General features: G+C 41.4%; 2 protein-coding genes across 4 annotated transcripts; one reads left to right on the top strand and one right to left on the bottom strand.

Moving 5' to 3' along the window:
• Window positions 1–28,497: 28,497 nt before the first annotated feature.
• lyrm7 (LYR motif containing 7) lies at window positions 28,498–108,543 on the bottom strand. Of its 3 annotated transcripts, none has more exons than XM_069928174.1 (9): window positions 106,026–108,543; window positions 102,938–103,010; window positions 94,224–94,312; window positions 92,055–92,136; window positions 84,840–84,910; window positions 80,082–80,241; window positions 74,434–74,555; window positions 31,404–31,476; window positions 28,498–30,537 (listed from the first exon to the last, which is right to left on the bottom strand). In XM_069928174.1, the coding sequence occupies exons 1-5, from the start codon at window positions 106,041–106,043 to the stop codon at window positions 84,840–84,842; spliced, it is 333 nt and encodes a 110-aa protein (XP_069784275.1). In that variant the 5' UTR covers window positions 106,044–108,543; the 3' UTR covers window positions 28,498–30,537; window positions 31,404–31,476; window positions 74,434–74,555; window positions 80,082–80,241. The 3 variants fall into 3 exon arrangements, with proteins under 3 accessions (XP_069784275.1, XP_069784281.1, XP_069784271.1); XM_069928180.1 differs by having other exon boundaries at window positions 94,224–94,294; window positions 106,026–108,537; XM_069928170.1 differs by lacking the exon at window positions 106,026–108,543 and adding an exon at window positions 105,917–106,005 and having other exon boundaries at window positions 94,224–94,294.
• Window positions 108,544–109,372: 829 nt separating this feature from the next.
• Window positions 109,373–119,848, top strand: hint1 (histidine triad nucleotide binding protein 1). The gene is made up of 3 exons (XM_069928163.1): window positions 109,373–109,512; window positions 117,862–117,966; window positions 119,544–119,848. Exons 1-3 carry the CDS (start codon window positions 109,426–109,428, stop codon window positions 119,706–119,708), a joined length of 357 nt encoding a protein of 118 aa, XP_069784264.1. The 5' UTR covers window positions 109,373–109,425; the 3' UTR covers window positions 119,709–119,848.
• Window positions 119,849–144,179: the final 24,331 nt, after the last annotated feature.

Here is a 144,179-nt window from a genome sequence, read left to right as displayed (position 1 = left end):
TAACTTGCATTCATTAGAATTCACGAATTTTATATTATTTGAGAGAACCATTTGTCCTGTAGAAAGGAATTGATAACATGTGTTAGTTTGTAAGACCCTCATAGGTCACATATAGAAAAAGCAAATGAATGGTGAAAACAATTTTGGTCCCTGTTGAGAACATGGAATAAACTGCCATCAGTTGGAGCAGATATTTTTAAGTAGTGTGAAGGAAGAAGTTTATTTATAGAAATTGATTTGATCAATTCAGTTAAATTATGAACAAACTGTACTTTAATGAAATTACCTACAATTTTCTACATCATTATCTGGCAAAAATCTATTAATTTCAGACTTGAAAATGTCAATATTCCCAGAATTCACATCTATAATGTTCTGTGGTTCCAAGATCAGCATGCAATGGCTTACTGAGAATGCTGAGTAATATGTCTGTTTTGTTTAATGTTCTTCTCAACTATACATGTGCACCATGCACACGTGATCATATTCACCACATGGTGATATTATATTTATTTACATTCAATGCATTGTTGCTAACTTTAAAAGGAAAGAATATGTGAAACAAGATCAAAATTTTGACATTTACAAATTTAAGTTTGAATACTATTTGAACTTGTAGCTATCCTGATGTTGCTTGCACTGACCTTGGAGACAACAAATGTTGTTGATATAGCACTCATCTTTGGACACATAGTTGGTATCATGTATTAACTTAATTCAGTTTTATTCTATGCCAACGCTCCTTCATCAATAGGAGGGATCACTTTAGGAGTATATTTCAGCCCATGTTATGTTAACCTTCCTCACCTACCATTAAATCTTGGAAAAGTATATCACAGTCTCTCCAGTATCATGTTCACTCATCTCTAAGATACCTGGAGGTCTCAATGCAGGAACCTTACCATACAACTGAACCCCCTTCTCTTTCTAGCATGCGTCACGATGTTTACTTTGTGGCTTTCTTCCACCTTCCTTCCAAAATTTTGTATATCGGATGCATACACTGTATATCATATGACCATCAGTATTTCTGCAGGACTGCAGCATACCATGGAGTGTGATGTTGATCTGGTATTCGGGGGAAATCAGTGAAATAAAATTTCAAATTTCAAAATGACTTCTTTGATGTGTCTGACACCATATGTATTCATTTATTTGCTTCTCTCTTTGCAGCTGAACACTAATTTGTGAAATAATGTTTAATTCTGCTTCATTTTATATCATCAACCATCTGAGTTAAAACTAATGAATTTGTGTTATAATTGAATTATTTTATACAATACCCATATATTACAAAAATGAGTCATTAATTCAGAAATATAGAAAAGGCCTATATTGGAGAGTCTGGGTGCAGACTGGGAGATCACTGCACTGAGGACCTTCATTCTGTCTGCATCTGTGATGGGGATCTCCCAGTACACAACCACTTCAATTCTGTGCCCCACTCCCACGCTCACATATATGTCCATGGGGTTAAGTACTATCCTGCCAAGACCACCTGTAAATTGGAGGAATAACACTTGATTTTCTGTGTGCGCACTCTCCAAAAAGATGGCATTAACATTGGCTTCTCTGGTTTCTGCTAGCCTACTCTCCATTCTCTCTCCCTTCCCTTTCCTTTCTTTCCTCTAGCTCTCCACCCCCTTTCCTCTCCATTCACAAAGCCATCCCTCCTCCCCATGCTTTCTAGTGTGCCCTCCTTCCTTTATCCACCTCTTACCTCCTGCCTTTGGAACTGTGCTCCTCCCCCAGCCCCTCCCTCTTACCATTTTGTTCAGGCACCTGCCCACATTTTGTCCATACCTTGATGAAGGGCTCAAGCCCAAAATGTTGGTTATGTATATTTACCTTTGCTACATATAGTCCACTGTTTGGCCAGCTGAGTTTTTCCAGCATTGCCTTTTTACTTCAACCACAATGTTTGCAGACTTTTATGCTTTACTTACGGCTGACATCTGAAGTTTTGGTGGACCATGCACTGGTTGGCTAGCTCTTCTTGACCCATGTTTATGCCAAGCCAGAACATACGGTTGCCAAAAACTCACATGAAATCATTTCTTCTGATCTATTTATGATTGTATGAGACAACCATTCCAGAATAGTATTGATTCATATGCGCTGTCAGGAATCATAATCAGTTGCTTTCCCTTTTGACCACGATGAGAAATTATGTGTCACATCTGGCCTGGGCTCTTCAGAGTTTCACCAGACTACAGCCTCTTTACGAACTTCTTGATGTTCAGATTTTTGTGCAAAATCAAGCAGTCAGCAGTTGCATCAGCTTATGTCTATATATTGGTTGTTAATTGTAATTTTAAATTTGCTCCAGTTTCCGATATTGCCGTTAATAGCCACTTAAACTTTGCTATTCATGCTGCTCATCAACAACAGTGTTGTACTTCAGCTGCAACAAGCAAAGGCATATTATCTCAAAGTGTGAGGCAACATTTTGGATAGCAGACTATAATACTATCAGCTACGTTGGTTCTTAGTGTAAGGGTGTCACTGACAATAGAAGGCTACTAGGCATGATTGAAGGATTCATGTGTTGAAACAGAGGTGGTGGAAGGAAAGTTTCTGATGTTCAGAACAACATATATAAACGATAGAATTTCTGGGTCAGAGAACTTTTAAGAACATGACTTCTTTCTCAATCATTTTTGGATATCAGTTCTCGTCAATCAATAAATTTTGATCCCATCATTTATTTACTGGAAATGCATTGATCACTCATTGCTAATGCCACTTCCATGAGTCATTTTATATAAACTCGGTTTCAGAAATTATAAACTGATGTAGGCAAGACAATCTACAAAACTCTACATTCTAGGAGTTCCAGGAGATGTGACTATTCAGAATGGTTGTTCGTCCCAATCTTGACACATCCATAAAATACACATCTCTCAGTGCTAATGGAGCCCAGCCACCTTTCTCCTTTATAGCTACATGACAAATGGAAAAATACAGATAAGTTATAAAATCTTATTACTCAACTGTTTTATTATATGAAGCATTAATCCCACAAAGGCACCTTCCCCTATTGACAGCAATGTCATTACTAAGCCGCAATTTACTGTTGATCTCCATTTGCTTATCAATCATGGAGTAAAAGCTTTTAGGATACCAGCTGTTAACTCTTAAATGAATCCGAAACATAACCTTCTTTAATATGATTGTCATGTCAAATGTGAACACTGCACCTGTCCACTTGCAGGCCTTGGAACTTTCATAATGCCTAATTCTATTAGGCATTCTGTAAGTGTCACAAGTAACTTGCTTCCTTTCGGGTTCTGTGAGTTCAGAGGTGACTGAAATGTCCCATGTGAGATCTGTGGCCCCTGGTAGAAGACGGGGTATGAGATGGCTGGGTGGGTATTTGGGAAGTTCTGTGCTTCCTTCTCTATTTCTGCTCACCTTCATCATGCTCAGTTCATGGACATTAAAGCCACTGAAGGCCTTATCTGTGGTTCCTTCTCCATTTTGAGTGATAATGGATCAGGGTTCCCTGCATCTATGAGCATGGTACATTTTGCTGAGGATGCTTTGAGAACATCCCGGGTACATTTTCCAGTTCTGAAAATATCTGAAGACTCAGTATTGAGTGGTTGTTTCTGGAGCCTGGTGTCACCATTGGGGACAATGTGATTTATTCCTTGGACCTGGTTGAGAACAATCAGAGCCTCAATACCAGAGATGCTGGCCTGGTAGGGGATTGATTTCTGCTGTACACCAACAAGCTCATTATGTCTGGTTCAGTTTGGTATCCTTCCAAAATGCATCTTATTGGAGTGGAGTTAATCTGCTGGATGAACAGGAAATAATTCAGTCTTTATCATCTGACTTTATAACTTAGATAATTCCAATCATGGTTATCCATGGTAACTGACTGAATTCAGTGTACTCCTCCATATCAGTGAGATCCAATGCAGATTGGGGAACTGCTTCATCAAACTTAAGTTAAATTTATGCATCTTAACTTTGACTTTCTGTAGCCAACTATTTTAACTCCACCAACCATTCCAACAGTGAGTGTCTGTCCTTAGCCTCAGCATTTGTTGGGGTGAAGGCAAATATAAACTTGAGGAAACGCATATCATATTGCATTTGGATAGCCTTAAACCTAACAACATGAACATTGATTTTTCTAATCTTAAGTAACTCACATCCTCATTCCAGTTTCCATCTCTTCTTTACCTGCTCTTGTACTTACGAATTTTCTCTCTCCCACTTTTCTTGATCCTTCCCCCCAAACGATCTCTTCTTCTACCTGTCTCTCCATCTCCCACACTTTCAGTCCTGTGCTTTATCACCTCTGAGTCCCTTGCCCAGCTTCTTACCCCCTTTACATAATATTAGCTATTCTATCTTAGTCTTGACAAAGAGTTCAAACTTGAAACACTGACTGACCTGCTGAGTTCTTCCACCAATTCTCTGTTTAGCCAAGATTCCAACATTGGCAGCTTTTTGTATTTCTACCGTACATGGACTTCTTCTTTCTTCTTTGGCTTGGCTTCGTGGACGAAGATTTATGGAGGGGTATGTTCACATCTCCTGCAGGCTCGTTGGTGACTGACAAGTCCAATGCAGGCACGGTTGCAAGGGAAAATTGGTTGGTTGGGGTTGGGTGTTGGGTTTTTCCTCCTTCGTCTTTTGTCAGTGAGGTGGGCTCTGCAGTCTCCTTCAAAGGAGGTTGCTGCCCGCCGAACTGTGAGGCGCTAAGATGCACGGTTGGAAGTGATATCAGCCCACTGGCGGTGGTCAATGTGGCAGGCACCAAGAGATTTCTTTAAGCAGTCCTTGTACCTCTTCTTTGGTGTACCTCTGTCTCGGTGGCCAGTGGAGAGCTCGCCATATAACACAATCTTGGGGAGGCGATGGTCCTCCGTTCTGGAGACGTGACCCACCCAGAGCAGTTGGCTCTTCAGCAGCATGGATTCGATACTTGCGGACTCTGCCAGATGTTGGTGATGAAGTCACTCCAATGAATGTTGAGGATGGAGTGGAGACAGCACTGATGGAAGCCTTCTAGGAGCCGTAGGTGATGCCAGTAGAGGACCCATGATTCAAAAGACAATAGACAATAGGAGCTGGAGTAGGCCATTTGGCCCGTCGGGCCAGCACCACCATTTTAGATCATGGCTGATCATTACCATCAGTACCCCTTTCCAGCCTTATCCCCATAACCCTTAACTCCGTTACCCACAAGAGTCTTATCTAACTCTCTTTTGAACATAGTCAGCGAATCCGCCTCTACCACCCTCTGTGGCAGAGCATTCCACAGATTCACACTTCTCTGGGTAAAAAAATGCTTTCTCATCTCCGTCCTAAAGGGCCTACCCTGTATTCTTAAACTATGCCCTCTAGTCCTCGTCTCCCCCATCATTGGGAACAAGTAATCAGACTTCACCTTGTCTATCCCCCTGATGATTTTGTATACCTCAATCATGTCCCCCCTCATCCTTCTAAACTCCAATGGATACAAGTCCAGTTTTTCTATCCTTGCTGCATATGACAACCCTGCCATCCCTGGAACTAACCTTGTAAATCTGTGCTGCACACCCTCTATAGCTAGTATGTCCTTCCTCAAGTTTGGAGAGCAGAACTGGACGCAATACTCCAGGTGGGGTCTCACCAGGGCCCTGTATAACTGCAGAAGGGCGTCTCTGTTCCTATACTCCAATCCCCTCTTTATGAAAGCCAACATTCCATTTGCCTTCTTCACAGCTTTCTGAACCTGCATGCTAGCCTTCAGTGACCGGTGAACAAGTACACCCAGATCCATTTGCACTTCCCCACTCCCTAGCTTGTCTCCATTTAAATAATACTCAGCTTTCCTATTACTTCCCCCAAAATGAATAACCTCACATTTGTTCACATTGAAATTCATCTTCCATTTAGCCGCCCACTCCTCCAGCCTGTCCAAGTCCCTCTGCATTTTCCTTACATCCTCCTCACACCCCACACCGCCACCCAGTTTAGTGTCATCTGCAAATTTGCTCATGTTATTTATAATCCCCTCATCCAAATCATTAACATAAATTACAAACAACTGAGGACCCAACACCGATCCCTGAGGCACTCCACTCGTCACATCCTGCCATTCTGAAAAAGACCCATTTACTCCAACCCTTTGTTTCCTATCTCTTAACCAATTTCCTATCCATGTCAGCACCTTACCTCCAATACCATGCTCCCTGATCTTGCCCACTAGACTCCCGTGCGGTACCTTATCAAAGGCCTTCTGGAAGTCCAAATACACCACATCCACTGGCTCTCCCGAGTCCACCTCTTTGTCACATCCTCAAAAAATTCCAGAAGGTTAGTCAAGCATGACTTACCCTTAAGGAATCCATGCTGACTAGCCCTTATACTATTATTACTGACTAAGTGTTCTGCTATTTCTCCTTTTATGATGGACTCCAATATCTTCCCCACCACTGATGTCAGGCTAACCGGTCTATAATTTCCCGTTTTCTCCCTCCCTCCTTTCTTAAAAAGTGGCACCACATCAGCCACTCTCCAATCCTCAGGGACCTCCCCGGAATCTATGGAACTTTGGAAAATGTCGACCAGTGCCTCCACAATTTCCATAGCCACCTCTTTAAGCGCTCTAGGATGCAGCCCATCAAGCCCTGGGTATTTATCAGCCCTCAGTCCCAACAATTTACTCATAACCTCCTGCTTCTGGATCCAGATATCCATTAGATCCCCTACCTCCCCAGTAAAGTTCCCCAAGTCTCTTGGTACCGCATGACCACTACCCTCTAACTGACTATAACCTATATCCTCCTTGGTGAAGACAGTTACAAAGTATTTGTTAAATTCCTCTGCCATCTCCTTGTTTCCGGTAATAATTTCACCCTTGCCCATTTTCAAAGGGCCAATTTTAGACCGAACCAATTTCTTCCTGTTCACATACTTAAAAAAGCTTTTGCTATCCTCCGCAATATTATCTGCTAATTTCCTCTCGTACTTCATTTTCCCGTCTCTTATGGCTTTCTTAGTTACCCTCTGATGTTCTTTGAAGGTTTCCCAATCCTCTAATTTCCCACTCCGCTTCGCTATCTTATAATTACTCCCTTTGGACTTGATAATGCACTTGATTTCCTTAGTTAGCCAGGGCTGCCATTTGTATCTCCTAGAGCCTTTCCTCCACTTTGGAATAAATTTGTCCTGAATCCTGTGAAAAATGTCCATTAAAACCTGCCATTTTTCCCCAGTTGTCCTCCCAGCTAGTGTATCTTCCCATTTTATTTTGGATAGCTCCTCCCTCATAGCTGCAAAATTCCCTTTATTTAACTGAAGTACAGATGCTTCTGACTTCCTTTCCATTTCCCTTTCTAATTGCAGCTTAAAAGTAACCATACCATGGTCACTATTCCCTAATGGCTCCCCTACATCAAGGTCACTTGTTAAGTCTGCGTCGCTGCACAGCACCCAGTCCAGAATCGACTTCCCCCTGGTAGGTTCCTCCACTAGCTGTTCCAAGAAAGTATCTCATAGACATTCTATAAACTCGCTCTCTTGTGTTCCTGCCCCCGTCTGATTATCCCAGTCCACCTTCATGTTGAAGTCCCCCATAACTACCGTATTGCTACCACTTTGACATGCCACTCTTAATTCCTGATTTATACTACTACCGATATCTGAGCTACTTTTCGGAGGCCTGTAAATGACCCCCATTATATTCCTCTTGCCCTTGCAATTTCTTAATTCAATCCAAACAGACTCTACCTCACCTGTTTCAATGTCCTTCCTTTCAAACGCCTGAATCTCATTTCTTACCAACAGAGCTACCCCACCTCCTCTTCTTAACTTTCTGTCCTTTCTAAAGGACGTGTACCCTGGAACATTTATTTCCCAATCCTGCCCTTCCCGCAGCCATGTCTCCGTTATTCCGACAATGTCATAACCTCCCATTGCCATTTGCGCCTCAAGCTCATCCATTTTATTCCTTACACTCCTTGCATTCATACACAATACCTTGATGCCATACCTCCTTTCTCCCTCCACCTTGGTTCTTGGTGCATTCGTTCTTATTCTCCTATCACTTTTAGCTCCCTTATTCCTTATTGTTTCACCGTCTATCGGAACCACCCCTATATTCTCTCTCCTATCTACTTCCCTATCAGTCCTGTTCCCTTCCTCCTGCCAAATTAGTTTAAATCAGCTCCGACAGCTTTATTAAACCTAACTGCCAGTATATTGGCCCCCTTCGCATTCAGGTGTAAACCATCCCACCTGTATAGGTCCTGTCTTCCCCAGAAGAGATCCCAATGGTCAATGAACCTGAATCCCTGCACTCTGCACCATTCCCTCAGCCACACGTTTAACCTCTTGATTTTATTATTCTTGCCCCACCCTCGCACAGTACAGGAAGCAGCCCCGAGATTACAATCCTGGAGGTCCTGCTTCTCAACCACCTTCCGAGCTCACGGTAGTCTCTCTTCAGGATCTCCTCCTTCAATCTATCTACGTCATTTGTGCCCACGTGTATCAGGACCTCTGGCCGGTCTCCTTCCCCCCCCAGGATACTCTGAACCCTATCCGAGACGTCACGTACCCTGGCTCCTGGGAGGCAACACACCATATGGGAACACTTGTCAGGTTCGCAGAATCTTCTGTCCGTTCCCCTAACGATGGAGTCCCCAATGACCACCTTGTTTCCCTTCTTCTCCTTCCGTACCACTGTCTCCTTAGGCGCTACCTCTGGCAGGTTATCTTCCCCTACTTCATCCAATACTGTATATTCGTTGCTAAGATCTGTAGCCACTGGGGTGCTCTCCACAGAGCTAGCAACTTTTGCCCCACTCCTGACAGTAGTCCACTTTCCTGACTCCCCCAATCCAGGGGTAAGCACTTCCCTGAGTGTTGAATCAATAAATTCCTCGCTCTCTCTGATTAGCCTCAGATCATCTAGCTGCATCTCCATTTCTTTAATTTTTTTCCTAAATGCTTGTGTCTCATTACATCCCCTGCAGGTATGTCCTGTGGAAATGTTTATGGTCTTGTAACCAACCTCCTCACACTCTCTGATGAGCCTAAGGTCATCTAGTTGGAGCTCCAGTACCTCAACTCGGCCCCTAAGGAACCCCACCTCCTTGCACCTGGCACAGATATGGTCTTTTGGGAGGGTGGAGGTCACCCATGGCTCCCACATCTGGCAACTTGAGCATAGCACCAACCCCATGGTCATGGCTCAGCCTTTTAATGGAAGGGTACTCACAATGCACTTTACCTAGGAAGGTCTTTCTCTACGCCTGCTTTCGCCGAAGCCTGATGAGCCAAAGCCTGGAAGTCCCATTCCTTCGCTGGGTCACTCACGCGCTGCGCCTCTTATTTATCTGCCTTTTACCCAATTAACCCCGACACGCTCACCTGCACGGCCTCCCGACCAATGGCCGCCTCCAACGCCGACTCCTCCCCTCAGGCCCTGGTAAGAGACTTTTTAAAAAAAAAGTTTTCCTACCTGCCCCCGACTCTTTTCTTCTCTGTCTTCTGTCCTCTCCTCTTCCGATTCGGAGCTGAACAGGAGCTTGGATATTTCAAAAGCGCTCCAATGAATGTTGAGGATGGAGCGGAGACAACGCTGGTGGAAGCGTTCTAGGATCCGTAGGTGATGCCGGTAGAGGACCCATGATTCGGAGCCGAACAGGAGTGTGTGTATGACAACGGCTCTGTATACGCTTATCTTTGTGAAGTTTTTCAGTTGGTTGTTTTTCCAGACTCTTTTGTGTAGTCTTCCGAAGGCGCTATTTGCCTTGGCGAGTCTGTTGTCTATCTCGTTGTCGATCCTTGCATCAGATGAAATGGTGCAGCCGAGGTAGGTAAACTGGTTGACCATTTTGAGTTCTGTGTGCCCGATGGATATGTGGGGGTGCTGGTAGTCATGGTGGGGAGCTGGCTGATGGAGGACCTCAGTTTTCTTCAGGCTGACTTCCAGGCCAAACATTTTGGCAGTTTCCGCAAAACAGGACGTCATGCGCTGGAGAGCTGGCTCTGAATGGGCAACTAAAGCGGTATTGTCTGCAAAGAGTAGTTGGCGAGGACGCAGCCTTGCTTCACGCCGTTGTCAATGGAGAAGGGTTCGGAGAGCTCATTGCTGTATCTGACCCGACCTTGTTAGTTTTCATGCAGTTGGATAATCATGTTGAGGAACTTGGGGGGGCATCCGAGGCGCTCTAGTATTTGCCAAAGCCCTTTCCTGCTCACGGTGTCGAAGGCTTTGGTCAGGTCAACAAAGGTGATGTAGAGTCCTTTGTTTTGTTCTCTGCACTTTTCTTGGAGCTGTCTGAGGGCAAAGACCATGTCAGTAGTTCCTCTGTTTGCGCGAACACCACACTGTGATTCTGGGAGGACATTTTTGGCGACAATAGGTATTAATCTATTAAGGAGAATCCTAACAAAGATTTTGCCTGCAATGGAGAGCAGCGTGATTCCCCTGTAGTTTGAGCAGTCTGATTTCTCACCTTTGTTTTTGTACAGGATGATGATGATGGCATCACAAAGGTCCTGAGGCAGCTTTCCTTGGTCCCAGCAGAGCATGAAAAACTCATGCAGTTTGGTATGCAGAGTTTTGCTGCCAGCCTTCCAGACCTCTGGGGGGGATTCCATCCATACCTGCTGCTTTGCCACTTTTCAGTTGTTCAATTGCCTTATATGTCTCTTCCCGGGTAAGGACCTCATCCAGCTCTGCACTCAAGGGCTGTTGAGGGAGCTGGAGCAGGGCGGATTCTTGGACTGAGTGGTTGGCACTGAAAAGAGATTGGAAGTGTTCTGACCATCGATTGAGGATGGAGATGTGCACATGTGGAATTTTAGCTCCAAATTATCCCTGTTTCCTTCATTGAAGTATTGAAAGGATAAGCATCACACTGAACTGGAGGAGAAAAAGCTCCATATAAACTTACTCCAGCCGCACCACACATTCCTGGCAACCTAGATCTTGTACAAACTTTGCAAAATGAGAATAACTTTCCATTTTTTTGGAGCTATGTCCTAGCAAAGACAGATATCAATTATGTAATTCATCATTGCATCCAAACCATCAGCACAGCCATTTCATGGAGAAAAGTGAAATAAAAGGCTAGGATCTTGGATAGGCCACAACACTCGAGGTCCAGTGAACAATGATGCGTGTGTGTGTACGACATTTGTGTCAACAACATTTAACGTATCAGTCAATATGATTATCATTACAAACAGAACTAACACCAAATTTAAAGGCAGAAATTAAGAAAGAAGGACCAAAAATTAAAGCTGCAAAATTAGCATAATCTCTTGGGGGATGAAATGGGTATTAAAACAGATGGAAGCAAACAGATGATTAATTCTAGAATGTTTGATTGACAATCAACAGGAAATAAAGGCTTTAATTCATTCATTAAATACAGAATAAAGAAAAATCAACAATGGTTAGTTGTTGAATTATCTGAAACAATGAACAAAAACAGTGAAGTCGAAATCTGTGCGTGATTTACAATATTAATTTTAAAAATTGCATTAGGTGCCATTTGCTTAGCATTAAATAATAGTTCTACATGGAACATAGCATGAGCTTCAAACTCTAGATGGTGTGCTGCATACAAAAGAATGGAATATTGACAATAGTGAATCACAGGCCTTGCACAGAAATGTATTAATAAAATTGGAAGCTACGAGAGTAAATCCCTGGAAATGTATATTCTCTGAGATGACATTACTGGTTCTCTTGTCTATTTTTTGACATAAGGAAAATGACTTTTAATAAATCATCATAATTCCAATACTTTCATATTCTTATGAAGTAACAATCAGTACATGTCACAAGACTTGCTGGTAATAGCAAATGCATGATGTAATCTTCTATTAAAAGCACAAAGACACAAGGAATTACCACCATGGTTTTATAAATTATGCATTCTCGATCATAAACTGGAATTGTTCAATTGTTAATGGATGCAAGCATTTAAATTCACTTGAATTTGCATGAATAAAGCATCGCAAAAATGTCCCCAAAATATTGCAACTCTATTATTGGAACTGAAAGTTAATTAATTGATTATCAATTTAAAAAAATATTGTTTCTGCTTCAGATTTTAGCATTTCCACTTTCTTGTGTGTCCATAGGAATTACTGGTATGGGATAAGGTAGAGGAAGTTGTGATCTCTGGAGTAGTTACTTAAAGACCCTGGCAATTCATGCTTATTAGAAGAGGAAGTAGAAAGCCATTTGGTCACAAGAACCTTTCATAAGATCACAGCATGTCTTTCATCTCAAGTATACTCTACCATCAGGTTTCCACATCCTTTAACATTCTTTTTGTTGCAAAATCAGTTCTGAATTAAGGAATCAGTATCCACAGTCTCTGAATATGTACGCTCAAATATTCACCAACACCTGAGTGAAGACATTTTTTTTAATCACCAACCTAAACAACAATCCCTCTATTGTGGAGCTATAATTGACCTCACAAATATCTGTTTTAAATGCCATTTCTCATTATTTGTCCATTTTGCAAAATGTGTGCTCTCCTGTAATTTAGTGCCTCACTATCTCCCCCCATCCCCATTGTTTGATATCATCTGTAAATTTTAAATTGTTCTTTTCATTCAAAATCTTTAAATTGTGAACAGCAGTGGTCCCAGTACTGACCTTTATTGAACACAATGATCTTCCTTTTTGCATTATATACAGCTACACTTTACTCACACTGTCAGCTGGTGAGCAATCACTCCAGTTGCTTGTCCTCTCAATTTGAATTCTTTGATGCAATTCATTCATCTAGATGTCTATTTTAAATTACATGACTATTTTCTCCTTTTTTTTGTGGTCGTTGATTCCACCCAAACTACGCTGTGAGTTAATAGTGGAACCGTTCAGAAAGCACCAGGATGAGTATGATGCCATGTTCTTTCTTCAGAGCAGAGTCTAAAACTGAATGTGGTGGAATAACTCTTGCTTAAACAATCTTTTGTACAAGAAGCTGCACAAGAGACTCCAAATGCTGGAAACTGGAGTAAAAAAGGAACTGTTGGAGGAACTAAGGGAAGAAAAGTTCTCTGTTCTTAAAAGTTCTCTGACCCAGAAATTCTATCGTTTATATATGTTATTCTGAATATCAGAAACTTTCCTTCCATCACCTCTGTTTCAACACATGAATCCTTCAGTCATGCCTAGTAGCCTTCTATTGTCAGCGACACCCTTACACTAAGAACCAACGTGGCTGATAGTATTAGTCTGCTATGCAAAATGTTGCCTCACACTTTTGAGATAATATGCCTTTGCTTGTTGCAGCTGAAGTACAACACTGTTGTTGATGAGCAGCGTGAATAGCAAAGTTTAAGTGGCTATTAATGGCAGTATCAGAAACTGGAGCAAATTTAAAATTACAATTAACAACCAATATATAGACATAAGCTGATGCAACTGCTGACTGCTTGATTTTGCACAAAAATCTGAACATCAAGATGTTCGTAAAGAGGCTGTAGTCTGGTGAAACTCTGAAGAGCCCAGGCCAGATGTGACACATAATTTCTCATCGTGGTCAAAAGGGAAAGCAACTGATTATGATTCCTGACACCGCATATGAATCAATACTATTCTGGAATGGTTGTCTCATACAATCATAAATAGATCAGAAGAAATGATTTCATGTGAGTGTTTGGCAACCGTATGTTCTGGCTTGGCATAAACATGGGTCAAGAAGAGCTAGCCAACCAGTGCATGGTCCACCAAAACTTCAGATGTCAGCCGTAAGTAAAGCACAAAAGACTGCAAACATTGTAGTTGAAGTAAAAAGACAATGCTGGAAAAACTCAGCTGGCTAAACAGTGGACTTTAAGTAGCAAAAGTAAATATACATACATCTTTGGAAGAAAATATGTTGTACAAATTTGCTTCTTTATTCTTCAGAATCAGGATGTATTGTCATGAACATGTTACAGAATTTAGTGTCTTGCAGCAGCATTACAGTGCTGTTACAAGCCCAAAGCAGCAGCAACATTACAGTGCTGTTACAAGCCCAAAGCAGCAGCAACATTACAGTGCTGTTACAAGCCCAAAGCAGCAGCAACATTACAGTGCTGTTACAAGCCCAAAGCAGCAGCAACATTACAGTGCTGTTACAAGCCCAAAGCAGCAGCAACATTACAGTGCTGTTACAAGCCCAAAGCAGCAGCAACATTACAGTGCTGTTACAAGCCCAAAGGACACCAAAACCCAGCAGCAATAGACATTTACCAAGACAAAAGTTACTTCAACAAAAATTGTTTTTAATTATCTTTAAACATGAAAACAGAATCAAACTTTAACTTATCTCTATTAACTTAACTAAACCCAACTATCCCCCTTCTAATTCTAAGCGCATGTGTATGTGATGTTTGTGTAAATGTAAGAAATGTTCTTTGGTTAACAGTTCAATCTCACTTCTCATTCTTCCAAGTTCTCTGGTTGCAGGCAATTCTTGTACTGTACACAGAATTTAACATGTATAAAGTTCACCAGGCTTTGGTGCTCTAGAGAGTAAATGTTTACTGCTCAGGAAGGTTCTTGTAGGGTTTTCAGAGAAAGATTTGTCATTCCAGGATTCCAGGATTAGTCACCTCAATGTCTTTCTGATGAAACTTGCCCCATCAGGGTTCTCCAGATGATAACCTCTTTCTTTCAGATCACCACAGAGTTCCTTTCTTTTTCACTTATTCCATGAGAAACATCAGACAGATAGTACTTCCAGCTATCCGCCGCTCTGGAGTTTTCTGTTTCAGTTTCAAGAAGCTTCTTGGCTTGCACTGCTCCAGCTGTCTGTCTGTCTGTCTGTCTGTCTGTATCTCTCTCTCTCTCCTTTTCTCTCTCTCCTTTTCTCTCTCTCCTTTTCTCTCTCTCTCTCTCTCTCTCTCTCTCTCTCCAACTGCCAGAAAGCCCATGTCTCTCTCACTTGCAAAACCCATGACCTTCTCCAGCAAACAGGAAACAAAAACCCAGGAGTGACCTTTCTGTGCACTCTGTTAAAACCCTTGCAAAAAGCTTTTAACAGCCAGAATGTCTCCTGCCTGTTGCTTCAATGACATCATTTCAATTAGCACCTCCTTGTGAAATGTGCACGGCATTCTCCATAGTTTCTGTAAATTCACTGAATATGAATTCTTCAATATTTCAAATAAGATCTGTTTTAAAGTATGTATGTAACCTATTCTAATTCTAATCTCCAAAATATCCCATTACAGTGAAAATATTGCTATAAATCACAATTTAAAAAAATTAAATAAATTAGTGCCAAAGAAGAGAAAAAGAGGTCGTGTCCATGGTTTATTGTCCATTCAGAAATCTGACGGCAGAGGGGATAAAGCTGTTTTTGTACCACTGGCTGTTTGTCTTCAGTTTCCTGGACTTTCTTCCTGATGGTAGCAGCGTGAAGAGGGCATGGCCCAGGTGGTGAGGGTCCTTGAGGATGGATGTTGCTTTCTTATGACCTCTTGTAGATGTCCTTAAAGGAGTGCAAATTGATGCTCATATTGGCACTGGCCAAGTTCACAACTCTCTGTTGTCTTGTTCTGTCCTGTGCATTAGCACTTCCATACCAGACAGTGATGCAACCAGTTAGAATGCTCTCCACACTAGAAATTTACAAGAGTCTTTGGTGACATGCATTCTGCAGGTACAAAGGGGGAAATTGGTAATGTTGAATGTGGAGGCTAGTAGGGTGGTAGGTGTGGCCATTTATTTCAGTACCTTGGGATGCATTCCATCAGGACCATGGGACTTACCTATCTTTAGACCTACAAGTTTGCTCAGTACTACCTCTTTAGTGATAGCTATTGCCTTTGGGTCCTCATCTCCCATCACATCCATAACATTAACATGGTAGACGTGTCCTTCCCCATGAAGACTAACATAAAATAGTCATTCAAAGACTCAGGAATTTCCTAATTACACAACATCAATTCCTCCTTCTCATCCTCCAAGGACCAACTTCCTTCCACGTTGCCCACCTTTTTCCACTTTGTCTAATGATAAAAACTTTTACTGTTCATTTTTATATTTTGTGCTAATCTTTTTTTTCAGAATCTACCTTCTTTTGCTATATTGCTCGCTTCATGGTTCTTAGTTGTTTTTTTAAAATTTTCCCAAATTTTTGGTTTCCCTCTGTTCTTGATGACTTTGTACACACAAGCTTTCCGTTTCATGCCTTCCTTTATTTCCTTAGTTATCCAAGGCTGGCTGTTCACAGCCTTATTGTCCTAGCTTTCAACAGGGATATACTTTTGTTGAGAACCATGAAAAATCTCTTTGAAAGTCTTCTACTGTTCCTCAACCATCCCTCCATATAGCCTGTGTTCCCAGTCTATCCTAGCCAACTCCTCCCTTATCCGCTTGAAGTTTCCCTTGTTTAGGCATAACACATTTGTTTTAGACTGAACTGTTATGCTTGTTCTTTCAGGAAGAACGACTTTATGTAGGTTTAACACTTAACCGACTTTATTTTCCTTGAGTTGCCTCAACTGACTTCCAACCAACTCCAACCCTCGTCAAATGTCACTCTGGTGTCCGCCTAACCACGTGTTTTGCATGCTGGGAAATTTAGTTCTTATTTGCATGCATAATAACACACAAACTATTTTACCCTTCATTTTTATGAGAAACTCAATCATACTATGATCACTCTTTCCAAGAGGATCTCTAACTACAAGATCGATAATTGCATAGGACCAGATCTCAGATCACATGTTCCCTTGTAGGTTCAGTAACTTGCTTTTCAAGAAAAGTATCAGAGATAAATTCTATGAAGTCCTCCTAAAGAGGCTGTAGTCTGGTGAAACTCCTCAACCAACTTGATTCATCCAGTCTATGTGCAAGTTAAAGTCCCCCATGATAATTGCTGTTCCATCCTTGCATGCCTCCAACATTTCTTGGTTTATTGCCTGTGCCACTGTAATGTTATTAAGGGGTGGCCTATAAACACCTCCCACTAGTTAATTTTTCCAATTATTATTCATAATATATCCCCAGATGGATTCAACATTTTACTCCTTAGATCTTACTTCATCTTTCACTATGGTCCTGATCTCATCCTTAACTAAGAGTGCGACCCCACCTCCCTTTTCTCCCTGCTTGTTGTTCTGTATTATCTGATATCCTTGGATATTTAATTCCTAATCCTCTCCAAACTGCAGCCACCTTAATGAAATGGCCACTAAATCATACGCCTTGAACTGATTTGTGCCACAAATTCACTGACCTTGTTTTGAATAAACTAGCAGAAAAAACAGTACTCCTGAGGACGGGGAGAAAATCAGAGTTCAACACAGGAGGACAGAAGGATTAATTAGGAAAGGTAAAAGTGATTATGAGAGAAAGCTGGCGCGGAACATAAAAAAATTACTGTAAAAGCTTTTATAGATATGTGAAAATAAAGAGATTAGTTAAGACAAATGTGGGTCCATTATAGTCAGAAACAGGTGAGTTGATCATGGAGAACAAGGACATGGCAAACCAATTGAATAACTACTTTAGTTCTGTCTTCACTGAGGAAAACATAATCTTCAGGAAATAGCAGGGGACTGAGGATCTAATGTGAGGGAAGGATTAAAGGAAATAAATGTAAGCCGAGAGGTTGTGTTAGGTAAATTGAAGGGATTAAAGGCAGATCAATCCCCAAGGCTGGATAGTCTACATCCCAGAGTGCTTAAGGAAGTAGCCCAAGAAATAGTGGATGCATTAGTGATAATTTTTCAAAACTCTTTAGATTCTGGATTAGTTCCTGAGGTTTGGAGGGTGGCTAATGTAACCCCACTTTTTAAGAAGGGAGAGAGAGAGCAAATAGGAAATTATAGACCAGTTAGCCTGACATCAGTGGTGGTGAAAATGCTAGAGTCAGTTATTAAAGATGTGATTGCAGCACATTTGAAAAGTAGTGATATCATCATCGGACAGGGTCAGCAAGGTTTTATGAAGGGAAAATCATATCTGATGAATCTTATAGAATTTTTTGAGGATGTAACTAGTAGAGTGGATAAGGGAGAACCAGTGGAAGTAGTATATCTGGACTTTCAGAAGGTTTTTGATAAGGTCCCACACAGGAGATTAGTGTACAAGCTTAAGGTGGATAGAAAATTGGTTTACAGACAGGAAGCAAAGAGTAGGAATAAACAAGTTCTTTTCAGAATGGCAGGCAGTGAGTAGTGGGGTAACTCAAGGCTCAGTACTAGGACCTCAGTTATTTACAATATATATCAATGACTTAGTTGAGGGAATAGAAAGCAGCATCTCCAAGTTTGCAGGTGACATGAAGTTGGGTGGCAGGGTTCACTCTGTAGAGGATGCTAAGAGGATGCAGGGTGACTTGGACAATTGAGGCAAGTGGGCTAATGCATGGCAGATGTAATGTGGATAAATGTGAGGTTATACACTTTGGAGGCAAGAACAGGAGGGAAGATTATTACCTTAATGGTGTTTGATTAGGAAAAGGAGAGATGCAATGAGATCTGGGTGTCACTGTGCACCAGTCATTGAAAATAGACATGCAGGTATAGGCGAAGTGAGGAAAGTGAATAGTTCGTTGACATTCACAGCAAGAGGATTTAAGTACAGGAGCAGAGAGGTTCTACTGTAGCTGTACAGGGCTCTGGTGATGCCACACCTGGAGTTCTGTGTACAATTTTGGTCTCCTTATCTGAGGAAAGACATCCTTGCCATAGAGGGAGTGCAAAGAAGGTTCACCAGAATGATGCCATGAATGGCAGGACTTGCATATGAAGAAAGGTTGGATCAACTTGGCTTATACTTGCTGGAATTTAGAAGATTAAGGGGGGATCTTATAGGAACATATAAACTTCTTAAGGGATTAGACAGGCAAGATGCAGGAAGGTTTTTCCAGGTGATAGGGAAAACCAGAACCAGGGGTCACAGTTTAAGGATAAGGGGGAGGGTAGTGAATCTGTGGAATTCTCTGCCACAGGAAGTGGTTGAAGTCAGTTCCTTATCTATATTTAAGAGGGAGTTAAATTTGGCCTTGGTGGCTAAGGGGATCAGGGGGTATGGGGAGAAGGCAGGTATTTAGTACTGAGTAGATGATCAACCATGATCAAAATGAATGGCAGTGTAGGCTTGAAGGGCCAAATGACCTGCTCCTGCACCTATTTTCTATGTTTCTATGAATACTACGGGCATTTGGATAAAGCACCCTTACACTTTTGTGCTTTTAAAATCTGGCAATCTTTCCTCTTTTGCACTTGACTTTTTATACACTCAATTGTTACTTTTCTAATTTTTTACTTTTTTTCTTTTACTTTATCAACATTTTTCTCTTTTTCTTTATTCATCCCTCTTCAATCTGTTGAACCCACCCCCCTACTATTTAGCTTAAAGCCCTGTGCACAGTCCTAATTATGTGATTTTCTAGGATTCAGGTCCCATCACTGTTCAGATGAAGTTAATTCCCTTTCAACATTTCCTTCCTTCCTCAATACTGATGCCAATTTCCCATGATTTGGAACCTACTTCTCCCACACCAATCATTGAACCACACATTTAACTCTCTAATCTTCTGGACCCTTTGCTAATTTGCATATGACTCAGGTAGTAATCCAGATACTACCATCTTTTTGGTTCTGCTTTTTAATTTGGTCCCTAGCTCCTCAAATTCCTTTTGCAGAACCATTTTCCTGGTTCTGCCTACATTGTTGGTATCCACATGGACCACAACAACTAGATCTTTCCCGTCTCACTGCAAATTCCTCTACAGGTCAGACAAAAAGACCCGAACCCAGGCACCAGGTAAGCAATGCAGCCTTCGAGATGCTCTATCCCTGCGACAGACAACTTTGTATATTCCTCTAACTATAATATCCCAATTACCACTGCATTTCTCATCTCTCCCCAATCTTGAATGAGTTCCTAAACCGCAGAGCTACGATTAGGTGGCTCGTCAATCCTACAACCCCCACTCATATCCAAAAATGGAGTAAGAATTTCAGACTTGTGACAAATTCACAGGCTGAGGCTCCAGCACTTTCTCTTGGATTCCACTTCCTGCCTTATTCACCCCTTTAGTCCCTGACCACAGGCAGAATTTGAAGCACCTATTCTAATGCATGTGACTGCTTCCTGATGTGTCACAATATTTGCAGCTCGGACTCCAGGTAATCAATTTTGAGCCCGAATTCCTCAAGCAACCAACACTTGCTATATAGGAACTGCCATGGTGTAACTAATTTCATCTCCTTGTTGAATTCCTTTTGATTGTTTTGGCAACTAACTGCATGAGGATGAGCCTACTAAGATGAGCACACAGGGAAAACGCAAATGATCACTAGGGAAACATGCAAACTCCATTCAGGAAGTCAGGTTTTAATGAGGGACTGTGAGATAGCAGTAGTAATGATGTACCACTGTGCTACAAGTGCTGTCCAAGTTGATATTATCCATAATCAATGTGTTAAGCTCTGAAATTACCAAGACAGGAAAAGGGAGCACGTTTGAGATTGGGAGCCACAGAACAACCTCCCAACAAGTCTTTTGTCTTGTTTTTTTCAGTAACTATGTTCAGTTCTCCCATTTTCCCTCCTGAAAGGACATCATTCCTTCTTCATCACTGTACCTTTGTCAGTCATGAGGCCTTGCTCCTTCTTCCTGAAATGTAGAATTCCTTCTTAGTGAATGGATTCTCAACAACATTTCCTTTATTTCCTGCTCATCTGCTCTCAGAACCCTCTCCCCAAGAAATGCTGGTGAAACTCATCTGGTCACTCAGCATCCACAGAAATTAAAAGTCACTAAGTGTGTTGGGCCTGAGCCTTCTTCAGGAGACCAGGACTTCAGTGCACAGAATCCTCCAAAACAATAATTTTTATGTATCCTTTTGCTAGGTAACTCTTCTTCCAATAAAATATGATTGTTTTCATTTGAATGAGGTGTTATGTTAATTTTTCCTAACTTTCTTCAATATTGTAATGTTAGAAGTTTTGTTCTGTATTCTTTGCAATACTTTCTGCACTCTGCATACCAAAGTTGAGAGGGCCTCCCCCTGTTGTTCACCACCTGAAGGGCTGCTTGTGGCACTGGCATTGTCCAAAAGTTTCCACAAGGTTTTGTCTATGTTGGAGAATTGTATGATTGCCAGTATTCCTATTGTTTTCAATGGAAGTCCAATGGCTGTTTGGGTAGGCAAGGGAAGGAATATATTAAGTATAATAAAGTATGAAACATTAGATATGAGGAAGAAGACAATTACACACTACAGACATTGGAGTGGTGGTAAGGTCAATGGAATGTATAATCAATGAGGCAATTGAGTCACTTGATCATTTGACAGATAGGAATGTTGAAAATGACCCCATACTATTTCTGCTGCAATAAAGCCAAATGCCTACTGGGCTGAAGATGCTGTTTCGCTGATGCTACTCAAATTCTAATCAAAGTTAATCTGAGTCTTCAATATTTGCCATGGTCCTTCAAACGCACACTCGATAACGAGAAGACGATGAAAATAAATAAAAAATAGTAAATGTGGCCGTATATTTCTATTTCTGCACTTCAGGACCAAATTGCTCTCAAATCTGTGCTCTTTCATGCAGTGATCTTTCTTTCATTACCTTTCAAGCTCTCCTTCATATCAGCATTATTACATTAGCACTGAAACTGCAGTTTTTTGATAAAGTTGCTTTGAAAATATTATTTCATATTGAAGACTAGAAATATGCTGTTGAAAATGGGTTTAGCAGAAAAAAAAATTAAGTAGTGAGTCCAGTCTGCCACCAGAGGGTAACCCAATTTTAAATAAAGGAAAAGGATTTCAGGTGCCATACTGAACCCACTTCTAATTAGAGAAATATAGTCTACTCAGAGAGCCAGGGATAGTCAGCATGGCTTTGTGAGGGGAAGATCATGCTTCACAAGCCTAATTGTGTTTTTTGAGGAAGTAACTAAAGAAATTGATGACAGTACTGTGGTAGGTGAATATGGATTTGAATAAGGAAGGCATTTGACAAGATCCCCATGGTAGAGTCATTCAGAAATTAATGAGGCATTGGATCTATAGCTGTGTGGATTCTGCACAAAAGAGAGGGCAGTAGTAGATAGAAGTTTTTCTGCCTGGAGATCAGTGACTCGAGGAGTTCTGCAGAGATCTGTTCTGGAACTCCTGCTCTTTGTGATTTTTATATATGACTTGGATGAAGAAATAGAGGGATGGGTCAGAAAATCTGAAGATGACATAAAGATTGGAGGTGTTGTGAATAGTGTAGCAGGTTGTTGCAGGTTACAACAGGATGTAGACAGGATGTAGAGTTCAGTGGAAAAGTGGCAGATAAAGTCCAATCCAGATAAGGGCTAAGTGACACATTTTGTAGCATCAAACTTGAAAGCAGAAAACATGGTGTGACAGTTAATGTTATATTTTATATTTATGTTATGTTTTATAGAAGATAAATTGTGGCAGGGCTTTTAGTTTAGGTCACATACAGATACAAACACTTCAAAACAGATCTCATTTAAAATGCTGGAGCTCTGCTCAAGCCAGACAATCCAGGCTCCAAGTTCCTTTGCAGAAGCTTTGAAGAATGCCTATAAGGACTTCAAAAGTAGGTGTTAATTGGACATGCTGTAGAGTAATGGATTATTGTTTTGGAAAGCAACAGATGAAAGAACTCAAAAGATCTTGTCCGGAGATGCAGCCTGTCTGGGTGCAGAGTGCTGTTCTAAGAAGGTCATGAGGTTTTCTCTAAGTGTGTGTGAGAGTGTGTGAGAGTGTGTGTGAGAGTGTGTGAGAGTTTGTGTGAGAGTGAGTGAGAGTGAGTGAGAGTGAGTGAGAGAGGGTGAGAGAGGGTGAGAGAGAGTGAGAGAGAGTGAGAGAGAGAGTGAGAGAGTGGGAGAGAGAGTGAGAGTGAGTGAAAGAGAGTGAGTGAAAGAGAGTGAGAGTGAGAGTGAGAGAGAGAGAGTGAGAGTGAGAGAGCGAGAGAGAGAGCAAGAGAGAGAGCGAGAGAGAGAGAGAGCGCGAGAGTTCTACAGTGCAGCAGCAGCAGCTGGGACTGGAACCTGACAAGCTGGCAAGCTTGTGGAAAAACCGCATTTTGAAGATGGGTTGTGAGTTCCTAGTTCAGCTGGGCCAAAGCCCTTGTGGTCCATACAAAAAGAGAAGACTGGCTGCATAATGTTTCACTTGAAATAAGGGAAACAAAACGGAACTCTGTGTGACCTGAAAGAAAGAGGTTATCATCTAGAAAACCCTGAGGGGGCAAGTTTCTTCAGCAAGACACTGAAGTGACTATTCAGAAGGAATCGGTTGTGGGTGCTCAACGAGCAGCAAATCTCTCTCTGAAAACTGACAAGAACCTTCCTGAGTGGTAACCATTTATCTTTCAAGCACCAAAGCCTGGTGAACTTCATAAATGTTAAATTCTGTGCACAGTATAAGAATTGCCTGCAACTAGTGAACTTGAAGGAGTGAGAAGTGAGATTGGACTGTGAATTAAAGAACTTTTCTGAACTTACACACACACATTACATCCATGTGCACTTAGAATTAGAAGGAGGTTAAGTTAGGTTAAGTTAATAGTAATAAGTTTGATCCTGTTTTTATGTTTCAAGATAATTAAAAGCAACTTTTGTTTAAGTAACCATTTGTCTTGGTGAATTCCTATTGCTGCTGGGTTTTGGGGTCCTCTGGACTCATAACATTGGCTAATGGATTCTTAACAGTGTGGAAAACCAGAGGGACCTTGGGACTAAATCTTTCAAAACTTCTTATTGAGTAATTAAGTAGCCTTAAGGCATGCTGGCCTTCATTACTTGGGGGCTTGAGTTCAACATAACATAAGGTTATGTGACATCTCCATAAAATTCTGGTTAGACTCCACTTAGAATATTATATTCAGTTCTGGTTGCGACATTACAAGAAGGATGTGAAAGCTATGGAAAGGGTGCAGAAGAGATTTACCAGAATCTTGTTTGGATTGGATAATGTCTTATGAGGCAAGGTTGACAGAAATGGGGCTTTTCTTTATGGAGCAGAGAACAATGAAAGGTGACTTAATAGAAATCTGCAAGATTATAAGATGCATTGTTAGGGTGGACAACCATTTTACCAGGATGAGAATAGCAAACTCCAGAGGATATCTGTACAAGATGAGGGGAAGGAGGTTTAGGGGAGACATCAGGGGTAAGCTTTTTACAGAGTAGTGGGTGCCTGGATTGCATTGGCTGGTGGAGGCTAGTATAATTGGGACATTCAAAAAACTTTTAGACAGGCACGTGGATGCAAGAAAAATAGAGGGTTATGGGTGTGAGGTAGGGAAGATTTAATTTGTTGAGTAGGTTTGTAAAGGTCAGCACAACATTGTACTGTACTGTAAAATTCTATGTTCTATATTGATGTACAATGGTCATCAAATTAAAAAAAAAGTGTATTCAAAAGATTTAAAGGGTGTCCATTGGTGACAAAACAGGGAGCCTTTTAATAGCTTGTGTATAAGTCAAAAAGCAATGTTAAGCGATGAGACATACAATAGGGGTCTGCAGTTATGTCCATATATACGACAAGGTCTGTTTTCAGGATGATATTTTTAACAGAATGATAAGGAAAATAATTTTGGACTGACATAATATGCCATTAAAATTCCATAATCCGTTGGAAATGTGGTAAACCACTGTAATGCTATGATTGGCTGCTGCCAGCTGGACACGCCTCCCAAGACCGATCCTACCCATAGCCCTTTTAATGCTCCCCATTCCACTCTGCCTTGATCAGTCAATGAGGTTGACGGCTGTTCCAGTCTATAAGCCGCTTTCAGGTGGCCAGAATACCCCAAAGTAAAGCTGCCTAAAATACCCTAATGTGGCTGTTAGGAGGCCACCTGAAAGCGGAGATACCTGGCCCGAGAAGTACTTACCAAACCCTCCTCGGGTAGGTGTATTCTCCGCTTCTGAGCGCTCCCCCTAGGCACCTGAAAGTGGCAGCAGCTGCTAGGGGGTATGGTATGATATGGTGGCAGGCCTAACTTTGAATAATCAGATGTTCTTCCACAGATTCACATTTAAACATTCTATGTCATCAGCCTGGGATGCTTGACGTGATTTTGGAAAAACCTGAAAATGTGCAGGCTCGGCATTACTGGTGCAGTCACGTTTTTCAGTACTTTGGAGGCTCATTTTGATTCCATGGTGTCAAACTGGACTGATGCTGAGATCAGACTTTTTCTAGAGCATTTATCTCAAGAAGCCCAGGGAAGGGAGCTCACAGGGACAGTGAGGGATGGTCCCACATATGAAAGAGTGGCCACTGCACTCTCAGCTAGTGGTCATGTCCACACTATAACACAGGTAATGACCAAGCCGAAGAGCCTGCGTAAAAAGTTTTCCACGGTGTGCTGGATCATAACCGGAAGAGTGGAAACGCTCGGATGGAGTGACAGTACTTTGATCAATACCACATTCTATGGGGGTCCAGCTGCTCTGCAGAACCCTTGAGTGTTTCCAGTGCTCTGGAGAGCCTTTGTTCCCCATAGCTCATCCCTGGGGCAACCAGCAGCGCTGAAGGACGAGAGATGCAGACCCAGGAGGCGCAGGTCACTGAAGATGACTCCACTGGCACAGCCTTGGATGCCCCCGAAAGCAGGAGTGGAAATGGAAGTAGCCAGGCGGCTCTCTCAATAGAGGACACAGGTATAGTAGAACTGATTGGGAAGCACATAATTGAAATACTGATGCACTTTTCCTGATTTGACCCTCAGTGCCCTGTCATGCAAGTGCAGGAGGCTGACAAAGGCTCAGATTCTGTCCAAGGAGCTGCATAGCATGATGTCCACATTTGAGCAGGAGGAAGGAGAGAGGGACCGCCAGTGTGCAGAGGTGGCACTGGAGTAGGAGAGAGCGCTGCTCATGGAACTGATGAAGGACGAGGAGACAACGCGCCAGTCGGAAGGTGACAAGCACGTGCAGGCCATGACTTGCTTGTCATCTGCACTGGAGCATCTCAGTGCTGCACTGGACAGGCAGTCCTCCACATTCCAGGGAATTTTCATGCAATGTGAGGCCTGCCCGTCCAAGTTCCAAGAGCCCAATGGATCCCCTCCCATGTACCTGCCCCCTCGCACAGGCTTGCCATATAATTCAACATCAATGCATCACGATGGCACATGGAGAGGAATGTGATGCTGGGATCCAGCACCGGGTTCTCCTCCCCCCCCAACCTCCTCCTTACTCTCACTTCTGAAATATGTAACCCATCAATGACACTAGCACACATTGGGTAGCTCTTTTCTGCAAAGCTGTCAATTGTCTCCTGGAAGCTTGTTCCACTTGGCAGGGAGATGAAATGCTTACCGAGGATGCCCTTCAAGGCTCCAGTCACCTGCTGCACCACCATGCACACAGTGCTGACACCTATTCCAAAGATGGCACTGATGGATCGATACTCACAAGGGGTGGCACAGCCAGTTGAACTCCCGGCTCGAATGGCCACTGCGCATCTGGTCTATGAGGCTGCAGGTGAGGTTCAATGAGTTCCAGCATGAAGTTGAAGGTGCCCCGCATCATACGGAAGTGTCTCCTCCACTTGTCATCATCAAATTTGGTGAGGACATTACTCCAGAATGCAGCCCTCTGGGATCTGTTCAACATCCAAAGAGACCGATTTGTTATCATGGCCAATTGACTGACAAGCAGCATTTGTCTCTGTCTGCGGTGCCTACACTCTGTAACCGTTTCCACTTCTAATTGTTGCCTTCTGACCCACAACCTTTGCAAGAACCATTGCCTGATCTCAGTTAGGCGATGTTCTTATCTCATGGAGCTGAGAAGAACTTCAACATATTTTGTGGCCTTACTGAGGATTTCATGTATCTGGTCCTGCACGCTGACACAGGATGCCAACATCCTAAGCATTTCTCTTCTCTGCTCCATGCCCGCCATGATCCTTACAGCTTCAGCCTCGACGCGCTGAAAATGACATCACGACAGTGGGCGGAACTACAGCCACTGTTGGCAGGAGCAGGCGTTTGCTCCACGGCACCTCTCCCCGCTGCGGACCTTTCAGGCGCCTTCAGCGCTGCCACCTGAATGTCACTTCACAGACACCCGCAGCTGGCTCCAGAACTGTATTCTTCCGGCGATTCCACCTGAAAGCAGCTGATAGTTAATGAAAGTCTGTGAGTTTCACATCTTCAGTCTTTTGTGATTAATTGATGGTGCATCAGGAAAATAGTCCAATTTCAATTTGATCAATTAAAAAAAAACCCAGAAATTCCAGGAATGGTGAATCATAGACATTTGTTCCATTAAATGTTAAACTTTATATTCCTTCAAGAGTATAGAGGAATAGAAGCTGTTAATCATTATGTTTTCTGAATTGAATAACACTTTTTCACTTATTCCGAATCGGTTATTATTAGTTGGGTTTGTGTTAGAGATGAGCAAATGTCATTCAGAGAAAAACGTCAATGAGGAGCTGTGTTGCTTGCAAGTGAGAATTTGTGAATTTATGATACTCACACATATTCTACTTGGAATGAAAATGAGCTAAAAAAATTGAATAGATGATCAGTTTTCCTTTCTTTATGGTACAAAAGAGCCCACATTCAGTTTTCAATCTGCTTTTTGTCTCATCCAGGTTAGAAAGTAAAAGTGTGTGAAATCATTTTTTTTTGAGCAATATGTTTAGTGACAATTCTCTAATTAATAGCACATAGCAGGTGTCTGGCACTAAGTGGTGATACATGCGCATCACCATACATGCACGGCACTAAGTGGTGATGCACATACATGTGTATCATTGTCCTAACACCTTTCCTGTTAGTGACTGTCTTTGTGAATTTATTTTTAAATGTTTATTACTCACAACATCTCTGGATATTGCTGTTGTGTAATTGATGTGAGTGCTCAAGATTATTTCAGGAACTCTGACAACACAAATTTAAGGCCTCGTCCAACATTACACTCCAGATTGCACTAAGCATTCTGAAATTCCAGGACATGTTGATATAGCAACCACAATTGTTATGTATCATTCATGTTTCATGGCAGTTTTTTTTTAAAAAAGCTTCCCACAGTATTTCTGTCTGTGAATATAGATTTCAGGACAGGAAGAAAGAAAAATCACTCAAAATTCAACTTGCAGTCAAGATATAAGACACCATTTGAACCATTTCGAAGCAAAATATTTTTGTTGCTGCAGTTCTCATATATTCCCATTTCTGTACACAGGTGACCATAGTCTTCAAAGAAAATCTAAGGGCCAATGCACAAACCTTCCCACCTCTTCACCCCCCACCACCCCCCGCCTCATCTCATTTTGAGAATACATACCTTTCGGCATCTTTTTCCGTTTTATAAAGTTTATGACTTGTTTTCATTTTTTGGGGGTTTTGTATGATAATATGGAGTTAAAGATGCATTTCAAGGCATTTCACTAAAAGAAGGAAACTGATCCCAATTCAGATTTTATCAAGTATGAAGTTCACTGAATTAGAAATATTTCTACGAAAGTAATTAACACTCAATAAAAATTGGAGGATGATCACTCTTGGTTTAAGATAATAAATACTTTTAATCAGAGCTTATTACCTTGACTGAGAAAGATTCCATAAAGCTGATTCCCAAGACTCAGCAGAGATTTTAAATGGTTGTGCAGAGTTACTGGTAATGGATTTGAAATTTTTTATTAATATTATAAATCTGTTTGATCAATCAATGGGTAACAAATTTAAATGCTAAAAAGTGACATAAAAAAAAATCCCTGAGCTCATTAATCAGTTGCTGAGTAGAGTAAGAGTTTTAAATTTAAAAGAAACTATAACTGCATGCCTGAAAGGGCCTGGATGCTGCAGAACAGAGCACATTTGGAAGAGCCTCCCTGAACTTGTGGAATCTGTGGAATCTCGCCAAGTTGACCTGAGGGGGTGAACAGTTTTGTAGCGGAGCCAGATCCAGGGTTGAATCAATGTAAAGGATTATGGAAAACATGAGCATGTGGTTTTAGACTAATTCAATCAATTCTTTTGCCCAAAGTTTGCTGATTCATTTTGAAATTGTTATACACATTTTGCAAATGCTAATTTCCAAAACTATTTCAGATAATTCTCAGCTTTTTTCTATGGAGAAAAGCAATTATTCTTCTAAATACTCTAAAATAAAAGAACATAACTGGGTTACAAATACCTGCTTTATGAACAGCCCAACAGATGAAAGAGCTCCAGAATATTACTGTTTAAAATCTGCCCTGTGAACATACAGTATGCTCACGTTCATCTCTCTTTCTCTTCCTTTTAGCCTTATATGTTTTTGCTTACACTTATTCCATTACTGTGGGCATATAGTTAATATATTGAGTGATTTTTGTGTATTTTTGAACATGGAGAAATCAACTCATGAAGATCTGTGAAAACAGTGCCCATTCATTACCCAGGAACCATCTGTATATTTTCAGATTTTCAGATTTATGATTGGAGTACATATTGTACATGACATCACACAGAACCCCAAGATTTTTTTTCCTGTGGGTGCAGCAGAATTACCCCTAATTGGTAGTGCAAATAAAAACTGTACCCAACTTAACATGTAAATAAACAAAGAACTGTAAACAGATAACAAATGTAAACAAACTGCCTTTTTTCTCTCTGTATTGGACAATCAATAAAGTGCACAATTAAGAGTCCTTAAATGAGCCTCTGATTGAGTTTGTCGTAGAGGAGTCTGATGGTGGAGGGGTAGCAGCTGTTCCTGAACCTGTTAGTGCGAATTTTGTGGCTCCTACGCCTCTTTCCTGATGGCAGCAGTGAGATATGTGCTGGTTGATGTGGATCCTTGATGATTGCTGCTGCTCTCTGATGGTAGCATTCCCTGTAGATGTTCTCGATGGTGGGGATGTTTGTCTTTGATGACCTGGGCTGTGTATGCTCAGATGTATTGGTCTCCCCATACCTGACTGTGATGCAGCCAGTCAGCACACCTTCCACCATACTTCTGTAGAAATTAGCCAGGGTTTCTGGTGTCATACCAAACCTCCACAAACTCCTGAGGAAGTAGCGGCACTGATGTGCTTTCTTCATGATGCCATTGGTGTTTGGGTCCAGGAAAGATCCTCTAAGATAGTAACTCCCAAGAACTTTTGCTCACTCTCTCCACCTCTGATTCCTCCAACGATCACTGGATTGTATATCTCTGGCTTTCTCTTCCTGAAGTCAACAATCAGCTCCATAGTTTTGGAGATATTGAGTGCAAGTTTGTTGTTGGTGCACCATTCAGCCAAGTTTTCAATCTCCATCCTACATGCCAACTCATTCCCTTCCTTTATACAACCCACTACTGTGGGATCATCAGCGAATATGTAAATGGTGTTATTGTTGTACACAGTCATAGATGTAAAGTGAGTAGAGCAGAGGGCTAAGAACACAGCCATGCGGTGCTCCACTACTGATAGTAATTGTGGAGGAGATGTTCTTACCAATCTTCATTGATTGTGGTCTGGTGGTGAGAAATCCTTGATCCAATTACAGAGTCGGGTGTAAACTCTCAGTTCTTGGAGTTTGCTGATCAGTTTTGAGGGAATGATGGTGTTAAATGTTTATCTGTAGTTGATAAAGAGCATGGCATCATAGATAATACCAAAAGTGACTCATAGTAAAATGAAGAATTTTAGTTCAAATCCTTCAAATCAACACACACACACACACACACACACACACACACACACACACACACACACACACACACACACACACACACACACACACACACACACAATTATTTGTCATTATCCTCCGAAGATACAATAGCAAATAAATAATCTCTTAAATAAATCTCCAATAACCTGACAATCTGTGTGAATACAGACCTTAATTTGATGTTGGGGCTCAGAATTTGAATATGTACTTAATTGAGTTCTGTCAGATTGGAAAAGGGGCATTTTTTTCATTTTGTGTTCAAGACTGTTATGCTTATTATGTTTGTTATTTTTAGATCCGTTCTCAGAATTCTAATGTTGGTTGGCAGTCTGCAACATTCCTGCTGGGAGTTTGCACCGAGATACTTGCAACTACCATTCAGCTCCTCACCCCTTCCCCCCATCCCACCCCTCTCCCCCATCTGGAGCTGGTGCTGGCTTTGATCTGGTGATGAAGAGAAAGATTAACAAGGTTTTTAATATGTTTATAAAAAAATTGGAAGGTTGCTTTGAGATATTTCTTCTCCTGCTGATTGTTTTCTATGTTTTGGGTCACCTCAGTGATCCCAACTCTCACCCAAATGTGCTACAGATTGTTTCTGGTGCTTCAAAAAAAAAAGATTTTTGTGCATAATGATTGTCTTGTATTTTCTTGTTGATTCCTGAATCTTCTTGCAGGATGTGACACACAGCGACAATTCAAAGTGTTTGTTGCTTGATACCAAAGTAATAAGGTTGATCTCATATACTTTTAGGAGTAGAATCACTTACCCATCCACACATTAAAGGAACACATTGTAGCACAGGCGGATGGACATTGGTATGAAGTGGTGTTGAGGATCATCTGAAATGTGGAAAATAATTAATTAGAGAAGAAAGCAACCAAGCTTTAAGAAAGTACACCAGAGAACCCAAGGAAAAACAAATCCATAATTTTTCAGAGAGTTTTCTGTCCTATGGCTTTTTTTTAGAACCAGTGAACCATGGAGCAATAGAACCATAGAACATTACAGTACAGAAACAGGCCCTTTAGCCCTTCTTGTCTGTGCCAAACAATTTATCTGCCTAGTTCCACTGAATTGCCAAACCATACCTCTTCATTTCCCTCCCATGCATGTACCTGTCTAAATCTTTCTTAAATGTCAAAATTGAGCCTACGTTTACCAATTCAGCTGACACATCCTTTCACTTTGCGTGAAGAAGCTCCCCCTGATGTTCCCTTTAAACTTTTCCCCTATCACTCTTAACCCATGCCCTCTGGTCTTTATCTCCCTTAACTCGGTCCTTCTATTGCACAGAGCAAGTACTCAGCTGAGCCAAAATCATGCAATTAATGCTTTGATTTTGGTTTCTTGTTGGGAAATAGGTGGGAGAAGGTAAAGCCAAGATCAGTGGCCAAATTAAGGTTGCAACAAGAAATCTGCTTCACTTTCTGAATCACTGCTAAATTTGTTTTTTTGAAGAGATACCCACCAGCAACTTATTGATGTCAATACAATACAGGGCATTTTCAAGGGGAAATCTTCTTATGTGAAGTAGTACAATAATTCTTTTTAAAAATTTAGTCAAATGTTGTGAGTGAGAAAACAAATTTGATGGGTCTCAAAAGCAAGGACTTTGAACACAGTCTAGTAGTAAATGATTTTATTAACAAAAGGCGAGTGTGGGGAAAATGGTAACGAGAATAACACAAACGCGCACAATTTATAGATGAGTGTGGAAAAATGTTAATGGGAATAACACATATGCGCACAATTTATAGATGAGTGTGGAAAAATTATAATGGGAATAACACATACGCGCACAATTTATAGATGAGTGTGGAAAAATGATAACGGGAATAACATATACACGCACAATTTATAGATGAGTGTGGAAAAATGATAACGGGAATAACACATATGCGCACAATTTATAGATGAGTGTGGAAAAATGATAATCGGAATAACACACGCGCACAATTTATAGATGAGTGGAAAAATGATAAAGGGAATAACACATACGCGCACAATTTATAGATGAGAGTGGAAAAATAATAACAGGAATAACACATATGCGCACAATTTATAGATGAGTGTGGAAAAATCACAGTGAGGATAAAATACACTCACACATACATAACATTCTGGGTACATAGAATCAAGGAAAAACAAAACAATGCAATACCCTTCACCCCTTGACTCAGTGCAGGCACAGCTCTATGCTACTAGGGACACTAACTAAAACACTCCCAACCCTTTAACAGTGCATCAATGATTTCTCCAGCACCATTCCATAGTACTTGGCCTGGAGTGATGCAGGGTGGTCCATTGAAGATGGCGAAGAGGAAGAATCAAGCACATGCGATGCCCATTATAGTGCTGGAGGGCTGGGGGGGTCCAGCCCAAGTAATCTAAAGGAATCCAATGGCTCAGTGCCAGAATGATCTAGTTGATTACAACAGCAAATAGCCTAAGATTAAGTACAGGAGGGCTGGAGGGTCCAGACCAGGTAATTTATGGGGGTGGGGGGTGGTGGTGGGAATGGCTCAATTACAAAGGCCAAGTACAAAGGTATTTAAATTAGCCAATGTCAAGGTGTGCACCAATTAATGGTCAGAGTCCAACCTTGATTAACAGGTGATATGACTTCTGAATAAGTTTCAGACAAGGGAGGACATATGACCACCCACAATACACACATTCCAGACAGGCAGGGAGGCCATGTTTCCTCCACCCACAACAGCTAACGGTAACAGGCCATTTTGGCCCACAAGTATGTGCTGCCCAATTTACACCCAATTAACCTATGCCCCCAGTATATTTGGAACCCTGGTATTTTTTGAATATTCTAAAAAATTATTTGGCTAAAACTGAAAATTTGCGGATTATGCAAAATTATAATGAAATATACAAGGGAAAGACTCATCTTCTCATCTCAGATCATCAACAAATGTCAACAATAACAATTTATTTTCCATGATCATCAACACCATACAATATCATAGAGACTTTACTGCTTTTTTTAAACCTCTTGGCTACACTTTCTGCTGTTTCCTGTTATCAGCCAGATGGTGGCAACCTGTTAATAACTGATGATGCTGTAATCCGTGGTTGATTGGAAAAAGCTCAAAGCAAAAAGCTTCCAGATTGCTGTGACTTTGACTGCTACAGGCAATGGTCTGGTTCTGCAACAGTTCATTGCAGGATGTGGCACGTTTGTCACTGATTTCAAAGATTCTTATGCCACATTCCTCAGAGTAGAAAGCACTGTTGCTGTAGATTTTGAACTCCTTTTGTTATCACTTAAGCTGCAGATTTATTTGTCCTTTACTTCTTTTCCTTCTTTTCTTCTACAACGGTATTCCAGAAATGCTAATTGCTCCACCATTTGATCTTCAACAAGTCAGCGTCTGTGATATTAGGGATAAAAGTAACCAGAATGGTTGTATCATTAACATTGTTGACTTAATTTGTGTGTATTGATGCATTGACTGTTTTCTTCCTGGCATGGTGTATTGCCCACATTGGCATATTTTCCCTCTGGCATCAAGTACAAGTTCCTTATGGTTAAAAATAATTGCACAAATGTCAGAAAGAAAATAGCCCCCTAAAGCTCAATCCATTGATACTTGTGAGGATTCATATAAAAAGTGTTTGCAATAATTGCTTTATTTTGACCTTGATTTCAACTTATTCACCAACCTCATGTGTTAAACAAGACCTCCGATCCACAGGATTAATGTTCTTGGAAAAATTTAATGTACGGGTTAAAACGCAGGTTACAAGCGGATTCTGCAAGCAGTCTGGGTAGATGTTGTTTATGTTCTTTGAGTGTCTCCATAGAAATGTATTGTTAGCCAAAGTCTCTCTCTTTCTCTGCATGTTTTAAAATAAATGGTCAGTTTTGATTTCCTTTGTTCGGCGAAGATAAAGGGGCTTGAAATTTTTATTACCATTTAACAAAGTTGTAATAATGTAATAATCCATATAACGTTTAATAACCACAGAAAACTCAATTCAACTTTGGTATGGATCTTTTCTGAATGAGTCATAAATAACAACAGCATTCTAGTCTCTCCTGGTGATTATAAAGGAAGATAGTTGTAACAGTAAAAGTTGCAGTCACTGGGCAGGAAGAAAAGATATACACAGAATGGCAATGAGACAAGAATCAGCATTGGTAAAATTTAAAAGTTAGCCCAATAATATCACAATTAAGGGATGAGTGAACTATAGATGAAGCCTGACATCTTTGCATTTCGTATAAAATGCAATAATAGTGCCAAGATGGTAAAAAGGAATTCAAAACCAGATGTCCTTATTTTATTTCATCTGTACAATCATTCATCTGATCAAGCATACTAATTATTGGGTGTCCTTGCAAAAATAAATCTGAGGATAGTTAGTATTGGCATTGTTGTAAAACAAGTTCAATACATTGGAGAGAAAGGCAAGCTTCTCCGATATGTTCAAACGCAGGACATACTAGAGAAAGGAAGTACAGCATAATTGTTTGAAATTGTCAGGAAACTAAGTTATTCATTCATAAATTCAGCATGATTCTTTGTTCTTGGGCTTTGGTTCCCTGCTTTATTGCCAAATGAATAAAACAGAACTCATCTTTGTTGGTGTAGAGCTCGTCGAAAGAACCAAAGACTTGTTGATCCAAACCAAGGCTTTTATTAGCAAAAGACAGGAGCTCTTCACAGGTGGCCGACCAGTCCGGAATGATCCGACCTGGCTAGGGACACAACCCTTTAAGGCCCAGACAGTAGGCGTGGCTTAGCTCTCAGCCAATCACTATAAGCACAGTCTATATACTGTAACTATATACACTATATACATTGGTGATAGATCTGTACTATCACAGTTGGAATGACTATAATAGAAAATGAAGCAAGTCCGTAAGTATAGATCAGGTTAAGTGGCAGACAGGCAACATTTAAAGCAGCTCACTTCCTTCTGTTTCACATGCAAACTTGCTACACAAATATGGGAAGTTTTATAAAGAGGTGAATGGAGGATCAGGTCAAATGCTGATCCCAGTTCTGAATGAAGGTTTTCTGTTCAAATTGAAATACAAAGGTAATTCCTACAGTAAAAGAAGTCTGGCACAAGAAGCCTTGTGCTTGGAGGAATTATGTATAATTTAGAATGAAACTTTGAAAAGGAAGAAATTTAAGTGCAATTCTGTCCAAATTCAGTTAATTAATTTGATTTATTCCAAAATAAATTGCATATCAGATATCAATACACTGTCAATGGTATTATAAAATTCAATACTATTTTGAATAAATTCTATCATTGCTTGTTTTACAATTAACTAATACATAGATATTTTATTACTATTTCTATTTTTATGATTTAAAATTTAATTTAATTAAATACAGTCATGCACCGTGCAATGTCCATTCGGGCAACGTCCAACTGCACATATGTCTGTGGTCCCATAAGGTTATAATAGAGTTCAGACATCCCGATCGGAGAATGGGATGTAGCAGACGTAAATGGACGTAATGAATGCAACAGCTTCCCGCACACAACATGTGTATCTTATGTCTCTGGTATACAAAGTGATGTGCTGCCGGCCATATAATGGTGCAGTGCATGTATAACCTATAATACATATGTCTTGATAATCATAACAAACCCCTATGCTACTGACTTATGTATGTATTGTACTTTCTTTCATTATTTTAATGTGAACTTTCCCTACTTACAAATAAAACGTTTATCGTATAACAGTATATGATTCAACTCATAGGTAGTAGCATCCAATCTCATGTATTGTGTGTCTCTTGAGTGACGTAGCTTTGCTAAGTATATAATATGATGTTCACACAATGCCCAAATCACATAGCGTCCTATTTCACAGAAGGTATTGTGGGTATTAAGTAATGCATGACTGTACAGTTAAATCATAAAATTGTTATTTATTTCATCCATAAGATACATCATTTTATATCTATTTGTCTAAAATAGTCTGTAATTGATCAATCAGGTATAAATTGGAAAACACTTGAAAATGGGTATAAGGTCATGAATGCTAACCAACACCCTTGTTCACTGATCCAGAGATCTAAATTGTAATGGACAATGGCATATAAGGAATTTAACCAATAATTAAATAAATCTGGAATTGAAATAAAGAATTAACCTCAGTGATCGTCACACTGAATTTATGTGGTGGTCATAAAAGTCCATCTGTTACAATAATGTCCTCCAGAATAAAATCTGCCAGTCTGGCATAGATGTGTATCCAAACTCACCTACGTGGTTGACCTCTCAGGTCAACAACATCTGGGGATGTTAATACGTACCAGTCTTACCAGTTATATACATAATCTGTGAATATATACAGTAAGACAATGTGTATGATTACCTGATGTCCAGGGGTGCAGTGCTAATTTTTTAGGTGCTGGAGCTCACCAAAAATGGCAACATGTAGATGCCAGAGCCACCCTATGTGGTGCCTGGAGCAGCTCCATGAGGTGACGGAGCTGCCCCCTGAGGTGCCAGAGATGCCTCCTGAGGTGCCGGAGCGACACTCCAATAAGTTCTGACGGCACTGTACCCCCTGCTGATGCCTATTTCACCTGAAGTTTACATGACCTGTACCTGGTTTCCACTACCTGTATTATTGCGATTGGACACTTGTAGCTATGTACCAATAACAAAACAAATGATTACCATTGAAAGCCAGCCATTGGACTTGATAGCAAACCTGATGCATGGAAGATTGAACAGCTACTTACCCTGGCGAGACCTCAAGCACTAGAGGTTTTCAACACATTTGTTTTTGCCGAGGGAGTTGACCAAGTCAGGTTTGACATGGTTGTCGAGATGTTTGATGAACACGATTGATCAAAGAAAAATGAAATATTCGAGAGGTACATGTTTCACTAGCGCATGCACCTGCAGGGAGAGAGCTTTGATACATTTTTAACGGACGGTTAAAAATAAAAATCGGATTGTGCAAGATTCAATAATCCATGATTAAATTGTGTTCAGGCTTATTAATAAGAAAGTGAAAGAGAGGTTGCTGCGAGAGACAGAGCTTACCTTAGCTGGATCTGTGGAGATATGCCACACCAGTGAATTAACTCTGCAGCACACAAAAAAGTTTGGTGAGAGTGAAAAAGCTAGTGAAAATGAAGACACAGTCAAAGCTACAGTGTGTGTCCACACAAATACACAAAAAAAAGATAGAGGAAACAACAAAAAGATGGAGAGACATTCAATTGCAAATGATGTGCTACTCATTATGCACCAAAACAATGCCTAGCCGACTGAAAAGTCTGTAATAAATGCAAAGGGAATCACAATGCAAATCAATGTTTTTCCAAAGGGAAACAAAACAGATGTGAAAGCGTGCTCACTGTACACACTATAGAAGAAACTGCCCTCAAGTGATACACTTTTGGTGGGCATGGTAGTTCAGGAAGATTATAAACCAACAGACACTGAACCACCAAGCTTGAGCAGAGTTAAGTAGAATAAATGGACTGTGTCATTGCATACAAATGTACCAAATATTCCTTTCAAGCTGGACCACAGGAGCAAAGGTCAATTTGATCTGTGAGCGTGACATCAAGGCAATGAAGATAAAGCCCTACATCCATGCAAATCCTGTACAGCTCAAAGCCTACAATGAGCAGAGTATCAACACATAAGGTACATGTAAACTCAAAGTGAAAGTCAATGATAAAGAACACTATCTCAGATTCACAGAAGTCCCATTTAGACATGAATCACTGCTGGGTGACAAAACATGTGAAAACTTAAGCCTGGTCAAGTGGGTGTACCACATTAACAGCGCCAATGCATGGAACAACATAGAGGAAATACTGGATCAATTTCCACACATCTTCAAGGGGTTTGGAGTTCTACCATTCACCTATCTTTGGCTTGGCTTCGCGGACGAAGATTTATGGAGGGGGTAAAAAAGTCCACGTCAGCTGCAGGCTCGTTTGTGGCTGACAAGTCCAATGCGGGACAGGCAGACACGATTGCAGCGGTTGCAAGGGAAAATTGGTTGGTTGGGGTTGGGTGTTGGGTTTTTCCTCCTTTGCCTTTTGTCAGTGAGGTGGGCTCTGCGGTCTTCTTCAAAGGAGGCTGCTGCCCGCCAAACTGTGAAGCGCCAAGATGCACGGTTTGAGGCGTTATCAGCCCACTGGCGGTGGTCAATGTGGCAGGCACCAAGAGATTTCTTTAGGCAGTCCTTGTACCTTTTCTTTGGTGCACCTCTGTCACGGTGGCCAGTGGAGAGCTCGCCATATAATACGATCTTGGGAAGGCGATGGTCCTCCATTCTGGAGACGTGACCCATCCAGCGCAGCTGGATCTTCAGCAGCGTGGACTCGATGCTGTCGACCTCTGCCATCTCGAGTACCTCGACGTTAGGGGTGTAAGCGCTCCAATGGATGTTGAGGATAGAGCGGAGACAACGCTGGTGGAAGCGTTCTAGGAGCCGTAGGTGGTGCCGGTAGAGGACCCATGATTCGGAGCCGAACAGGAGTGTGGGTATGACAACGGCTCTGTATACGCTTATCTTTGTGAGGTTTTTCAGTTGGTTGTTTTTCCAGACTCTTTTGTGTAGTCTTCCAAAGGCGCTATTTGCCTTGGCGAGTCTGTTGTCTATCTCATTGTCGATCCTTGCATCTGATGAAATGGTGCAGCCGAGATAGGTAAACTGGTTGACCGTTTTGAGTTTTGTGTGCCCGATGGAGATGTGGGGGGGCTGGTAGTCATGGTGGGGAGCTGGCTGATGGAGGACCTCAGTTTTCTTCAGGCTGACTTCCAGGCCAAACATTTTGGCAGTTTCCGCAAAGCAGGACGTCAAGCGCTGAAGAGCTGGCTCTGAATGGGCAACTAAAGCGGCACCTATATGATACAGTTAAAGGAGGATGCACAGCCAGTAGTGCATGCCCCGAGGCAGGTTCCATGCCACTAAAATAAAAGCTCCAGCAGGAACTCGACTGAATGATGACTCTAGGGATCATAAAGAAAGCAGAGGAGCCCACAAAATGGGTGAATTCAATGGTGTCTGTGAAAAAGAACAGTAACTTAAGCATGTGCATGGTGTAATGGATTAGTGTTAATCTTTAGTAAAGTAAGTTATAGAGTTAAATATATTTCTAGTGAGGGAATTGTGGGCTGGATTCAGGATCACACAGAGACACCACAGACCTTTACACAGAGAGGTCATTTTCGGAATTGATACGTCTGGAAAAACAAATCCATAAAGTTGAAGTAGTTTCCTAATTGAAAACTCAGGTACTTAAAATCATTTTTGTGTATATTCAGCATTATGCTGGCAGCTGTTTCAAAATTCAAGTACCATTGGAATCACCTGTGTAGACTTTACGGAGTCATATAACCATTTAAACAGAAATGAGGCCAGAAATTTGTGGATGTGAAGTGACAAGTGTCTTTTGGACAGAAATATAACTGAAATAGTAGTGATGTCAGATCATATAATTTCAGAGAAACATAAAAGAGAGAGAGATCTTGAAAAGATTTGTAAGAAATTGACCCTCCTGTGAAAGACACAGGGGTAAAACAGTAATTTTTGGAGAGAGAAGGAAATGTTATTCTGTATTGTATTATCCTTATCATAGGAGATACACAAAATCAGTGGAGTATGATTTTCAACATGTGAGTTCAAGTCCTCTGCATTCACTGTCAAATGGTAAAGGAGAGAAAGCAGTTCACATAGTTAAACAGTTGTTCAAGAAAGCACAAAGCAGTGGCTCAGATCCATATCTAGCTCTATTGAGTTACAGAGCTTCACCACTTGAACATGGCATGACACCCACTAAGCTTCTGATATAGACTACGCACCACACTTCCCTACTCTGCAGACCTAAACAAGAACAAAGATGTCAAACAGAAACAAAAGCATCTACAATGGAGACAAAAAGAAAACTACGACAAGTCAACGAGAAGCTTAGGGTCACTGGCACAACATGACACACTGAGACTCAGAGATCCAACACTTTAACAAAAAGGTTACTTTTCTGGGAGAAGTAAATCCAAGATCCTACACTGTCAAAACAGAGGATGGTCAAATACTGAGGAGGAATTGAAAAAGCCTGTTGAAAACACAAGAGACACTGCAGGAACAGACAGGTGCAGAAGATCCAGCCTTCGCAGCAACAGAGGAAATTCCACCAGTGTTAGACAGTAGTGGACCAGCAGTGCCGACACAAGCACCTCTGTCAAGAAAAGCACCTGAAAGACTGAATATCTAAAAGAAAAAGAACTGCACACTTAAAAGCTTGTGCTGCTGATGTTTGTGTTTACATTTGTGTTGAACTATAAATTGAAATAAATACTGTATTGGTGTGTTAAGCTGTTAGATTAAACATCTCAAGGAAAGGGGATGTAGTGATAGAATACTAGAGATCCTCCTGACTACTAGAGGGAGTCAGAGACAGTAATGATAGAGTACTAGAGATCCTCCTGACCACTAGAGGGAGTCAGAGACTAGTTTGTGGCACCTTGGGTTGGATTCAAGATTGATGACTCTACACAGTCTTGAGTCTATGGCTAATAAAATATAGTTGTTTTAAAAGAACCCAAGTTTCTTTATTATAATAAAAATAAACATTACAGACTCCGTACATGTTCATCAATGAAAACTGCATGCACGGTAGAAATAAACAGTCCCAAAAGCAAATGGTCAGAATAAATTTTACAGAGAATACAAGATAATTGCTAGTCACTGGCAATTATCTCATATTTTCATTTGGATTTAGCGGTGTAGTTTGCAAGTTTGAAAATGATACTTTGTAACTTTTTTTGTCAGTAGAGTTTCCTTAATGAATATAAAAGATCTGTACAAATCAGCAAAGAAATGAATGAAAAAATAAACACAATTCTGGAGAAATTCAGCAGATCAAACTGTACTTTAAACAGCAAAGATAAAGATACATAACCAATGTTTCAGGCTTGAGCCCTTCATCAAGGTATGAGAAAAATGTAGGCAGGTGTCTGAACAAAATAGTAAGGAGAAGGAGCAGGGATTAATGAAATGACAAGCAGTCATGCAGTAGTTCTAATATTTACCACAATTTACTTGGTGCTGGAAGAGGAGTTAAAACAACATCTAGACCAGCCATTCTAAAATTTTATTTGACTATGAACCTTTTAGGACTCTGCTCAAATTTTATGGGCCCCTTTCCTTGTAAAACAGTCAAGTTTTAGTTTATTTTGTATTTTCTTCTACTGACTACATAAAAACCAAAAAAAAGTTATGTGAGGTGAAAAGAAAACAAGGTTTTTATATAAATGTGTTGTGGCCCCCAGGGGGGCTGTAGGGTCGGCATTGAAAATAGCTGATCGAGAGTGTTCTTAGTATCTTAAGATATGCTACATGAACTTTCTTTATCCAATTGCTTGGGTAGCATGGCCAGGCCTAGAGCATTGTTCTGAAATATAGATCTCCTTCATCTGCATATGATTAATTCATGGTGAACACATTTATAGCAGTCAAACTTTAGCATCTTCCCATTGGCAATCTTGCAATCGCTAATTTAGGTACATTTTTGAATACCCATCAAACAATTTTATTATTTACTGTGAAGTGCAGTGAAAGCCATGATTACCAATATGTTTTAATGGTCCAACATACTCTGTCGTTACAATCTCCAGAGCAAATCTCTAGAATTTATGATGAAAATAGAAAATATTTTATCATTTGCAATCTCATGTGTTTCCAATAGGTTTAGTAAGATATTTTCAGAGTTGATGACAAGTACACATGTTTAAGAAAGAAAGCTCAAGCACAGAACCAGTTCTAACCATAACATGTTGGATAGGGTGCTGGTTAGACATTGAAAGTGACGATACATACGTTTTAGCATGGTGGTGAGTCAGAACTCACACAGTACCGGTATACACAGTGCCCATCTCCTTAAGGTTATTGGCATCTCAGAGGATTATCAAAATGTAACAGAAAAAGAAATTAGGCTTGGAATGAATAAGAAAACACTTCTGAATCCTCAATTTTGGTCAGGTCAAATGGAATTTGGGATCAATTTCTGCTCTGTACTACAGATTACACAATATTCAGAATGCTGCTCATAAGAAAATTGCTGACAAAACATCCATTTATTTCCAGGGTGAGAAAGCAGAAAAAGCATCAAACCCTGTCAAAATATTTATACCCAAAGACCCCCACTGGCAAACCATGTAAGCTGATGCCTGAGGAGGAGATCAGATTTAGTTTTCAGTAAGAATTGTTGAAAATACCAGCATTCATTTTCTAGCCTCACACATTCAGAATGACAATTAGAAGTAGTGGGGACATATTGATGGTCATGAATTTTGTTCAAGTAGATATTCCTGTCTTTTGGCAATTTAAAAAAAACTAACACTGCCACCAATACCTGGTACTGACTCAATTATTGCATATGGAGAATAAAATGAGATTTTCTTCATGAATAGAAAAATATGGTTTAAAACAGTGGTTCTCAACCTTTTTCTTTCCACTCACATACCTCTTTAAGTAATCTCTATGCCCTCTGTGCTCTGTGATTAGTAAGGGATTGCTTAAGGTGGTATATGAGTGGGAAGGGAAGGTTGAGAATCACTGCTCTAGACCCAATTGTTACTGAAATATTTTGCTTGCGAAAAATTGTCATTGGCCCATTTCCTTTGGAGTTATGAAACCGTGCACATAACGAGTCAATTAGGTATGATTAACACAGTGGTTTTCAAACTATTTCTTTTCACCCACATACCACCTTAAACAAGCCCTTACTAATCATAGAGCACCTATGGCATAGGGATTACTTATAGTGGTATGTGAGTGGAAAGAAAAAGGTTGAGAAACACTGGTTTAAAATTAATATCTTTCATGCTGAATAAGCAGTCTACTTCTCAGGGCCTTTGGAACCAGTCCCGATGAATCACTTAATTTTGTTCTTCACAAAGCCAAAACTAAGTTTTTTCATGAAAAAGGAGGATAATGGATGATTGCCCCAATGTCTTACTGACTGTTTAAGTTAACTACCCATGATCACAATGTCATTTTTGCAGAAGGATGAGGGTGAGATTAAGAACAGATCTCCTGAATATGAAAAAAAAAGAAACTGGATTGTTGACATTTCAGGAAATGGAAAATGTAATGCTGTGTGCAAATGTAATGTTTGCCACAACACTTTCAAAGGATTTTCTATTTTATTGATAGAATGTTCTTCTGCTCACAAGATGGACAAGAGGCTTCATTGTTCCTAATTGGACAATTTGCAGCAGATGTCATAATATTGCTCTTCTCATGTAAAAGGAATTATAAAATGTAGCAGCAAAACAAAATTTGAAATGGAATTTACCTTGAGCAAATATAAAACATTGAAAAAATTATGTGATTAGATTGCATTGTTTATGGTTATCAGAATTTAGCTGGAAATATTACTTGAGCTAAAATAAAGGCAGAATGTGAAGGTTGTTCCAACGTGTATCAGAGCCTCTGCAAAAGAGAGCATTTCTTGCAGTGTTCCCTCCCATACTTTTATTTTCTGAATACATTGATATTTTGTCATGAATAATAAATTCACATCCACGGACACTTTGCAGCAAATAAAATGCACTGCCTACAATCTGTAAATTCTTCTAAAATGATGGTATTGCTCAAGGAGGAAACTATGAATGGAAATGATGCATTAGTTTTAGATTAAAAAACTAATGAATAAATATATTTCTCCATTCCATGTTATTTGTACTGAAAAGTGTTTATTAGTGCGAGGTTTGCTAAGTTTCTATTTCTATCATATAATTCCATTAGATTATTAAAGTAGTTGATGAAATGCTAAAATGTCTTTGTAATTGTGTTTTCTCCCTCCCAGTATAAATCATACAGTCATTGCCAGTCTTCTTTTTGAATTAAATTAAATTCAATACATTGAATTGTTTATGGGCTGTCAAGTGATAGAATATCCTGATCCCCACACAGAGATTAAGCAGTTGTCCTTGACAAAGAGGAATTGTATCCATTTGAATATTTTTCTGCTTTATTTAATTCCTGGGATGTGGATCACTAGCAAAGATGAAATTGTTATCCATTCCCAATTATACCTTGAACAAATGGCTTGTGAGGTCATTGCTGAAGGCAGTTAACCACACTGAAGTCACATGTAAACCAGTCTGGGTTTCCTTTCCTGAGCTACACAAATGAACCAGATAAATTTTGATGACAACACAGTGGTTTTCAGACACATATAAATACTAATTTTCAAACATTAATAAATTAAATTATTTAATTTAAATCCACACTGGAATTTAAAGTCATGTTTCCAGATCAACAGGGGAGTAATTTAGATGCTGTGGGAGCTACCATATAATTGTGTTTTGTACAGACAAGAAGATTAAATTTTTTATTTAGACTTGCAACATGGTAACAGGCCCTTTTGACCCATGAGCATGTGCTGTCCAATTACACCCAATTGACTAACAAACCCCAGACCATTTTTGAACGGTGAGAGGAAATCTGAGCCCTTGGGGAAAACCCATGCAGAAATGGGAAGAACATTCAAACTCCTTACAAAAGGGATTCAAACACCTCGTCCTGATTGCTGGAGCTGTAACAGCGTTGTGCTAACTGGTTCATTATCCGTGCCACCCTCAAATGTGGGGGCTACTGATGGTGCCATCACTTATTGCCACGACCTAACTGCCCTTGAAATTTGGAGATCAGCCTTTTTCATGAACATCTACAAACTGTAGCTGTCTGTTAAGACATTTCAGGACTTGGTTCCAGAAACAGTGATCAATTCTAAATTAACATGGTACAATGTGCAAGTTAGAGTGATTCTTTCCATTTGGCCAAGGTTTGGAGGTGCAAAATGTGAGTTGTGGTGCTACAGACATCTTTGGAAGCCACTGTAACACATCCTTTCTAGTTAAAGTGCTGCTAGTGGTCATTCAGCCGAGTAGATGAAATGCTAATCAAATTGATTGCTTTCTTCCAGATGATGTTGAACAAATTGAATGGTATGACTGCATGCATTCAGACAAGAGGAAAGTATTTAATGATTCTGACTTTGCCATGTAGGTGGTGCAGAAATATTTATAAGCTTTGAGATGAACTAGATTGCCACACAATTAGAAGGATGTGAGTGCACAGGAGATGTGAGTGCACTCTAACTTGAAGCAAAGGAAACTTGAGGTAACTTGAAGCAAAGGAAACTGATAGAGGTATGCAAAATTATGTCAGATAAGAGAAATATTAAGATTATTTTCACTTGGCAGAGCTGTCTAAAAGCATTGGTTTTAGCTGAAGGGTGATAAGGGTGAGGAAGACTTTTTTCAATTAGAGGATGATTGTAGTCGTGAATACACAGTTGTGAGTGGTGGAGGCAAGTACTTTCACAACAAGAAGTATCTGGATGACCACTTGAATCATCAGGCTCGTTGGCTATGAACCAAATGCAGATAAGTGGGATTTGTATAGAAAGAATGGTGCTTGGCATCAACATGGTGGGCTGAAGGGCCTGTTTTCTGTGTGCTCTATGACTATCATATCCATCTTCAGACTTGCTCTTGTAGCTAGTGAGTTAATAGGCTGGCTCTAGTTGGATATTAAAGACAGTGCCTGATTGAAAGTCGGGGGCATATGGATGAACACTTCTCATTCCTTAACCCTTGTGCTGAGTGATAATACATCTGATGACCAGTCCAAGCTCCAGATGTTATCTAAGGAATTTCTTTTACAAATTTTCATGAAGAACCTCACCTCTGAGTTTTGAAAAAGGGTAGGTTGCTGATGGAGTAGAAAATAGTTGACCTAGGCTGCTGCTCCGAGAGTAATGCGATAGCAATGTCCTCTACCTGACATAGTTTGGTTTTGTTGCTCACAAGCAATGCTCCCAGTAATGCCGCAAATTTAAACCTTTCAAATTCCATTTCTCCTCCACCTTTGCACTTTCTCCAGCCCTACAAACTTCTGAGATTTCTGCATTTTTACCCTTCAATCAGTCCACCATTAGCAGTCATGACTCAGCTTTTAAGGTCCTAACCTTTGAAAATCCTTCATTGCTCTTCTTTTCATCCCTTTACTATTTTATGCCACTCTTCATTAATTATCTTATGATTGCAATGTATTTGCATGCACTTGACCTTCCTGGCAGAAGAGATATGAGGAGCATATCTGCTGGAAGATCTTAATAGGCCCCTCTTCCAATTCCTCCAGCAGATTGTCTGTTGCTCCAAATGTCAGCATCTGAAGCCTCCTGTGTGTCTCTAGAAGATTGGAATGCGGACATGCGATGTGGGCGATGTGGGCTGATGCAAGTGCTGGATTTGCTGATGTAGGTACAAGGGCTTAGATGTTTTAAAAGGGATACGATGGGAGGTAAAAAAAGTTGGGCTGGGAAGTAGCATTACTGGTCAGGGACAGTATCACAGCTGCAGAAAGGGAGGACAGTGTGGAGGAAGTGTTGATGTGGGTGTAAGTCAGAAATAGGAAGGGAGCAATTACCGAGAGTGGTCTATAGGCTCTCCTATAGCGCTTGGGACATTGAGCAACATATAAGTAGCCAGATTTTGGAATGATGCAGGAAATACAGGGCTGTTGTTATGGGAGACTTCAACTTCCCAGATATTGACTGGCACTTCGTTACTGCAAGAGGTATAGATGGGGTGGAATTCGACAGTATCTACACCAGCCGACTAGAGGAGAGGCCATACTGGGTAATGAACCTGGTCAGGGAAAGACCTGTTGGTGGCAGAAAATTTAGGTAATAGCGAACACAACTCCCTGAGCTTTAGCATAGCTATGGACAAGGATAAAAGCAGAAAAAAATGGTAAATTCTTTAATTGGGGAATGGTTAATTATGATGGGATGAGGCAGGAATGATGGAAAGTAAATTGGGAACAGATGTTTTCAAGAGAAAGCAGAGAATAAATGTGCAGGATGTTTAGGGATCACTTGCATGGGTTTCTGGATAGATTTGTCCCAATGGGACAGGGAAAAGATGGTAGGAAAAGGAAACCATGTGCAACTAAACAGGAGAGACACCAGTTAAGAGTAAGAAGGAGGTATTCATGATATTTAGGAAGCAAAACAGAAGAAGCACTCCGGAGAATTATATGAGAGCCAGGAATGAAATAGGAGACCTAGAAGGTGGCATGCAAAGGCCTTGGCAAGTAGGATTAAGGAAAACCTTAAAGCATTCTACACATACATGCAGAAAAGGATAATGAGAGTGAAGGTAAGACCACTTAAGGATAAAGGAGCCAACATGTGTTGGAGGTTGTGGAGGTCCGAAATGAATACTTTGCTTTAGTATTCACCAGCGAGAAGGACTCTGGTCAAGGTGAGATCAGAATATATCAGGTGCTAGACCATGTTGAGTTTAAGAAAGAGGAAATCCTGGATCTTCTTAAAAACATTAGAATTGATAAGTCCCCAGGACCAGATGAGATATACCCCAGGTTGCTATGGGAAGGGATAGAAAAGATAGATGTTGGCAATGATCTTTACTTTCTCTTTGGTCAGAGGAGAGGTGCCGGAAGATTAGAGAATGGCAAAAGTGGTCCCCATGTTTTAAAAAGGTAATAATAAGAATCTTGGGAATTATAGACACAGTGAGTCTTACATCAGTAGTGAGCAAACTATTGGAGAGGATTCTTAAAGACAGGATTGATGAGCATCAGAGAAGTATAGTCTCCTCAGGGATAGTCAGCATGGCTTTGTGAGGAGATCGTGACTCATGTCTATTTGAATTTTTTGAGGAGGTAACAAAGGAAATTGATGAAGGTAAGGTGATAGATGTGATGTATATGGATTTTAGTAAGACATTTGATAGGATCCCCCATGGGAGACTAGTTCAGAAAGTCTTGAGGCATGAAATCCATGTCACCTTTGCTATGTGGATTTGGAATTGGCTTGCCTGTAGAAAGCAGAATATTCTGCCTATAGGTCAATGACTCATGGAATTCTACAGGGGTCTGTTCTGGGACCCCCTGCTCATTGTGATTTTTATAAATGACCCAAATGAAGTAGAAGGATGGGCCAGTAAATTTGCAAATGATAGGAAGGTTGGAGCTGTAGTTAGTGTTGAAGGCTGCAACAAAATATAGAGAGGATGCAGAAATAGGTGAAATGTGGCAGTTGGAGTTCAATTCAGATAAGTGTGAGATGATGCAGTTTGGAAGGCAAACTAGAAGCCAAATACATGGTTAATGGTAGGATCAAATGGTTCAAATCCATAGATCTCTCAAGGTTGCTGCTCAGGTTGTAGGATAGATAAAAGACCAATGGTAAGCTGGGATCATGAGTTAGGGGATTGAGTTCAGGGGTCCTGAGGTAATGAGGCAGCCCTATGGTGAGACCACACTTAAAATATTGTGTTCAGTTCTGGTCACCTCATTACAGGAAAGATGTGAAATCTATGGGTAGTGTCCAGAGGAGATTATCAAGATGTGACCTGGATTGGAAAATACCTCTTATGAGACAAGGTGACCAGAGCTAGGGCTTATCTCTTTGGAGCAAAGAAGGGCGAGAGGTTACTTAAAAGAGGTCATCAAGATAACGAGAGGTATAAGATAGCTATCACCTAGTAGTATTTTTTTATGGTAGGTATATAAAGGTCAGCACAACATTGTGGTCCAAAGGGCTTGTAATGTGCTGTAATGTTCTTTCTTCTATATTCTGAGCTTTCATGTTTGGAGGTGTTCTTGAAAAAGACTTTGGGATGTTCTGCAGTGCACTTTGTAAATGGTACAAAAAGCCTGATGATGGAGTGAGTGCAGAATAGAGTTTCTTCCACTGTTTATTTGTTTGCCTGATTCAAGTTCCATTTTGAACGCAGCTACAATTGTGACCAAAGCTTGAAAATTCAGGAACTGCACTGCACTCTGACAGTATAAGGTATTTTTTTTTCCAGGAATGTTGCACAATTAATCAATTCAGAATAGAGAAGTGCAACATCCTATAAAATTACATTTCATTTCATATAAAAAAATAAACTTTTATGCTGATATTCTATTTTTCAATTTTGTCAATACAGAAATGCAAGTCAGAAACATTGAGGAATGCTGTAAAATCTCTGTATCTGGAATTCAAACAATCCGCAACCTCAAGCAATGACAAAAAAACAATGATGGAAAAAAACTGAATGAAATAAAAGTTTAAAATTGTAATAAAAGTGAATGTTCTCTGAAGTAACACATAAACATTTGGTGAAGATGGGAGCAAATATTCACCCAGCAGAGTGCCCTTGCTCATGGCAGCTGTTTGAATAAAGCTTTAAAAAATTAAAATAAAATTACCCAAACAGATTGTGATCATGACCAGAAGCAGTCAAGTGGCTGGGCAAGACTGCATTCAGATGCCAAAGTCAAAGTTTAGATTTATTGTCAACGTACATACATGACGAACGAGCCTGCAGCTGACGTGGACTTTTTTACCCCCTCCATAAATCTTCGTCCGCGAAGCCAAGCCAAAGAAAAAAAAAAAAAAAAAATACATGACCTCACATACAACCCTGTGATTATTTTTTTTCCCCTGCAGGTCAGGCAGAATTTCTACTCATCCGTAGGTTAAAAACACTACTGTATACAAAACTGAGAAAAAAAGACAAAGAAAGAAATGTAAACAAATTAATTATGAATACAGAAAATAAATATTCAACAATAAAAAATGTGCAGAGTCCTTAAATGAGTCTCTGATTGAGTTTGTTGTTTAGGGGTCTAATGGTGGAGGGGCAACAACTATCCCTGAGCCTGAATCTTTGGGCCCTACACCTCTTTCCTGATAGCAGCAGTGAGAACGGAGCATGTGCTCGGTGGTGTGGATCCTTGATGATTGCACCCGTTCTATGATAGTAACATTCCATATTGATTTTGTTGATGGTGGGGAGTTTTGCTTGGAATCTACTGGGATGTGTCCATAGAACCAGAGAATGCCACAGCACAGAAAGCAGGCAATTCATGTCTGTGCTGACCATTATTTTGCTAGTCCCCTGACCTATTCCCAGTCCATATCCCTCCAGACCTCTCCCATCTATGTATATGTATCTATCCAATCTATTCTTAAAACTCAAGATCGAGGCTGCATTCACATCAGATGGCAGCTCATTCCACACTCCCACCACTCTCTGAGTGAAGAACTTCACCCTAATATTCCTACTAAACCTCTCCCCATTCATCTTAAAACTATGTCCTGTCGTATTTATCTCCTCCAATCTGAGTGGAAAAAGCCTACTTGCATCCACTCTGTCTATACCCTTCATAAACTTGTAAATCTCTATCAAATCTCCCCTCACTCTTCTTCACTCCAAGGAATAAAGTCCCAACCTGTTTAATCTTTCCCTGTAACTCAACTCCTGAAGATCCAGCAACATCCAAGAAAATCATCTCAGCACTCTTTCAATCTTATTGATATATTTCCTATAGTTAGGATAACAGAAATGCACACAGTATTCCAAATTTGTCCTCAGCAATGTCTTAAACAACTTCAACATAACATCCCAACTCCTATACTCAATACTTTGATTTATAAAGGCTAAGATGCCCAATGCTTTATTTACAACCCTGTTCACCTGAGATGCCATCTTCGGGGAACAATGTACCTGCATTCCCAGATCCCTTTACTCCTCCACACTCCTTAACACCATAGCATTTACTTTGTATGTCCTACCTTGGTTTGTCCTTCCCAAATTCATCACCTCATACTTGTCTGCATTAAACTCCATCTGCCATTTTTTTGCCTATTCTCTCAATTGGTCCAGATCCCTCTGCAGGCTTTGAAAATATTATCACTGACCACAGCGCCTCCTATCTTTGTGTCAGCAGTAAACTTGCTGATCCAATTTACCACATCATCATCCAGATCATTGATATAGACAATAAACAATAATGGTCCTAACACAGATCCCTGATGTACACCACTAGTCACAAGCCTCCAGTCTGAGAAGCAACCATCCTCTACCACTCTGTTTTCTCCCACACAGCCAATTTTGAATCCAGTTTACAACCTCTCTATCGATACCTAGTCCCTGAACCTTTTGAACTAACTTCCACGTGAGATCTTTTCAAAGGCTTTACTAAAGTCCACATAGACAACATCCACAACATTTCCTTCATCTACCTTCTTGATAACTTCCTTGAAAAACTTTACAAGATTAGTTAAACACAACCTACTATGCACAATCCCATGCTGAATGCCCTTAATCATTCCAAATACCTATATATCCTATTTCTCAGAACTCCTTCCAATAATTTACCTACTACTGACATCAGGCTCACTGGCCAAAAATTACCTCGTTTATTTTTGAACCTTTTTTAAACAACAGAATAACATGAGCAATCCTCTGCACCTCACCTATGGCTTAGGACATTTTAATATATCTGTCAGGGCCCCTGCAATTTTCTACACTAGTCTCCCTCAAGGTCTGAGGGAATATCATATTAGGCCCAGAGGATTTATCTACCTTTATTTGCTGTAAGGCAGCAAGCACTTTCATCTCCTTAATCTCCATATGTTCCATGACCTTTCTGTTTGTTTCCCTTCCTTCCTTATGCACTGTGGCAGTTTCCTGAGTAAACATGCAAAAAAAAGGTTTAAGATCTCCCCCTTCTCATGAGGTTCCACACATAGTTGACCACTCTGATCCTCTTAGGGACCAATTTTGTCCCTTACTATCCTTTTCTCTTAATATACTTGGAGAAACCCTTTGGATTCATCTTCACATTATCTGCCAGAGCAACCTCATGCCTTCTTTTTGCCTTCTTGATTTCCTTCCTGAGTATTTTCTTGTTTTTTCTGTACTCTTTAAATACCTCAGTAGCTCCTTGTTGCCTATACTTGCTATATGCTTCCCTCTTCTTCACCAGATCACTATTATCCCTTGAAAACCAAGATTCCCGATGCTTGTTATCTTTGACTTTAATCATGACAGGAACATGCAAACTTTGCACTCTCAAAATTTCACCTTTGAAGACCATTCATTTACTTAACACACACTTGCCAGAAAATAACATATCCCTATCCACTTCCTTGATCCTTTCTAATTTCCACAAAATTTGTCTTCCTACCATTTAGAATCCCAACATGAGGACCAGACTTAACCTTTTCCATAATTAACTTGAAGCTCATGACATTATGGTCACTGGACCCAAAATGTTCGCCATCACATACATCTGTCACCTGACCTGTCTTGTTTCCTAATAGGACATCAAGTACTGCATCCTCTCTTATTGGTACCTCTATATATTAATTTAGAAAACTTTCCTGAACACATTTCACAAACTCCAAGCCATCCAGCCCTTTCACAGTATGGGAAGTAAAACACAAAATTCTGTGGACACCGTGGTTGAAGTAAAAACACTAAATGCTGAAGAAACTCAGCAGGTCAAACAGTGTTCTTTATGTAGTTAAGGCAAGGATATATTACTTATGTTTCGGGCTTGAGCCCTTCATCAAAGTTTGAAAAAATGCCGACAAATGTCAGAACAAAAGAGTTGGAGGGGAGGGGGTGGCAGGGCAGGAGATGATAGGTGGAGAATGGAGGGAGGGGAAAGCAGCACTGAGGAGAAGGGGGAAGGCAGGTGAAATAACTGGAAAGGCAGGAAATGGGGGAGTGGGATGAAAAGCCAACCAGGTTTAATGGAAAGCAGTGAAGTCAATGTTCATGCCATTTGGCTGAAGGGTTGCCACAGCTACCAACTTCATCCTCTCCCACCCACACACTGCCCATTTCTACCCCACACCCATGATACACAAACCCAACCATCCAGGTAGAACCAATGTTTCTGCCTGCTGCTGCCTCGCCAAACTCATTTCATCCTACCTTGACTCTATCCTTTCTCACCTGGTCCAGTCCTCTCCACCTACATCCATGACACCTCACATGTCCTCCATTTCCTCAATGACTTCTGATTTCCCGAACTGGACTGCCTCATCTTCACAATGGACGAATTTCCAATTCTTTTGTACCTCTATCCCCCACACAGGTCTGAAAGCACTTTGCTTCTTCCTGGACCAAAGACCCAATCAGTCACCCTCTACCATCACCCTTCTCTGCCTGGCAGAACTTGTCCTCACCCTCAATAATTTATCCTACAACTCATCCCACTTCCTCCAAATTAAAGATACCTGCATGGGTTCCAGCTATGCCTGTCTGTTTGTAGGCTTTGTGAAGGAATCCATGCTGCAAGCCCGCATAGGCCAGACCCTCCAAATCTTCCTCCAGTATATAGATGACAACATCAGGGCTGCCTCATGCACCCACGATGAGCTTGGGAACTTCATCCACTTTGCTTCCAACTTCCACCTCATCCTCAAACTCACCTGATCCATCTCCAATAACACTCTCCCCTTCCTGGATCTCTCTGTCTCCATCTCAAGAGTTAAGCTTTCCACTGACAAATATTACAAACCCTCCAATTCCCACAACTACTTGGACTACACTTCCTCACACCCTGCCCCCTGCAAGGATTCCATCCCCTTCTCTCAACATCTGCCACATCTGTTCCAAGATGTCGTCTTCCAGTTCAGAATTTCTGAAATGGCAGCCTTCTTCAACAAAAGTGGCTTCCCCTCCACCACAATCAACTCCACCCTCACCTGCAACTCCTCTATTTCCTGCTCATCTGCCCTGGCTCCCAGACACAACCAACATAGAATCCCCCTCATCCTCACCTACCACTCCACCAGTTTCTGTATCCAGTGCATCATCCACTTGAATATTCGGCACTTACTACAGGACCTCACCACCAGACACATCTTTCCAGTTCCTCTGCTCCTGGCCTTCGGCAGGAATGGCTCCATCCGTATTTCCCTCATGCACTCATCCCTCCCTACCCATCGTATCCCCGGCACCTTCCCCTGTGCCCGCAGGAGGTGCAACACTTGCACTCACCCACACCTCCTCCCTCACCATGGCCCGAGGCCCCAAACAGGTCTTTCATATGAAGCAATACTTCACTTGTACATCCAGAGAACTTATTTACTGCAACCAGTGCACCCATTCTGGCACTCTCTACATCGGAGAGATGAGTCGCAGACTGGAAGATCGCTTCGCTCAGAACCTCCTCTCCATTTGCAACCACAGTGACCTTCCAGTGCCAACCACTTCAATTCCAAGTCACTCTCCCGTGTTCACATATTTGTCCATGGCCTTATGTACCGTCCAACCTTGACCACTCGCAGTTTGAAGGAACAACACTTTATTTTCAATCTGGGCACCCTCAAGCCACGTGGCATGAACATGGACTTTAGTTTTTCATTAAACCTGCTTGCCTTTCCTTCCCCCTCCCCATTTCCTGCTTTTCCATTTGTTTCACCAACACAACCTTGCCTTTCCCCCCTCACCCTCAGTGCTGCTGTTCCCTCCTTCAATTCTCCACCTATTATCTCGTGCCCTCCCCCCCACCCCCCCCCCCCCCCCCCACCACCATTCCTTCCTCCACCCACTTCTTTGTTCTGATGCTGGCTGGAATGTTCTCATACTTAGATGAAGAGCTCAAGCCCGAAACATCGGTTATGTATCTCTGCCTTTGCTGCACAAAGGACACTGTTTGACCTGCTGAGTTTCTTCAGCATTTTGTCTTTTTATTTCACAGTATGGGAGTCCCAGTCAATACCTGTGTAGCACGATCAATGACCACTCACACACACAAAGTAAGGGCCAAAGTCTTTATTAATCTAAAGATCCAAGGATGCCTCAACATGCTGCTGGCTCAAGTCCAAGGGCAGGTATGCGGGAGGAGACTCTCGGCCTTTATTACGGGTCTTGGGGGAGGGGCTACTGGTTCAGCAGGTGGGCCAGCCTGCCCAGTTCAGGGGGGAACGTGCCCTCAATAACATATTCCACCACAATCTGGAAAGTTAAAATCTCTTACTATCACAACTTTCTGCTTCTTACATTGGTCTGCTATTTTTCTACAGATTTGCTCCTCAAATTCTCCACTACCTTCCTGTAGGTCTTTCTGCTGAGAGGCATTGGTGCCATCAAATCAGGTCATAATGCAGCTGGTCAGACAATGCAGAAATCTTTGGAAGTGTTGAGATGAACAAATCACCGATAGATTGTCACATGATTAGAAAGATGTGAGTTCACTGGAGATGGTGCAGAAAAGATTCAACAGAATGTTGCCTGGGATGGGGTGCTTCATTTATGAGGTGAGACTGGATTTGTTTACCTTGAAGCAGAGGATACTTAAGGGGGGCCTGATAGAGGTATACAAAATTATGACAGATAATAAGATTTCTTTCACTTGGCGGAGCTGTCTGGAAGACATTGGTTTAAGCTGATGAGAGATAGTTTCAGAGGGGGTCTGAGGAAGAATTTTTTTGAATTGAAATTGAATGCACTGCCTGAGCAGATGGCAGAGGTAGGTATTCTTATCTGGACAAACACTCCAAACACATATCATAGGATATGAACCAAGTGGGATTGGCATAGAGAGAACAGTGCTTGGCATGGACATGGTGGGCTGAAGGGCCTGCTTCACTGTGTGCTCTATGACTATTATATCCATCTTCAGACTTGCTCTCATAGCTAGTGAGTTAATGGAACAATGAAGGAGTCATTTGCTGATGAAGATTTGCTTTAATTGCTAAAGAAGATTGTATCCTATAGCCAATGCCAGTCTTGCTTCAACCTTTTCTAAGTAACAGAAGCATGCAGCTCTTGCTTGCCCATTCTTTCCTCACCTAAATGCAGCCTTAACTCCATGTTATTTCAAATACACCAGAAATAGATGAAGATTACAGGAACAGCAAAAGGGATGTGATAATGAACCATTACTTGCCCTCATGGTCAGCAACAAATTCCGATGCCAGTTCTGGCCATAACTAAAAGATTACCTAAGTGCAGAATCTGAACATGAAGGGATGTTGGATGTTTGCCTTGGGCAATGCAGATATTACACTCAAGATAATTACTCAGTGCAGATCAGACATGTGTTATAGAGAATTCAAATAAAAACTTCTTTGTATAAGGCTAATGGATATGTACATCAAAACATATGGTCCATTAATAACCCTATCAGGATTATTAACTCCTCCCTCTTAACAAGTTGTACTTTATATCTCAACCTGAATAGGTGTGTGTCTATGTTTATGGTGTTGAGGGGGGGGGGGGGGGGTGGAATGAAAGTCACACGATGCCATTCAAAAGATCATGGTTTTGTTTGATAAACCTGTGCATTATGTTTATTTGAAACTAAAATTAAAAAGTGAATGCCAGAAATTTCCAAAACAGAAGCCGAACTTGAGAAGTGTATTTTTACAAAACTGATGTTTTTCTCTCTACTATCTTCTATGAAGTTAAGGAATTACACCAGCATGGTCATATTTCACCACCGTCAAATACCTGATTCACTAAGTTTGAGTGTATGTGTACATGAGGATTATTGATTGGCAAAAAAAATTATGTTTGTTTATCACATTATATCAGTTCAACAAGAAGGGTTCTCCTGCAAACAATTTAACAGGTCAATTCTAACATACTCTATATACAAATGCATAATGTAGAATATAATTGCAGAGTGCAGAGTTATAATGAGAGAAAAAAAAAATCTATTTGTACCAAGCAAGGGCAGCATGGTTACACTGTTGCAGGGTTCATTCAGGAGATTGATCGCTGGATGTAAGAAATTTTCTTTTTTCTGTGGAAACATCTCCCCAATGGGAGGAGGGAGAAGGGCACATGTTCGGGATGGACCTTCAGTATGTTGACTGGATTTCCTAAGCAGGGGTAGATGTAAATGGAATCTACGAAGGAGAGGGAAGTTTACATCTGTTGTCAATTACATCCACTACTTTCTGCAGTTTCATGAACAGTGCAGCTCCCAAACCATGCTGTGATGTATCCAGCAAGTATGCTTTTGCTGTTTCACCAAAGTGTTACTAGTCCAGAGGACCCCAAAACTCAGCAGCAATAGATATGCACCACTACAAAGGGTAACTTAAACAAAAGTTGCTTTTAATTATCTGTGAACATGAAAATAGAATCAAACTTTTACTTATCTCTATTGACTTACTTAACCACCCTCTAATTCTAAGCGCACATGTGTGTAATGTGTGTGTAAGTTCAGCAGTTCTTTAGTTCACAAACCAATCTCACTGGTTGCAGGTAATTCTTGTTCTGTACACAGAAATTAACATTAATAAAGTTCACTAGGCTTTGGTGCTTAACAGGTAAATGGTTACCAATCAGAAGGGTTCTTGTTGGTTTTGAGAGAGTTTTTCTTGTTTCAGATCCCCACAGAGTTCATTTCTGTTTCTCCTATTCCAAGCGAAACACCAGACAGCCAGTCCTCTCCTTTGACCAGGCCATCTTCCAAAGCTTGCCAACTTGTCCCTCTGGAACCAATGTCTGTGTCTCTCTCCTCTCTGAGAGCAGAGCCTGGTTTTTTTGCTCTCTGCCTGCAAAGATCACATGACCTTACAGACAGTAAGTTCTGTTTTCCAGACAAGCTGCTACTGCCTGTTGTTACATTTGTTGCCTTTTCAAATAGTCCATCATGAGTCTCTGAGCATTCTTGCAAAAGCTCCTGCAAACATTGTGTTTTAAAGTGTTTGTGTGCGACCTGCTCTAAAAAACCTTTCCCAATTTATCTCCCAAACACCTCTAAATACCCTGTCACACCTTGCCCCTTTAAAGGAATTTTAACTCTTGAGTTAAAATTCAGTTATAACTAAACTGTCTTAAAAATCACTAAAGATAACAATACACAATATATAACATGTATATAACAATATATAAAGTAACCCAATGTTGAGAGTATTTTTTATACATGATCAATTTTAACAGCTTGACAAACAATCTGCTATCACTTTATTTATACCTCTGATATGATTAATTTGCAGATTATATTCTTGTAATATTTAACAATCTTCTGTTTTTATTCTTCATTTTACTCACAAACACCAGAGGATTGTGGTCAGTGAATATCACAATTGGTTCATTAGAGGTACCAAGATATATGTCAAAATTCTGCAGAGCAAATATGATAGACAACAGTTCTTTTTCAATAGTGGAATAGTTCTTTTGATGAACAGTGAATTTTTTTGAAAAGTTGGCAACTGGATGGTCAATTTCGTTATGTTTTTGCAATAAAACTACTCCTGCTGCTCCCTCACTAGCATCCACTGCTAAAGAAAATGGTTTGTCAAAATCAGGAAATTTTAACACAGGGCAATGGCATAACATCTCCTTTAAAATTTCCAAAGCTGTCTAACAAACTTTAATCCACACATATTTCTCCCCTTTCTTCAAAAGGTTGGTTAAAGAAAGAACAACCTCAGCAAAATTTCTGCAAAATTTCCGATAATATCCTCCATTCCTAAAAAAAATTCTCACTGCCTTCTTGCCATCGGGAATAGAAAACTTCAAAATTGCATTCACCTTACTTGAATAGGTGCAACGTTGCTATGCCCAACTACATAACCCAAGTATATTACAGTGGCATTTGCAAATTGACTCTTTGCTAAATTAACAGTTAAATTTGCTTTGGATAATCTTGCAAACAATTTGTCCGATTCCCTTAGATGTTCTTCCCATGTGTCACTTTTTGTGACCAAGTCATCAATATAAGCATCAGTATGTGTTAACCCTTGAATTACTGAATTGATCATACTTTGGAATGTTGCAGGGGCATTTTTCATGCCAAAAGGTAACACATTATACTCGTATAAACCGGATGGAGTTACAAAAGTTGAAATATTCTTTCCTCTCTCTGTTAAAGGTGTACACCAGTTACCCTTCAACAAATCCAACTTAGTAAGAAATTTAGCTTTGCCAATTTTATCAATTCAGTCATCTCTTCTCAGAATAGGATAAGCATCTGTTTTAGTTATTGAATTAACCTTCCTGTAATCTGTACAGAACCTAACAATTCCATCTGGTTTTGGTACCAGAATACAAGAAGAACTCCAATCTGAGTTCAAAGGTCTAATAATATCATTTTTTAACATATATTCTACCTCCTAATCCATGATTTTACTCTTCTGAACGTTTATTCTATATGGGTGCTGTTCTATGGGATTTGCTTCTCCTACATCTACATCATGGTAAATCACTGATGTCTTTCTTGGAACATCAGGGCCTAACATTTCTTCCAAATTTTCCAAAATTGCTGAGTTAGACAAGCACACAGAAACCATGTTTTCTTTAAGGTTACCCTCACAAGATTCTGTTTCCATAATCTTATGATCCATAACTTCCTCAACCCTGTCAACAACTAACACCTCAGATAAAGACTGTTCTCCGCTACCTTTATTCTCATAAGGTTTCAACATATTTATGTGACAAACCTGAGTTTTATTCCTTTAATCTGGAGTGTAAACAATAGTTAACATCATTCAGTTTTGATTTAACTATGTACAGTGCAGCAAATCTACTTCTCAAAGGATTGTCATATGTTGGAAACAAAATCAAAACTTTACTTCCTGTCTTAAATTTCCTCACTTGATCTTTCCTGTCAAATAAACGCTTCATTTTACCCTGAGCCATTTCTAAATTCTCTTGAGCCCAAGTCCACACTTTTTGTAACCTATCTTTAAATTTAGAAACATAATCCAGCAAATTCACTGCACATCCTCATTAACCCATTGTTCTTTTATCAACTTTAAAGGCCCTCTAACCTAATGTCCCAACACAATTTCAGAAGGGCTGAAACTTAATGACTCCTGCACAGCCTCCCTTGCTGCAAATAACAATAAATGAATACCTTCATCCCAATCTTTCTCATTCTCTAGACAATAAATCCTCATCATATTTTTAAGAGTAGAATGAAATTTTTCTAAAGCTCCATGAGTTTCAAGATGGTGTGCAAATGAAGTGATCTGCTTTATTCCCAACTCATAAACCAATTGCTGAAACAACCCAGACAGAAAGTTAGATTCTTGATCACTCTGGATCTCTTTCAGTAATCCAAAAACTGTGAAAAATCTTTCCAGAGTTTTTATCACAATTTTGGTTTTAATATTTCTTAACGGTATAGCCTCTGGAAATATCGACACTGTGCATATAATTGTTAAGTTTTAGGCAGGGGACCTACACAATCTACAATAACCCTCATGAAAGGTTCCCCAACAACAGGAATAGGTTGTAATGGAGTAACTGGAGGACCCTGGTTAGGTTTCCCCTCAACCTGACAAAAATGACATGTCCGGCACCAATTTACAACATCCTTCCTCAAACCAGGCTAGAAAAATGGTCTCAAAATCTTATTCATGGTTTTCTTTACACCAGGATGACCATCCAAAGGTATACAGTGGACTAGATTTAAAATTTCCTTCTGGTAAATTCTAGAAGCAACTACCTGATGAATCACCCCCCCCCCAACCAATCTTCATTAACAGAACATCAAGAGGTCTCCAATTTCTTATCAACAATTCACCTTTCAAGTAATATCCACAAGCCATTTCTTTAATCTCCTGTTCAGTTACTGCTTTGTCCCTTAAGAGAACATGATCTGTATCTATTTTCTGTGCCTGAATTAAATCTTTCCTTGACAAAGAAAAATCCTTACTCTCACAATAACCCTGCTCTTTCAAAGCTATTTCAGAAGTTCTGGGCAAGTCTCTATCAACTGGATATTCTTCAGTTCTCATCATTTTCTTAGTCACAGACCTCATTACAGCACATGCAGGATATATCTCAAAATACTCTCTAACCTCATCCTTACTAGGCCTATTTTTTAATCTTAAAACTGACCAAACTTTATCCTCTGCCAAATCATTCCCAAATAAAAATTAGACACCCTGCATGGGTAACTTTGAAATTACTCCCACTACAACTGGTCCTTTTACTAATTCTGAAATTTGCCCAATATTGTGAGGTGATATTGACACTACTTCACCTCCAACACCTTAAATCAACGTTGTCTCCCCTTTCTCAGTCCTTTGATCCAGAGTTAAAATACTTTCTAACAACAATGACTGAGCAGCCCCAGTATTTATACGAATTTTAGAACCTGTAGTTCTCCCTCCTTTACTGAAACAAAGCCCTCTGATACAAAAGGTTTGAAAACATCAATGACCCCCTTAACAGGTTTTGAACATCTGCTCTCCTTAAATTCCACTGTTTGAATACATGCTTCTGTTAAAGCCAACTTTGCTTGTTTCTTTTTCAACATTCCTTCCTTTGGCTTGGCTTCGTGGACAAAGATTTATGGAGGGGTAATGTCCACGTCAACTGCAGGCTCGTTTGTGGCTGACAAGTCCGATGCGGGACAGGCAGACACGGTTGCAGTGGTTGCAAGGGAAAATTTGTTGGTTGGGGTTGGGTGTTGGGTTTTTCCTCCTTTGTCTTTTGTCAGTGAGGTGGGCTCTGCGGTCTTCTTCAAAGGAGGTTGCTGCCTGCCGAATAGTGAGGCGCCAAGATGCACAGTTTGAGGCGATATCAGCCCACTGGCGGTGGTCAATGAGGCAGGCACCAAGAGATTTCTTTAAGCAGTCCTTGTACCTCTTCTTTGTTGCACCTCTGTCTCGGTGGCCAGTGGAGAGCTCGCCATATAACACGATCTTCGGAAGGCGATGGTCCTCCATTCTGGAGACGTGACCTACCCAGCGCAGTTGGATCTTCAGCAGCATGGATTCGATGCAGTCAGCCTCTGCCATCTCGAGTACTTCGATGTTGGTGATGAAGTCGCTCCAATGAATGTTGAGGGTGGAGCGGAGAAAACGCTGGTGGAAGCGTTCTAGGAGCCGTAGGTGATGTCGGTAGAGAACCAATGATTCGGTGCCGAACAGGAGTGTGGGTATGTCAACGGCTCTCTATATGCTAATCTTTGTGAGGTTTTTCAGTTGGTTGTGTTTCCAGACTCTTTTGTGTAGTCTTCCAAAGGCGCTATTTGCCTTGGCGAGTCTGTTGTCTATCTCGTTGTCGATCCTTGCATCCGATGAAATGTTGCAGCCAAGATAGAGAAACTGGTTGACCATTTTGAGTTTTGTGTGCCCGATGGAGATGTGGGGGAGCTGGTAGTCATGGTGGGAAGCTGGCTGATGGAGGACCTCAGTTTTCTTCAGGCTGACTTCCAGGCCAAACATTTTGGCAGTTTCCGCAAAACAGGACGTCAAGCGCTGAAGAGCTGGCTCTGAATGGGCAACTAAAGCGGCATCGTCTGCAAAGAGTAGTTCACGGACGAGTTGCTCTTGTGTCTTGGTGTGAGCTTGCAGATGCCTCAGATTGAAGAGACTGCCATCCGTGCGGTACCGGATGTAAACAGCATCTTCATTGTTGAGGTCTTTCATGGCTTGTTTCAGCATCATGCTGAAGAAGGTTGAAAAGAGGGTTGGTGCGAGAACGCAGCCTTGCTTCAGCCATTGTTAATGGAGAAGGGTACAGAGAGCTCATTGCTGTATCTGACCCGACCTTGTTGGTTTTCGTGCAGTTGGATAACCATGTTGAGGAACTTTGGGGGGCATCCGAGGTGCTTTAGTATTTGTCAAAGCCCTTTCCTACTCACGGTGTCGAAGGCTTTGGTGAGGTCAACAAAGGTGATGTAGAGTCCTTTGTTTTGTTCTCTGCACTTTTCTTGGAGCTGTCTGAGGGCAAAGACCATGTCAGTAGTTCCTCTGTTTGCGCGAAAGCTGCACTGTGATTCTGGGAGAACATTTTTGGTGACACTAGGTATTATTCTATTTAGGAGAATCCTAGCGAAGATTTTGCCTGCAATAGAGAGCAGCGTGATTCCCCTGTAGTTTGAGCAGTCTGATTTCTCACCTTTGTTTTTGTATAGGGTGATGATGATGGCATCACAAAGGTCCTGAGACAGCTTTCCTTGGTCCCAGCAGAGCTTGAAAAACTCATGCAGTTTGGCATGCAGAGTTTTGCCGTCAGCCTTCCAGACCTCTGGGGGGGATTCCATCCATACCTGCTGCTTTGCCACTTTTCAGTTGTTCAGTTGCCTTATATGTCTCTTCCCGGGTGAGGACCTCATCCAGCTCTAGCCTTAAGGGCTGTTGAGGGAGCTGGAGCAGGGCGAATTCTTGGACTGAGCGGTTGGCATTGAAAAGAGATTGGAAGTGTTCTGACCATCGGTTGAGGATGGAGATCTTGTCGCTGAGGAGGACTTTGCCGTCTGAGCTGTGCAGCGGGCTTTGGACTTGGGGTGAGGGGCCGTACACAGCTTTAGAGCCTCATAAAAACCCTTGAAGTCGCCAATGTCCGCGCTGAGCTGGGTTCATTTGGCGAGGCTAGTCCACCACTCATTTTGGATCTCCCGGAGTTTGCCCTGAAGATGGCTGCATGCGGGACGGAAGGCTCGTTTCTTCTCTGGCCAGGACGGCTTTGCAGGGTGAGCCTGGTGGGCAGCTCGCTTCTTTGCCAGCAGCTCCTGGATTTCCTGGTTGTTTTCATCGAACCAGTCCTTGTTTTTCCTGGAGGAGAAGCCCAGTATCTCTTCAGTGGATTGCAGTATGGCAGTCTTCAGCTGATCCTAGAGGGTTTCAGGGGACGAGTCCGTGAGGCGGATTGCATCGTCGAGCTTTGCTTTGAGGTTTGCCTGGAAGTTTCCTCTCACTTCGTCTGACTGCAAGTTTCCAACATTGAACCTCTTTCTGGGGGCTTTACCGTTCCTGGACTTTGGCTTGAAGTGAAGGTTCAACTTGCAGCGAACAAGCCGGTGGTCAGTGTGGCATTCCGCGCTGGGCATGACCCTGGTGTGGAGCACATCTCATTTGTCTCTTTCTCGCACCAGGACGTAGTCCAGGAGGTGCAAGTGTTTGGATCGGGGATGCATCCAGGTAGTCTTCAGGCTGTCCCTCTGCTGAAAAAGGGTGTTTGTAATGACAAGCCGCTGTTCTGCGCAGAGCTTCAACAGGAGGTGCCCGTTGTCGTTGCACTTGCCAACACCATGCTTGCCCAGGATTCCTGGCCACGTTTCTGAGTCTTTGCCGACTCGAGCGTTGAAGTCGTCAAGGATGACAACCTTGTCAGCTGTAGGGGTGCGTTGAATGAGGTTGCACAGATCAGTGTAGAACTTGTCCTTTTCTGCTGGTTCCGCCTGGAGGGTTGGAGCATAAACACTGATGAGGGTGATGCGACGCTTGTTTTGAAGGGGGGGAGTCGCATGGACATGATCCGGTCCAAGTGGCCTGTCGGGAGATTTACGAGTTTGGAGGCAATGGAGTTCTTGACCATGAAGCCTACACCAGATAGGTGTTGTTCATCTATAGGCTTGCCTGACCCGTAGAGTGTGTAGCCCGCGCCGCGTTCTTGGAGGCTGCCTACATCTGCAAGGCGGACTTCACTGAGAGTGGCTATGTTGACGTCAAGTCTGAGGAGTTCATGTGCAATGAGGGCAGACCGACGTTCAGGTCGGTGGCTGTCAGCCTTGTCTAGCATGGTTCTGATGTTCCAGCATGCTAGCTTGAGTTTGTGAGCATCTTTTGAGGGGGAGGACGTGGAGGGGAAGGACGTGGACCTGTCCTCGGGCCTGCGCAAAGGAGCTTTTAGGTGGAATGCAGTGTGCGCAGTACTGGCCCCACCCTTTACACCTATGGTTCGTGTGCCGTGGCCAAGCAAGCTGGGACGTGGCAGCGAGGTCCTTGAGTCGTAGGTTTTATATCAGAGTGGCCTTCTCCTATGAAGGTTTCTTACCCGGGCTGGAGGGGCCTGCCTCCCCTCATAGGTCGGACCATACCTGGTCGCAATCCAACCTGTCAATGGTGGTTGGGGCCACCAAACGCCATAATCACGCTCCTAAACTGACTCTGAAAGTCAAGGCCTAGGAGGATCGGCATTCAGAGTCAGTTTTCAACATTAGACAATTTGCAATCATATGAGAAGGTTTCTTACAAAAATGACATACAAATTCAGAAGTTCTGTCCTTTCCCACCCTACCTTTATCTTTTCTCTTAACATTCTCTCCAGACTTAATTTCAGGCTTACTAACCTGCTCCACATTAACCTTATGATCAGCTTTATTAATCTGTTCCACATTAGCTCTATGAAAATGCCTACTAATGCATTTTTGTGAATTAGAGCAAATTTGTCCGCTAATCTAGCCACCTGTTGCCACATCACCACGTCTCTCTCATCCAGGTATAATTTAATCTCCTTTGGGACACACCTTTTAATTTCCTCTATTGATATCAATTCTCTCAAACTGTCAAAATCATTATTTGTTCCTTTTGAGGCGCACCAATGGTCAAAACATACAGATTTCTTCAGAGCAAAATCCATAAGGTTGATTCCATGTTTTCACCAAACTCCTAAATTTTTGTCTATATGCTTCCAGAACCAACTCATAAACTTTCAATACTGCTTGTCTAACAGTATCATAATTTGCCACTTGCTCTGCAGTTAAGCTAGAGCACACATGTCAAACTCTGGCCCGCGGGCCAAATCTGGCCCGCGATATAATAATATTTGGCCCGCAAGATCATTTCAAAAATGTATTAGAGGTGGCTCGCTGGCCGCCGCGACAGTATAGCGCATGCACAGCTAATACTATAAATCCCAGAATGCATTGGTGTCAGCCCGCTAATCGCCCCCACCTCCTCTGTTTACGTTGCAGGATCTCACCGTGGACTCTGGTTTTGGGGCCTGGCCGGTGTCAGGGGAAGCCAAGGCCGCTTCCCAGCGCCCGGAACCGGAGGCCTCGGGCCTGACCTCGCCAGGACCGTTGCCCACTCCCCCTCCCTGCCGCAGGCCAACCCGCGACTCACGGTGACGGGGCCGCTGATCCGCCAAGATGCTGTCCTGCAGCGAGAGCCGATGCCCCCGCACTGTCGTTGTCCAACCCGATCGCCCGCAAACCCCGCCCTCCCGCACACAGGCCTGAGTAAGGATTATGAACTTTAATCTCAGGATAAAACAATCTTCCAATAGTTTCATGTCACAGTGATAAATATATTCCTGGTTAAAAATAGTCCTGCACCTGGATACAAGCTCATTAGGCATAAAACTTGAAAAGTGTGTAAATCAAAATCAAAGGATATCTGTACCAATGGAAAAAGGGCATGGCAAATAACCCTGCTAGAGTTCATGCCCACAATCAGTCACCCATTTGATTGTTTCAGGAATCATGTTATTCTCCCACATTCTCAATAGCCCTCAGATTTTACTATTCGACAGCACACTAGCAACATTTGACAAATCCTCTATAGAGAAATATTATTTATTGAATATTTTATTTCTCATTTGTTAATGCTTCTGGAAAGAGTTTATCCAAAACTATTATTAAACATTTATTTTAATAAGAAAAAGTTTAACATTACATATGTTGAAAGAAAACATGCAGATGTTGTTGAAAATTTTCAATAAATATTTAGTTCGGCCCTCGACTTAGTCCAAGTTTTTGATTTTGGCCCTCTGTGAATTTGAGTTTGACATCCCTGAGCTAGAGTGTGCAATTTGTGCTTTTCCCTTCAATACACTTTGGAGCATTAGAGGCCACTTTTCTTTTGTCCATCTTGAGCTCTCAACAACCTTTTCACAAGGCTGAAAATATGTATCTATATCTCCCTCATCAAAAGGAGGATCTAGATTTACCTCTTTACTATCCAAAAACCTCTCCCTAGGAGTTAGCCTCAATCCTCTTGCTTCTCTCCATCTCAATTTTTAACTTCTCTAATTGAAACTCTGTCTCTTTCAGTTATCTCTAACTCAAATTTCCTCCATTTTTCAGATTCCTCTGCCTCAAATATCCTCTGTTTCTCAGCCTCTTCTCTTTGCTTTTCACCCTCCGTTTATCTCATTTTTCTTCCACCTTCAATTTCTCCAATTTCAATTGCAATTCAAAAGGTCTATTCTCTGGAAAATTTTCTAAGTCTTTCTCAACAAATTTTCCCTCACTTATATATTTCACTATAATCCTCTGTACTGGTATTTTCCTAATCCCGTGCTTATCTTCAGTCAGTTTTAATGCCTTAGAAGTAGCCATCAGTTCCTCTTTTCTTTTGCTCTTCAACTCTGCAGGTGATGGTTGTGACAAAAAGTATCAAATTCCATTGCTGTTTTTCCACACACAAGCTTTAAATTAACTTGAAAAAAAACCAATTAACTAATAAATCACAAAAACTCCAATTTTCAAATCCGAAACAGACAAGCCCCCATAAAATGTTACGCCCAGAGGACCCCAAAATCCACCAGCAATAGATATGCACCACAACAGAGGATTACTTAAACAAAAGTTGTTTTTAATTATCTTTGAACATGAAAACAGAATTAAACTTTAACTTATCTCTATTGACTTACTTAACCTATTTAATCCCCCCTCTAATTCTAAGTGCAGGTGTGTGTTAGTTTAGAAAAGTTCTTTGGTTCACAGTTCAATCTCACTGGTTGCAGGTGATTCTTGTACTGTGCACAGAAGTTAGCATTAATAAAGTTCACCAGGCTTTGATGCTTAACAGGTAAATGGTTACCACTCAGGAGGGTTCTTGTTGGTTTTCAAAGAGTTTTCTCATTCCAGGACAGCCACTCCAGTTTCTTGCTGTTGAAAATTTCCTCCTTTCAGGGTTCTCCAGATGATAACCTCTTTCTTTCAGGTCACCACAGAGTTCTTTTTCTGTTTCTCCTATTCCAAGGGAAACACCAAACAGCCAGTCCTCTCCTTTGACCAGGCAGTCTTCCAAAGCTTGCCAGTTTGTCCCTCTGGAACTGAAGTCTCCATCTCTCCTCTCTCACTCCCTCCCACTCTGAGAGCAAAACTGTTCTTCCTCTGCCTGAAAAGATCTCATGCTCTTCCAGACAGAAAACTGTTTTTCAGACAAAGCTGCTGCTGTATGTTGCTACATGGTTTCTTTTTGCAAATGGCAGTCTATGAGCACTCTGCTAAACTCCTGCAAAAAATCTGTGTTTTAAAGTGTCTGTGTGTGACCTGCTCTAACAAATCTTTCCCAATTTATCTCTCAAACACCTCTACATACTCAGTCACAAGAGACTGTTTCCAAGAAATCTTGAAAATACAATTTTCTCTCGACCCAAAGATCTTTTTAATTGGGGAATTACTGAAATGGCTTCGTTACATAAATTAGATAAATTTCAAGTGGCATTTTTGAGATTGGCTTTAGCTGTAGCCAGGAAATGTATAGCTGTTTCATGGAGAGACCAGATGGAGCTTAGTTTGCAAAGATGGCATTCAGAAATGAGGTCATGCATACCAATGGAGAAGATACATAATTTAAGAGATCAATATTATAGATTTAAAAAGATTTTGAGCCCATATTTGGATTATTTTAAGTTGAAAATCTGAAACTGGTCGGGTACAGCTGGGTCTCCATGCAAATTTCCTTTTGATAACTTGTTAATTCTAATTCTGTAATTGTGGTTATTACTGTGTTTTGTAATAAATAAAATATTTTTAAAAAAACATTTCATTATGTATTTTCTGTGGAAAGGTAGAGAAACATGATTAAGTACATTAACATAGATTCATTTAAACTTCATCCAAAACTTCTGTACAGGTTAAGATCACTGTTGAATTGCTTCCCTACTAATGTAGATCTGCCATGTTTCCAATAGAGATCTTCAATTACAAACAACATTCTTCATCTACTACCACAGTCATCATCCATTCACACTTCAACTTTCAGCTCCTACTCAATGTGCCCTACTCTATTTCAAACTAGATGTTATGTGCTGGTATATTGACTCTCTATAAATCTTGTGGAAAGCAGGCAGGAAAACAAATTGTTTCAATAAGATTCCACCTGCATTGAATTCGCCCTCGTTATTGAATGAAGATCTACCGGGACCAATACCTGAAGAGGGCGCACAAAATCAGTGAACCGGTTCGGACTCGAAAGGCCAACATGGCCTGTTTCCGCTCCGTAAATGGTTATATGGTTTATTACTGATAGAGATCAAATTATCCAAGTTTCAAGAGCATTGGTATTAACTTGGTATTTTATACTTTTGACAATGACAAATACTCAGGATGACTTGGTGCAGATGGTGTTGTGAATATTTCATAATCTACTGAGCATCTTTTTTGTACGTGTGGAAAATTCCTTTAAATGGGAGCAAAGGGAAACTGGGCACGCAATTATATGAAGTCAGAAAGCTTATTAAGAATTAGTGAATTTAAATATCAAATCATGAACAGGAGGAGACTGGCAGCAACTGACAAATAATTAAAGGGTATTTAGACTTGAAATAATATTTAACTTAGGGGTAAGCTTAATTTTCATCTAAAACCTTTGCAGTGCCGGTGTCAGGGTTGCTTGAACCTTGGTGGTCAGTTGTCATGTTCAGTTCTATTACAGAGTGACAGAAAATTCATGTCATTCAACATACTTCAAATGAAGGGCCAGACAGGGATTTCATTTCCCTAAAGCTAAAAGTGAGGTGGTACACCTCAGACAGCAATTTAAGAACTAATCTCAAGAACATCAGCTCCTTGCCGAAAGCTACACCACAAGATCAAATTTCCTCAACATTAATTTATTAACTCTACTCATTCAGATAAAACACAGAAATTGCTACCTTTTTCAAAGAAACTTACATATACTGAAATAGTAAATTGCACAAAGTACAATTTAAAAAAAATAATTTTGCCTGTAGGTTGCCGAAGTGTTGTATAGAGAACTGCAACTCCCTTGCAATTTATAATCAAAAATGACTGGTCATTCTTTCAGTGCATAATCCCAGAAGATCCTCTCTGATCATTACAATTACCCCAGCACATCCAATATTTTTCTGAGCACCAGCAAAGAAATCAAACCAGATTGCAGAAAAGGCAATCATTTCTTTTTCGCCTTGTATCCAATTTTCAATAACAACACTCTTAATGACGAAATCATGGCAATCGTGAGAGATGATATAAGATCTAAGGAGCAAAAGGTTGAATCCATCTGGGTAGAGATTAGGAATAGTAAAGTGAAAAAAAACTGGTGGGAGTTGTCTATTGGCCACCCAAGAATAACATTGCAGTGGCACAGGCAATAAACCAAGAAATATTGGAGGCATGCAAGGATGGTACAGCAGTTATCATTTTGGGGGGGGGGGTTAGCATGCACATAGATTGGGTGAATTAGGTTAGTTGAAGTAAGCTTGAGAAGGACTTCATAGAATGTATACGGGATGGTTTCTTTCTTGAAAAGCATGCTACTGAACCTTAAGGCAACGTGCTCTCTTGGATCTGGTCCTGAGCCATGAGACAGGTAAAATTAGTGATCTTTGTAATTAGGATCCTCTTAGAAAGAGTGATCACAGTATGAAAGAGTTTCTCATACAAACAGAGGGTACAATAGTTCATTCTAAAACAAGTGTATTATGGCTAAACAAGGGAAATTACAAGGGGATGAGGAAGGAGTTTGGCAGGGTTGACTGGGAAAGCAGGCTATGTGGAAGAACAGTTGAAAAATAGTGGAAGCGATTTTTTTATGGTGCTCAACATATTGAGTATACTCCAGTTAAAAGCAAGGACGATAAGGGTGGGGGAAGCCAGCTTTCGATAACTAAGGAAATGAAGGCATCAAACTAAAACTCGAGCATACAAAGTCGCCAAGAACAGTGGGAAACTAGAAAATTGGGAAAACTATAAAAATCAAGAAAGAACCAGGAAGCAAGCAATAAAGAGTAGGTAGGTAGATCATGAAAATAATTAGTTTGAAATATAAAAAAGACAGTAAAAATTTTTATAAGTAGATTAGGTGGAAAAATGTGGCTAAAATGAAGGTTTGTCTATTGGAAGATGAGAAGGGGGAATTGATATTGGGTAATGAGGAAATAGTTAGGGCTTTAAATGACTATTTTGTGTTGGTCTTCACGGTGGAAGACATGTCTACCATGCCAAAGACTGATGTAATGGATGTGATGGGAGGTGAGGACCTGCGATAGGCAGTGGAGGTTACTTTGTTGACTATATTTAAGACAAGTCTGGATAGATTTTTACATAGTGGGAAATTAAGCGTTAAGGGGAAAAGGCAGGTAGATAGAGATGACCCTATCATGGGATCAGCCATGATCTCATTCCATGATGTCACCCCTCAGTGCTTCTCAGACTACATCTGGCGCTCACAAGGCCAGGATATGTCCAGCCTAATCAGCTTAGTTATCACTGGCTGGTGCTGGGACCATTAAAATATTGAAGCACTCCCCACATTGTAGCCACTGTTCCCTCCAAGCTATGAGTGTACACATTTTGCAACCAGCACACAAAGGAAATTAATGTGCTCACAAAAGGTTAGTTGCCTAAAATAATGTAGCAATTAATAATTATACTTATTGAAAAATATCTCTTAGTAACTGTTTCTGTTAACTAGTTACTCAGTTTTTGAAATATCACATTTGCACATCACTAATTGATGTCATCTTTTTCATTAATTTATTGAGACATTGCATCACAAAAATAAGAAATATTCATTGATGTTTTATTTAATGGAACAAGCTGAACAAAATAGTTCAAAGTGTAGAATAAAATCTTAACTAAATACATTACTTTGTAAAATGCAATCATACTTGTATTTATATTAAAACATAACAATACAGTTTTATTAGGCATGAGACATAGACTGCCAAAATTATCTTGAAACAATTTCAAGTTTACATTTGCACAAGCATTCAGTGCAGACATACTTTTGTCACAGGGAAAAAAAAATTGCACAACATAAGATTTTTGTGCGCACTGACTACTAAAAATTAAAGGGAACATTGATTGTGGCCCAATATGCAGAGATGTTCTTGTGCTGATCTTTGCAGGACTCTGGAATTTAAACTTCTGTTTGTTAATATTCAGCACTGCCCTCTGCTGTTGAACAATAAATCTGACCAACATTATTAAATAATACAAAGGAGTTTTAGTCACTTTCTTGGAAGTTTCAGCAATTTTAATTGTTTCCCTTCCATTAACTGCTATTAGATAACTCTATGAAAATTAGCAAGTTTTCCCAATTCTTGCAACGTGATTCATTAATCACTAACGTCTCCAGAATGGAGGATCATCGCCTTCCCAAGATCGTGTTATATGGCGAGCTCTCCACTGGCCACAGTGACAGAGGTGCACCAAAGAAAAGGTACAAGGACTGCCTAAAGAAATCTCTTGGTGCCTGCCACATTGACCACCGCCAGTGGGCTGATAACACCTCAAACCGTGCATCTTGGCGCCTCACAGTTTGGCGGGCAGCAACCTCCTTTGAAGAAGACCGCAGAGCCCACCTCACTGACAAAAGGCAAAGGAGGAAAAACCCAACACCCAACCCCAACCAACCAATTTTCCCCTGCAACCGCTGCAGCCGTGTCTGCCTGTCCCGCATCGGACTTGTCAGCCACAAACGAGCCTGCAGCTGACGTGGACTTTTTACCCCCTCCATAAATCTTCGTCTGCGAAGCCAAGCCAAAGAAGAAGAACTATAGCACTGCTAGGAATGTACAGCCTTTCATATCCTTTTCGTCCCCTTGAATGACAAATCAATCATTATAGTCTAAGTTGGCAGGATTTTGTTGCACTCCAATCACTGTCAACAAGGAGCCTGAAGTACCCTGTCATGGCTGTTGCTCCAAAACTTGCCATATCTGTGGCGAAACTATTCCAATAAAGCTGCAACAATGAGAAACAGTGGAACAAACTCATCTGGGATGTTTCTCTTTCTACCACCATTATCAAAGTGACAGAAGGAATCCTCAAAAATTATTACGTGATAAAAGATCATTACAAGAGAGAAACACAGATGTGATCACTTTTTAATGATTGGACATTACGTACAAATATTTTGAAACCTCTGTAGAAATTACCACACCATGTTTTGCTGTACCAATTATTTTAAGAATAAAATTTTAATTTTCTTCATGATATGTAAAACATGAATTAATTTTAATATTGGTAAGGTTAACAATGAAGTCCTGCTCCTCATAAACCAGCTGAATCCAGCTTACAGCAATGTGTAAACTTCCAAATAACACCTAGTTGCGGATAACTCCAAATAAACCGAAAAGAAAAAAATGTCCACAATAAATCATGTGAATATATTGTTTTGTGGCACTTCTTAGATATCAACTATTGCAGCTCATTGAAATCTTTCACGTAAATTTGAAATTCCAAACTATCATATGGTAGCTCAGACTTTAAGACATACAGCACAGTAATAGGTCCTTCCGGCCTACGAGCACATGCCACCCACCCATATACAGGAGCACTCAGAGGAAACCTACACAGTCACGGAGAGAAAGTACAAACTCACTACAGATAGAGCTGGATTCAAAATTGGGACGTCAAAACTCTAACAGCGTTGCACTATCTGGTATTTTGAATTTCTATTGTTTTATCAAACAAAGGCAGGAAAGTGCTGTGAGGATTCTGTGCATTACAAAAACAACCATACTTCAAAAGTACTTCATTGACTACAAATTGCTTTGAAATGTTGCAAAAAATGGTGCCATATAAATGCAGGATTTTTATTTCAGCATGCATTATGCAACATTTCAGCCTGTGAAGGATAACATTTGTTCGTGTGCCTTATTCTCTTGGAATTAACCCCACATAAATCTGCCCAAAATGCTTGGGCAGATTAGCAATGTTATTTTCCCATCAAATCAAAGAGGTCGAATTTTTGATTTCAATATGTGCCTAATTTAAAATTCTAAACAGCACAACAATCTTTATGGAAGATTTTGAGTTATTAGAGTTAACTAAATGCAGTAGTATGAAAAATGCAGCGCGCAGCAGCATCTATAAATAAAGTGATACCCATTACTGATCAAACATGACACACACAATCAGAAACGAGAATTCTTTAATTAAATCATAGCCTAATAAAATGGTTCACTTAATTTCCAATATTCTCCAATGTTTAAAAAGGTGATCCATCCTATAACTATGGCAAATCTAAATACACCCAAATTATTTACGATACAAGCAAGGTAATATGAGTCTGCTATCCTTTATCAGATTTAAATAAAATAAGAAATACCTTTTGAAATTATATCTTATTTTGAAGCTTCTCTGGTCCATATGCTTTGGGAATGCCCAAAATTAGAAAGATTCTGTAAAGACATTTTCCAAACTTCATCAACAATTTCTGAGATGTGATTCCTAAGAAAGATAGAGATCCATTGAAAGTATCCTCGTATAGGCCTATTTCTTTATTAAACATTGACTATAAAATTATAGCAAAAGTGTTGGCAAATAGACTTGCTAAGTATTTACTTCAGTTGATACATATAGACCAAAGAGGTTTTATTAAAAATAAAAACGCATCTGACAATATTCTTAGATTGATAACTCTGGTCAATGCATTTAGACAGCAACCAATGGCGGACGCGCTGGATATGGAAAAAGCCTTTGATAAGGGTTGAGTGGAATTTTTTATTTAAGGTATTAGAGAAGTTTAATTTCGGCTCTCATTTTATTGGCTGGGTTAAGGCTTTATATACAAATCCAGTTGCTAGGGTGGTGACAAATGGCCAAATTTCCCCATCATTTAAAGTAATGAGATCGACCCGACTAGGTTGTCCATTGTTACCAGCCTTATTTGCATTGGCTATTGAACCGTTAGCTCAGACAATATGACAGAATGATAAGATTAAAGGAATGAAAATTGCGGATGATGAATACAAGATTAATTTATTTGCAGATGATGTGTTGGTATATTTGACAGAGCCTGAACAGTCTTTGAAACATTTACAAGATTGTTTGTTAAAGTTTGGTGAATTATCTTGATATAAAGTAAATTGGTATAATAGTGAAATATTGCCAGTTGGGGATGGGGACTATACAGAGTATAAAAGTATTATAAAATTAAAATGATCCGATAAGATTAAATACTTAGAAGTGGTAGTAAGCGCAGAATATCAGTCCCTATATAAATTACATTATGTTACTTTATTAAAAAAGATTAAAATGGATTTGATTAAGTGGAAAGATTTACTGTTGACATTAATTGGTCGAGTAAATTGCATTAAAATGAATATCTTTCCTCGAATTCAATATTTATTTCAGTCCATACCATGTTTGCTTTCAAAGGGTTTTTTCAAGATTTGAATAGAGCAGTGTGGGAGTTTTTGTGGAAAGGGAAATTAGTTTGTGTAGCTTTATTTAAACTTACATGGAGATATGCCCTAGGTGGACTGCAGTTACCTCATTTTCAAAATTATTATGATGTAGTTCAGTTGAAATTTATTAGCAGATTGATGGATATGGATCAACCTCCGAGTTGGGCAAAGGTGGAAATGGCTTGTATATTTGAAACTGAGATACATCAGTTTATGTTTAAGTGGGATTTGAATTTGTTGCGAGGATGCAATATGTCGGTATTAAAACATTTGTTAAAGATATCGGTTAAAAGAAATAGGGTTTTAGGATCGAAGGGTAAACTGTCAATTCAAACTCTGTTATATCATAATCGGCTTATTCCTTTTTCAATGTTTAATAATCATTTGAAGAGATGGAATTCTAAGGGTATAAAGATAATTCAGGATTGTTTTGAAGATGGTCAATTCCATTCAATTGCGGGAGAAATTTAATATCTCAGTAAATTCCTTATTTGTGTATTATCAAGTTGGAGCCTTGATAAAAGAGAATTATGGTACAGAGATGTATTTATCTATGTTGACAAAATTTGAGTCTTTGATTTCTTCTGTGCCTAAGAAAGGTTATATTTCAGATATGTATCAATTGTTACAAGAAGCTATGGATAAGCCGGGCTGGGAGAAATCTAGGCTTAAATGGGAACGTGATTTAACATATTTTTCCGGAAGATAATTGGGAGGATATGTGTCATGATAGGGTAAATAAAGTCATCAATGTATGATATGGAATTGTAAATTATAATTTTTTACATCAGTTATATATGAATCCAGAGAAATTGAAAAATTATGGGTTTAGTAATTCGGATTCTTGTTTTAGATGTGGATTATGTACTGGAACTTTTTTTACACGCAGTCTGGTCTTGTGTTAAAGTACAACCATTTTGGGAAGGATTAGGTTGATTTTGGAAATAATATTTAAAATGAAATTACCATTAGATCCATCGATTTTTTTTTGTTGGGATATATGGTTTCTTTGAAAGGATTAGGGTTAGATAAATTTCAAACTGCTTTTGTACGTTTGGTGCTATCTGTAGCACGGAAGTACCTGGAAAGATAATGTGGAGGTTAATATTTCACGTTGGCATAAATGAGTTGAGAAATTGTATTATTATGGAAAAAATTACATGTAATTTACAGGATATGCGTTTTTTTGTTCAAATGTGGTCTTCTTATTTGAATATATGAATTTAGACATACTTTGAAATTTTTTTAGTATTTACTGTATTGTTTTTTATATTTGGCTCCCCTTAAGGGAGCTGGCTGAAGGGCTGGGTGGGTTTTTTTTCTCTATTTTTCTTTGTTATCATTGTAAATTGATTGTTATCTTTAAATAAACTTTTCAACAATTTTGAGATTAATTTTGATCCTTGCCCATTAATTGCTTTGTTTGTTTTTTTTTTCCTCGTGATTCAGATAAACATATCGGCATCTCAGGAAAGTTTTAGCTTTTATCATGTTGATACACAGACAAGACCTTACGCTTCCACCAGTGTTGTCTCCGCTCCATCCTCAATATTCATTGGAGCGACTTCATCCTTAACATCGAAGTACTTGAGATGGCCGAGGCCGACAGCATCGAATCCACACTGTTGAAGATCCAACTGCGCTGGGTAGGTCACGTCTCCAGAATGGAGGACCATCGCCTTCCCAAGATCGTGTTATATGGCGAGCTCTCCACTGGCCATCATGTCAGAGGTGCACCAAAGAAGAGGTACAAGGATTGCCTAAAGAAATCTCTTGGTGCCTGCCACATTGACCACCACCAGTGGGCTGATATCACCTAAAACCGTGCATCTTGGCGCCTCACAGTTCGGCGGGCAGCAACCTCCTTTGAAGAAGACCGCAGAGCCCACCTCACTGACAAAAGACAAAGGAGGAAAAACCCAACACCCAACCCCAACCTACCAATTTTCCCCTGCAACCACTGCAACCGTGTCTGCCTATCCCGCATCGGACTTGTCAGCCACAAACGAGCCTGCAGCTGACGTGGTCATTTACCCCTCCATAAATCTTCGTCCGCGAAGCCAAGCCAAAGAAGAAAGAAACACTGAGAAGTAATCTTATTGAAATGGAAAGATGATTCATATGCAGTGGTTATTTGATGTAAAGCCCTATTTAAGTTTAGAGAAAATTAGATAGAATATTAAAGATAGAAAGTTCCAATTTATGATATTGTGGGGCCCATTCTCAGAATTTTTTTTATAATTGCAAAAATTAACAATTACTCTATGTTCCATTGATTCATTGTTGGTTCTTGGTGGGGGGGGGGAGGGGGTGGGTTGGCAGTAGTCCCACATTAATTTTTTATTAATTATATAGGTTACCTTGATTAGAGGGAAGGGGTAGATTTGATATAGTTTTAGTTTCTTTTTCCTTTTTTTCTTTTGTTGTTTACAACTTATTTCAACAAACAAGTTTAACATGGCTGCATAGATAATTTCAATTTAATTATATTTTTGAGGTATTATAAGCAATTATTCATCTAGTTTCTGTGGTGATACGACCACCAGTCTACTGCAGGCAGCGATCTCTGTACCTGCAGGAAGACCACCTGGCCGGCTGTCAATCACCAGACCTGAATATAAACCTGAGCTGGCCCCTCCTGAGTCAGTCACACGGGGAGCCACCAAGGCTTGAACTGGTGTTCAGACTTTTACTGGAATAAAGCCTGTTGTACAGGCTTTTGAATTTGTGCTTCCACAGTGCATCACAGTTTTATCTTTTTTTTTGCTTTTTCTGTGTGTGCTTATTTGTATACAAATGATTTGTTAAGTGATTTTCAATTCTGTATGTATGCTTATATGGTAAACTAAAAAAATGTTTTAAAAGAAAATATCTGATTTAATCATCTCATCAATTAATATAGATGTCTTCTCAAAAATGGCAATAGCTTTGCAAGTTATAATCCATTACTGTTATTCTTTCTTTGGCTTGGCTCCGCGAACGAAGATTAATGGAGGGATAATGTCCACGTCAGCTGCAGGCTCGTTTGTGGCTGACAAGTCCGATGCGGGGCAGGCAGACACGGTTACAGTGGTTGCAAGGGAAAATTGGTTGGTTGGGGTTGGGTGTTGGGTTTTTCCTCCTTTGTCTTTTAAATACTAACAAAACGTCTCGCATGCACCATTTTAACTAGTTTGTATCTTACCTATGTCCTTCATGTTGATTATGATATTCAATATTCTTGGTCTTTATTAGGATTATTGTTATTTAGTAATTTGAATTTAATGATAAGGGTTAAGATTATAAATTAAATTAACCCTAACCTCTGATATGATGAGAAAGCTACTGATTTCTGAAATAACTTGGGAGCCCTGCTTGCCATCGTCACCCTCAATAACTAGTTCTCACAAGCCAGTTTCAGACAACCTGTGTTAGTCCTTCGGCCTTTGGGCCCCTCTCTAGTCCGTTGCTGTGGTCATCTTCCCTGTGGGGTATTCTCCCAGGTTTCTCCTTCTCAGAAGAGTCTTTTCTGTTCCCTTGGAACCTGCACAGAATTTTGTGGGTTCGCTGTTATAAAACCATCACCAGCCACTTCTACAGGCCACTTAAAACCTCTATCACATCGTCGGCATAACGACCATGCAATATGACCCCATGGAGAAGTGCTGTGTATCTGCTCCCTGCTCTCTCGGTCCACTCCAATGACAGAACCACCTTTTTTTTTACTAATCCAATGGAAAGCCTGCTGAGAGTCATTAAATTAGATGAGCAGGGCATTATTAAAAAGTGACTTAAATGTATTGAAGTTCTATACAAAGACCAAGCCTTCAAAACTGTCATGATCTGATGGTTAAAAAAGCCAAATTAACCAGTTACTTTTATCATCTTATAGCAGAGGTTCTCAAACTTTTTTTTGACCTGGGCCCCACTTTAATTTAAAAAAAAACATACACCCCACCATTAGTGAAAAAAAAGTTATCTATTCAAAAGAAGTTTTAATTAAATAATTTACTGCAAGTGTATTTCACTGCAATTGAGGTAGGGAATACACTGAAACACATTTCATATTCAACTATGTCAACCATCTCAAACACACATTCAACAAATGTTGTCACTTCAGTGGGAACCTTTCCCCTGACGCTGGTTGCAGATTTGTTTTGTTGATTCGAGGGATCAATTTTGTTAGTTTCAACCTTAAATCTCCACATTTTGTCATTTCTAGTCCGTTTCTCTTAGCTTGTCGCGAATTGCTCACAGCACTGACGCCTCATTCTACTAAATAAGATAATGGAAAATGTATTAATAGTTCCTTTGCTAAAGTAGTTTAGTTTGGGTTTTTCTTTTCGATCTTGTTAGACAGGGACATCATGGTTTCTTTCACTTTGAACAGAGTTTTCACAGATTCATCACGTTGCAACTCAGATAACTCCTCTTGGTATTGCGTTGGAACTTTAGATAAGTTCACCAGCAATGGATGAGTTAACGAAGAGGGAAAATACATTGCCTTTAAATCACAAAATGTATCATTGAAGTCAGTTACCAACATTTTCAAACGGTCAGCAATGAAGTTTGTAGCAGCATTAATTACCTTGCACTTATTCAACCAATAGAATTGACTGAAATTTCTTGCAGAACTTAGGTGATTTCAACTTCTCAATAAGCTGTTTTTCAACATCTTGGCCCCTGTCATCAATTCTGTTGCAGACTCAATGGCATTGCTCAGACATCTTTGACATCCTTTTGCAGAACTGTTTTGAGAAACAATGATATTGTGGGTTTAATCAGTTCCTCCCCAATTGTATGATTTGCTATCAGCAGAAAAAATTCACAGCTCGCTTCAAGGGTACAATTCAGGGCTGTAGTTTGTGCAACGAATAATGAAATTATTTTGATCTATTTTCAAACTTTCCTTTCAGTGATTTAAAATATTTCAATTTCAAATTGACATGGTTTGGATGCTTTACCCTCAAATGAGCTTCAAGGCAGCCTGCTTTGTTGGCATAATAGGCAAAAAGTTGCACATTCATCGGGTACAGTAGGTAAAAACCCAAACTTCAAGAACTCCACTGAATATTGATGAATCTTTTGCTTGCTTGGTCTGCTCATTTTGAATATACAATAGCACGAGTTCCCTGAAACCAATTAATTTTTTATGTCTTTGAATTGGAAAATGTAATAAAAGTAATGATCGAATCAAAGGAAGAATACTGATCCTATAAAAATGAAAAAAAATCACTAGCATGGTTTCTGACATTTTTTCTCGCAGAGAGTGCATCAAAGAGTAAAGGGGTATGGACAGAGACATGATTGTTGAGATAATTTGGAATCCTCATCGCCAATGAGATAATTTGAAACAGTCAGAAAAAATATAATTATAATGTTAACCAACAAGTTAAAATGAGAGAAACAACAGAGAAATATTGGAAGAGCAAAAACACGTTATGAAAAAAAAAGAACAAAGTGAATTTACTTGGAAGTTACCACAATTGTGTTGTAGTGACAGTCTTACACACCAACATCTGAGTTTAATTTTTCAAACCAACTTTTAAATTATTTCCCAAAATATTCCTATGCCCCACCAAAATATTCCCATGCCCCACTTTGAGAATCTATGTCCTCTAGCATATAAACAGAACACTGCCCCACCATACTTGCACCCCAACCACTGTGTATAAAATTCTGTTGAAAAGATTAGATTAGGTCTCAAGCTTGGTGTAATGAAAGGGTCAGATCCCATCTGAAGCAGTGTACGTAAAATGGATATTAGTCACTGGAACCAAGAGGTATGGGGTCAGGAGGGGTTTTTATGCACAAAAGCTGCAATATCACCTGCTCTTTTTTTTAAAAAAAGGGGAATTTATTTTTATGCAGAGGACAGAAAAAGCAGATTGCACTGTCCTTTTATGTAGCCCAGAGCAGTGTGCCAGCTTCTCAGGGCAAAAGGGCCAGGATGTGTAGCACAGCAGCAGCCGCCCTGTGACAGCTTTGCTGCCCCACTACCTGATAATCCAGTCATGGCGCTGCCTGACAGCACCGTCAGAAGCAGGCGGCGTGAGAGAGCGCAGTGGGGAAGCAGTGTGAGGGAGTGGGGTGGCGTGAGGGATCACAGCCGGCCTCCACCAGTCACTCTGTGATAGAGCAGTGGGACAATGAGATTGTCAGCCCTACATCAGTCATCTTACCTTCCTGTTTTGCTGCTTTCACCGGTAACCCTTTTATGCAGGAGGTGGAATGACTTCACTCCACCTCTAAATGAACCCCCCCCCCCAGGCGGATAGAAGATGGAGTGAGTTCGAGCAGTCAATCCGCCTTCTGACCTTTTATGGAGGTAAGTGAAGCGATGGAAAGTTGGAGTATCTCTCTTTACAATTGCTTTTTTTTTCCCACATAAAAGGGCCTTGGAATTCAAGGTATTTCATAAGGTTAAATAAAATGGGTGTTAGGGTGCACAAGTTAAGATATTAGAGGTTGCTTTGATTCACCCATAAAAGGAAATGTACATGAATTTTTATGGTGGTAATTATTCTTCTTCAGCTGTCCCTTATGATTAAGGATAACAGTTCTTCTCCAGTAGTTTTGAATTGACTAATGGGGCCAATGTGAGAAATGCAAATTTTCACTAATAGGGAAGGTTGAAGTTGATAGGGTAGATGGGTTGATAGTTTGCAAGATACTGCACTTATTTCACCATCTATTGTTAGCACCAGTGCTTCTGATGCAGGGTTAAGATTCTCAATATCATCCCAAATACTCCTTCTCCTCAATAAGCAGTCATGGGCAAGAGGAGTCAAATGGAACACTGCATATAAACGAAACAGAGCATTTCCTCGATTTATTTTCCTATTAAAAAGACAAATCTATCAGCAATCTGTTTTAAAACCCTTCCCAGTCCCCTTTCTAGTATTCCAAAATTTAACATGTACCTCCATCTTGCCCTCCAACATTTATTATATGTTCAATAATTGTTAAAAAGAAAGGTAAAATGTCAAGAGTTTCTATAGAAAGATTAACATAAAAATGAATTGGGAAGCCTACAACTTCCTAACTTCAAGAATTATTATCAAGCAGCTCAAATGAGATTCGTCACATCTTTTTTTTTGAAGGAACAGAGAAACCAGCATGAGTTAAAAGAGAATTGGATAAAATAGGAGAGAGATTTGCAGAGGAATATATATATATATATATATATATACACACACAAATGGGATTCAACATTAATGATTGATGATAAAGAAACACCATTGTTGAAACATTTGATTACTGTTTGGCACAGGATTATTGATGAAATTGGAATAAAAGGAAGTAATTGCCCAAGATCCCTCTGGTTCAAATTCATCTTATACCTTTTTGAAAGGCTAACCAATTTTAAATTATTTGGTTTCATGAAGGCATTAAAAATATTGAAGAGTGGTATGAACAAGGCCAATTGATGACATTTGAACAACTAAGGAATAAATATGGAATATCAAATAATATTCTTTTTTGTTAATTTAAAATGAGAGGATATTTGAGGGATGTGTTAGGTCCAGCAATGCTGTTATCTACTTGTAATGAGGTGGAAATTCTTATCAGGAAAGGGAATATTAAGAAATTTACCTCTGCAATGTTTCTTTTATTACAAATAGGTACTACCAAACAGGGAGTCCATAAATCTAGGCAGAGGTGGGAGCTGGATTTGATGAACAAAGTTGATGAACAAAGACAACCAGATCTATGTTGAGATTGTATTTCAATTACTATTAATGTAAGGAGTAGATTTGATCAATATAATTTGTTTTACATCAGCTGTATTTGTTGCCACAAAAATTGAATATAATGAAATCAGATTTATCAATGTTTTAGGTGTGGTGAAGGGACAGGAATCTTTTTTGTATTTAACTTGGTCATGTCCCAAAGCCTTTTTGGGTGGACTTAGGGAAATTTTTAGAACATATTACAGGCATTGTATTTCCACTAAACCCAGATTTATTTCTATTGGGAAACATAGAAGGAACAAGACCTAAGTTGAAACTATCAATATACCAACTGTGAAAATGAAAAATGTAAATAAAAAATTCAAAAAAATTGTTAGAAAGGAAAGATAAACTTCATGGTTTGCTTTGAGAATTTTTCTTTGTTGTTACTCATCCCACTTGAGGTTGATAATGGCGTTATTGGATGAGAACATTTCTTAGAATTTGTGCCAGGCAGCATTTATTTTGCCAGTAAAAAGGAAGTTCAAATAAAACAATGGATTTTTGTGGAAAGCTTTCTATAGTTTAGCAAGAAGCAGTTTGCTATCAACCCAAAATATCAAATTCTGGCATGTATAATACATCTTAATACAGCATCAGTGAAGTAAACCTTAAGTCTTTTAATGCATTAGATATTAAGGTATCCTTTTGGAAAATCGTATTAGTTAAATACTTGAATATACTGGGTACAATAACTTCAACCACACCCAAATGAGGCAGTATTTTTCATGTCAGTTTGACTGCTTTATCTAAAATTTATTGGAAGGTTCACGCCACTGTAAATAATCAGTTACATCTTTCTACAATGTAATCAGGAGTTAAAGCAAATTAGAGCACATGATATAAGGTATATTTTGGAGTCACAATTTTAGTTCTGAAATACAAGTAATGGAGCCAACGTCCTTCATGTACAGTATCTGCCATTCAGAGCTGCCATGATCTAATTAAACGGCAGAACAGGCTTAAAAGACAACCTATATTTTAAGCACAAATTAGGTGAAAGAAAACTACTATCAAAAATCATTTTATTTCCTAATATTTTATTTGTATGAAAATGAATGGAAATAATGTAAATACAGCTAAAAAATATTCCTTGAAAATTTCTAATAGCCTTGTTATAAAAGTGTTAAAAATAAAACAACTGCTATTACAGTGAAATTTATAATTAGACTGGAAAGAATGATGATTTAACTTATTTAACCTAATTTATCTACAAAAAAAAAATATATTCGACTATGGAGACCATTTTATTCACACTCTTCACCCTTGCAACACTTTTGGGATTGATACTAGCTCAGGAAATAACCAAATCGTGCTACCAAGGTATGCACATGGATCCACCCCAAATTTCTAGTGAGGATTCAATAAATGATGGAAAAACAAGTCTGTGAAGAACAGTTTACAATTTGCTGCTTAACTAGAAAATGTACACCAAATGCTATTGTACACCAACTAATGGTTCTTCATTGTATCAGGGGTGTTTACACAGATAACTATTCTAGTTCTTCCAGAATAAAGCAGGCACCGATTGCATTTAGTTCTAAAAATTAATTTGGACAGCTTTTCAGGAACTCTACTAACAATAGTTTCAAACCATTCAAACACTTCTTAACCTAAGTTTTTTCTGTAGGATTTTCATTGAAAGGCACGTTATCCAGGAGAACATCCTCTCTGGCTCGAAGAACTGCAAAAAGAAATAAGGGTATTCAGTTTTCTTAAAGAAGTAATGTAGAGAAATATAGAGATCTGTATCAGTGGAGATTTTCCTTGAGGGAGGAAAGGGAAGGAACACAATATTGCTTTAAGTAGAGGACATAATTCTGGGAGAATGCCAACCAGGATAAAAAAGCACTGGGCTAGATTTTGTTTGTCCCATGTCTTGTATTTGCTTTTGCTGCATCCTCTCGACAATGTGATCTCTCACGGCTCCACAAATCAAGCTCCAGGCATTTTTGCTGCCACTGTCTTATGAGGCGGATCAGGTCACAGGCAGCAGCTGGGCCTCAGGCAACAGATCCTGATGCTCCACCCCTGAAACTCTGTTGTCCAACAGTCGCCTTGTGCTACTGAAGCTCAAACAGAAGATGCTAAAAATTTAAATAAAAATTGTACTTATGAACATGTTGAACAGTACATATATAAAATAAAAACTGTTCAAGCAAAGAAACCAAACTATTTACCTTCATTTATACTTCCCATCGAGGTCACAACCATCCTTCTCATCACCTCTCTGCCCAATCCCTACCAATTCAAATGAATGGTGCCATGTTAAAGACTAGCATAATGGTGAGAGGCCAGTTATTGTGTCCACCCTTCAGTTCAAAGCATTTGTGCTCCATTCTATGGGCTCAGTTTGAATCTGGCAGTGGAGCAGAGATCGGATCCAACCTTGGGGTTTCCCACCTTCTATACTGCTAGGTGTGCTAGACATTAATAGGACAACTCAGCGTCATTTACTAAGAATTTCTCAGCTGCAAAAGGAATACAATTAGTTTGATTATTTAAAAACTTTGAACATATATACCTAAATAATACCTAAATATATCCATGTGACCATTAACCTACTAACCCTGTATGTCTTTGAAATGGTTAGATTCTCTATTAAGCATTGCATTATCCATTCTTAAGGCTCTATCCAAACATCATTTTACTCTGTACCCTTTAGAAAAATTATAACAAATTGTACCTTTTTGTAATACAAACAAATCCCACAGGAAGACCAACAGCAGGATTTGAAAGGGAATGGATACTCAAAAACAGAAAAATTTAATATGCAACATTATTTTAAAATATTAATTGGGTAGAATATACTTTATACGTGCACACACACACACACACACACACACACACACACACACACACACACACCTCGACTTACGATGGGTTAAGCCCGTCGTAAATGAGAAAATCTTAAGTCGAACCATCAGAAGTCAAGGAGCATCTGTATTTATGTACATGTTCGCACACAAAGGCTGATGAGCAGCATTCAAATTCACGCAAATAAGCATACTTCCCAGAAAATTAGATAATGAAAGTTTGCAAATTGTGGAACTTCCTGTCAGATGTCAACTTAAGAGGCGATGCTGGGTAAGACCGCGAACAGGGCACCCACGGGAAGAGTGGAGAAACACCTGCTGATACTTTTGAATGATTACCATGTCTAGTCTAATTTGGTAAGCACGTGCACACAAAAGTTAACCTCAGGATCAGCGTAATGACAATGATCATTGATACCCTTGTTGCTATTGCTATAACATTTACAAAATATAGGTTATTAAAATCTCTCATAAAGCAACTCATTTGGGTTAAAGCCATTTGCTCTGATGGGAAGTGTCAGAAATGTGTGGATATTAGACCTGAAATTCATGTAAAAGCATTTCCTGAAGCCATTTCACATGATGTTATTTAAAAGACTGATAAATAATGACCAATGCAATTAAAATGGAATTATACCTTTTGTTGAGTCCATTTGGATAGAGATAAAGAATAACAAAGGGAAAAAATTATTGCTGGGTGTTATCTATCGGCCACCATATAACAATAGTTTAGTGGCACAGGAAATAAATAGAGAGATAAGTGAGGCATGTAATAATGATACGGCAGTCGTCATGGGGGACTTTAACTTCCACATAGATTGGGAAAATCAAGTTGGTCGTGGGAGTCTGGAAGAGGACTTCATAGAATGCATCCACGATAGCTTTCTTGAGCAGCATGTTAAGGAACCCACAAGAGAAAATGCTCTCCTGGATCTAGTGTTGTGCAATGAGATAGGTAGAGTAAATGATGTAATAGTCAGAGACCATCTGGGAAATAGCGATCATAGTATGATTGAATTTCACATTCAGATGGAAGGGGAAATAGCTAGATCTAAATCTAATATATTATGCTTAAACAGGGGTGACTACCATAGGATGAGGGAGGAATTGGGCAGAATGGACTGGGAGCACAGGCCAATTGATGAAACAGTTGAGGAACAGTGGAAGATTTTCAAAGAAATATTTTGTAATGCTCAACAAAAATATATTCCGGTCAGGAAAAAGGGCAGCAAGGGAGGGAAAAATCAATCGTGGTTAACAAAGGAGATAAAGGAGAGTATAAAATTGAAGGCGCAGGTGTACAAAGCTGCAAAGAGCAGTGGGAAACTGGAAAATTGGGAAAACTTTAAGAGACAACAAGGGGTTACAAAGCGGGTAATAAGAAATGGGAAAAAGGATTATGAAAGTAAATTGGCACAAAATATAAAAACAGAAAGCAAAAAATTTTATAAATATATAAAACGGAAGAGGGTGGCCAGAGTTAACATAGGACCCTTGGAGGATGAGAAAGGAAAACTGGTAGCAAAAAATGAGGAAATGGCCGAGGCATTAAACAAATATTTTGTGTCAGTCTTCACGGTGGAAGACAAGTCCAGCATGCCCAAGTGTGGAGTTAAGGATGCGAATGCTGGGGAGGGCCTTGATAAAATAGTTGTTACAAAGGAAGTAGTAACGGAGAAACTAATGGGACTAAAGCCAGACAAATCACCTGGTCCTGATGATATGCATCCAAGGGTTCTGAAGGAAATGGCAGAAGTTATAGTTGATGCATTGGTGGTCATATACCAAAATTCCTTGGATTCTGGCAGGTTCCGGCAGACTGGAAGACAGCAAATGTCACGCCACTTTTTAAGAAGGGACGTAGGCAGAAGACTGGAAATTATCGGCCAATTAGCTTGACGTCTGTGGTTGGAAAAATGCTTGAAGCCGTCATTAAAGATGAAATAGTGAAACTTTTGGAACGTAAGGGTTCAATCAGGCAGACACAGCATGGTTTTAGAAAGGGAAGATCTTGTTTGACAAACTTGTTAGGATTCTTTGAGGATATAATGGGTGCAGTGGATAGAGGGGAACAGGTTGATGTTGTATATTTGGATTTCCAGAAAGCGTTTGATAAGGTGCCACACAGGAGACTTCTCAGTAAGTTACAGGAAAGTGGAGTCCAGGGAAGTCTATTGGCCTGGATTGAAAATTGGTTGTCTGACAGGAGGCCTTCATTGCTAGAGGAATTGAATTCAGGAGTAGGGAGGTAATGTTGCAACTGTATAAGGTACTGGTGAGACCGCACCTGGAGTACTGTGTCCAGTTCTGGTCTCCATATTTGAGGAAGGATATACTGGCTTTGGAGACAGTCCAGAGGAGGTTTACTAGGTTGATCCCTGGGATGAAGGGGTTGACTTATGATGAAAGATTAAATCATCTAGGATTGTATTTGCTCGAGTTCAGAAGAATGAGAGGAGATCTTATAGAAACATATAGGATTATGAAGGGTATGGATAGGATAGATGTAGGAAGGTTTTTTGAGCTGGCCAGGGAAACTAAAACGAGAGGACACAGTCTCAAGATTCAGGGGAGTAGATTTAGGACAGAGATGAGGAAAAATAGTTTTTCCCAGAGAGTAGTGAATGTTTGGAATTCTCTAACCAGGGAAGTGGTTGAGGCTGCCTCGTTAAACATATTTAAAATTCGGTTAGATAAATGTTTACATGATAGAGGAATTAGGGGATATGGGGAGAAGGCAGGTAGGTGGAGTTAGGTCATAAATTAGATCAGCCATAATCGTATTGAATGACGGAGCAGGCTTGATGGGCCATTTTTGGCCTACTCCTGTTCCTACTTCCTATGTTCCTATAGCTGCACATATTGGAATCAGATCAAAAGCCAATCAACCACAGTCTCCCTGTGTAAGATATATGACTATTAACACCCTGGAGGGTACAGATGAGAGCGACTAAGTTACCATGGATACCAGGCTTTAATTATGAGAACAAATGCCAGAAACATGACATCTTTTCATTACAAAAAGACAGAAATGATCAGAACGTGCTGTTCTGGAAAATACTATATCTGCAGTGAATTAGTAGACATTCTGATTGAAAGGCAAAATGAAAGCTAAGGAGAAACCAGATTCTTTTTTTAAATAAGCAGTTCACTAGAACATGAAATGTTCTATCTGATGTGTAATGGAAAGAAAGCCAGAGCAAAGTTTTCACAAAATACAGCATTAAATTCATCACTTTTCAGAAAGGATGTCACAAAATAGACACAAAGGTATATTGAGGGGTAAAAGCAAGCTAAACAAATGAGTGAAGACATGGCAAATGGACAGGACTGAGGGAAAATGTCTAGCCACCCATTTTGTTGGAAAAAAAAATAGAAAGGGAGAGGGTTTTTTAAAAAAATTGTCAGAGACCATAAAGTGTTGCTGTACAAAAGGACCTGGGTGTTCTTGACCAAGAAATTGCAAATTAATGCTAAATTAAAGAGACCAATGTCAAATGCATGAGTAAAATCACAATTATGCTGGGCTCTGCAGAGAATATACCTAAAATAGGGTGTCCACATCTGATCTTGCTTTCCAAGGAGGTTTATACTGTTGATACAAGAAACTTCAGCAATTAGAATTAGGAGAACTTCAAGAGAGGATCTACACGTGACAGAATTTAGAAGAATGAGAGCACCTCACTGAAAATGCAAAATTCTAACAAGCCTTTACTGGGCAGATAAAGGATTATGTTGACACTAGCTGGAGGGTCCAGACTAAATATCACAACTTTATGTTGGCTATATGGAGCAATCCACAATGAAACAATGTCAAACAAGCTTACACAGGCAAGGCTCCTCAACTCTTTCTCCACTACATTGATAACTACCTTACATTGATGCTATCTCATGCGCTCACGATGAGCTCGTCAACTTTGTCCACATTGTAGCCAAGTTTCACCTCAAATTCACTCGGTCCATCTCTGGCAACACTCTTCACTTTCTCGATCTCTCTCTATCTCAGGAGACAAACTTACGATAGATGTTATCTACAAACCCACCGATTCCCACAACTGCCTCGACAACACTCTTCACACCCTGTCCCCTGTAAGGATTCTATTTCTTTCTCTCAGTTCCTCCATCTTCATTGCATCTGCTCCCAGGACAAAGTCTTCCATTCCAGATCATCAGATATGTCTTCCTTCTTCAAAAAACTTGGCATCCCCTCTACCAAAGACAGGATTCCCTTTATCTCATCTATCACCCCATCAGCCTCTGCATCCAACTATATTATCCTCCACAATTTCAATGATCCCACCTCCAGGCACATTTTCCCCTCTCCTCCTTCTGCACAACCACTCTCTTATCCACTCTTCCCTTTCCATTATTTGCCCACTTGGTATACACCCCAGTGACCACAGCAAGTACGCACATGCCCACACGTCCTCCCGCACCACATTCAGGACACAAAACGGTTCTTCCAAGTGAATGTGCAGGGGTCATCTATTGCATCTGATGCTCCTGTTGTGGACTTACTTTACATGGGAGAAACTGGATACAGACTGGATGTAGACTGGGAGATCGTTTCATTGAGCTCCTTCACTCTGCCTGCATCAATGGCGGGTACATCCCAGTGGCCAATCATTTCAATTCCATATCCCAGTCTCATGCCAACATGTCTGTCCACAGCCTCATGCACTGCTAATCAAAGCCCACTCACAAATCGGAAGAGCAACACCTAATATTCCATCTGGGCTCTCTCCAACAGGCTGGCCTTAACATCAGCTTCTCTAGTTTCCATTAGGCCATTCCCATGTTTCACTCTCTTCCCCATCCCTGCCTCCTTCCCTCTAGTTCTCCACCCCTTTCCCTCTCCATTTAGCGAGCTATCCCCTCCCCCTTTCACTTCTCAGCTTTTTTTAAATAACCATAACAGCAAGAGCAGCACAGAAACAGGCCAATTCGGTCCTTCTAGTCCATGCTGAACACCTTCTCCCATCTAGTCCCATTGACCCACACCCGGCTTATAAACCCTCCAAACCTTTCTCATCCATATACCTATCCAACTTTTCCTTAAATATTAAAATCAAACCCGCATCTCCCACTTCGGCCTGTGCCCCTCTCTCTGCCCCAATACCCACCACTTTATTGAGGCTCCTGTATGTTTTTTGCTCATATGTTGATGAAGGGCTCAGGCCTGAAACTTTGGTCATGTATCTTCATCTTTGCTACATAATGAATGCTGCATAATTTGCTGTATTTCTCCAACATTTTTGTGTAAACTACAATCACAGCATCTGTAGGTCTTCAAAATAAAGATTCTGTCTTTCAGGACTCAAATGGAAATAAATTTCTTCACAGTGAAGTGAGCTTTTGTAATTCTCTATCTGAGAGGATGGCAGACACTCAGTCATTGAGACCATTCAAAACAGATCAATACATTTTAGGATAATAATGGAATCAAGAGATTACAGCAGTAAAGGAACGCTGAGATACAAAATAGGCCAGAATCTTGCTGAATGATGCAGCAAGTGTAAGAGGCTGAATGGTCTGCTTCCCATTCTATTTCTTGATAACACAAGAACACCATGGTCTCAATGTCCTTCCCCAGCAATACAAAATTGCATGCTTCATTTCTAACATTATAACCCTTTTGGACAGATTCAAATGTACAGAAAATGAACATTTCCACAGGACATTGGAAGCCATTAGCTCATCAACCCTATGCCAGCACCTCCTTTGGATGTGGGAAGAAATTGGGAGTACTGGGGGAAAAGCACAGTCATATACACAGAACATACACAGCCCTGGAGGTCAGGAGTGAACTGAAGTTGTAAGGCAGCAATTATGGCGTCATTCTACCACCCGAAAATATTAGATAGAAGAATAAAAGGAAATGTCCATATTACCCTGTATTTTACCATTGGTTTCAACCATGATAAGATCAAAATCATGTAACATACAAACTCTGTTTTAATGTTTTGATAGACTTTATTTTAATATATACCATAAGGCACAAATCTTACTTACAAATGGTATTATGGTTTGTGTGAACTCCCTGGATTACAGTCTTCCTGAGAATAACTTCAACATCTGATCCTAACTTTAGTAACTGTGAAGAAAACAGAACCCTTAATTCAAAGAATTATTAAATGCATTAATAATTTGTTTAAAGCCAACACCTAGATCCAATGTAACACAATTAGACCTCCATGGAAAGAGAAAGGTTGGGGCAGAAGGGGTGATGTGGAAAGTATTAGAATCAGAAGGGATGCATGGGTGAAGTAAATGAGCAGAAGGGGAAACAGACTGTTGTAAGGAATTGTTTAAGAAAGATTCTTCCAGCAGAGAAGAAAAACAATCTCCAAAAATGCAATTCTCACTAGCAAGTTATCTACTTTTAATTATACTGAACAATGAAGATTTTGCTTCCTGAATGCTTTTGGGTGTATTTTATAGATTTTGGGCTGCTGATCACGAAAATCGCCTTAAAATTATTCAATCATCTACCATTTTTATATATAACCTATTTTTATGATTTTCTGTCATATTTTGTCTACTTCAAGCCTACAAAACCATGAAGTCAAGCATGTCATTGAAAATTCATTCTTCTGCATTCACACATGGTCTTCCCTGCTGATCTTGGTGCAGTCAGTGATGAACATGGCGAAAGGATATTGCAACCATGGAAAACTGGGATGAGAGCAACTGGAATCATTAGTGGTGGCTGACTATTGTTGGACACTGACATGAGAGGCATCAGATGCTGAGTAACAATGAAAATCAATGACAAAATTTTTTTAAAGTCAGTTGAACTATTGTAATGTGTCAGCATCATTATGTGATTAAACATTTTAAATTCAATAAAAGTTAATTTAATGTTTCTCCAACTTCCTACATGATACAAGAAATCTGAAATTATCTGTGTTCAGCTTGAAGTTATCTATCATAATCCGCATTTTTTTTAGGAAGGAAACCTTTTAGAAAAAAATGTTGTCCTGTGCTATGAAACACAAGACACTACCAATTTTTGCCCATAATTCCCCATTCTCTGCTTCCACCCAACCTCATAGTCCTGTTTTCAGACAACTGTACATTTGTCTCCACCTTGCCATAATAGTCAGTGCCATTCCAGCATACTCAGACTGGAGATTTTGTATTTGTGCATGCACTTTCTTACTTAGTTCAAACCTACTGTATGCCTACAAGTAAATCAATTTCTTCTCCCAACAGGGAAAGAAGAGAGAAACAAAACAATAGTTGATGCATCTTAAAAAACTACATTTTCGTTTTGATCTTTTGTAGTGAGATTTGAGGGTAATGTTATTCAGCATCCTAAGCTCAAAAAATTAACACGGGTTCTTCCCACAATGCTGCAGTGCTGAACTCTGAGGTTCGAGAAAAGGTCATTCAGCCCTTCCGGTCAATGTAGAGAATATTACATTGGAAATAAATGAAGTGAGCAGAACACTTCATTTCATAATATGTAAATTAGGCAAAATTTAACTTCATTTCAGTTACAAGGAAAAGATTGTTGAATGAGGAGAATGGAGGTCAGTTTTCCCTGGATTGGGGAGGTTAAGAGGAGACAGGATTGACGTAGATAACATTATAAGGGGTACAGATGAAGTTGACTGCAGGAACCCTTTAATCTTTTATCACATCTTTTAAATTAAACTTTGTAATTCTAATGAAACAATCTTATATGTGAGGTTTTTTTTTTTACACAGATGTCATGAGGTAATTTAGCACATCGAGTCTTGCTGGCTCCGAGAAATCCCATCTGTCCCTTTCCTCCATTTACTTCCCCATAATCTATTCTCTTACAAGTGCCTACCAACTCCTCTCATCCTTCTTGTCCCCTCCTCTCCACTACCCTCTACTCAAGAGAATATTTCCAGCAGGCATTTAACCTAGCAACACTCATTTGGCAAGTGGACAGAAACCAGATCTCATGGGGAGGAAACAAGATCTCTTGGGAGGTGGAAACCCATGCAGTCTCAAGGAAAATGAGCCAACTAATACAAACAGCAGCCAAGATCACGAGCAATCTCAGGTTAACAAAGCAGTAAGACAATGGCATGAGCTACGCTTCACCAGGGAAATTAAAGCTCCTAAATTTGCTACACACACTTAATTAGTGGAATACTTAGCAGTAAAAAGACTAGTCCCTTTTCATGATTAGCACACTTAAATGACCTTGGTTATCTGGTCTGGAGAGGATTCTGTAAGGTGATTCCGGAATTCCAAATTAATCTTCTGTCTTGCCACTGCAAAACAGTACAAAACTGGTTTCAGTGCAGCATACAATTATAAAACTTGATAAAGTACAGTATTTCATTGCCCCAGAAACCAAATGATTTCTAATTATTGCATATCTTCTGCAGACAGAGCTCGACAATACAAAGCAATTCCATTTAATAAACATAATGGAACCTCTATTTACTATGATCATTGGGCTGAACTTCCCTTTTTCCAAGAACATAATGTATCCTGATATACATTCAACATTCTTTGTACACAATGAATTATACACAAAAATGAACAAGCATTGAACAAATAAGCTAGGTTACAATATTGCTTTGAGTTAAGCAGGTCAAGTTGCTGTTGGAGGCAAACAGTGAGGCACTATTTCATAGAAGGTCCTGTTGAGAAAATTCTTGGGGGAGCAAAGTGGTGCAGCAGCTTGTCCAGTTAGCTGAGTTCCATTCTGATTTATGATGTGATGTGGAACATGCATGCTCTCCTAGTGATGGCATGAATTTTCTCCCCCATGTCTGACATCTGCTAAGTATCCAAAGCATACTTGGCTGGTGGAAGAATTATGCATGTGGTACAGCAAATCAAATGGGCATATGTGAACGTATAATGCAGGGAAAGGAGATTGCTTCCAGAATCAGCCAAATGGTCTATTATGTAGTAAAGAAGCATGGAACCATCAGCAGCCCGAGGTCCCCTTTAAAGGTTCATTTGTTGAAAGTTGCATAATCTTGGGCATGCACGGTGGAGCAAATCAAACTTAACCCGAGTTACAACCATTCATTCGGTCCCCACTGCGGTTGTAAGTCGGGGACTATCTAACTCTTCTTTTGTTCTCCAGGCTCTGCAGCCCACATGATGATAATTTTGAAGTGCATTTCCTCTCTAGGCAAAACAATGGTCAATGAGGAAGGATCAATAAGTAATTGTGATTAATAATCTCCAATCTTGACCTTTCTTGTTAAGAATAATAGTTTCTAAATGTAGCATCTTCCTTTAATGGTCGGGACCCAGCCAGCCGATATCATAGACCAGCAACATAGAAATTCACCAAGACAGTGTTTTTTAAAAAAAACCCCAAAATATTTAACTTACTTAAATCTAAATTTAATCCCAACTATGCACAAATGTGTATGTGTATATGTGGATTACCCAAACAATTCTGAGAAGTCAAGTCAAAGTTCAGCCTTAGAAATCCTGTGTTGAAACTTTGAACTTAGAAACTGATGTTCAGAAGTAATTATGAAGTAGGTGAGACATTGAGTCATCAGATTTCTCAAAATTCACAAATCCCTGCTTCCAGAGATGCGTTCTTTCATACAACTCCCCTCTTCCTTGTGTACGGGAAATGACACTTGTGACTTCCACGACCCCAGGCAAGGGTTAGATGAAATGACCATCAGTATGTTCACGATCCAAATACATGAATGATCTGGTTTCCTTTACCCAGATGTGGGTAAATCAAAAATGACCACTACAATTGTCACAGTAGGTCACTAATTTCCCCTGACAAGGAGAAACAAGAGTTACTTCATTTCCGTCTTTCAGATCTCTGGTTACTTATTAAATCAACCTTGCTTCTTCCAGTGTTTCAATCACATAACTTGCTTGATCAATACTAAAATCTGTTTTATGTTTCAATTTCCCCAACACATGAGACATAATCTTATGGCCTGTAAATGTCCGATCTTGTCTTCCTCATCACTCTCTTCAAGTGTCCTGGAATAACAACCATTGTTCTTTTGTTCTCCCAAAACCATAACGTTGTTGATGATTTGGACCTGATGGTGCCATGTTGTCTGAGAGCACAAGCTGTGGAGAGTTTTGCTGTAAAAAGGTTTTGGCATGAAAGATTTTCAGCCTGTTGAGCGCTATCAGTAGCCCCAATAATGATGCAGACAGAAGACTGAGGGGAACAATAGGCTTCATTAAGCAAGAGACTGCTGGCCCGGGTCTAGGCAAGGAAAATGAGTGGGAAGGAGAGGGGTCTCGACCTTTATGGCCAGGGATCACATGGGAAGGATCAAAGGAGGAGCTAAGGTAGGGGGACCCCCGGAGGGCGGGCCAGCCAGTACATACAGCCATATCACCCCCACTTTTTTTAAAAAGAACCCACCGGTAATAAACAAAACCCGGAGGCAATACAACAGCAAAAACAATAACATTTAACAATCAACAAAACTGGCTGAGGAAGCAGATGCGCCCCACCCCCCCCACCCCTGGTTGGAGGTTGAACCGCACAGGCAGCCTCCTCTGTCTGCCAGACTGCCAGGGAACTGACATTTCAGTATGGCGTTCCTCCAAAGAGGGGGCCGAGGGGGAGTGTCCGCTGCCGGAACTGTGAGGGTTGGAGTGCTGGCAGTGGACTTCTGAAGTGCTGGGGGGGTCCTCCGCCGCTGCAGGAGGGGTAGGTGCCTGGACGTCCGGCTGCAGGGCTGAGTTTGGGTGTGGCACCATCGGGTCCGTAGTGTAGACAGCAGACAGCAAGGCAGTCTTGGGGTCTCCGGGCCTTGCCAGGTCTCGTAAGGGTACCGTGTCCTCGTCGCCGTCTGGATACCTCACAAATGCATACTGGGGGTTGGCATGAATGAGGTGAACCGCTTCAACCAGTGGATCCGTCTTATGGCATCTGACATGCTTCTTAAGGAGAACTGGCCCTGGGGATGTCAGCCAGGGAGGGATGGAAGAACCATTCGCCGACCTCCTAGGGAAAGCAAAGAGGCGTTCATGCGGGGTGGTGTTAGTTGTGGTGCTAATTGTGGTGCAGAGTTACGACCGGATAGCATGGAGGGCTTCTGGAAAAACCTCCTGCCAGTGGGACACTGGTAAATATTTGGACCTGAGGGCTAGGAGCACTGCCTTCCAGACAGTGCCATTCTCCCTTTCCACCTGGCCATTACCTCTAGGGTAATGCCTTAGCAATGTCTCCATGGATTTGATTAAAAGCAGCTTGGGCCTCCGCCGTTAGTGGAAATGTGGTTGACCAAATTAGGGGATGGGCCTTTTCGGCATAGTTGGGCACCCACTGCGCATAGTATGAGAACAGCCCTAGTCATCGTTTCAGCGCCTTCAGAGTGCTCGGTACAGGGAGTTCTAGAAGTGGTCGCATGCAGTCAAGGTCAGGAGCAATGACTCCAGGTGGTCCTGCTGGTGGCTATGCCTCTGGTCAGGAAGTACTGACACAGCTCCTCACTCATGAATGAGGTCCCCCGGTCACTATGAATAAAATTGGGGTACCTGAACAGAGTGAAAATACTGCTCAGGGCCGTGATGACCATGGTTGAGGTCATATCTGGGCAGGGAATTGCAAAGGGGAACCTGGAAAATTCATCCACCACCGTCAGGAAGTAGGCATTCCTATTTGTGTAGGGAGGGGGCCCCTGAAAACGACACTGAGTCGTTCAAAAGGGTGGGTGGCCTTGATGAGGTGTACCTTCTCTGGCCAGTAGAACTGAGGCTTAGACTCAGCGCAGATTTGGCAGCATCTGGTTGAGGACCAGACATCCTCGATAGAGTATGGGAGGTTCCTTGACCTAATAAAGTGATAGAGCCTTGTGACTCCAGGGTGGCACACACTGCTGTGCAGGACCTGGAGCTGGTTGAGATGCGCACTAGCGCACGTCCCTCAGGATAGGGCATCCGGGGGATCATTGCGCTTACACGGCTAGTACAAGATGTCATCATTGTAGGTGGATAACTCAATTCTCCACCTCAGAATCTTGTTGTTCTTGATTTTACTCTGTTGTTTGGCACTGAACATGAAGGCCATTGCCCTCTGATCAGTCAACACTGCCTCAACGATTGCCTGTGTCTCCTTCTTGATGGAGGAATGCCGGAGTTCGGGGCCGTGAAGGGTACAGGAAAAAAATTCTACCAGCCTGCCTGCCTGGTTTACTGTGGCGGCCAGCGCGAAGTCGGAGGCATCGCTTTCCACCTGGAAGGGGACGGACTCATTCACGGCATACATTGTGGCCTTAGGGATATCTTCACGGATTTGATTAAAAGCAGCTTGGGCATCTGCCGTTAGTGGAAATGTGGTTGACCGAATTAGGGGATGGGCCTTATCGGCATAGTGGGGCACCCGCTGCACGTAGTATGGGAACAGTCCTAGTCATCGTTTCAGCGCCTTCAGGGTCCTTGGGACAGGGAGTTCTAGAAGTGGTCCATGCGGTCAAGGTTGGGAGCAATGACGCCATGTGCCACGACTCATCCAAGAAGGGCCAGGCACTCCATGTTGAACAAGCACTTGTCCTTGTTGTACGTCAAGTTAAGTAACTTGGGCGTAGGCAAAAACTTGGCGAGGTTTGCATCATGGTCCTGCTGATCATGGTTGCAGATGGTGACATTGTCGAGGTAGGGTAACGTTGCCGTCAGCCCGTGTTCCTCCACTATCTGGTCCATTACTCTCTGGGAAGCAGAAACACCATTAGTAACGCCAAAGGGTACCCACAGGAAGTGGAAAAGTTTCCCGTCGGCTTTGAATCTAGTTTAGATTCAATCGCTTGGACGAAGGGGAAGTTGGTGGTAAGCCAACTTGACGTCAATGGTTGAAAAAATTCTACATTTATCGACCTTATTGAGCAAATCGGCTATACGGGATGGGGGGGGGGGTGGGGTATGCATCCAGCTGGGTGAAGTGGTTGATGGTTTGACTATAGTCAATTACCATCAGGGGGTTTCCTGCCCCTCTGACCATGAGGACCTGTGCTCTCTAGGGATTGTTGCTAGGGGGCTATGATCTCCTCCAGCAGGAGTCGCTGAACCTCAGCCCGGATAAATTGCATATCCTCCGAACTATAGCGCCGACTCTTGGGTGGCAATAGGTTTGCAATCCGGGGTGAGGTTTGTGAACACGATGGAGGGGTCATCCTTAAGGTGGTGAGGCCGCAGGTCGTAGCCGGGGACCGAGTGCTGGGACCGCTGGACGGTGCCGAGGACTGAGTGCCCATACTGCTAGAAGGTGCTGGGGATTGGGTGTTGGGGCCACAGGACGGTAACAGGGGCCGGCCACTTGGTCGGAGATGGTCATCTGAATGCCGAGGGCTGCAAACAGTTGACAGCGATTGGGGGCCTCCAAACACCATCGTCACGCTCCTAAACTAACTCTGAAAGTCAAAGCCTAGGAGGATCAGCGCTCAGAGGCAGGGCATGACAAGTAAAACAAAGTTGTTATAACAATCCCCCCCCACCATCAGCAATGCTACACAGAACCCCCGAATACTTGTCTAATGGTTCCTGGCCGCCATTGAAACCATTCTGGTCATGGGTTGGACTGGGAGGGAGAGTCTCTGGACCATATCAGGGTGTATGAAGCTTTCCATACTGCCGCTATCAAAAAGACAGTTAATTTTATGTCCTTTCACCTCGATCTGCATCATTGAGTTTGAGATTGGGTGAGAACTAGCTTAATTTAGTGTCACTGAAGCGAGGAGTGGCGTTTCTTCATCGTCGTCGTGGAGCCTCGCCCAAGATGGCGACCTCCATGTTGACCACGCAGCATCGGATGAAGAAGAAGCCGGAAGTGGAGTCGAGGTGACCAGAAGTGACATCACTAGTGCAGTAGTCTGAGGTACTGAGGCTGGAAGGGGTGGCCGGTAAGATGGCGCTCCCCTCACCATGCACGCAGTCAGTGCCAGAAGCCCTTCAGGAACGCACGTTGCACTGCTCACTGGCTGCGATCGGGACCTGCAGACCCTTTGATAGTGGTCCCTCTTACTACAACCCGAGCACATCACTCCTTTCGCGGGGCAGAGGTGCCTCGCGTGCCTGGCCTGCCCGCAGAAGTTGCACCTCAATGGTGCGGTCGGCATGATTGCAGCCGCGGTCAGGTCGCTGATTCCCAATGCTGAATCCCAGACCGATAACCCTCGTGGTGGAACATACATAGTTGGCCTGCTTCTGCCTGCTATCGATACCACCTGGCGCTGGGCCGAGTCCAAAGTTCTGACCAGTTCAATGGCCTTTTTGAGAAAGAGTGGGTCCTCCTCGAGGAGTCTTTGCTGGATGTAGTCCGACCTCAACCCCGACACAAAGGCGTCTCTGATCTGATCAGTTCTTCCATGCACTGGTTCAGTGATATCGTGCCTGTCCCGTGAGATCCCCCAAACAGTCTTTTCCCAGTGTGACCAAGGACTGGACAAACTCTTCGGCAGACAAACCAGGCTGTTGTTTCCGGGTCACCAGCAGGTAACAGGAGTAAATTGAATTCACCTTGAGTTTATAGAGCGCCCACAGCTCAGCCATCGTGTCAGTGTAGATCGCACAGCCTAAGATAGTCAGGTAGGCCTTCTGGCCGACTCGTGTTTGAAGGATCTTGAGCTTCTTCTTGTCCGAGTCGACCATCTCCGCAGCGGCGTCGAGAAAATTATTGAAACAGTTCACCCACTGCATGAAGAGTACCGATGCACCCGGGACTTGGGGGTCTACTTCGAGCCTTTCAGGGCGCAGCAATTTCTCCATAACCAGAGTTCTAAAATCTTGTTTAATAAATTGTTGGGCGCTATCGGTAGCCCAATAATGATGCAGACAGAAGGCTGAGGGGAACGATAGCAAGAGACTGGTGGCCTGGGTCTAGGCTAGGTAAATGACCTTTATGGCAAGGAGTCACATGGGAAGGATCAAGGGAGGAGCTAAGGTAGGGGGACCCCCGAAGAGCGGCCAACCAGCACATACAGCCATATCACCACCCAGCCTGTGTTAACCTATAATATAAATAAAATGGAAGCTTATAACAAGCACAAATCCATTTAATCTCCACATGCATCTCCTCCAGGATACTCAAGATAACACATGACTATAATTACACAAAGACTGATGCTAAAAACCATCCTAAATTGTGAAAGATTTGGATACAAAAAATATAAACAATATAGGTCACTTAATTTTTTTTCTACTTTGCGTAAAATATTTCCAATTTGCTATTTTCACTGCTTGTACACAATCAATGTCTGACTTTTTATTTGAAACATATTCTCTTTCCTCAGTCCCTCTTACCTTTATTCCACCTGATTTCTAATTAATTCAATCATCCACCTCCTCTCTCTGTCTCTCATTCCTCCTGGATTCCTTTTATTTCTTATTCCGTTACTGTCATTAATTCACTTCATTAAACCAAGTATTATAGACAAGGCCGGTAATAGTTCAGGGTTCATATATGCAGTGATAATAGCACATTAATGCCTGTGGAGGCAGCATTGTGTTTTATTGGGCAAAAGCATGAACATTCAAGTGGAAAAGCTATAACTGGAGGAATGCCTCAGGGATTAGCATTTACAATGAAAATTTATGCTGGATTGATAAACAGTAAAACAAGTTACAATGGGGATGCAAGATATGATAGGCTAATAGTCTCCGGACTGACCACTTAAAACCAAGGCATGAGAAAGCTCTGAAATTTTATATCCTAGAGGATAAAGGTTCCATTATTGACACGTAATACTACAATTAGAATGTAGCATACATGAAATTCTTTAACTTTTGTCTACCGTAAGGAAGACAGAGAGTCGCAACTTTGTCCAGCGCCCCTCACAGAGATGAAGCCCCAGTGAGGAACAAGCCAGCAACCCCTGGTTTACAAGGCCAGTGCTCTAACCACTGAGCTATCAGATCTTGTTTATTTAGAGGTACAGCACAGTAACAGGTTCTTCCAGCCCACAAGTCTGTGCCACCCAATTACACTCATGAGACCAATAAACCTACCAACCTTGAACTGTCTTTAGAAGATGGGAGGAAACTGGAGGAATCCCACATGGTTATGGGGGAGAATGTACAAACTCAGAATCAGAATTTATTTGTGCAAAAATAAGAGAAAGTGAGGAATATCTGTGGTACATTAACCATTCAGAAATTTGATGGCAGAAGTGAAGGACTGCTCTTGCACCATTAGGTGTTCACCTTCAGGCTCCTGTACCTCTTTCCCAATGGTAGCAGTGTGAAGAGGGCATAGGCTAGGTGGTGAGGATCCTTGAGGATAGATGCTGCTTTCTTAAAACACCACCTCTTGTAGATGTTCTCGATGGAGTGGAGACTGATGCCTGTGATGTCGCTGGCCAAGTTCTGACTGATGCCTGTGATGTCTTGTGCATTGACACCTCCATACCAGTCAGTGATGCAACCAGTCAGTGATGCAACCAGAGATGTTGACATCCAACAACTTGAAGCTCTTAACCCTTTCAACTGCTGACATCTTGGTGTGGACTAGTTCTTGTTCTCCTGGTTTCCCCTTCCTGAAGTGTACAATTAGCTCCTTGGCTTTGCTAACATTGAGTGCAAGGTTCTTATGACACCACTTAACTAGCTGATCTATCTCCCTCATGTACACTTCCTCATTGCCATCTGTGTCTCTGCCAACCACCGTGGTATCATCATCAAATGTGTAAATAGCATTTGAATAGTGCCTAGCCACACAGAGGGAGTAGAGCAGTGGGCGACTCAAATATCCTAGAAGTGTGCTTAAGTCGATCATCAATGAGGAGGTGAAGATTCGTATTGACTAAGGTCTCCATACAGACAATTGTGGATTCAAACCTGGGGCACTGGCATTGCAATTAACTTTTGCTCTAACTGCTTTGCTAATCATAACGCATCATATTTTGCTATATATTTACTTTTAAAAAATCACTGTTGCTTCATAACTCAATAATAATTTAGCTTACCTTCTAATGCTTGATTGTCACCTTTGAACACATCTTTTCTTGTTCTATGCAAAGCCTTAAAAAGTTGTAATACCTTCCAAAGCAAAAGGATAAGAAAGATGAATTCAAGTGAGGAGAGGATCAGTCAAAGATAATCTGTTGTGCTGCAGAACCACTTACCTGTGGCATTCAATGACACTGTGTGTAATTATTTCCCATCAAACAAAGACTAGCTACATACCACTAACTATGTATTCTCCTCCATGCCACCCATCATCCTGATTTATGAATATATTGCCATTCTTTATCTGCTGTTGGATTTAAATCCTGGAACTCACACCAAAAGGGGTCTGAGAGCAACTTCACTAAGATTGCCATAGTTCAGCTGGCTCAGAATCACCTTTGATGACATTTAAGGATGGGGAATGCTCACGTTCCAAATGCTTAGCTGCCAAAAAAAAATGTATGATTTAAAAAAAAAACTTGTAATCCTTCCACCAAAGTAATGGAATATGCTGTCACCCATGTCATGATATGCCACTCACCAATAAACCATTTTGCCTCAGACTTCATTATCACCTTGGTCGAAACATAGATTGCTTGACCAAATATGGCATCAAGTTGACCTTGTACAACAGAAGTCAATAAACATCAAGAAACACTCCACTGATAGAGTCATAATTTTCACATGGTTGCTGGGAACAAACGCTTGAATATTTTGCACATCACTGCAGGAGTTTCTCAGAGTGATGTCCTGAGCACATTTATCTTCACAAATGACAATCCTCAGAAAGCCATTTCCTGGATGAAGGATACCCCACAGTTGTGTCAAGGTCTAAATGACATAACCTGCTACAAACCCATATCTGGTGCAGTTGGAGATGGCAAAGCCTCACTCCCAGATGAACTCAGTGCCTTCCATGCCCTATTTGACTATAAGAAGAATGTGCCATCCTATGTCCCCTGATGATCCTCTCCTGTCTGTATCTGAGGATGACGTGCGGGCTGCCGTCAGGGGAGTGAAACCGAGGAAAGCATCTGGTTTGGATGGAGTACCCTGCTGAGGATTAAAAATATGTGCTGACCAACTTGCCAATCTATTCATGGATATCTTCAACATCTCACTCCGGCAGGGTGTGGTACTCACCTGTTTCAAACAGGCGCCAATTGTACCAGCGCCCAAGAAAAGTGTGGTGACCTGTCTAAATGACTATTAACCAGTGGCACTTACATCCACAGGGATGAAGTGCTTTGAAAGGTTGGTGTTGAAGCATATCAGCTCCTGTCTGCATGGCGATATGGATCCATTCCAATTCGCCTGCCGTAGCAACAGGTCTATAGCAGATGTCATCTCACTGGCTCTACACAAAGCACAAGAACACCTGGACAGCAGTTAGTGCAATGCCTTTACAGCACCAGCGACCGGGAGCAGGGTTCTAATCCTGCGCTGTTCGTAAGGAGTTTGTACGTCCTCCCTGTGTCTGCTTGGGCTTTCCCCATGGGCTCCAGTTTCGTCCCACCATTCAAAATGTACCACGGGTGTTGGTTAATTGGGTGTAAATTGGGTGCCACGGACTTATGGGCCAAAATGGCCTGTTACTGTGCTGTATGTCTAATTAAAAGAAAAATTAACATACATGAGGGAGATTGAAAACTTGATGAATGGCCCAACAACAGCAACCTCCCACTCAATGTTACCAAAACCAAGGAGCTATTTATTGACGTCAGGAAGGGAAAACCAGAGGTGTATGATCCAGTAATCTCCACCTCTGATAGGGGGAAAATCAGAGGTGGAAAGGATGAGCAAATTTAAGTTCTTGTGAGTCACTATCTCAGAGGATCTTTCCTGAACCCAACACAACAATGGTATTGTGAAGAAAGGACGTCAGCACCTCTGTTTCCTCAGGAGTTTGTGGAGGTTTGGTATGACACCAGAAACCCTGGCAATCTTCTACAGAAGTGTGGTGTTAAGTGTGCACCACAGCTGCATCACAGTCTGGTATGAGGACACAATACCCCTGAAAGTAAAGCCCTGAAAAAAAGGTAGTGGACACAGCCCAGGGCATCACAGTACACTCTTTATTTGTTTACATGTGAACATTGCAACAGTGTTTTCTTGCACTGCCACTAAGTGGTAATTCTGCTTGGTACACAGAAAAAAATCTCAGGGTCGTCTGTGATGTCATGTATGTAATCCGACAATCAATCTGAAATCTTTCATACATAGGGATGTTCAGTCATGATTGCACGATGATATTGTCTATTTGCATCCCTTTGGGAAATGAAACCATTTCTAGTATGTGCCAATAATTATCTATACTCCTTGAACATGACCATCCCTAATAAGAGCAAATCAAATAATTTACTCTTAACTTTTAATGACATTATTATTTCCCGTTGGTTATTCAAACCCACTTTTAAGTCGAGTTTCTTCCTGAACTTTTTGACAACAGAGAGCATGTCAGAAGTTGTCTTTCCTTGAATGGGGCGACACACCTCACAATAAATAAGCAAGCCAGGAGCAACATTCCACTGGCCTGAGTTCTAAAAGAGTAGAGAAACGTAACATTTTCCAGAATAAAAGGACCCACTTCATTGCAAAACACCCCGAAGGCCTGTCATCACCACTGGAGTGGTACAAAGATCATGATCCGGCACGATCTGTCTGTAACGGGGGACGGGGCGAACAGGACAAGCGGAAGAGGTTGCCAAGTCAAAATACGCGATCGAACGGCATTAGAAGCATGATTTGGAAAGAACGAGGTTGCATGCAAGCTATTTATGTTGGTGGAGCAATTGGTTTAACGAGCGACTCCAGTGAAACTGCAAGGTGAGATTTTAAAGCCCAACCGGTCACAATCGTTCTGATTGCTCTCCAGCGCTGAAACAATCCTAATTGAACAGATCAAGATGGAAGGGGCGAATCACCCACCACTCTGGTGCAATTTGGTACTCAAAAATCCATTGGTAGATTGTTGCAACCTTGCCTTTTCAAGTCACCTTGCCGGTTGACGCGGAGTGCCACCCAAGACAAAATGTCAATGGCATGCAACCTGCAGAGTGGTCACGCCACGTCATCCGGGCTCGCACACCTGCTCCCGGGGCTCACCTTGGCACGCGAGTCCATGGTCTACGCCGCCGAACTCCAGGAGAGGCGGGGATGAGGCAGCAGTGCGCATGCCCGCTCCGCTTCTCCCGCCCCCTGACCGAGCCAGGCGACAAAAATCTTCCTCAGGATAAGCGCCGCCGAGGGACAAACTTCGGCACAGCCTTGTCAAAATCGCAATTCCGCCTGCAAGACCTGCACCAAGAGCTATGCTCACTGCATTGAAAAGAATTGTTTATTGTCACTGTGAAAAGCTTTGTTGTGCGTGCTATCCGGGTAATTCGAGTCATATAGCAATAAAAAAACATCACATCGATGAAACAACCGTGCAGGGACTGTTACAAGTTTGAGCAAGCTTATTGCCATCTGATGCCACAAGTACAACCCGGCAAAAAAGCATTTGCCAGTCCTCAGTTCAAAGCACGGGCCTCAGTCGTGGGCTGAGCACACAGCCCTGCCAGTGCTCAGCATGACGGTGCTCGATATTCTGCTACCGACCCAGATAGACTGTGGTCTTTCTGTCAGGAGGTCCAGAATCCAGATAGATAGGGGTGTTGAGTCCCAGCAAGGACAGGTTCTCCGCCAGCCTCTAGGGAGTGATCATATGAAACGTCGAGCTAACGTCAATGAACAGCAGCCTGGCGTATGAGGTGTCATTCTCCCGGTGGGTCAGGATGGAGTGAAAAGACAAGGCTATAGCATCATCTATGGGATGAATTTTTCTATAGGTAAATTGAAATGGGTCCAGTGTCTCTGGGAGGTGTGCTTTGATGCGTTCCATCTAGAGATGCACAAAGCATTTCTTAATGGTGGAGGTCTGTGGCACTGTCATTGAGGCTTATAATTCACACCTGGGATGTTGGTGGCTGTCTTGAACTCTGCAGGAAGATGGACTGCTCCAGTGAGATGTTGAAGATGTTCATAAAGACCTCCGTCAATTGGTTTTTGCAGCAGTCCTTCAGTACCCGACCAGATATGTTGTTTGGTCCCGTCACCTTGTGTAGGTTCAGCTTGGATAGGTTCTCCTCACTTTGACTGCAGCTATGCAGGGGGCCCATTGATCAAGTATCATGAGCTTTCTTTGGCATTATCCTGTTCTTCTCATCAAACCAGTGTCTGGAAGCGAGGTGTCATCTTCAACTCAAAGGTTGTCTTTTTAAAAAAATTTAGACAATAACAGGCTATTTCGGCCGTACACCCCATTAACCTACCCTCCTGGTACATGTTGAACGGTGGGAGGAAACCGGAGCCACCAGAGAAAATCCACGCAGACATGGGGAGAATGTATAAACTCCTTACAGATAGCATAGAATTTGAACCCTAGTCTAGTCCTGATCGCTGGTGCTGTAAAGACATTGCACTGACCACTACACCAACCGTGCTGTCTTGGGGTCTGCTATAGTCTTGATTCCTTGCCATATGTGCCTCACTTTGCTGGTGTTCCACAGCTGTCCGTGGATCTTCTGTGTGTACTCTGGCTTTGCCTTCCGGATTGCATGGGAGAGTTCAGCCTGGATAAAGCCATTACAAAGGCTTTTGGGGAAGAACCAGTTAAGGCTCCTTCGAAGTCTGGTCAGAAAGGCCCTCAAACAACTGAAGGGGGAAGTAATCCCAGTGGGAAACATTGATATGTGACATAATTAATGGTTAACACTATTATGTACAGCAGTGGTTTTCAAACTTTTTCTTTCCACTTACATCACACCTTAAGTAATCCCTATGCCATAAGTGCTCTGTGATTAGTAAGGGATTGCTTAAGGTGTGATGTGAATGGAAAGGAAAAGTTTGAAAATCACTGTTCCAATTGTACCTAATTGACTCATTATGTGCATGGTTTCATAACTCCAAAGGAAATGGGCCAATGACAATTTTTCTCAAGCAAAATATTTCAGCTACAAATGGGTCTCGAGTAGTGGTTCTCAACCTTCCCTTCCTTCTCACATACCACCTTAATCAATCCCTTACTAATCACCGAGCACCTATGGCATAGGGATTACTTAAGGTGGTGTGTGAGTGGAAAGAAAAAGTTTGAAAAACACTGATGTACAGTAATTAAATATATATATATAGGAATATTACACTAAGGGTTTGCACTCCCAAAGCTTAGGAATGGAATTAGGCCACCAGGCCCAACGAGTCAGTCCTGCCATTCCATCATGCTATATATTATTGTGAATAAAGTTTATTTTTAAAAACGAAAGCTGCCTGCATGATACTCTGGCAGAAGCAATGTTAATCCAGCCTCCAGAAAAGCAAGTTTAAATAACACCAGACAAAAAAAAACAATCTGCTGTAGGAACCAATCGAGCAGCATCAAGGCAGGGTAATTGTCAACATTTTGGGTCAAAACCCTTTGGGTCTTGTCTTCCAACTAATGTTATTTTTTAAATGTCAAATCTGTAGGCTCTTGTATCTTCAGTCTTATATTAAACCAGTATGGGAACTTTTGACATTTTTCCATACCCTGGTCACCGAATTATAGGAAGGATATCAACAAGGTAGAGAGAGTGCAGAGATATACAAAAATATTACCTGGGTTTCAGAATCTAGATTACAAAGAAAGATTGAGCAAATTAGGTCCTTATTCCTTGGAGCATCAAAGATCGAGAGGGGATTTGATAGAGGTACTTAAGATTATGAGAGGGATAGAGTTGATATGGATAGGCTTTTCTCCATTGAGAGAAGGAGAAATTGAACCAAGAGGTCACGAGTTAAGTGGCAAAAGTTTAGAAGTAACATGAGGGGGAACCTCTTTACTCAGAGAGTGGTGGCTGTGTGGAATGAGCTTCCTGGAGAAGTAGTGGCATCAGGGTCAATTTTGTCATTTAAGGAAAAATTGGATGTGGATGGGAGGGGAATGGGCAGGGTGCAGGTAGGTGGGACTAGAGGAGAGGACTTGGTTCGGTGCAGGCTAGGGCCAAAATGGCCTGTTTCCTTGCTGTAATTGTTACATGGTTGATGAAGCCCGAAACGTCTGTTATTTTCTCTTTATCGTTGCTATATAAAGTTGACCTGCTGCCTCAGTTCCTCCAGCACTGCGTTTTTACTTCATCCACGGTGCCTGCAAATTAACGCAATGGTCACAAAATAAGTTGTGAGTAAGAACTATATGGCAGGTTTCTTTTAAAATCTGAACAATTACGAGAGCTGAAAGCCAACTCTGCAGTTCTTCCTGCACCCAGTCTGAGCAGACACCTGCTTTTCGCAGCATCACCGTCACCCACGTGATAACCTCCGCAGCAAGACCGGGGCGACCTGTCAATCAAAGCGGAACATCTCTCATCGACCAATCAGGCAGTGAGCTGTGATGATTGGCGGCTCTGACGGCGGGGGAACTCTGGGACAGTTTCCCCCCCCCCACCCACCCCTTGCCTGGTTTGCGGGTTCCGTGCGAGGTGGAAGCATGTCTGCCAAACCTGGCGGTGATACCATCTTTGGTAAAATTATATGCAAGGAAATCCCGTGCGATTTACTGTACGAGGACGACAAGGTAAAGGAGAAAATATAAACGCTACGGCTGGAGCAGTTTTCCGAGTCCGTCCCGCCTCTCGGCAGGGTTGGTTTATTACTGCAATGGGCTGAGCTTGTTAGGAATGTGACCTGGGTGGGTGAAGTTATTAGGAATGAAGTCTACGCCGTTGAGTTTGATCCGGCTAAGGTTTCATTTAGAAGGATGGGTGCGGCTAAATGGAGCCAAGGCTTGGCCTTTTCCAATTTAAATTGGAATCCACTAAAGTCTGCAAACTGCACAGATGGGTGCAACAGCTCCTATGGTCAATTGGGAAGGAGTCCTTGGGAGAAAGGTTCTTGATCAGGAAAGAAATCGTGGGCTATGGGGAGAAGACAGGCGAATGGGGTTGAAAATGGAATTGGGGGAGGGTTGACTCGATGGGCTGAATGATCTCATGCATTTTAACATGAGGCAACTGCATACCTTTTAAAATAACATCCCTTGTGCTCAGGTGGAAGTAAAGGAGAATTCTGCAGATGCTAGGGTTGGGTGTTGGCTAAAGTCATGCAGTGTTTATCGGAAATGAAAAGCAGTTGATGTTTTGGCCGTGAGGCCTTCTGTAGAAGGGATGAAAGGCAGCCAGGTGCCCGAATAAGAAGGTGTGAGAAGGAAGGGGATGAGAACAGGCTAGCAGCTGATCAGTGGCATCACCAGGGTTGGTGTCACCCAGTGCGGTAGACAGAGGAGAAAACACCCAACCCCAACCAACCGATTTTCCCTTGCAACCGTGTCTGCCTGTCCCGCATCGGACTTGTCAGCCACAAACGAGCCTGCAGCTGACGTGGACATTACCCCTCCATTAATCTTCGTCCGCCAAGCCAAGCCAAAGAATTCATGGTGTCACCAACCCACCCCCCAAAATGGACCTCATCTTGTAGCAGACCTTACAGAATCCTTAGTAATGCTTTTGTATGTAATGTTACTCGTAAATCGTAATTCCTGTAATGGCAATTCTTTCTTTCTTCTTTGGCTTGGCTTCGCGGACGAAGATTTATGGAGGGGGTAAATGTCCACATCAGCTGCAGGCTCGTTTGTGGCTGACAAGTCCGATGCGGGACAGGCAGACACGGTTGCAGGGGAAAATTGGTTGGTTGGGGTTGGGTGTTGGGTTTTTCCTCCTTTGTCTTTTGTCAGTGAGGTGGACTCTGCGGTAGCAAAATTAAAATTACACCTTTAAATTACAATATCATATACACAGCCTAAATGTATTTCCATTACATAGTTTCATGTGGTTAAAGTAAAAATTTGGTAAGAAAACAATAGAATTTAAAACAAAAATGTTTACAAACGACATCAAAGTTATGTTGATTTTAACGTTAAACTTTGTCGTTACACTAATGGATTAGGTTTGCATAATCTTGTTTTCCTTTAATTACTACTTCATTCTCAAAAAGTTATTGATACATGTTCACAAATACTAATTACCACAATATTATAGTTAAAACACCAGAAAATTTTACGAAAGCAGCAACTATAAAAACACCAACAGCAACAAAAACAACAGCGCGTGTATGTAGAATGTGCAGGTGAAATCACGTGATTCAAAGCATCGTTTTAAAATTTAGACATAGCACGATAACAGGCCTTTTCGGCTCATGGGTCATGCCCAATTTATGCCCCATTAACTTATACCCCTGGTGTGTTTTGAATGGTGGGAGGAAACCAGAGCCCCTGGAGAAAACCCATGCAAACATGGGGTGAATGTGCAAGCTCCTTACAGACAGCGTGGGATTCAAACTCTAGTCTGGTCCCGATCGCTGGTGCTGTAAAGGCATTGTGCTAACCACCACCAATCATGCCGCCCCATTGTAATTGGGTAATAATGACACCTCTGACTGGAGTGCATTAGAAGGTTCAAAAAGTAAATTAGCCTTGTAGGTATATTGATACATGTAAGCTGGGCTTACAAAAAATGTTTTTGTTATTACTAACTACAGGAATATTTTTATTTTTTTAAAATTGCTGAAGCACTACACAAATTTTATAGAGTAATTTTGGTGTCATCCCCCCCCCCCACACCCCGATGATGCCACTTGAAATGGTCCACAGCCCCCCACCCCACGCCCCCCCCCCCCCCCCCGAGTGATGCCAGTGAAGTTGGTAGGTTGATGCAGGAGGGAGAAGAAAGCTGTGAGTGACACAGGGAGAGAGGGCTGAGAAAAATAGTTCTGATAGGAGAAGGAAGGGAAACAGATGAGAAAAAGATGTAGGGTGTTATTGGATATTGGAGGTTAATATCAACCTGGCAATACCCAAGGCCATTGGCTGACACGTCAGTGGGGCAATAGAGTGTGGAATTGAAGTGGTTGGCCACTGGGAAGTCCTTGCTGTTACTTTCATAATCAATTTTTACTTTCTTGTTTTGGTCCAGCATGAGTATTGCACCATAAATACAACTGTGAGCCACTTGCTTCATAACTGTAAAATTGGCAGCAATTAAAATACAAAATATCCCTGAGATGTCTTGCAATCTTTATTACACAATCAAATATTTTTTCAAGTTTTAATGCTGCAAAAAACAAATGCAACTCTCATTCCAGGGCGAAGAAGGGGGAGATATTTGTGCGTCTTGTGTAACTGTCAACAAATTTAACCTGAAACTCCACTTTCCAGACTTTTTGCCACTCAATCCAGGCATGAGATAAGGACACAGAAGCACTGTGAAGAATGGATCCCAGTTGTTCTCCAATTGTTGCTTCCTTTCCCAGTTTCAAAAGGATCCATTTATTTCGATTGTCTTTTGAGATTGTTAGTCTTCATTCTATTCTAACGCACTTCCTCTGATACCATGGACTTTTATGATGGCCAAAGATCCTTTGGAAATTTAAGTATACTTAAAATATACTTTAAATATACATAACATAACATAACAATTACAGCACGGAAACAGGCCATTAGGCCCTTCTAGTCTGCACCGAACCAAACACCCCTTTCTAGTCCCACCTCCCTGCACAATGCCCATAACCCTCCATCTTCTTCTCATCCATATACCTGTCCAACCTTTTCTTAAATAATACAATTGACTCCGCCGCCACTATTTCTCCCGGAAGATCATTCCACACAGCTACCACTCTCTGAGTAAAGAAGTTCCCCCTCATGTTACCTCTAAACCTCTGCCCCTTAATTCTTAACTCATGTCCTCTTGTTTTAAACTTTTCTCCTCTTAACGGAAATAGTCTATCCACATCCATTCTGTCTATCCCTTTCATAATCTTAAATACTTCTATCAAATCCCCTCTCAACCTTCTACACTCCAAAGAATAAAGACCCAATCTGTCCAATCTCTCCCCATACTCCAGATGCTTAAACCCAGGCAACATTCTGGTAAACCTTCTCTGCACTCTCTCCACTCTGTTTATATCCTTCCTATAATTAGGTGACCAGAACTGCACACAGAACTCCAAATTAGGCCGCACCAACGTCTTATACAATGTCAACATCACCTCCCAACTCCTATATTCCATGCAATGATTGATAAAGGCCAGTATACTAAAAGCCTTCTTCACCACCCTATTCACGTGAGTTTCTACCTTCAGGGAACGATGTACCGTTACTCCTAAATCTTTCTGCTCTTCTGTATTCCTCAATGCTCTCCCATTTACCACATATGTCCTATTCTGATTCTTCTTACCAAAATGAAGCACCTCACACTTATCAGCATTAAATTCCATCTGCCATTTTTCAGCCCACTTTTCTAAGCGGCCCAAATCCCTCTGCAATCCTTGAAAACCTTCTTCATTATCCACTATTCCACCTATCTTAGTATCGTCTGCATATTTACTAATCCAATTCACCACCCCATCATCTAGATCATTAATGTATATAACGAACAACAATGGGCCCAATACAGATCCTTGAGGCACACCACTGGTCACCGGCCTCCAACCTGACAGACAATTATCCACTACCACTCTCTGGCCTCTCCCTTTCAGCCACTGTTCAATCCATTTGTCTATCTTAAAATTTATACCTAAAGACTGCACCTTCCTAACTAACCTTCCATGTGGTACCTTATCGAAGGCCTTACTGAAGTCCATATAGACAACATCCACTGCGCTACCCTCATCCACATTCCTAGTCACCTCTTCAAAAAATTCAATCAGATTGGTCAAACATGACCTTCCTCCCACAAATCCATGTTGAGTGCTCCTGATCAGACCCTGTCTATCCAGATGTTTATAAGTACTATCTCTAAGAATTTTCTCCATTAATTTACCTACCACAGACGTCAAACTTACAGGCCGATAGTTGCCAGGCTTCCTCCTTGAACCCTTTTTAAATAACGGAACCACATGCGCAATGCGCCAATTCTCCGGCACTATCCCCATATCTAATGACATTTGAAAAATTGCCGCCAGAGCCTCTGCTATTTCCTCCTTCACTTCTCTCAATGTCCTGGGGAAGATCCCGTCTGGTCCCGGAGACTTATCCACCTTTATATTCTTCAAAAGCCTTAAAACTACACCTTTTGTAATCTCTATATTCCCCATATTTACCCAATTTGCTTTTTTTATCCCACATCTCCCAATATCCTTCTCCTTAGTGAATACCGAAGAAAAGAAACTGTTCAATATCTCCCCCATTTCTCTAGGTTCCACACACAGTTTTCCACTCTGATTTTCTAAGGGACCAATTTTGTCTCTAGCTTTCCTCTTACCTACTCGATCTACTCGATCAACTAATCCTCTTACATCCTCCAACGATTCAAGCAAATTTGTCCAACATAATTTACCTTTCATAAAACTGTGTTGATGAGGTTACAGTTTGCATTATTCGTCTTTTCTAAATGATTAGTTATTTCCCCTTTGATTATTAATGTGGCCATTTTGCCAATAATTGGCTTTTAAACCAATTGGCTTGTTGTTCCATACCTTATGCCTTTCTTTTCTTTGGAACAAGAGAATCCCATTGGCTGTCTTTCAATCTTCTGATATCATTTCACAGTGTACCCATTGATGGAAAATTACCATCAATGGGCCCACTACAGCCATGTCCTTTAGAACCCTAAAGTAAATTGCAGCTGGCAATTTGTCCACCTTTATCCCCGAGTGGCACAGTTAATATAATGGTGGACGCAACACTGTTATAGCACCAAGTGACGCAGGTTTGAATCCGGCGCTGTCTAGTGGGTTTCCTCTGGATGCTCCAGTTTCCTTCCACCCTTCAAAATAGATGGTGGATATTGGTCAATTGGGAAGGATGGGCTCATGGGCCAGAAGGACCGTGCTATATGTTTAAATTTAAATTTATTCCTTATAATGGGATTTTGGTAAATTTGAAAGTAGGCCACCTGATCTCTTGGAGATATCAGTATTGCCTTCCACAGTGATGCCATTTCTTTGCTGTTATTAATTTATCAGCCATGTTATCTTAGCATTTATCTATCTGCCCTCTTCCTACTTGTCTGTCAACTTTTATTGTTTATTTTTTTAATACTGCATGGAAGTTTTCTCTCAAAATTGATATTTCTCCCTTTAGAGCTTTTTAGCTTTTTGCTGCTGGATCGTAAAACTGTCCCAATCTTCTTGTCTTTGCTACTTTCTACACATTGGTTTTCAATTTAACATGATATTTTATCTCCTTTGTTAAGTATGGATTTTTACTTCTTTTCTCATGGAATCCTGTTTTAAATTGGGATAAATGTTTGCTTAGCATTATAGACCGTCTGTCACTGCTCCTCTACTAATTGTTTAGCTGTCCAACTTTGACAACTTCTCTCTCTCTTTTTTAAAAAAACTTTATTTATTTAAAGAATCATTTAAAAAAAACAACAACATACAATCCAATAAGAACAATTTTATATCTTCTTTGGCTTGGCTTCGCGGACGAAGATCTATGGAGGGGGTAAAAGTCCACGTCAGCTGCAGGCTCGTTTATGGCCGACCAGTCCGATGCGGGACAGGCAGACACGGTTGCAGCGGCTGCAGGGGAAAATTGGTTGGTTGGGGTTGGGTGTTGGGTTTTTCCTCCTTTGCCTTTTGTCAGTGAGGTGGGCTCTGCGGTCTTCTTCAAAGGAGGTTGGTGCCCGCCAAATTGTGAGGCGCCAAGATGCACGGTTTGACAACTTCGCTCTCTCTCTTTTTTAAAAAAACTTTATTTATTTAAAGAATCATTTAAAAAAAACAACAACATACAATCCAATAAGAACAATTTTATATAAGTATATAAAAAAACCCCACCCCATCAGCCAGCTTTCTTAAGGAGAGCCAAATATAAATGAAAAGAAAAACTGAAAGTATTTACAAATTAAAGTATGTCTAAATGCATATATTCCAAATAAGGAAACCACTTATTAACAAAAAAAAATCATGCAAATTAAATTTAATTTTTTCCACAATAAATGCAAGCTTTCAATTAATTATGCCAGCGTATTATACTAATCTCTATATTATCTTTCCATGTACTAGCTACACATTTTTGTGGTACAGACAACACTGAACGTACAAATGCAATTTGAAACTTATCCAACCCTAATCCCCTTAAAGAAACCATATACCCCAATCAAAAAATGGATGGGTCTAATGGTAGTTTAATATTATATAATTTATATAATATATAATTATATAATATATAATTTTTCCAAAACTCACCTAATTCCTTCCCAAACAGCATGTAAAAAAAGTTCCAGTACATAAACCACATCTGAAACAAGACAATTTCTCTCTCTCATACTATTATATAGTTACTCTTGTTTAATTTGAAAACATTGGTTTTGGATTTATGGTGTTCCTCATCAAACTTCACTTGGAATGTATTGACCATCCGCTAGAGGATCTTTAACCTCAAAATCCCTTATTAATCCTTTCTTACATTAGCCCATTCTAGGTAGGGTTTACAATGTCTGCACTGAAAAGCAATACTCGATGCATTCTGCAAGTTCCTTTTCTACAATACTTTGTCAGTTTGATTCATCCAAACAATATATAGATTAAAATTTCCATGAAAATTTAAATATTTTTCCTGTGTGAGTCGTCCGAATACAGGTGATCGTCAGGACCGGACACCTGCCGTTGTTTGGTATCTTCTGGATTTCTGAATCATTTTAAGCAGCCCCTTTAAGCTTTTTTTTTCTTCCTTCTTGCCCCCACCGTCCCCCTCACCCTCTAGCCATCCATCAGGTCTCCCTCTGAAAATGGAGAATATTTGCACAATATTTTTAAAACTCAGTTATGTTTAATTCAACCTACCCCCACCTCAAACGTCTAGCCTCCAAAATCACCGCAACTCAACTTTGTTTGGTGTGAACACCCTGCCTGGTGAACCGTCATTTTGGAGGCAGGTATGCTAATTTATTACAGGAAATTATTGTTACTTTTGTGTAAAAATTATATTTGATGAGCAGGTGTCATCTACTGAAACAAGTGCTAGGTTTTGGAGGTTGCCGGGGTTCAGAATCCCGGATAAAAGGTTAGGCATCTGTAACAAAATTGCATACATTTTATATTTGATATTTTAGCTTGATATTTTGATCTCGTAGGTTATGCCCCAATCTTTATTTTGCCTTGTGTAAAATGTTTAGAAAATTAAATAATGCTTTTTACTTTCTAGTTTCAAAATTCCATTGACACACAGCAGTTTAATGGGCTGCTTTGTATCAGTGTAAACCGTTAATTCCCTGCGGTTGGCACCAGGATGCAACACATTTTAGAGAAATCTATTCTAAATCATTCTTCAGAACCTGTATCAAGCATTACCTCTTGGCCATTGAGAAATCAAAACGAGAAACTGTTGTTCACAAACTTGCATCAGTAAATTCATCCTTTGCAAATCCATAACTTTGCACTGTTCTGACTCGAACTTGGATGTTTTGATTGTTTTAAGTTCTTGTACTTAGTCAAAAGTAGACTTTTTTTGAGATATTTTAAGCTTTAGCTCTACAAATTTGCTTTTCTTTGTAAATGACTGAGGCTGAATAATTCAAAACAATTTTGTATTTTCAAAAACGTTATTCAGATCTATTAACTAGGAAAGGGTGGCACAGTAAGCGTAATGGTTAGTGCAATGCTATGTGCATTCACCCTGTGACCTTTGCAGATTTCCTGTGGGTGCTTCGATTTCCTTCCACACTCCAAAAACATATGGGGTTTGTAGGCTAATTGGTATATTTAAGGGTGGCATGGACATGGGCTGGAAGGGCCTGTTACATTGCTATATGTCTACATTAAAAAATTGCTGTCTAATGTAAAAAAAACACAGCCTGTTCCCATCTTCCTTTCAAGAAATGGACTTAAAAGTTAGTAATTAAGTGTCGAAATGTGCGCTAAGTGCATGATGCATGCTAAGAGAAATAGTTATTTCATCAGAACTAAATGGATATTGTTTTCACAGTGTGTTGCTTTTAAGGATATTCACCCACAAGCTCCAATACACTTTCTAGTGGTTCCCAAGAAGCCTATAGCCCATCTGTCTAAAGCAGAAGATTCTGATGCAGCCGTGAGTGATTCTATTTAATTTAAAAAAAAAATCAATTGTGAGCAATTTAAAGGTGTTCTTGCTTTATTAGATCTTGCTAACGGTTGTTAAAAGCACCTATGGTGGCTTGCCCGTCAATGGTCAGGATGCATGCAGCAGAGAATGGCCGTCTTTGAGTTGATATTGGGGAGCAGATGAATTAAGTCTACAAGTTACTATGTTGTAGACTATAGTTGGACACGACTATTAAAAATATGGAGTAGATGCAAGCCTTTATGCGAGGCTCAGGAGTTGAATAGTTGTAGAGGGTTTTAATGGCTGGTGGAAGAGTGTAAAATGTGGTCGTGGAGTGCAGGGATCATAGTTAACAGATTTTGGAGGGAATAGATTTGAGACTGAACTTTGGAATGGGGTTTCAAACATTGAAAGGTCAAACAGTGTCTGTTTTGTAGCAAAGGCAAAGATACATAACTTGCGTTTCAGGCTGTGCCCTTCATCCAAGTATGAGAAAATGCCAGAAAGTGTCCGAACAAAAGGATAGGAGCGGGGAAGAGGGGGTGACAAGGCAGGAGGTGATGGGTGGAGAAAGGAGGGAGGGGACAACAGCAGTGTTGGGGGGGGGGGTGGGGGAAGATGGTAGGGCTGTGGGTGAAAGAACAGGAAAAAATATTGTATAGTGCAATTTTAGATTTAACTTCTGAGGATGGTGATTCATCAAAATAGACCTCTGGCTCACAATACATGGTGACACTGTATAGTCTGTTACAAATGTTACAAGCCATTGTAGTGATACCATTCTTGCTGCTGTCAACCATTAATCTCCAGCCTTAAAAACCTATGACTGTTTTGGTTATCAGACCTCTGCTCCTTGTGCTTCTGAGTGTCAATTTCTGTTTGTTTTTACTGGTTGTGTAAAACATCTTAGAAGGTCTGGCATAGAAGGCTCTCTGTAAGTAGTCTAATCTGTTCCTAAGTATTTATCTGTGCCCTTTTGGTGAAAGAATACAGGTTGATCTTTTGCTCTCTCCCCTTGCTGCCTCGTTTTCTAATTTGTTGTGTGGTCAGAATGGGATTAAACCAGTGGTTCTCCACCTTTTTCTTTCCACTCACATACCATTTTAAATATTCCCTCTGCCATAGGTGTCCTGTGATTAGTAAGGGATTGCTTCAGGTGGTATGTGGGTGGAAAGAAAAAAAATGAAAACCACTATTTTAATTGTATCTAATTGACTCGTTATGTGCACAGTTTCATAACTCCAAAGGAAATGGGCCAATGACAATTTTTCTCAAGCAAAATATTTCAGTAACAATTGGGTCTAGAGCAGTGATTCTCAACCTTCCCTTCCCACTCACATACCACCTTAAGCAATCCCTTACTAATCAGAGTACTGATGGCATAGGGATTACTTAAAGTGGTATGTCAATGGAAAGAAAAAGGTTGAGAACCACTGGATTAAACAATGCTTTTGTAGTTGAGATGCTTGAGACCAAACATTGAGCAATCTCTTAAGTCCCCCGATATCCGATGTCAATTGTTGTGTTTTACCTGATTAAACTAATTTGATAAATTGGTTAAACTACTTTTTAATATCTTTCAGCTTCTGGGACACCTGATGATCGTTGGTAAAAATTGTGCAGCAGAAATGGGTTTAAGCAATGGCTACAGGTTTATTCTGAATGAAGGCCAAGATGGTGGGCAGACTGTCAACCAGATCCACCTTCACGTATGTGGTGGGCGTCAAATGAAATGGCCACCTGGTTAATAATTACTGAACACTTACGCCATCTACAGTGGTTCATGCTTTCCCTAAGCAGAGTATAAAAAAATACAGTTCTAGCCTCAAGGTGCCATTACTGTCTTATCAATTTCTGTAATGCTGTGAAATAAATTCCTTTTCAAGAATCTCTTCTTTGCAAGTTTTTTAAAAAAACTGTTTTGCCATACAAAAAGAGTATTTAGGTATCACTATACATCCAAGATTGCCTTTACAACCATATATTCTTTGGAAGGAACATAAAAAGAAACTACCAGAGAAACTTAGTGGCTTGCGCATCATCTGTGGAGGCGAAAGGATAGTTGATGTTTTGGGTCAAGATTGCGCACCAGGGCTATGTCGAGGGGAGATGGTCACTATAAAGAGGGAAGGGGTGAGATGGGCTGGGAGACAACAGCTGGAACTAGGTGAAGTGGGGGAGGGGAGGGGTAGGGTGATGGGAACCAGGTGGAGCTTGGGAAGGGGTGGAGTTTGGAGACTGACTGATGGGTGATGAGTATAGACAGATGAGGAAATAAAATGGGCAGATGGAGCCATGTGGGGGAGGATGGTGGTTAAAGGAGGTAATGAGCTGAAATCTTGATAAATAAGGTGATTGGTTGAATTGGAGTGAAAGTGAGCAGATGAAACCAGTTTGGGGAAATGAATATGTGGACCAGTAATTCGTGTGCAGATGATAAGCAAATGGATTTTGATGAAAAAAATTCCAGGGTGTCTGTCACTTGAAATTGGAAGATTCAATGTTCCTACCATTGGGTTGTTGTCTAATTGGGTGAAATACAATGTGTTGGTCGTCAAACATTGAATTTTCCATTTTCAGGTAATGAGGCCAAGATCCCACAAACAGCATTGTAGTGAAGACTGGATGATTGAGTGAGGGATAAATATTAGCTGAGACCTAACTCCCCTGATATTTTTCAATCCACTTGAGCAAGCAACTTGGGATTCAATTTAATATCTTGTGTAAAAGACAACCCACAGCAGTGGTGTACTACTTCAATCTGTGGAATACATTTATTCTCAAATTTCTGGGGGAGTTGGGATGTTGAGCTTCATTTTCAGATGCGAGTGCTACCAGCACCTCACTTTGCATTTGAAATTAAAGAACCTTGTACACTTCTCTACCATCTTGCATAATATTTGGAAACTGCTGCTTTCTTCCTAACACCAATATAATCAGTGAACCAAATTGAGTTTTTTTTTGGCTGGGTTTTTTGCAACTGCATGGAGTGTGGATGAAATGCTGTTCATTTGGGTACTCATCCTGACAAGGTCAAATGTAAACTGACTTGATGTGTAATAAGGGTGGCACAGTTAGCCTAGCAGTTAGTGCTAGTGACGGGTTCAAATCCAATATAGTCTGTAAGGAGTTTGCAGCGGATAGCGCCAATGACCTGGTTAAAATCCAGCTCTATCTGTAAGGAGTTTGTAGCAGTTAGTGCCAGTGATCTAGTATGAATCCAGGGCTGTCAGAAAGGAGTTTGTAGCAGTTAGTGCCAGTGATCTAGTACGAATCCAGCGCTGTCTAAGGAGTTTGTAGCAGTTAGTGCCAATGACCTGGTTTGAATCCAACACTGCCTGTAAGGAGTTCGTAGCAGTTAGTGCCAGTGATCTAGTTTGAATCCAGTGCTGTCAGTAAGGAGTTTGTAGCAGTTAGTGCCAGTGATCTAGTACGAATCCAGCGTTGTCTGTAAGGAGTTTGTAGCAGTTAGTGCCAGTGACCTGGTTTGAATCCAACACTGCCCGTAAGGAGTTCGTAGCAGTTAGTGCCAGTGATCTAGTATGAATCCAGTGCTGTCTGTAAGGAGTTTGTAGCAGTTAGTGCCAGTGATCTAGTACAAATCCAGCGCTGTCTGTAAGGAGTTCGTCAGGGTTGGCACCAGCGACCTGGGTTTGAATCCAGCTCTGCAAGTACTTTTTCCCCGTGCCTTGGTTTTCTCCGGGTGTTCTGATTTCTTCCCTCCCTTCAAAAGGTTCTAGGTTAATCAGATGTAATTGAGCAGTACAGGCTTGTGGGCTAGAAAGGCCTGTTGCCATGCTGTATGTCTTACTGGAAAAAAAAAGGTTAATTTTCAACAAAGCTGGTCAGTTGGCTGCAATTTCTGAATATTTGTGTTGAATGCCACTATATTGCATTCAACAAAACTTTCAACTTCTGCTGCCTAAAGTTAACTCCAGCCTTTTCCCCACACAATCCTTTTGATTTTTGTCTTTTTAATACAATGAACTGAACATTCCTCTGCAGTGATTCTTTTGTTTAAGAGGTAAGCATTACACCTATTTTACAGGAGCAGCACACTTAGAGAATCTGTTTCAGCCATACCTTTAAAAGGAGATGTTAGTTTTTCAGAATGATGTGGCAATAATTTGGCCTGAGATTGATTTGGGGATGAAAGGAGAATGTTGGAGTCGTTGTAGAAAGAAATTGAGTAAGATGAATTTCAGAACTTTGAAGGTAAGATCTTGGAAAAGAGGTGTGAATTAACGGTTTAAGGGAAAGATATGGGAGCATGTCCAGTGTAGCAAAATGAGGTGGATGCCTCAAATTGGAGATGGTCAATGTACAGCAGATTAAGTTGCCATCTTTAGTATTTCAAATTAAATGAGTTTAAAAGATTATAAAATTGGAGTGCATATTTCACATTGTCTCAAAATACTTCAGCCCAACTTGAATGACAGGGGAAAACTATTTCCAAATTGCAAGTCCAAAGACTGAAGTCTGCTGCATGTCTGAGCTAAAGTGCTAATACCTTGACATTCCAGAATAGAAAATGCAGTAAAAGGTAGAAAAGTGTTCATTTGCAGCATTTACAACTCTGAATAAATATTCATCCAACACTTTCAGCATCTCCTTACCATCTTTGTATAGCCAACAGGAAAAAAAAACATCCTCTAACCCAGTGGTTCTTAACCTTTTTCTTTCTACTCACGTACCACTTTAAGTAATCCCTAGGCTAATAGTGCACTGTGATTAATAAGGGATTGCTTAAGGTGGTATGTGAGAGGGAAGGCAAGGTTGAGAATCACTGCTCAAGACCCAATTGCTACTGAAATATTTTGCTTGAGAAATATTGTCATTGGCCCATTTCCTTTTGAGTTATGAAACTGTGAACATAAGTCAATTAGGTACGATTGAAACAGTGGTTTTCAAACATTTTCTTTCCACTCACATTCCATCTTAAGCAATCCCTTACTAATCACAGAGCACCAATGGCATAGGTATGTGAGAGGGAAGGCAAGGTTGAGAATCACTGCTCAAGATCCAATTGCTACTGAAATATTTTGCTTGAGAAATATTGTCATTCACCTATTTCCTTTGGTATCTTACTAAAGTATATCATTAATGTCCCCTGTAACTATTCCCCTTCTCTCAATTCATCTGTCTCTGTTGCATCTGCTCCCACAATGAGATCTTCTATGCCAGATTATCAGAGATGTCCTTCAAACAATGTGGTTTTTCCTATAGCACCATCAACTCTGCCCTTTCCTATCCTCTATTATCTGCACATCAACCCTGGTCCCCTCTGCCCCCAAGCGCAACAAAGCAGGATTAACTTTGTCCACACTTGCCTCCGTGTCCAACATATTCTTCATTTCTGCTACCCACTACGTGATCCCACTTCTAGAAACATTACCCTCTCTGGCTCCCTTGTCCACTTCTCCCTCCCCACTGATTGTCCCCCTTGGCACCTACCCCTGTGACTGCAGGAGATGCTCCACTTGCATCCACCTGTCCTCCTTTACCATGATTCCGGAATCAGAACAGTCCTTCCAAGTGAAGCAACATTTCACTTGTGAATCTGTGGGGGTATGTACTGCATCTGGATCTCCTGTTGTGGTCTCCTCTACATTGGGTTCAGACTAGAATATCACTCTGCTGGACACCTTGGCTCCATCTGCCGCAATAACATGGATCTCCCAGTGGCCACCCATTTCAATTCCCCATACCATTCCCTTGCTGACATGTCTGTCCATGGTCTCATGCACTGGCAGACTGAGACCACCCACAAATTGAAGGAACGACAGCTCTTCTTCCTTCTAGGCACCCTCTGGCATTAACATCAACTTCTCTGGTTTTTGATTTTTCCTTCCCCTGTGGCCTTTTCCCTCAGCTCTCTTTTTTTCATCCTACGTGCACTGCAAGACCGGCTGAGTTCCTCCAGCATTTCTGAATTTTTACTGCAGTGTTTCACTCCATGTCATGAATGTGCCTTTTTTATTTAGAACAAATGTAATTATTTGCAGAATTGGTTCTAATTTCCAGCTTTTTTTCCCTTGATATTTGATTCAAATGACAAACTTTTTTTTTTCCAGGCTAACTTGAGTTCCACATAATGACTCCTCAAATTTTCCTTCCTATTGATTGACAGAAACCTCGAAATTGTACCATAACTCTTCTCCAAAGGTCTAATGGTTATAGAAAACCACCAGAGATCATTGAAATAGATTTGTGTGGTTCTCTGTATTTTGAGCACTAGGTGTCATTGTTGTTTCAAAGATGACTAAAGATTACCTTGAATGTTGAAAGAAAATGTTAATATTTGCAGCCAATTTTACGATTGTTGATTATGACTATAATGAACACGACAGTGAGAACATTTTTTTGGAACATTCTGGTCCAGAAGTGCTAACCGGGTTGAAATTCTTTTGTGTTGATATGCTGAGAAGAGTCACCCTGATCCAACATGGTGATGGCCTGCACAGTGTTTGGCATTTCTGGGGTGGAGGCCTTGAGCAGGGTTGGAACGATGTCCAATCAAGTGTACCCATGAATAACATTTTCACTGACCAAGCCACGATTCCTTGCTTTTTCCAAATGTCTTGATGTTCAGAATCAGAACTTTTAAAATTAATGATTCAAAATGGTTTACATTTATTAAAAAAAAATATTAAAATCTCAAGCACAAAAATAAAGAATACAAGAGTTATTTTTTTAAACGAAGAAAAATGAAATAACAGGCCTTGGGGTAGCATGGTTAGTGGAATGCTGTTACAGTGCCAGCGACCAGGACCTGGGTTTGAATACTGTGGAGTTTGTTTGATCTACCCATGTCTGCGTGGGTTTTCCCCGGTTGCTCCAGTTTCCTCCTACAGTTCAAAACCTACTGGAGGTCAATTGGGTATAATTGGGCTTGTGAGCCAAAAGGGCCTATTACTGAGCTGTATGTCCAAAAAAAATCACTACTGGCTGGTGGCTTTGACATCATTGACATAGCTCAAAACCAGCCCCCTTCCTCTCTTCCCCTTTCTGTCCCTCTTCCTCTCCAGTTTCACGCCCCTACCACTTGTACTGAGAATGGCATTGTTGATTTTGAGATTAAGGGGTCTCAAACAGTGTACTTTATAAACCAAAAATAGGCAGACACCAAAGTACATTTTTTGACCTGCTGAGTTTCTCCAGCATTATGGTTCTATTTTAATCATGGTGTCTACTGACTTTTGTGTTTTACTCTCATTAAGGTAGGAGGTGTGCAGTCTATTGAGAAACATTGAAGTGCCCAGGGCCTGATAGAGTTCTTCTCCACAATACTGAGGGAACAAAGAACATTGCTGGGGCCTTCACACAAAAATTAGTGGCTTGTGGATGGTGAGGAAGGCTGTCAAAAGCTGTAGCCAGATATAGATCAGCTGGAAATTTGGGTAGAAAAATGGCTTGTGGAGTTTAATTCAGAGAAGTGAGAGTTGCTATACTTGGAAGGTTAAATACTGGAGGAAAGGCTGCAGTAAACAGTAGGACCCTTGGATGTGTGGATGGTCCATCTTTGAATGTGGCAACACAGATTGAAATTGTGGTAACAACAGTGGTAATTGTGGTAACAAAAGGCATGCTTGCCTTTGTTCTCAGAGCTTTGAGTATGAATTTTATCAAGTTGCATAATTTAAAGTATTTGTGTGCAGTTCTGGTCACCATGTTACAGTAAGGTTGTGGTGAAATTCTCCAGGAGGTTGCCTTGATTGCAGGGTATTTGATGTGAGGAGCTTTTTATTTTAGCTTTTGAGGCCGAGGAGTGATCAGATGGAAATATTTTAAATTATGAGATCTATAAACAGGGATTATAATGTGTCTTGACATTTCCACTCAGGGAGGGAAAAATGTCAGAGAGCATAGCATTTAAGGTGAGAGGGAGAGTGTTTCCAAGGAGAATTACATAATAAATAAAATACCTATCTACGTTCACAAATGACTTCAATTTGTACTGAATTTGCATCACACCTAATTTCAATGTAACTAATTTTGTCTTCAGTTTGACAATTTAATATATCTGCCTTTGCTGTCATCTGCAATTTCGAATTATGATGACAACTGCCCCCATGTGGGCAGTTCTGGAACAACAATTTGACTCGTAATGATTTCAACCTCACAATCGTTCAAACATCACTGGGCCTTAAAATCATTGCGGGTTTGTTTTGACATGTTGCAACTAGTTCCTGCCTGTCTTGAGTGCTACAAGGCACATCTTGCCCTACCTTGGGTAACACTTCCCCGTGGTGAGCCATGTTCATGATTACATTATCACGTACAGGGCACACATTATTTTATTTCAATCAAAAATTGGATTCCACAACCCAGAACATTCATATCTCACACAATCAAGCAAGGAACAAACCACAATGCAAGATGTGTATCGTATGTGAATTTGAAATTCTACACTGGGACATCAGTTCTATAAACACTGACATCTCACATCTATTTTTGTGCGCTGAAATTTTCACAAGCTGCTCCAGCACGCATCACAGCATTTGGAACTATGCATCTCTGCAAGTTGCTCCTGTTGCAAACTCCATTGATCCCATTGCTATCAGTGGCTTGAAGCTGCATGTGGTGTGCTTGCATTACTCTTGGGCAAAGAGAGACTTAATGAAGAGCAGTGAGAGCCATTTTTCCCTTCCCCACTCTTTCCCTGAGTAGGGCTATGGAGAGTGCACTTTAACTGAACTGACTAATTTCCCAGTGGCTGCATACAATTGATGTGGTAGTCTCCTTTCAATGACAGGTTGTGAATTACTTCTTAATGATAACGATTGCTTAAAGCGAGGATGTCCCAAGATTGCAACTTCCTTGGTATGAATCAGAACTTCAATAGCAGAATTTATTGACATGAACATGAAATGAAATTCTTGGTTTGGCAGCAGCATTGCAGTGCAAATATTGCTAAATAATTGGATTTAAAAATAAATAAATTTGTGCAAAAGAAGTGAAGTGTGGTTTATTTTCCATTCAGAAATCTGAGAGCAAAGAGGAAGATGCTGTCTTTATATCACTGAGTGTTTATCTTTAGGCTCCTGTATCTCGTTCCCGATGGTAGTGAGAAGAGGGCATGATCTGGGTTCTTGAGAATAGAGGCTGCTTTTTTTACGACTGTCTCTTGTGGGTGTCCTTGAAGGAGTGAAGACCAATGCCCTTGATGGCACCGGCTGAGCTAACAGGTCCTTGTAGTTTCTTCCTGTCCTGTGCATTGGCACCTTCATACCAGATAGTGATAAAACCAGTCAGAAATTTGAAAGACTCTTTGGTGACGTACCAAATCTCAAACTCCTCAAGAAATTTACCCACGGTGAGCCTTCTTCATGATTGCATCAACATGGAGGCTGAGGATAGGTCTTCAGAGATGTTCACACCCAAGAATTTGAAGTTCTTAACCCTTTCCACTGCTGACCCCTCAATGCGGACTGGTTTGTGTTCTCCTTCTTTTCCTTCTCCTGAAATCCACAACCGGCTCTTACATTTTGCTAACATTGAGTGCAAGGTTGTTGCTGTGACACCACTCAACTAGCTGATCTACCTCACTCCCTATGGTGGTACACCACCGACTTACTGCAGGGGGAAACTTCTGTAACTGCAGGAGTGTAAAGGGGACAGAACAACACCTGGCCGGCTGTCAATCAGTCAACCTGAATGAATCAAGCCCCACCCGGTTGAGTGTCAATCACCCTCCGGGATATAAGTCTGTGTCGGCCTCCAAAGTCTCACTCAGAGTTACTGCAGCAACAGCCAGCCTGGCTCTGTGGAAGTCTGTTGATTAAAGCCTGTTGTACAGTCTTTATCTTGTGTGTGTCTGGTTCTGTCTAACAGCGCACCACAATTTAATCAACAAAAACTTTTTTCCATGGCTGCTATGGAAAAACTCCTGAGCGCAGGGAGCCTCGAAGTCAACCCACACCACCTAGAAGCCCAGACACGCTTTGAGATCTGGAGGCATGCGGGTGAAGCAATTATTGAGGTGCACGCAGACGGCATCCTGGACTCAGATCGGAAGAAGCTCGTTCTACTCCAATCAAAGCTGGATCCCCATGCTGTCCAAGCAACCAAAGGCTGATCCAAGTACAAAGAAGCAATGGACACTCTCAAGACCTTGTACAAGCCCCCCATGAATGTGGTCTTTGCAAGGTACCTCCTCAATATCTGAGCCCAGCAACCCGGTGAGACGGCTGAGTCTTACCTGGGGCATCTGTGAGAGTTGGCCCAACTGTGTCAGGCTGAACCCGGGGTAGGTGCAGAAGAGGTAGAGAGGCTATTCCAGGACACCTTCATCCGAGGGCTATGCTCAAGGGCCATCCAGCAGAAGCCGCTGGAAGACAGCATCCATGCCCTGGCCAAGACTGTGGAAGTGGTCTGAAACCTGGAAGCTGCAGCCCTGCACATTGAAGCTTTAGATTCCAGGCTCCCTCATGGCTGCCTCACACTACAGCTGCAGCCCTAGACCAAGCTGGGGAAGAGAACATCACTGTGGCGGGCACCTGGCACCCCGGTAAGTACTGTGGGTCCTGGTGTAGGTTAGACTAACGATTGTGCCAAAACTGCACGGCTAGGAATCAGTACTGTTCCCGATGTGGCAAGAAAGGTCACTTTGCTAAAGTGTGCCTCTCAAAGCCAGCCGGCAGCTCAGTACCCCTCTATGACCTCCCCACCTCCCCGTGGACCCCTCCATGTGCGCGTGCTGGGTGACGGCATTGTCCTCGCGACTACTTCTGCCTTCCCCGACCCCAACATTGCAGCATTTGGCCCTGCCAGCGACAATCGCCGCGTATGCCCCGTGCACCTGGACCAGTCCCCACTGTCGCCTGCGCCGCTCGCCAAAAATGACAATGACAGCACTTCCGCCAGATGCAATGACGTCACTTCCCCCGGCGCAATGAACATGGCTGGGGGAGGAGGCCAGCCATGCCACAGGCCCCCACTTGGCGCCACCATCTTGGACCAGGCAGAGGCTGACACAGAGGACCTCCGACAACAACGGGGACGATGTGGTCAACACAGACAATGACCAGGGCGCCCCACCGATGCTTTCTATGCCTCTGGATGCCATCAGTTGCTGCATGCCACACCCCATGACCAACGACGACGTAGTCAACATGGGCAATGACCAGGCCACCCTACTGACGCTCCCTATGCCATAAATCACCGCACACAAATTGAGAGCGACGACTCTGACCCCTAGATGGTCCTGATGCCACCACACTGACCAGGAACATACCCCACAACCCCGGTGCTCTGTGATGGACGTGCAAGTCAATGGGCAGGTAACAAAGTGCCTGTTCGACAGTAGAAGCACTGAAAGTTTCATTCAGCCAAGCATGGCCCACTCTCTAAAACTAAAAGTCCACCCCACCACTTTCTCGATCACCCTTGCCACTAAGAACAAGACTGTTGGTACCCTCGGATGCAGCTTGACTGATATAACTGTGGGAGGGGTATAGGCTCCTGGTCATGCCAAAAATCTGTGCCCTCATCCTCCTGGGCCTGGGTTTACAGTGCCACCTGCAGATCATCATCCTTGCCTTCAGGGAGCCCCAACCTCCACTCACGCGACACAGCGCACTGACCTACCAGCCCAAGACAATCTGCAGCCTCTCCACATTATGCATCACCCCCCTCGGCATTCTTCGCACACCTTACACCAGGCTGCGAGCCGATCACTGCCAGAAGTAGGCACTATTGCACCACAGACAGAGACTTTATCAAGGCAGAGGTGCGGCGGCTCCTGGCGGAAGGTGTCATAGAGCCCAGTAACAGCCCTTGGAGAGCTCTAGTCTTGGTGGTCAAAGGGGGAAGTAAGCTGAGGATGGTTGTGGATTACAGCCAGGCCATAAACTAGTACACCCAACTGGATGCCTACCCTCTGCCGAGGATAGCTGGCATGGTCAACGAATAGCTGCTACCGGGTTTTCTCCACAATTGACCTGAAGTTGGCTCATCACCAAATCCCCATCCACCCGAGGGACAAGCCTTCTGCCTTCGAGGCAGATGGGCACCCATACTAGTTCTGCCGAGTTCTCTTTGGGGTCACGAACGAGGTCTCCGTCTTCCAGCGGGAGATGGATCGCATGGTAGACCGGCACAAGCTGAAGGTGACATTCCCGTATCTGGATAATATCACTATTTGCAGCTGTTACCAGCAGGACCATGATGCCAACTTCGAGAAATTCATCCAGATGGTCGGGGAGCTGAACCTCAATTATAACAAGGAGGAATGCATGTTCAGCACCAACCACCTCGCTATCCTGGGGTACATCGTGACCCATGGGGTCATCGGCCCAGATCCAGAGCGGATGCATGCACCCATTAATGGAGCTACCTCTTCCCCCCACACTAAAGGCCCTCCGCAGGTGCCTTGGCTTATTCTCCTATTACTCACAGTGGGTTCCCCGCTTCTTGGTCAAGGTCTGCCCACTGGCCCAAGCTACAACCTTTCCCCTCCCACCCAAGGCACAGGTAGCTTTCATGCGCATTAGACAAGACATCGCAGATGCCATGATGCAGGCCGTGGATGAGGACTCCCCCTTTCAGGTGGAGAGTGATGCCTACGATGTAGCCCTCGCCACTACTCTCAACCAAGGGGTATGCCCCATCGCCTTCTTCTCTGGGACCATCCACGACTCCGAGCTAGGGCATTCCATTATTGAAAATGAGGCCCAGGCGATTGTGGAAGTGGTCTGCCACTGGTGCCACTACCTGGCTGGCAGGAGATTCACCCTCCTTACCGATCAGCGGGCTGTGGCGTTCATGTTTAACACCGCCCACAAGAGCAAGATCAAGAATGACAAGATCTTGGGCTGGAGAGTTGAGCTAGCAACCTACAGTTATGCCATCCAGTACCGCCCGGGAAAGTTTAACGAGTCCCCCCGATGCCCTCTCTCGGAACTATGCGTCTATACACAACGACAAGCTGCAGGCACTGCATGAGTCCCTCTGCCATCTGGGTATCATCAGGTTGTATAATTTAATTAAATCCCAGAACCTGCCATATACCATCAAGGACATGACTGAGGCCTGCCAGGTCTGTGCGGAGTGTAAACCCTGCTTCTTCCGCCTGCCCCAGGCTCGTGTCATAAAGTCCACTCGGCCCTTCAAGCATCTCAGCATGGATCGTCTACTTCCTCATGGAAGTCCTCACTCCTGCTTCCCTTTCACTTTCCCTTGCCCGGACACCTCCACGACCACCGTCATCAGAGCCCTGGAGCAGATATTCACCATGTTTGGCTACCCTGCTTTCATCCACAGTGACCGGGGATCTAGCTTTATGAGTGACGAGCTGTGCCAGTATCTGTCAGCGAGGGGCATCGCGACTAGTTGCATGTCGAGTTATAACCCAAGAGGCAATGGGCAAGTGAAACGCGAAAACGGGGTGGTCTGGAAGGCAGTCCTCCTGGCCATCAAGTCAAAAGGGTGGGCTGTTGAATACTGGCAGGTCGCCTTGCCCAAGACGCTCCAGGCCATTAGGTCACTTCTGTGTAGGGCTACCATTGAGACCATCAAGAACGCCTGTTTTCATTCCACAGGAAGTCGGTGACTGGAATGTCCCTCCCCGCATGGCTCGCATCCCCGGGACCAGTGCTCCTGCGTATAGCCACACAAGGCCAAACCCTTGGTTGAGCAGATTTTTCTCTTATATGCGAACCACAACTATTCCTACGTTAGGTTTGGCAGTGGCAGGGAGGACACTGTCTCAACCAGGGACCTGGCACCAGCAGGAGCACCCACCATTCCACAGCATCCTTTAGCCCAGGACAATGCCAACCAGGCATAGATCCCCATCCCCAGGCAGCTAGGGGTGCACAGGACCTCCTTGACCACCAGGGTCACCATGGGGGACAAACTGGCCTCCCCACCCATCCAATATGACGCTCACACCTCGACCCAGACCCCCTCAGCTGCCACTCCGCGCGGCACCACACTAGTCATTCAGACCCCTGCCACCAGCCCCCCCACTTCTCCTCCAACCAGTGACCAGGAGCCAGTTCTATGACGGTCACAGAGACTCCAGCGGCCACTGGATCATCTCGATCAGTAAATATTGTATTGTATAGTGGGTATGATTCTTTGTTACTGCCCCCCCGGTACAATTTTTAAAGAAGGGGGTGAATGTGGTGGTACACCACTGGCCTACTGCAGGGGACAACCTCTGTACGTGTAGGAGTGTACCACCGGCCTACTGCATGGGGGAATCTCTGTACCTGCAGGAGTGTAAAGGGGACTGGATAGCTGTCAATCAGTCGACCTGAATGGATCAAGCCCCACCTGGTCAGGTGTCAATCACCCTCCGGGATATAAGCCTGCGCCGGCCTCTGAGGTCTCATTCAGAGTTACTGCAGCCACAGCCAGACTGGCTCTGTGGAAGTCTTTGTTGATTAAAGCCTGTTGTACAGTCTTTACCTTGTGTGTGTTTGGTTCTGTCTAACAGCGCACCACACTACCTATGCTTCCTTGTTGCCATTTGTGATTCTACCAGCAACCGTGGCGTTTTCATCAAATTTGTGGATGGCACTTGACTTGTGCCTAATCACTCAGTCATGGGTTTAGTGCAAGAAGAGCTGTAGGATAAGCATGAATCCTTGAGGTGCATCTGTGTTGATCGTCAGTGAGAGGAGGCGTTTCCAATTTGTACTGACTATGAGGATGTCAAGGATTCAGTTGTGGGAGGTGGGGGGGTGGTATAGAATCAAGGTTTTGGAGCTTGTTGACCAGCACTGAGTATGATGGTGTTGAAAGCTGAGCTGTAGTCACTGAAGAGTAGCCTGATGTATATGTTGCTGAGGTCTACGTGCTCCAGAGCTGATGAGAGCGAATGATATTACAACTGCTGTGGAGTAATTGTGACAGAAGGCAAATTGCAGGGTATCCATATCTTTAGCTTAGCTATGAATTAATTCTGGCCATGACCTTGCAAAGCATTTCATCACAGTAGATGTTAGTACTACTGGGTAATGGTCATTGAGGCAGCTCACTCTACTCTTCTTGGGCACCGGGATGTTTGATGCCCTTTTGAAGCAGGCGGAAACCTCAGACTGCAGAAATAAGAGTTTGAAAATGTCAGTATACACTCCATCTCATTGGTTGATGCAGAATTTCAGTACCCTGGCCAGGTATGCTGCCAGGGCCTGATGCCTTGCGAGGGTTCACCCTCTTGAAGGATGTTCTGCTGTTAGTCTCAGAGCCATCAGCTTCTGAAGGGCTTCTCATTGGCACTGTTGAGTTCTCCTTTTCAAACTCATTGGGTAGTGAAGCATCACGGCCATTTCTGGTGTTCAGCCTCACCTTGTGGGATATAATGGCCTGCCGTCCTTGCCATGGCTGGTGAGTAACTGAGTCTGCCTCTTGCTTCCCTTGGGATTGACCTCTGATTTGGCAATAATACTGTATGCAAAACACTTTCAACCAAATCGTCGTATTTCTAGGTGGGAGTGAACTGATGAATTTCCCAAGCTTAACTGTGCCCTCAGGATAAACTTCACTTCAGAACCAAAAATGCAGGGAAGAGACAACTATTCCTGGTTTGAGGAGTGGCAGTATCACACTGGGATAGCAAAACTGTTTCATCAGGAGCCCTGATTAGAGTACAAAGAGGGTGGAGGTGAGAGGGCTCAGCGGTGCAGCTGGCCTGCCCTCTCTCTCCCTGCTGGATGTGCGCTCCCATGGTCTCAAAGGACAAAAGATCCATTCTAGACAAAGTTAATGAATTTCATGTAGGTTGCATTATAAATGTAGTGTTACGTGACAAAAATGGAACCTTCACCTTTTTCACATTTAATGGGGGATAAATTGAAAATCCATCACCAAACAACTTGCATATTTTATATATTTTTTCCACAAGCTGAGGGCAAACCCATCATTTATGGAAGGTGGGACAAGTAATGCTTGACACACAGGACAATTCATTTCCATAACACATAAAAAGTTTTATTTTGATCCATTAAAGGAATAAGCACCATAAGGTATTTATCTGCAGTTTTGTGTGTTCCTTAAGTTAAATTGAGGAGCATCGTAACTCTGCGCTGTATTCTTCTCTGTTCTTCTATTTTATATGACTTTAGGATTGCTTGATTTGACATGGTTGACTGCACATGGAAGAACCCTTATTACTGTACTAGGTATAATATGACATAAACTTAAAGCCATACAGTTACAAACATCTGAGTTAAGCTTGAAGATGAACTTGGAAATAAAGAAAGCCATGCCTTAATTTTTTGTGATGGGGGAAAATGAAACTCTTTCTCTTGCCTGATAACAGGTGACAAAGAACATGGAGAGAATTGCCTACTGTTTTTGGCATTTTATCCTAATATAAACATTTAAGGTAAAGATTCCATTCTTGTCATGTACTACATTAGAATGTAACATGCATGAAATTCTTTAACTTTGTCGGCTGTAAAGAAGACAGAGTGTTGGTTATAAGTCGCCCTCTGCTGGACATCATGCCACACATGTCACGCTGTTTACATCCAGTACGCACGGATGGCAGTCTCTTCAATCTGAGGCGCCTGCAAGCTCACACCAAGACACAAGAGCAACTTGTCCGTGAACTACTCTTTGCAGACGATGCCGCTTTAGTTGCCCATTCAGAGCCAGCTCTTCAGCGCTTGACGTCCTGTTTTGCGGAAACTGCCAAAATGTTTGGCCTGGAAGTCAGCCTGAAGAAAACTAAGGTCCTCCATCAGGCAGTTCCTCACCATGACTACCAGCCCCCCAACATCTCCATCGGGCACACAAAACTCAAAACGGTCAACCAGTTTACCTATCTCGGCTGCACAATTTCATCAGATGCAAGGATCGACAACGAGATAGACAACAGACTCGCCAAGGCAAATAGCGCCTTTGGAAGACTACACAAAAGAGTCTGGAAAAACAACCAACTGAAAAACTTCACAAAGATAAGCGTATACAGAGCCGTTGTCATACCCACACTCCTGTTCGGCTCCGAATCATGGGTCCTCTACCGGCATCACCTACGGCTCCTAGAACGCTTCCACCAGCGTTGTCTCCGCTCCATCCTCAACATTCATTGGAGCGACTTCATCCCTAACATCGAAGTACTCGAGATGACAGAGGCCGACAGCATCGAATCCACACTGTTGAAGATCCAACTGCGCTGGGTAGGTCACGTCTCCAAAATGGAGGACCATCGCCTTCCCAAGATCGTGTTATATGGCGAGCTCTCCACTGGCCATCGTGTCAGAGGTGCACCAAAGAAGAGGTACAAGGACTGCCTAAAGAAATCTCTTGGTGCCTGCCACATTGACCACCGCCAGTGGGCTGATATCGCCTCAAACCGTGCATCTTGGCGCCTCACAGTTTGGCGGGCAGCAACCTCCTTTGAAGAAGTCCGCAGAGCCCACCTCACTGACAAATGTCAAAGGAGGAAAAACCCAACACCCAACCCCAACCAACCAATTTTCCCCTGCAACCGCTGCAACCGTGTCTGCTTGTCCCGCATCGGACTTGTCAGCCACAAACGAGCCTGCAGCTGACGTGGACATTTACCCCTCCATAAATTTTCATCTGCGAAGCCAAGACAAAGAAGAAATATATAACCCTGAGTGTCAGTAGACATGTTAGTCTAATAGAAGTAAAGGATGAGAGAGCATCATGTCTCCGAGTCTTAATTGTGTGAGTGCATATACAACAGTGGTGACGAGGAATGAATCAAACCCTATATATACTCCATGCACCAACCGTGAGAAGGAAAACAACACAAGAAAGGTAGAAAATGACTACCAAACAACCCCAACAAATTTCCGCCAAAAGATCAAGGTGAAAGCGCAGCAAGATGGCAGAGGGAAAGTTTGATAAATTCAACCAAGTAGAAGATAGTTGGGATAACTACGTCAAATGGTTTAACTACTACTGTGTAGCCCACAATATTGTGGAAGGTCCAGTAAACCACAAATGTGTCTTCTTCCTCAGTATAATGGGCAGCAAAACATTCGACCTCCTTAAGACCTTGCTAGCCCTGGATGATCCAGGGATGAAGACATTCAATGAATTATGCACAGCTCTAAGGAACCAGTTAAACCCCAAACCACCAGTATTAGCAGAAAGGCAACGATTCTATGAAAGGAGACAAGGACCAGGAAAAACAACAAGTGAATACCTGGCATCATTGCGCACTGTCATTTTGAGCAGTGTCTAAATCAGGCACTGTGAGACAGATTAGTGATGGGGCTGGCAAATCACCAAGCAAGGTAAAAATTATTAGCAATGGATGAACATTACATATTGTATACAGAGTTGTCTGCACCTCTGAAATGACAGATAAAAACTTGGATGTGGTTCAACCAGACCTACTAGTCGGGAGGTCTTCCCGCCAACACTGATTCTGTTGTGGGAAATACAACCACTGACCAGAAAACTGTTTCTTCTAAATACTAATGTGACCATTGCAAAACAGAAGGATATATCAAAGCTAAATAAATCCCAAGGGCCTGATAATCTACATCCTAGGGTACTCAAGGAAGTGGCCATTCAGATAGCAGATGCTTTAAGAATTATTTTCCAGAACTCGATAGACTCAGGATCAGTACCCATGGATTGGAGGGTAGCTAATGTTACCCCACTATTTAAAAAGGGGGGTAGAGAAAAAGCGGGGAATTATCGGCCTGTGAGCCTTACATCAGTAGTGGGCAAAATGATGGAATCCATTATTAAGGATGTAATAGCGGAGCATATGACTAGCAGAGAAGGGAATCGGAGTCAACATGGATTTACAAAAGGTAAATCGTACTTGACAAATCTATTGGAATTCTTTGAGATGGTGACAGGTAAAATAGACGGGGGAGAGCCAGTGGATGTGGTGTACCTGGACTTCCAAAAGGCCTTCGATAAGGTCCCGCATAAACGACTGGCTTCCAAAATCAAGGCTCATGGGATTGAGAACTGGCTGGCAGGTAGAAGACAGAGAGTTGGGATAAATGGCTCATTTTCTGAGTGGCAGGCGGTGTCCAGTGGGGTACCACAGGGATCTGTACTGGGACCCCAGCTGTTCACAATTTACATTAATGATCTGGATGAGGGGATTGGATGTATTATCTCCAAATTTGCAGATGACACTAAGCTAGGAGGGGTTGTGTGCACGGAAGAGGGGGTCAGGAAGCTCCAGTGTGATTTGGATAAATTGAGGGACTGGGCAGATACATGGCAAATGCACTACAATGTGGATAAATGTGAGGTCATCCACTTTGGTAATACAAACCGGAGGGCAGATTACTATTTGAATGGCAGTAGATTAAGGGATGGGGAAGTGCAGAGAGACCTAGGGGTACTTGTACATCAGTCTCTGAAGGCGAGCATGCAGGTACAGCAAATGGTATGTTGGCCTTCATATCAAGAAGGTTTGAGTATAGGAACAAGGATACCTTACTGCAGCTGTACAGGGCCTTGGTGAGACCACACCTGGAGTATTGTGTGCAGTTTTGGTCACCTTATCTAAGGAAGGATGTTCTTGCAATGGAGGGAGTGCAGAGGCGATTCACCAGGCTGATACCTGGAATGGCAGGAATGACTTATGAGGAAAGATTGCGCAAATTGGGATTGTACTCGCTGGAGTTTAGAAGACTGAGAGGGGATCTCATAGAGACATATAAAATTCTGGCAGGACTGGACAGAACGGATGCAGATGGGATGTTTCCAATGATGGGAAAATCCAGAACCCGGGGCCATGATTTGAGGATAATAGGCAAACCATTTAGGACCGAGATGAGGAGGAATTTCTATACCCAGAGGGTGGTGAATCTGTGGAATTTATTGCCACAGAGGCCAGTAGAGGCAGGTTCATTAAATATATTTAAGAAGGAATTAGATATATTTCTTCAGTATAAGGGTATTAAAAGTTACGGAGAGAAGGCGGGGACGGGGTACTGAACTTTAAGATCAGCCATGATCTCGCTGAATGGCGGAGCAGGCTCAAAGGGTCGAATGACCTACTCCTGCTCCTATCTTCTATGTTTCTAAATGTCCACTTCTAAAGAGCAGCTGGCCTGCAAATAAACGGGCAGCTGAAGTCAAAACAATTCCAGTGAGAGGGAGAGGCAACCTGGCAACGATGATGATAAAAGCCCAACGGATGACCTTGAGTGCCAGAGCACTCAAGCTCCTGAATTGTCAGTTCCTGAGATATTACATGAAGAATAAATGGAGGAAACCCAGCAAAAATACAGCTAATAATAAACAGACAGCCCTGAAGATGGAGATAGACACAGGGGCAGAGGTGTCCCTAATGCCGTTACATGTAAAGGAATGCCTGCTACCACGCCTCCCAGTAAAAACAACTGAAATAACTCTAAGATCTGTTACAGGAGACATAATCAAAGTGATTGGAAAATGTACGGTCCAAGTACAATACAAACAACAGCAGCCAAAAACACACTCTCTCTATATTGTAGATATACAGGAACCAACACTTTCCCCTAAACTGGCTAGAAATCAGTTCAATACTAAATGTGAACCGCATGGACAACTCACAAACAAAACTCAACCAAATCTTCAACAACCACACTGTGGTTTACAACAAAAATTGGGGAAAATCAAAGTTGTTCAAGTCAAACTGCAATTAAAAGTTAATGCAGAACCAAAATTCTTCAAAGCCAGAACAGCCCCATTTGCTATGAAAGGGAAAATTGAGGCTGAATTAAACAGACTAAAACATAAAGGCATATTAGAACCAATACAATGCAACAATTGGGAAGCGCCCATCGTATCCATACAGAAAGTAAATGGTGAGATTCACATTGGCGGAGATTACAAAGTTACCATCAATCCATCACTCAAAATACCCAAACACCCCATGCTCAAGGCAAAAATTCACAAAACTAGATTTGTCACAAGCATATCAACAGATGGAATTGGACAAAAAAAAATCAAGGGAATATGTGACAATCAATACCCATCTGGGACTATTCACCGACACACGGGCCTCAGCAACACCTGTGATTTTTCAAGCAACAATGGACAAATTACTACATGGACTCTCAGTTGGGTGTGACCTAGATGATATCATCATCACGGGCTGAAACGACAGTGAACTCTTACAAAATCTTGAAAAGGTTTTAACCAGACTAGGACAAATGTCAGAAGGACATATGTCTCTTTATGTGCCCCTCAGTAACATATCTTGGGTTTACAATCGACAATGAAGGGGTGCGAATGAATCCAGCAGGAAGAGAAGCCATTTGCAAGGCCCCATACCCAACCAACAAATCGGAATTACAGTCCTTCCAAGGACTTGTTAATCACTATTGAAAATATATCCCTAACATGTCTACACTATGCAGCCCGCTGAACCAATTACTCAAGAAATATCAAACATGGTATTGGAACACAGAAACTAAAACCACAGTCGATCAACTAAAGGAAATACTAATGTCAACAAATAAGATGCTGATCCACTACGACCCTAGTAAAGAGGTTACACTAGCCGTGGATGCTTCACCAGTGGGACTAGGAGCAGTATTATCCCAAATCACAGGAAAAGGTGAGCAACCAGTAGCAAATGCTTCGCTAACATTTACCACAAGCGAACACAATTATGCCCAACTAGAAAAAAAAAAGGATTGGCAATAATTTGGGTTGTAAAAAAAATTCCACCAATATCTTTACGGAAGAAAATTCACCCTGATCACAGACAACAAGCCTCTTAGTTTAATCCTGGGGCCACACAAAGGTATACCAGTATTAGTTGCGGCCAGAATTCAAAGATGAGCCATGCTACCAGTGGCGTATAACTATGATATAAAACATAAACCAGGAACACTCAACAGCCATGCAGATGCCTCATCACACATGCTGCTGAGACAGAACAACGAGAAGAAATTATTAAATGGATAGCAGAGGCAACAGCCGTCAACCAAGAACAACTTCAACAACTGCCCATTACAGCCCAGGTGATCAAAAAGGGAAATCCGAAAAGAGGCAACATTAAGCAAGATCCTATATTTCACCCTTAATGGGTGATTTGAATGTGAAGTCATCCCAGAAGATCTAAAACCTTACCACACACAATGCCATGAACTATCAGTCACAGAAAGAAGTTTACTATGGGGTACCCGTACAATTATTCCAGCCAAATAATAAAACTACCATGTTATCAGAACTACACCACAACCATCTGGGAATGGTATGAATGAAGACACTGGCTCGGATGTTTGTCTGGTGGCCCTCCATAGACAGACACATTGAAACAACAGTAAGGGAATGCAAAGTATGTCAATCAATGCAGCCAAAAATGCCACAAGCCGAAGCTAACCCATGGAAATGGCCATCCAAACCCTGGCATCAGATTCATGTAGACTTCGCTGGACTATTCGTGGGTGAGACTTTCCTAATAGCTGTGGGCACACTCTCTAAATGGCCAGTAGCTTCACAGCTGAAAAATATCAAAGCAGATCCCACGATTGACTGTCTATGAGTTATCTTTGCCACTAGTGGATTGCCTCATGAATTAGTAATGGGCAATGGGTCTTAATTTACATCAGAATATTATAAAAAAATTATGCGCAACAACATTATCAGACATTTTTTTTTCTGCACCCTATCACCCAAGTACTAATGGGGAGGCAGAATGTTTTGTATAAGGATTCAAAAAAGCATTGAAAACCATGAAACTTCTAAATACATCATGGACACATCAAAATCACAGATTTCCTATTGGGGTACAGAAACACGCCGCATTCTACCACAAAACGCTCCCCAGCAAAACTTATGTTTGGCTGTAACCTGCGGACCAGGCTGTCCACAGTTCATCCAGATCTGAGTCTCCGATTGCAAAACAACAGCATCACCACAGACCTCACCTGGAACAATGGAAGTGGGCGAGAGAGTTCTGGTACAAGGCTATAGACAATATAAAGACCCATGGGCAGTAGGAGTAATCTTACAAAAATTGAATCCTTGCTCATACTCTGTTTTCGTGGGGGAAAGATTGTGCAAGAGATACATTGACCAATTACAATCCATTGACTGACACTAAGGTCCATGAGCTGGAGGAGGTGGAACCAGACCTGCTGAGTGAAGGGGGGGGCAGAAACTGTTGCGGAGCCGAGGAGTCCAGTAACTGAGACACACAGCCTGGAGGGCAGTGAAGATGGTAAGTCGCCACCAAAGGTCAGCGAAGACAGGCAGTCGCCATTGACTTGACTATCTACCGGTCCCGAGCAAAACCTTGCTGAGGCACCTGAATGCTTTAAAGACTATGTGCCCTGATTATTATTAAATACTTTCCCTTTTATAATTATAATTACTCATGAGATATATTCTGGGCCTGATATAGTCCTGGGTCTGATGTAATCTTATTAGTTTGAAGGAGCCTAGTCAGCATTTATCACATGGGGGGGGGGTGGGGGGGGGGGAGGAAAGTGTGTTGGGTATAAGCCACTCTCTGATGGACATCATGACGCCCACGTGTGTCAGTAGCCATGTTAATCTAATAGAAGTAAAGGTTGAGAAAGTATCATGTCTCTGAGCCTTAATTGTGTGAATCACCACTTTGTCCAGCACCCCTCATAGAAATGAGGCCCCAGCGAGGGATGAACTAGCGACCCCTGGTTTACAATACCAGTGCTCTAACCACTGAGCTATTGGAGCCTCTATATTAATTTGCCATGCCCCGCCATCATAAAAATTAAGGAATGGCTTTCTTTATTTCTAAGTTAATCTTCAAGCTTAACTCAGATATTTTTAACTACAACTTTATGTCACATTTGGGATAACATCAGGACAATCAGGGATATCCAGTGACCCAACCCATGAGTTTGGTCATTTTCCCCACTCATATGGAGACTGTTCACGTTGAAAGAGTGAAGTGATTCTGGTGCAGTGAGAATAATAGGGAATTCAAGATCTTAGTAAATGGAACAGGAAATCTCATCAACATGGAAACAAGAAAAGCAGAGAAAGAAATGTGTCGATTAGAACAGAGAAAACCGAAGGAATGCAATCAGATGAAGAGAGACAAAATGTGGGAAAGAGGAAAAGTAAGAAAAAAAAATAAGGTTTTAAATGACAATATACAGGAGTTCACACCATAAACTCTTTGCCTGGTTGAATGGCACAGCAAGAACAGAAATATCACCATTAAAATGTATTTTTGCTGTTGAAATCTATCCTTGGCTGTTTTGTTTAATATTAGGTTTAGATCTTCCCAGAAAGTTTTTGCTTTTGAGCATGTCCGAATTGCATGTAATGTTGTTCCAATCACTTTTTTGCAATGAAAACATCTATCTGAAGCTGTTGGGTACCATTCTTTTAATTTCTGAGGAGTAATGTATAATCTGTGTGGCCAGTTATATAGAATCATACATAATCTACTATTTATCACGTTCCTCATTGTTCCTCTACATAACTTCTCCCATGTTTCGTTCTTTATCTCTGTGTTTAAATCTTTTTCCCAACTTTGTTTTGGTTTATGATTTATTTCATCTTCTTCTTTATATTATAATTTGATGTACATGTTTGTAATAAATTTTTAAATTATTATTATGCCTGTGATTAAATATTCATAGTTGCTACTTTCTGGTAATCTCAAACTATTTCCCAGTATATCTTTTAGATAAGTTTTCAAAATCACAAAAACATAATATACCAAAAGATCCAAAAAAATTCTGTTAAATAATATAAAAGACAAAAAATTAGGTCTAAAATTAGACAAAGCCCAAATAAAATTTATTATGGTAGCGGTAGCAGTCGCCAAAAAAATGTATTATGACAAACTGGAAATTGGAAACAAACCTTAAAATACATCAGCGGTTTACAGAAATAAACAAGTGTATTTCGTTAGGAAAAATTAGATACAATCTGAAAGACAAGTGTACATTATTTGAACAGATTTGGAAACCATACATAAATTATGTCGGAGATTGCCGACCACAAACCTCCATCTCGTAAAACAACATAATTATGAGAACAATAAGATTTAAATATGTGAAAGTAGACGATACAACTTTTTCTTTTTGGTTATTTATTTGTTTTAAGTGTTTTATCATTTATTGATTTTTGATGAGGGTGGGGAAGGGGAGAGAGGAAATGGGGGAAAAGAAAAAATGTCACTATGTATATATTGTTGATCATTTGTGGATGTTATTATTGATATGACTCAGAGTGCAAAAATAAAAATAAAAAGAATTAAACTGCCAATGTTTAAAGCACAGAGTTTTAAACTAGCATCAGATGATCTCCGAGACTCTGCACAGGAATCCCAAGGGGCCCACAGAGCCGTGAAATTTATTTTTGTCTGATGTTAGACATATTTTGAACCATGGGCAGAACGTAGAGAATTCTAGATTCTATAATTATGATATTATTATGATATTGTTGATAAATGTTTCTAGTTCTGCAAATAAAAATCTCTTTGGCTTTCTGTCAGTAATCTAATTGGCAAATGATATGTGAGTGGAATGATTTATTGAAATTCGTGGTTGGAGGGGCAAGAAATAAAAATGGCCTTGCTAACAATAGTTGTTAGACAATTTGTGGGACCTCTTCCTAGTGACAAGCTATTCAGTGGTTTCCACGTGAATGAAAGTGTTCACAGTGACTTTCTCGTTGTTGACTCTAATTTTTGCAATGATTATGCATTGAAGGCACTCTCACTTCAACTAGTATATTTACCTGAGCCATCCACAGGATAGGAGTCCTGCACTGAAAGGAACTCATGATGAGTTTTACCCTCACAACTGCAGCCATCAGGCAGAGTATGAGCTGGATTCTCCCCTTCATCCATTTCTGTTTAGTTATGAGAACTTCCTGGGATATTTCTGAGCACTTGGAGAATATTTCTACATGTACACTGATTGCAAGGTGGCTGCAATGAATTTTCATTGCAAACCTGACATTGTGAAAATCACCCAGATAGCCAAAATTGCAGATGAAACAAAGCTGTTTTAGGTTTGTTACACGTTTAAATATTATAGAGCTGAAGAGAGTAATGGAGTCTGTGGACTGTTCAACTATTTACTGCAGAGATGGTAAAAACAACAATAGTATCAAGCTGGAGGAGCTATTGCCATGTCCAGAGTAATCCAATTTATGAAAAGGCCTCGACATAAGAATTGAAGAATTCCAAAATTTGCTGACTGAGGTAAGAAAATATCTGGATGGGACAGAACAGTGGTATGTGTAGTTATAATACAGACAACAATAAAGGCATTAGTTCTCATACTTTTTCCCACTCTTAGCTAAAATGAAATCTTAGC

This window comes from Narcine bancroftii, chromosome 1 (assembly GCF_036971445.1).
Source record: "Narcine bancroftii isolate sNarBan1 chromosome 1, sNarBan1.hap1, whole genome shotgun sequence".
NCBI lineage: Eukaryota > Metazoa > Chordata > Chondrichthyes > Torpediniformes > Narcinidae > Narcine > Narcine bancroftii.
Note: the sequence above shows the minus strand (reverse complement) of the source record. Positions and strands in the feature narration are given on the sequence as shown.

Excerpts from the sequence above, each read along its gene's own strand:
- lyrm7 (XM_069928170.1), bottom strand. The coding sequence starts at position 105,994 with ATGACGTGGCGTGACCACTCTGCAGGTTGCATGCCATTGACATTTTGT. Across the intron at positions 92,137-94,223 it reads CTCCAGACCAGATAACCAAG|TTACTAAAGTTAGGATCAGA; the intron begins GTCATTTAAGTG and ends TTTTCTTCACAG. Across the intron at positions 84,911-92,054 it reads CACAAACCATAATACCATTT|TTCTTCGAGCCAGAGAGGAT; the intron begins GTAAGTAAGATT and ends TTCTTTTTGCAG.
- hint1 (XM_069928163.1), top strand. The coding sequence starts at position 109,426 with ATGTCTGCCAAACCTGGCGGTGATACCATCTTTGGTAAAATTATATGC. Across the intron at positions 109,513-117,861 it reads TACTGTACGAGGACGACAAG|TGTGTTGCTTTTAAGGATAT; the intron begins GTAAAGGAGAAA and ends TTGTTTTCACAG. Across the intron at positions 117,967-119,543 it reads CAGAAGATTCTGATGCAGCC|CTTCTGGGACACCTGATGAT; the intron begins GTGAGTGATTCT and ends AATATCTTTCAG.